Genomic DNA, 120,791 nt, shown 5'->3' with positions numbered 1-120,791 from the left:
AAACTTAAATGGTGAAGTTAAGAATTCAATCCAGGTCAGCCTGATTCCGTTCCAATACACTGCTTTTCTTGTTAACATTTCCAGTCTAGCATGCAGTCACAAGTACAAACAATTTATCTACAATATTTTTAAATACTAGGTAGGACCTTTCAATGATGGGAGGAACTAAGAACATGAGTTGACTCTTCAAAATAATAAGGGGTGGCAAATTGTAAACACTGTTTGCTTCTTTTACTGTACAAGTCTTTTTTCAACAACTTTTATAATATCAGTATTTCATGTTTATTGAAGAAAAATTACAAAAAACAGTTTAGCAAAAAAAAAAAAGATAATCCCATTTGAAAAATAAGTGTTGTATGATGGTTTTGTGATATTTTAAAGTCTTTTTCAGTTAAACTTTTTTAATGATTCCATTATTTTTTTGTGAATATAAAAACATACATTCATTGAATAAAACACACACATCAAATAAAACTTGCCTGTAATCTGACTACCAGAGAAAACCATTAACGTCTTTTGGTGTATCAGTAGGTATGTAAATGTGTTGTTTTTTTCTGAAAGGATTGTGTGATACACATTGTTCAATAACCTGATTTTTAAGCTTAATATAGTATACATCCACTCTAATAAATACAGTACATTATATGGATATATCCATTTCCTATTAGCCAATGTTTTCAATTTTCAACTGTCAGTGCTCAAATAAAAAAAAAAGTATCTTACTAGTTCCTTAGGCTACATTTTATACATAGAATTGGTGGGTCAAGTTATAACAATGTACGTGTTTAGACTTGATACATGCTGTCAAGTCACTTCCAGTGGTAAAAGTCTTGGAGTTAATGTCTTTCATGTTGCATTTAAAACACAGTTGCCTGCAAAAGAGATGTATCATTGTCTTGATTTCACAACTATTATCCTCCATCTGGCCTTACAATTTTTTTTTTAAGTTTTTTTTTTTAACTATTATTTCTTTTTGAGAGACAGAGAGTGTGAGTGGGGTGGAGGGGCAGAGAGAGAGAGAAAGGATCCGAAGCAAGCTCCAGGCTCTGAGCTGTTGGCACAGAGCTGGATGCGGGGCTTGAACCCACAACCTTGAGATCATGACCCGAGCCAAAATCAGAGGCTCAACCAACTAAGCCACCCAGGCACCCCTGGCCTTATATTTTTTAAATGAGCATGCTTCTATTGTGGTTCTCCCCCCAAATTCCAATCCCCCCACCCCCAGCCCCTGATATTAGCAGAGTTTATAACTAAGTAGCAATACAATGAATTTTTTACCTACCTCATAATCCTTTGAAGTGATGGAAGAAGCATAGTGAAAAAGATTCTTCACAAATTCTGGGGATGAGACTGGGAAATAGCTTCCTTAACAGTTATCACTGTTTATCTTCTGGTTATTTTGTTAAGAAATGATAAAATGTATAGAGAATCATTTGTGATGTATCATACTTTGTAAAGGTCTTGAGATATAAATTGATTGGGAAATGTTACTCAATCTTAAAAAAAATTCTAATCTAACTTCTAGTATATTTTTCTATAGAAAATGATATACTGTGTTTGGGCTGCTACAAAAAAAATCCAACAATAGATGGGATGGTTTAAAAACAAACATTTATTTCTCAACATTCTGGAGGCCAGGAAGTCCAAGACGATAGTGCCAGCATATTTGGTGTTTGACAAGAGCCCATTCCTGTTTTTTGCATGGCAGAAGGAGAGAGATGGGGTCTCCCCATTCATGAGGACTCCACCCCCACTAATCATCTCCCAAAGGCCCCATCACATTGGGGATTAGGTTTCAATACAATGAATTGCGGGGGGGGGGGGGGGGGGGGGGTGTATAAATACAATTTTGAATATTTTTTCATTTAACAATATCTTTCCATGTGTTTTCCTTCAATTTTTTTTAAATGAACATGTTCATACATAGAAGTTCAAAGAGTACAGTGAACACTCATGGACTTGTCAACTAGGTTCTACAGTTGTTAACATTGCTATATTGGCTTTATCTCTTTCTTTTGAAATTATTTAAAAGTAAATTACAGACATTACACTTATCAACCATATACTTCAATTTGTATCTTCTAAGAACAAGGACATTTTAAGGAATATTATTTATAACCATAATATTGTATTTAAGAGAATCAGTAATTTCCTAATATCTAATAACTAGTCCACATCCAAGTTTCCTTGTTGTCTCGTAATATCTTTTATCACTTTTTTTTTGTTTGTTTTTGAGAGAGACAGACAGACCATGAGCAGGGGTGGGGCAGAGAGAGGGAGACACAGAACTTGAAGCAGGCTCCAGGCTCTGCACTGTCAGCACAGAGCCCAACACAAGGCTCAGACTCATGAATTGTGAGATCACGACCTGAGCCGAAATTGGATGCTCAACTGACTGAGCGACCCAGGCACCCTTATCCCTTTTTTTAAAAGATCTAATATAAATAATCAAGGTTTATGTATGGTATTAATTTGGTTATGTCTCTTTGGTATCTTAATCTAGAACAGTTCCTCCATTTTTATTTTTAATATCATTGACTTTGAAGTGTTTAGGCAGTCCAGAACACAAGGTACCCCAATTTTATATTTTTAAAACATATTCCTGTAACTTCCATATTAAGTATTTACTGTTGCTTAATAGATTACCCCAATACTAAAGTGGCTTAGAACAACACACATTTATTATCTCAAATTTTCTGTGAGTGAGGAATCCTGGCCCAGCTTAGCTGGATCCTCTGTTTCACATGACGCTGCCATCAAAGGTATCAGCCAAGGCTGAGGTCTTATCTGAAGGCTCCACTGGGGAAGGATGCAGTTTCTTGCCCACTTACATGGTCAGTTTCAGTTCTTTTCAAGTCATTGGATTGAAGACTTAAATTCTTAGTTGGCTGTTGGCCAGAAGCTGCCCTCAGTTTTTCTGCTTTATAGTTTTCTCTGTCATGGTAAGTGGTTTTATCAAAGACAGCAAGGGAGAGAGTCTGCTAGCAGAACCAAAGTCAGAATATTTACAATCTAACCACAAACATGCCACCCCCTCAACATCAAGGTATTCTATTGGTTGAAAACAAGTTGCTCGAGGAGAGTGGATTACACAAGGCTGCGAATATCAGAAAAAGGGATCACTGGGTGGCTCAGTCAGTGGAGCATGAGACTTTGACTCAGGTCATGATCTCATCGAGTTCGAGCCCCGTGTCGGGCTCTGTGCTGACAGCTCAGAGTCTGGAGCCTACTTCAGATTCTGTGTCTCCCTCTCTCTCTGCCCGTCCCCCACTCATGCTCTGTCTCTCTCTGTCTCAAAAATAAATATAAACACTAAAAAAATTTATTTTTTAAAAAAAGAAAAAGGGATCACTGGGAGCCTTCTTAAAATCTTCCTGCCATACTTATTTCTTATAAATTAAAAGCTAAATCCAAAGGCTCGGTTAGATTAAGCTTAAAGTATTGTGGCAAGAATACTTCATAGGTGTGTGCATTTTTTTTTACTTGATTGCATCATATCTGTGCTTCTTTAAAGTTTATGTTTCCCTTACCATAACTAAAGGAGGTTAGGAAGACAAAACAAGGCATAATTGGCCTATTTGCCATATGCATAAGCATTTTTTTAAAATTTTTTTTTAATGTTTATTTTTGACAGAGAGAGACAGAGCATGAGTGGGGGAGGGGCAGAGAGAGAAGGAGGCACAGGATCAGAAGCAGGCTCCAGGCTCCAAGCTGTCAGCACAGAGCCTGACACTGGGCTTGAACTCACAGACCGTGAGATCATGACCTGAGCCACAGTTGGACGCTCAACTGACTGAGCCACCCAGGTGCCCGATGAATGTTTTTAAAAAGTTTTCTCATCTTTCTATATTTTCTTCTCCTTTTTTAATGTTTATTTTTGACAGAGAGACAGAGCATGAATGGGGGGTGGGAGTGGGTGGGCAGAGACAGAGGGATACAGAATCTGAAGCAAGCTCCAGGCTCTGAGCTTCAGCACAGAGACTGATGCAGGGCTTGAATCACGAACAGCAAGATCATAACCTGGGCTGAAGTCGGCACTTAACCGACTGAGCCACCCAGGCACCCCCTATATTTTATTTTTTTAAGTGATTATCATGTTTTTACTTGTTTAATGTTTAAAATTAGGGTACTTGTTTTCTGGAGGTACTAAGACAGGATCTTGACTTTGACGGCAACAAGTAAACCACCTTGGTGCCTCTCATGGAGGAAAAGGGTCTTGAGAATACAGTGAGTAATGGAAGTTTTAAAGAGGAGAGAGCTGGGGTGCCTGGGTGGCCCAGTTGGTTAAGCGCCCAACTTCGGCTCAGGTCATGATCTCAAAGTTTGTGAGTTCAAGCCCTGAGTTGGGCTCTGTGCTGACAGCCCAGAGCCTGGAGCCTGTGTCTCCCTCTCTCTCTGCACCTCCCCCATTCACTCTCCCCACACCCCCAAAATAAATAAACATTAAAAAATTTTTAAAAATAAAATAGAGAGCTGACTAACGCCCTTCTGTAAAGCAGGTAGGCTGATACTGGTCCTAAGCCTTATATGATGAGGTCCTGGGGGACTTAAAGCTTGACCTTGGGGCTCCTGGACACATTATAATAAATCAGAAAAGTAAAAACGCACAAATGGCAATAATACTTTCATCAGATTTAAAGGCATATGATCTAGTAATACTTACAGGATAGATTGTAACTGAATTTAAAGCAAACCAGTTAAGTAACATTGCAAAAAAACAGAGAAATTTAAGTAGACTAGATAGCATGAATTAACTTTATTATTATTATTATTTTTTTTTTTGACAGAGACAGAGAGAGCGTGAGCGGGGAGGGACAGAGACAGAAAGACAGAGAGGATCCCAAGCAGGCTCCACACTGTCAGCACAGAGCCTGACGTGGGGCTCCAACTCATGAAACTGAGATCCTGACCTGAGCCAAAATCAAGAGTCGGACGATTAACCGACTGAGCCACCCAGGCACCCCAGTGTGCATTAAGCAATTACTTTATACTAGTTCTAAGTTTATCCTCATCATCCCTATGGGGAAATTACTGTTAGTAATTTTACTTTTACAAGTGAAGAAACTCAAAAGAGTCAAGTAAATCTTTCTGTAACAAGTCACTAGCAAGAAAACAATGGAGAAGAGAGTAATATTTAATAAATGTAATAAGTTTATTTAATAAATGATGTTGACAAAGCTGGATATCAAGATGAAGAGAAATATCAATTTGTGCTAGGCACTTCACTTTATCATAATAGCAACTATGGTGTTTGGTACTTGCTTATATGTTTGATACACAGAGCTGAAAGTCGCCTGAAACAAACTCTAAATCACATTTCTTTCATTCGTGTGTTTTCAAAGGAACTAATAAATTCAAGAAATGTTTGCTTATTTTTATGTCATTTAAATTTTTCAGTAGTAAAAGTGACCAGAGATGCAGTGTAATATAGTGAAAAAATACTGGTTTTGGGGGTAATGACATTTCCACTTGCTATGGAGTTAAGTTGCTTGATCTCAGCCCCAGGTTAATCAAAGTTACATTAGGATTTCATAAAATAGAATAAAATATGTAAAATGTCTGCAACCTAATGAGTACTTACCAAGCATTGCTTGGTAAGATAATATAAGGCTACCACCATCTTTAACAATAAAAGTGACTGCTGTATACAAGGAACATTTAGACCAGAAAGAAAAGTATTTGATTTTATTGCTACTGTGAAAAAAATGCCCATTAGAGGGTATCCTGATGATATTTTGTAAAATTAGTTGTTTGGAACTCTGAACACACAGATATCCTTACACCTCATTTAAACTTCCTATAATACCACAGAACCTCACCACGAAATACAAAAATGTTTCTGTTGGAATATAAGAATCGTATCTACCCACACTATAGCCCTGGCATTGAATAGTGACTCATGCAATATCAAGCTAGTTTTGAAGACCCTTCTCATGGCTAGCAGAGAAATACAGGACAGGGGGCTTTAGAAAGTGTGCCTATGAGGTAACCATAGCCTCAATAATACTGTTCAACAACTAACAACAAAAACAATAGCATTTATTTTGCTAAGAAGTTACAAGCATAGGGTTGGCTGATCCTGACTGGACTCATTCACGTCTGCAGGTTGGCTGAGGACTCTGCTTTAGGCTAGACTTGACTGGATAGTTTAGCTTGGCAGCTCAGCTCTTTTTGTCTCTCATCTTTCTCTTGGGACCAGTGCGCTAACCTGAGTATATCATTTTCATGGTAATGGTGGAAGCACAAGAGTAAACCATCATTATTATAATTTTTTGGTTGTTTCTTTTGTTTTGTTGTTTTTGTTTGTTTGCTTTTTAAGTAGGCTCCATGCCCAAAGTGGGGCTTGAGCTCAAGACCCTGAGATCAAGAGTCATATGTTCTACCCACTGAGCCAGCCAGGTGCCCTTGTTTTGTTTTGTTTTGTTTTGAAACATTTATTTATTTTTGAGAGACAGAAAGAGCATAAGCAGGGGAAGGGCAAAGAGAGAGGGAGACAGAGTTTCCAAAACAGGCTCAGTGCTGTCAGTGCAGAGCCCAATACTGGCTAGAACTCATGAGCCATGAGAACATGACCTGAGCTGAAGTTGGTTGCTTAACTGACTGAGCCACCCAGGTGCTCCTGTTTTTTGTTTTTTTTTAAATGCTGCACTTGCTACACATCTGCTAACATTCTTTTGGCCAGAGTAAGTCATATAGTCAACTCCAATGGCAGGGAATTACATGTCTTGCCTGTAGTGGAAGGACACTGCCAAATCACATGGCAAAGGGCATGAATACAGGGAGAGGTGAAGAAATGGTGCCCTTAAATGCAATTTACCACGGTGGTGATTTGGAAAAGAGCTCTGTATGGATCCTGAACTTCTCAGTTCAGAATTTAATATTGCATTCTTAGGATATGCCAGGCCCTGTATTAGGTGGTCAGACTACAAAGATACATAAGACACCGCCTCTATTCATGAGAACTAACAGTATATTGAAGAAGATACTGAACAAATACCCGCAGTCAAGAGTTCTGGATGCTCTGTAGGAAAGACAATGTCTAACAAAGGTGTTAGTATTTCATTTTAACAGGATTAAGAAATGAAGTGATTTGGAACGGTTTTAAAGAAGTGATACTTAAAAAGAATTTTAGATTTAACAAGATGTGTGGAGGTGGGGTCGTTGAACAGGCTTGGAGGGTATATTTCTGGGAAAGATATGAGCTACAGAGAAAAATGCTGTGCAGATCATGAAAGGTCTTCTTACATGTTGTATGTTGTTTTCATTAGGAATCTGGGTTGCAAGAGAAAGAAACCAATTCAAATGAGCTTAATGAAAAAAGAATTGTTTGTTCATTGTCTGAAGAGCAGCTATAAAAAAATGGCTTAGGGGCGCCTGGGTGGCGCAGTCGGTTAAGCGTCCGACTTCAGCCAGGTCACGATCTCGCGGTCCGTGAGTTTGAGCCCCGCGTCAGGCTCTGGGCTGATGGCTCGGAGCCTGGAGCCTGTTTCCGATTCTGTGTCTCCCTCTCTCTCTGCCCCTCTCCCGTTCATGCTCTGTCTCTCTCTGTCCCAAAAATAAAAAATTAAAAAAACGTTGAAAAAAAAAAAATTTAAAAAAATGGCTTATAAATCCCAATCTCTGTCCACCCTCCCATATATTTGTTCCAGGACAGAAAAGCAGGCCTGCATTTGTTTGCCGAGCTGTAATTCCGTAACAATACATAGTGCTGAGTCTCTTAAACGCTATAATATTCTATTGAAGCATATGAAACTGTCAACATTCAATCAGTTTTGACCTCCAAAAAAGGCAGTTTCATATGATTCAACCTAAATAGACAATGGCCTTTCTCTGGCTTTAAGCCAACCAACCTTGTGATGTGTCTATGACATGTTCATACCATGAATCAAAGTCCTTTCCCTGTTCTCTGCACAGCAAAACTCTATGCAGAATTATCTGGTTTCTGTTAGAAAGCTGTTTGTACCTATTGTTCCAAAGCCCGTGTGACGTCAGCGTCACAGCAGCAGCTAACTCCATATAGCTAAGTCTCTCTGCCCTGTGATGAGGAAGCACTGAACTATTCCCAGCAAAGCTCCTACTGACCTCCTTAATTAAAGACTAGTTTCTGGCCATTAATCTCACGAGGTGCTTTTACTCTCATAATATAATGAGTTCATATAATTCTGGATAAACCTGGTTCTCCATCTGAAACTATGCAATCATCCACTCATTTATTCAATAAATTTGTATTAGGAACCAACTATGCAGGGAATTGCGTGTGTGTGTGTGTGTAAATATTTTATTAAGGGTATTTGGGTAGTGGGCATACAAAAGTGAATAAAACAAAGTCCTTGCTTTCATGGAGCTTACATTCAACTGAAAGACAGACAAATAAATGCATGTATAGCGGTGTTAAGAGCACTGAAGAAGGGGCCCCCGGGGTGGCTCAGTAGGTTAAGTGTCTGACTCTTGATATCGGCTCAGGTCATGACCTCATGGTTCATGGGCTCAAGCCCCATGTTGGGCTCTGAGGTGACAGTGTGCAGCCTGCTTGGGATTCTCTCTCTTTCTCTCTCTCTGCCTCTTCCCTGCTCACATGCATATGCTCTCTCTCAAAATAAATAAATAAACTAAAAAAAAGCACTGACAAAAAAATTAAGCAGAGTAAGAAGAATTTCGTACAATGCCAGATTGAGGATGGAAGCACTTCCTGTTGTGTATTTCCTTTGGTTTGTTTCTCCCCACTAGAATATACACTAATGAAGGCATGGGTTTTGTCTATTTTGTACTTTTCCCTAGCACCAGTAATCAAAACAATGCCTTTGTATTCTAGAACCAAAATATGGGAGAGTGGACAAAAACTGGGACTCATGTCAAATTGGTAAGTTCCTCAGCCACCTAGCTGAAGTGCCCTGACTTCTGGTCCAGCCAAAGAAATATGGGAACTATTGTCAGGTTGCTGTAGAATGAGGTAAAAACCAAGAAGCTTTTCAACTGACTTTATTAAGGAATAATTTGCACCTAGTAATTAATAAACAACTAGCTTTATCCAGGCTGACACACTCCAGTTTAGGTTTATATCAGTCAGCTCAGGCTGCCATAATGAAGCACCGAGGACTGGGTGGCTTAAACAATAGAAATTTATTTTCTCTCAGTTCCAGAGGCTACAGGTACAAGATCAAGGTGTCGGCAGGATTGGTTTCTGGTGAGATCTCTCTTCCTGGTTTGTAGCTGGCCTGTTCCCTTCTCACACTAGCCTCTCCTCTGTGTGCTCACAGAAAGAGGGAGGTGGGGCTTGGAGGGGAGAGGGGAAAGGATAGAAGGGGACCAGGTGGGGGCCAGGGGGAGAGAAACCTTTAGTATCCCTTCCTTTTATAAGGACACCAGTTTTATCTGATTAGGGATCCAACCCTCAGGACTTCATTTAACCTTAATTACTTCCTTAAAGGCCCCATTGCAGGGGCGTCTGGGTGGCTCAGTAAGTTAAGCGTCTGACTTTGGCTCAGGTCATGATCTTGTGGTTTGTGGGTTCGAGCCCCAATTCCAGCACGGTGCTGACAGCTCAGAGCCTGGAGCCTGCTTCAGATTCTCTGTCTGTGTCTCTCTCTGCCCCTCCCCTGCTTGCGTGCACGCTCTCTCTCTCTCTCTCAAAAATAAATAAAAACATAAAAAAAAAAAAGGCCCTATCTCCAAGTATAGATACATTTGGGGTCAGAATGTTAACATATACATTTTGGGGGGACACAATTCACCCCATAACAAGGTTACAAACATTATGTTATTATATGTTTTTATTTATGAGCATAATACTTTCAGTCCTTTCAGGTAAGATACTTAATGAGGCCAATATGGAACTCCTAAGAGCATAAAATGCTCAACTTCAGCATTAAACTTACAAGGCAAAACTAAGGGTGGGGCCAGGGGGTGGAGCCAGCTGTTTCCCCAGGGCTGGAATCTCCCCAGCTTTGGAATTTTAGACACTTATTAAATAGCTGTTGAATGACAGAGATAGGTAGGGGATATGGTCAAAGGGAAGTTTCTTTTTTTTTTTTTTTAAATTTTTTTGATGTTTTATTGTTTATTCTTGAGACAGAGAAAGCACGAGCTGGGGAGGGGCAGAGAGAGAGTCAGGAACCGTAGCAGGCTCCGTGTTGACAGCAGAGAGATGTGGGGCTTGAACTCAGGAGCCCTGAGATCATGACCTGAGCCAGTCACTTGCTTAGCCAACTGAGCCACCCAGGTGCCCCAAAGGGAAGTTTTTTAAATTGCTTTCTGTCACTCAAGTGAAAGATACAGGATTACTATCACTTAGTTAGTATTGCCTCAGGCCCTATCTTTATTCTTCTGTGGCCAAAAGCCCCTGCTGAGACAAATCAACCCTGCCAAATGAGGACACTTTTTAAAAAATGTATTTGTGATCCTGATTTTTTTTTTTTTAATTTTTATTTTTGAGAGGGAGAGAGCGAGAGCAGTGGAGCAGAGAGAGAGAGAGAGAGAGAGAGAGAGAGAGAGACAGAGGATCTGAAGCAGGCCCTGCAGTAACAGCAGAGAGCCCAGTGTGAAGGTGGAACTTATGAACCGTGAGATGACGACCTGAGTCAAAGTCAGACCATTAACCGACTGAGCTACTTGATCTTGATTTTAAAACCTGTCTTGTGTTTAGATCCAAAATCCTCCCCAGCAGCCCACAAAATCTAACCCTGACACAGCTGTGACACATACTCAGTTTTCAAAAACTCACTCAAATCCTTTACTTGTCCCTCATGCACTCAATGCAGAAAATATATAATTTTGAGAAATACTCCCTAAAGTCTCTTCAGTTGTCTTCCATTTGCTGCCCTCAGGCACTGCCGAAAATGCAAAATCTTTTGCGCATTTCTTGCCTCAAATTCTTTTTGTTTTTTTTAATTTTTTTTTTTTTAACGTTTATTTATTTTTGAGACAGAGAGAGACAGAGCATGAACAGGGGAGGGTCACAGAGAGAGGGAGACACAGAATCTGAAACAGGCTCCAGGCTCTGAGCTGTCAGCCCAGAGCCCGACGCGGGGCTCGAACCCACGGACCGTGAGATCATGACCTGAGCCGAAGTCGGATGCTTAACCGACGGAGCCACCCAGGCGCCCCTCAAATTCTTTTTGAGGGGAAGGGCAGAGAGAGAATTCCAAGCAGGCTCAGCACTGTCAGCGTGGGGCTTGAACTTGCAAACTGCAAGGTCATGACCTGAGCTGAAATCAAGATTCAGTAGCTTAAACGACTGAGCCACCCTTGCATCCCACCTCAGTTTCTTTCTAAACATGGCCTGGGATTTCCTGACCAATCCTGTGCACTCCTGAACTCTTCTTGTTTTCCTGTCCTTCAAAAACCAAGACCTACTCTGAAAAGGCAATTTTTGAGGAAGGGAGGGAGAGAGAAAAGATAGGAACACTGATATTCCAATAATATTTTTCCCTGTTCCTCTCTCCCATCTCACCAATATAAATAATTAACATACATTTATTAGGTCAACACACTGATTTCAGTAGATAAATGGTTAACCTTATTAGCACTTGATAATGAGGAAATAGTGTTCCAACCAATGGTGGTCAACATTGTAAATCAAAAGATATAAATATGTTTACTGTAGCATTATTTACAATAGCCAAGATATGGAAGCAACCCAAGTGTCAATTGAAAGATGAATGGGTAAGTGTATATACACACACATACACACATAATGGAATATTATTCAGCCGTAAGAAGGAGATCTTGCCATATGCAACAAGATGGATGGATCTAGAGGGTATAATGCTAAGTAAAATAAGGCAGTCAGAGAAAGACAAATACCATATGATTTCACTCATATGTGGAATTTAAGAAAAAATGAGCAAAGAAAAAAGAGTCAAACAATCCCCCCTCAAAAAAAAAAAAACAAACCACCAAAAAACCCAGACTCTCAGATCCAGAGAACAAACTGGTGGTTGTCAGAGGGGAGGTAGGTGGGGGTGCATATGAAATAAATAAAGGAAATTGAGAGAACATTTATTTATTTATTTTTTTTTAACAGAATCTCTTTAATGTTAATTTATTCTGAGAGACAGAGCGAGAGGGAGCATGAGCAGGGGAGGGACAAAGAGAGAAGGACAAGAGAATCCCCAGCAGGCTCCATGCTGTCAGCTCAAAGCCCACACAGGGTTCAATCTCATGAACTGTGAGACCATGACCTCTGTGGAAATCAAGGGTGGATGCTTAGCCGACTCAGCCATTCAGGCGCCCCGAGAGTACACTTACCTTAATTAGCATTGGGAAATGTATAGAATTGTTGAATCATTGTATTATATCCCTGAAACTAATATAACACTGTATGTCAATTATACTTGAATTAAAATAAAATAAAAAATGCAAGTTAATCTCTATTATATATTAGATTTAGGTTTCAGTGTATGGGTGACATTTTAAGTTGGACTAATCTTCAAAAGAATCTATTAGAACAAGAAAAATAAGGTGCTGATCAATTGTTTTGGCGGGACAAAATACGATAAGGAAAATCGTGTAAATTTTTTCCTTAAGCTGTTCAGAGCCGCATTATTGTAAAACGTAACAGACTGTCAACAACGTAAACACCAGCACTTGATTATCAGGTAAATAAATTGAGAAAGAATACGGCGAAGTACTAGACCCAAATAGTTTTAGAAGTGAAAAGGAAACATGCCTAACAATTACTGTTAATGGGGAAAAACAAGGAGGCACAAGACCCTAGGTACAATTCCCTAAAATACACTTCAAAAAAAGATTCCCCGCTGATGATAATGATGATGAGATTTTCCCTAAGTTCTCTATTCTTCTAACGTTTTAGTGTCATAAATAAAAATTGGAAGACAAATGAAAAACGAGAACAAAAACTACACCTTTACCTTACTGTGTATTTGTATACGACAACATTTGAAAGACGGTCTCAATAAGGCAAAGAGCTCTTGTAAAGCTCCACGTTCCGTCCTTTGCAGAGGCAAGGAAACCCGAACGTGACCCGACAACCTGCGAGTCTTTCAACAAACTCAAGCCAACCTTCACGGCTCGCCCTGGAAGCTCGGTGGGTCCAGGCACGCCTTCCAGAAACGCCTCCCGGCCTCTGCGACGAGGCCGGAAGTGACGCACAAGCTGCGACGCCCGCGCTGGCAGTCCGCTGCCGCCGCCGCCGCCGCAGCCGCCGGAGCGCGCTTTAGGTAGCTTCAGAGACGGCGGGCTTTCCCTGGATGGTTGCAGCAGGAGGATCATGACGGGGAAGAAGTCTTCCCGGGAGAAGCGGCGTAAACGAAGTGGTCAGGAGGCGGCCGCATCGCTCGCGGCACCGGACCTGGTGCCCGCCCTCGCCAGTAGCGGCAGTGGAAGCACCAGCGGCTGCGGGAGCACCAGCGGCTGCGGGAGCGTCACCTGCTGTGGGAACACCAGCTTCAGTGGAAGTGTCACCGGCGGTGGGAGCGGCGGCAGCTGCTGGGGCGGGAGCAGCGTGGAGCGCAGCGAGCGCCGGAAGCGGCGGAGCACTGACTCATCTTCCAGCGTCTCGGGGTCCCTGCAGCAGGTGCGTGCGCGTCCTTTTCGCTGCTGTCTGAGCGGCTGCATTCTCCCAGGAAGGCGGACGGAAGGCTGGATGTGACGGCGGATGGAGGTCTGGTTGTAGCTCAGCGCTGCGACCGCGAGCTTCCACCCGGTCTTGAGGTTCATTTTCCTAAGTACCGGTGAACCTCATACTCCCAAGTCTTTAAACTTAAAGTTTCTGATTTGCCGATTGTCTAGCTCTTTGCGTTTGGCCCCTTCCACTCCTGTGACAATCTGTCTGAAAAGTATGGGTCGAGGGCTAGCCTTCAATGCCCATGAGAGTCACGCTTTACTTCTCTCGTCATCTTCACCTTTTAATAGATAATGATTAACTTCACAGTATAGAATGAGAAAATTGAGGCTCGAAGAGGTTTATGAACTTTACCCACAGTCATAGTTTATTAATAACACTTAAATTTGAATCCAAAATCTGATTATAAAAGCCATGTTCTTTATACTTTAGCTATCTATCAAGATATCGCCGTTTAAAAAAAAAATTGCTCAGGGACGCCTGGGTGGCTCAGTCGGTTAAGCGTCTGACTTCAGCTCAGGTCACGATCTCGCGGTTTGTGAGTTCCAGCCTCACATCGGGCTCTGTGCTGACAGCTCAGAGGCTGGAGCCTGCTTTGGATTCTGTGTCTCCCTCTGTCTCTGCCCCTCCCCCACTTGTGCTCTGTCTCTCTGTCTCAAAAATAAATTTTAAAAAATGGTTATAAGCCAAAAGCCTGAATACCTAAACTTCATACAACACAGAAATCAAGAAGTCAAATTGCTGGGTCAGATTTTATGCATTTAAAAAGATTTGGTAGAGGGGCACCTGGTTGGCTCAGTCATTAAACCTTGGACTCTTGATTTCCTTTCAGGTCATGATCTGTTTGTGGGTTCCAACCCTGTGTTGGGGTCTGCGCTGACAGCCTGGAACCTGCTGGGGACTCTCTGTCCCTACCCCACCCACTGGCTTTCTGTCTCAAAATAAATAAACTTAAAAACAAAAACAATAAAAAGTTTTGGCAGGTACCACTAAATGCTTTCCAAAAAAGGCTTTACTGATATATAGTCTAAATATTACAAAAGAGTACCCATTTCTGCAAATATTCATTATATCCATTTTTGAAAAATTTGTCAGCTTAATGGGTGAAATTGATGTTTCATGTTTTATATACTCTTGATTAATAGTTAGATTGAACATATTAATATTTTATTTACCATTGGATTCCTTATTATGTAAATTGCACATACATATCCTTGGGCCATTTTTCTTTTTGGTTATTTTCAGCTTTTTTTTTTTTTTTTTAATTCGTTTTTGAGAGAGATCACAGTGGGTAGGCAGAAAGAGGGAGACACAGAGTTTGAAGTAGGCTCCAGGCTCTGAGCCATGGGCACAGAACCCCACATGGGGCTAGAACCCATTAAGTGTGAGATCATGACCTGAGCTGAAGTGGGCCCCTCAACCGACTCAGCCACCCAGGTGTCCCAGTTATTTTCAGCTCTCGACTGATAAGTTCTGAATCTTTCTACATAAACTCTTGGTTCTAATCTTCTGTGTAAAGTATACTGCAAAAGTTACTACAGCTTTGTCTATGGTGTAACTGAAGTTTTTTTATTTCTTTGTGGTCAAGGCTAATACTTTCCTTTGCCTTCTGAATTTGTGTGTTTAGGAAGATCTTTCCAGGGGCGCCTGAGTGGCTCAGTCAGTTAAATATCCTTCTGACTTTGGCTCAGGTCCTGAGCTCATGGTTTGTGAGTTTGAGCCCCATGTTGGGCTCTCTTGCTGTCAGCACAGAACTTGCTTCAGAGCCACTGTCCACCCCCCCCCCCACCCTTTCTCTCTGTGCTTCCCCCACTTGCACTCTTTCTTTCTTTCTCTCAAAAATACATAAACATTAAAAAAAAGAGGAAGATCTTTCCACATTCCCTTCCCAACCTGTCCTAAAACTATTCTTTATTTTAATATTTTTAAACATTGCATCCTTATTTATTTTTTAAGTTTATTGTTTTGAGAGAGAGCGAGAGAGCGTGGAAGGAGCAGAGAGAGGGAGAGAGAGGGAATCCCAAGCAGACTTTGCATCGTCAGCGTAGAGCCTGATGCAGGGCTGGAACCCATGAACTGTGAGATCATGACCTGAGCCTGAGTCAGACACTTAACCAACTGAGCCACTAGGTGCCCCTAAACATTACATCTTTAAATTGGGAGTTGTGGAAACACAGAAACCCATTTATTTTTATGCATTTTCTTGTATTTAGCCACATTATTATTAGTTTCAAATGACTTAGAAAAATTTGTGTTAACAGGGAGTTTTGTCTATTCTTTTTCAGCACTAATATATCTTGTTGTTTGTACTTTTTCATTATGTAAGACTTTTAGTGTAGTGTTTAGCAGAAGCAATGACAGTAGGCATTTTCTTTCCCATTTGTTTTTTTTAGTGGGAACATTTCTTTTTTTCTGGAACATTTCTAATGTTCACCCATAAGTATATTTGCCAAAGGTTGTGAAAGATACTTATCATCAAGTTAAGGAGATTTTCTCCAATTCCTAGTTCACTGAGGGTTGTAAAGTGTTATTAGATGCTTTTATGGCATTCTGTTTAGATAATCACATAGCTTTCCTCCTTTAATCTGAAAATGTAATTTTTGGTAAGTTGGTAAATTAATTCACGTTAAACTGTCTTGTAGTCTTGGAATAGATCCTATTTGGTTTGGTTATTGTACTCAGCTAGAATTTGATATTCTTTCTTTTGTGTTTTATGTTCCTAAGTTAAGTCAGCCTATGGTTTTTATTTGTGTAGATTATCCTGTCTGCTTTTGGTATCAAGATTTTACTAGCCTCATGGATTGATTTGGGAAGCTTTGCATTTTGGGGATGTGTTCCAGAATAGTTTCTCTGTCTCTCTCTCTCTCTCTCTTTCTCTCTCTCTCCCTTTTCTTCCTTCCTTCCTTCCTTCCTTCCTTCCTTCCTTCCTTCCTTCCTTCCTTCCTTCCTTCCTTTCTGTTTATTTATTTTTGAGAGAGGGAGAGAGTGCAAGCCGGGAATGGACAGAGAGAGGGTGGGGACAGAAGATACAAAGCAGGCTCCGCACTAATAGCACCGAACCCGATGTGGGGCTCAATCTCACGAACTGTGAGATCATGACCTGAGCTGAAGTTAGATGCTCAACCGACTAAGCCACCCAGGTGCCCCAGTTTATATCTTTTTCTTGAAGATGTATCAGAACTGGACTATTGGACCATACAGCTGTGTGGGTCTGGTGAGTGTTTTAGGGGCAGGTTTTATTTATTTATTTGTTTTTAGTTTTTTTTCCCTCCAATTATTTGATAGTTATAGATCTATTCAGTTTTTCCACACTTTGTAGATTTAATTTTGGATATCATCATTCTTATCTTAATTGTTTCCATATCTTTTATATTCTTAACATTTTTTTTTTTTTTTTTTTTTTATTTATTTTTGGGACAGAGAGAGACAGAGCATGAACGGGGGAGGGGCAGAGAGAGAGGGAGACACAGAATCAGAAACAGGCTCCAGGCTCCGAGCCATCAGCCCAGAGCCTGACGCGGGGCTCGAACTCACGGACCGCGAGATCGTGACCTGGCTGAAGTCGGCCGCTTAACCGACTGCGCCACCCAGGCGCCCCCATATCTTTTATATTCTTTATCATGATGAGAGGCCAATAAGCTACATATTGTAAACATTCGCATGCAGAACTAAACCCTAGTTTTAATTTATGAAGGAAAAAAGAGTTCAGTATATATTAGGCATGTAGAGAAGACCTCAGAATTCTGAATGCCATTATATCTGTTGTACATTGCATTCCCTATTATTGTTGGTAACAGGTTTATAGAGATATAATTCATATACCATATAATTCACCTCTTTCAAGTATACAGTTCACTGGTTTTGAGCGTATTCATGGAGTTGTACAACCATCACTGTGGTCAGTTTTAAAATACTTTCATCACCCCCAAAAGAAACCCAATGTGAACCTTTCAGCTCTCATCCCTAATACTCACCGCTACCACATTCCATCGCTGGGCAGTCACTACTTCCTATCTCTATAGATCTGTAGATTTTCCTGTTCTGGACATTTTATGTGAATGGAATGATATTTCAGTGAATGGCTGTTCCACAATTGGTTTTTCCATTTTTCACTTGATGGACATTTGGATTGTTTCCACCTTTTGGCTATTACGAATAAAGCTGCTATGAACATTTGTGTACCAGTTTTTGTGCAGGCATGTGGTTACATTTCTCTCGGATGTATATCTAGGAATGGAATTGCTGGGTCATAAGGTAACTTTTTGAGGAGCTGCCAGACTGTTTTTCCAAGCAGCTGTACCACTTTCTATTCCTACTAGCAGTGTGTGAGAGCTCCAGTTTCTCTACATCCTCACTAACACTTGAATTATTTTGTGAGCCATTAAAACGAGCTAACGTTCTTTACTTTTTCAGTCTAATTATCATAATAGTCTTTAAAATTGGCGTGTTTTTAAATGACTTTTAAAACAATTCTATTAGAAAATATAATAAACAGGGGCACCTGGGTGGTTCACAAAGTTGACGAAGCGTCCAACTTCGGCCCAGGTCATGATCTCACGGTTTGTGGGTTCGAGCCCCTCATCGGTCTCTGTGCTGACAGCTCAGAGCCTGAAGCCTGCTTGGGATTCTGTGTCTCCCTTTCTCTCTGCCCCTCCCCCCAACTTGTGCTCTGTCTCCCTCTGTCTCAAAAATAAACATTAAAAAAAATTAAAAAAAAAAGAAAATAATGATAAACATACCTGAACTATATAGTCAGGGAGAATTTTCTTGAAGAAATGCCTTTTGAATTGATATCTGAATTTGTTAATTTTAAGAGTATAAGATGGGGGAGGGGGGAGTGGGAGGAAAGACCGTTCAAGTGGGAACGGTACATACAAAAGCCCTGCCTATGTGAGGTGAAGGGAGAACAGGTTATATTTGAAGGCCCAGATAGGCTTTGTGATCCAAAGATCAGTGTGAATTCACTGGAAGGTTATAAATAAGGAGGATGAGTATATGTACATTTTATAGAATCTATTCTAATAACAGTATACAAAACAGATTGGAGAGACAGATTAGATGTAAGGCACCCAGTTTAGTAGCTGCTAAGGTAATCTAGGCAAAAGATGATGGTACCTTGGACCAGGATTATGGCAGTAGATTTGGAGAAACTGATAGATTTGGGAGATAAGAGGTAAAATTGGCAGAAATGTTTTAAATTACTTGGCTGCTTTGAATATGATTAAATTACATAGCATTTTTAAAATGAGCATAGCTCCTGATAAGCAGCAATACTTTAATATTTATGATCTTTAACATTTTTGCTGCTGTGCCATTCTGTTTTATGAATTTAAGAATAACAATGCATACATAAAATTTTGAGTTGAGTGGCCTGTGAGAGTAATATCCTAATTCTTCAGAAGTCTAAAATTATAGTAGGTCACTCAATAGTGAGTATATTTTCTTTTTCTTTTTTTGATGTTGAGTATATTTCCTTTTATATGTCCTAAGGTGGTATTTCTTCGCTTAATATCACCTTATCAAGTTAAGTGTAGTTTGGAGAGTAATATCAAGGAATATTGAACAATTCAAAGTCCTTGTTAATGGCTTTAGGTAAATAATCTGTGCAAGCAAAGAATTTGGAAATATTTAACGAAGTAGTTATTAAATATAAATGTATGACATCATATACATTCTCCTTTATTTAATGGTTCATTGTCTCTTTTAATTTTAGGATACCAGATACCTTCTGCCAACTTTGGAAAAAGAATTATTCTTGGCAGAGCACAGTGACCTTGAAGAAGGTGGACTGGACCTGACTGTGTCACTAAAACCAGTTAGTTTCTACATATCAGACAAAAAAGAAATGCTTCAGCAGTGTTTCTGTATCATAGGCGAGAAGAAGTTACAGAAGATGCTTCCTGATGTGTTAAAGGTATTTCATTACATATATTATTGGATTATACCCAATGTAGAAATATATACCTTTTTTGTAGCTGTCATTTTACTTAATGTAAATTATATAATTGGATGTTTTCAACTAAAACAGGCTACTTCAAAAAGATTAAAAAAGGGGATTTTGGAGAACTATAAATGGCTTTGTATATTGAAAAGTTTGCCAAGAGGGGCACCTGGGTGGCTCAGTCAGTGAGCATCCGACTTCGGTTCAGGTCATGATCTCCCAGTTCCTGAGAGGTTCCTGAGTTCAAGCCCCATATCAGGCTGCTGGCACAGAACAGTTTTTGAATCCTCTCCCACTCTTTCTGCCCTTACCCCGCGCACACGCCCTCTCTCTTTCTCTCACAAAAATGAAAAATAAATAAATAAAAATTTAGGTAAGGAATGTATTGACCTTTTGGAAATAATTCTATTAAATGCAGGCAATTTTAGTAACTAAATTAGAGGTATAATGATTCTTTCTGGTGCTTTAGGAAATAATAATTCTGCTGTGTAACAGTGCACAATATTGGTTGGCAAAAGCTTATATTTCATTAAATTCAGAAATATTTTCATATATTCATGGTATTCTAATTTTAGAGTTGTGGAAATAGGGCTTAGGATCAAAGATGTTTAGAACCAGCACTTGAGTATTTAAATCATTAGAGGAATTACCTAACAAATAGGCTGTTATTAAAAACATCTGGGTACCTGACTTACTCCTTAGTTTGTTCTTTCCTAACAAACTTGACTTTATTTTCATCAAGTGTCTGTAAGTTATAACGTTTACATATTAATTGGCCCGTTTTTCAGATTTCATCTCAATGAAAAGATTTATCTGGCTTTTAATTTGTTTTAATGTAAGATTTTGCTAACCAGACTTTTTTCTTTGTAATTGCTGTTTTCCAGTTTACATTGGTGCTATATTACATAAGTGTATTTCTTTTAATGTCATTTTCTTTAGAACTGTTCAATAGAAGAAATTAAAAAGCTGTGCCAGGAGCAGTTAGAACTCCTATCTGAAAAAAAAATCTTGAAGATTCTTGAGGGTAAGAACATATTTCTACACTCTGGTAACTTATTAGTTAATATTATATTTAGCATAAATCCTAGGTTATTCTTTTTTTAACTTGGATATTACTTTAATTTCATTAAAGTAATGATAATCATTGGATAATCATTGAGTAATTTTACTTCTGTTTGTACTTTGAAATATAGTTTACATATCAGAATAGCATTTCAAGAATAGACTTTTTGTTATCATTTTCTGAAATCAACTGTGTAGGTAAGAGCATAAGTTTGTACACAATAATAAAATGAAATGAAAGATTTTACCCAAAACACTGTAAAAAATTATTAATTATTGAGATAGCTTTTCTTGAAATAATTTCTTATTTTCTGCTTTATGTTCTTATGGCTTTTAATTGCCTGTTGTATACTGCTTTTGCTCTAATAAGACCTGGATGCAGAGTGGGAAGAATTTCTTGGAGATTACCTACATTTATCTGTCTGCCTGAAGTATGACTCTGTGACATTATTAGCTGTAGAATTTTAGATTTTCAAGCTTTTTTTTTTCTTTTGGAACTGTACAAGGATTTTAGCATTAATATTACAAGAGAAGAAGCAGAAAAATGGAGACACTGGATTCCCAGAGATAACATCTTTTTTAAATGTGAAATGGTTTAATGGGGTGATGTGGCTGGCTCAGCTGGTAGAGCATATGACTCAGCGTTGTGAGCTTGAGCCCCACGTTGGGTATAGAAATGACTTGAAAATAAAACCTGAAAAAAATATAAAATAAAAAATGTAAAATGGTTTAATGGAGTTTGTAACTTTGCTAATAGATGTATCCATCTGGTTATAGTCTGTAAGTATACACACACACACACACACACACACACACACACATCTATAAAATAGATAAAGGGAAGGCAATTAGAAATACCTAATAAAGCACCGAAAAACTCATTTTAAATGTAAGCAATTAAAAACGTCCTCTCATCAGTTACAAAGTTCTTTAATTTGCATCATTTTTCTGGATGACACTTTGTGTAATGATTAAATTGTTCTGACATTTTATAAGTATGCGTTCAATAGTTTATTTTATTTATAAGGTGACAATGGTATGGACTCTGATATGGAAGAGGAGGCAGATGATGGCCCTAAGATGGGATCTGATTTAGTCAGTCAGTAAGTTAAAAACTTTCATTTCTGTTTCAAAATTTCTTTGTTGTTCCTTCAGTGATTTCTTACCTCAAGAATGTGATTGTTTTTCTGTGTTGTATTTATATAAAATGATTCAACAGTGTAGATTTATTTACTTATAATAATTGAGTTTGGATTAAGATGATTTTCTTAAACTACTAGTCATAGATGTAAAACAGTGATGCCGGCCTGCAGCTGAATCACTTCTGTCATTTGGAATTTGAATTAACTACTAGTGATACCCACTATTTATTAAGTACTTTCTCTACCAGGTATTGTGTTAGTAGTTTAGAACACTTTAACTCACTGACTTCTTCTAGTACCTGTTAATATCAGGTGATAATTGTCACATTTCACAGATAAGATAGTAAGGTGGTTCATTTTATATAGGTACATAAAATTTGACTATTGTGATGATAAAAAACACCCAGAGTTTTGGGGATGCTAATATAAGCCTTTTTATTTTGGAAAATTTCAAACTTACATAAAAGTTGAAAGAATCATATAATGAAATCAGCAACATTAACATTTTGTTATTTTTGCTTTCTCTCTATCATTTTTTTTTTCTTAGCCATTGCATTAGTTTGTTAGGACTGCCATAGCAAAATATCATACACTGGTTGACTTAAAGAAAAGTTCATTTTCTTATAGTTCTGGAGGCTGGAAGCTCAAGATCAAGGTACTGGCAGGGTTGGTTTCCTCTGAGGCCTCTCTTCTTGGTTTGCAGATGGCCACTTTGTTGCTGCTTCTTGACTTGTTTGCCCTTCTCTCTGTGTGTCCCCTGGTGTCTCTCCCCGTGTCCTGATCTCTTCTTTATAAGGACACCAGTAAGATTGGATTAGGGTGCACCATAATAGCCTCATTTTAACTTAATTACCTCTTTATTTTTTTTTAATTTTTTAATATTTATATTTGAGAGAGAGAGGAAGAGAGAGAGCACGCTAATGGAGGGGCAGAGAGAGAAGGAGACACAGAATCTGAAGCAGCTTTTAGGCTCTGAGCTGTCAGCACAGAGCCGGATACAGGGCTCGAACTCATGCACTGCGAGATCATGACCTGAGCCGAAGTTGGACACTTAACCAACTGAGCCACCCAGGTGTTCCACTTAATTACCTCTTTTAAGGTCCTATCTCCAAAATAGTCCTATTCTTTTTTTTTTTTTTTTAATTTTTAAGTTTATTTTTGAGAGAGAGATAGCAGGTGGGGAGGGACAGAGAGAGGGAGAGAGAGAATCCCAAACAGCTTCTGCACTGTCAGCGGAAAGCCCAGAGTGGGGCTTGAACTCACAAAATGAGATCATGGCCTGAGCCAAAACCAAAGCTGGACGCTTAACTGACTAAGCCCCCCAAGTGCCCCCAAAGTAGTCATATTCTGAGACACTGGGGTTGAGGCTTCAACCTATGAATTTTTTAGTAGAGGGAAACATAATTAAGCCCATAAATCTGTTTTTTTTTAATTGAGTTACATTTTATTTTATTAATTTTTTTTATTATTATTTAAATCCAAGTTAGTTAACATATTGTATAGTAATGATTTCAGGAGAATTTAGTGATTCATCACTTACATATAATACCCAGTGTTTCTCCCAACAAGTGCCCTCCTTAATGCCCATCACCCATGTAGCCCATCCTCCCACCCATTAATTTTTATTTTAGAGAGAGAGAGAGTGAGAGAGCAAGCAGGGGAGAGGGGCAGAAAGAGAGAATCTTAAGCAGGCCCCATGCTTAGCATGGAGACTGGTGCAAGGCTGGATCCTACGACCTTGGGATTAGACCTGAGCCAAAATCAAGAGCTCTTTGCTCAACTGACTCAGCCACCCAGGGGCCCCACCCATAAATTATTTAAAAATAAGTTGCAGATGTCATAGCATGTCATGCTTAATTTGGTATGCGTTTCCTAAAAATAAGGACTACATAGCCACAATACAATATCACTTTAAAAAAAATAAGCAGTAATTCAAATAATGTCCTCTAATATATTGCCCACATAAAATTTTCCCTATTACTAAAAAAATATTTTATAGTGTATTTATTTATTGTAATTAATGAACTGATTCTGATCCAGGATCCAGTTAGAATTCATGTGTTTCATTTGACTGTTAGCATATCAAAGCTGAGTTTAAAGGGAGGGTTTAGATGTGAGAAATAAAAGCTTAATGACTATCCTGGGAACTTAGTGCACATCTTAAAGGAATTTAAGAAATAACAAAGTAGGGGCACCTGGATGCCCCTACTCGGTTGAGCCTCTGGCTTTTGATTTAGGCTCAGGCTGTGATCTCAAGTGTGGAGCCTGCTCAGGATTCTCTCCCTCCCTCTCTCCCTCCCCCTCCTGTACTCTTGTGCATGAGTTTTCTCTCTCTCTCTCTCTCTCTCAAAATAAATAAACATAAAATAACTTTAAAAATAACAAGTTAAGCCAAAAGAAAGTTGGAAAAATGAAACAAATGAATGTAAACATTAAAACTAAAGAAATAGTAAGCAAACAAAAGGATGAGTAAGTTATAAACTTGGTCTTTGTAAAGACCAGAACATAGATTAACTCCTTGGGTTAAGGAAGGACATCAGTGGAGAACAGTTATAATAGAGATTAGGAAGAAAGAAGGAGATAATATCATAATTATAGATAGGTGTGAATTCATACACAGCATTGTATAAACAAAGTTGAAACTAGCAAATGGATGATTTTCTATCACAATACAAATAAACCAAGTAGACTTTCTGTAAAAGTAGAAAATTTGGAGATCAACAAAGAAGAAATTAGAAAGTGAATAGGGATCTACTGTTGAAAAAACTCCAAGACAAGGTGAATTCACAGCTGAATTATTACTTAATAAGTCAAAACATGTAAAGTGTTTACAGCTAATAAAATATTCAATAATGCCTTCTGTTGTTATTTTCAAACACGTTACACCTGTGTTATTTAAATTATTTAAGGCCGTAGGAAAAGGTGTAAAGGTCTTCAATTTACTGTAGGATTTCTGCATAGCTTTAGTACTCCAAATCTCATAAGTAGTGATGAAAAAGTATATGGGGGATTATAGGCCTTCTCACTTGTGAATATAGATGTAAAGATTGTAACTACATATTAGCATGTAGAATCCAGCGTTGTATGAAGTAAGTAGTTACACCACTGACCGTGTAGAATTTATTCCAGGAATAAATTTACAGGAAATTTAATTAGAAAGTCTATTAGCATAATTCATATCAGCAAATTAAAGAAGAAAAATTATATGGTCTGATAAGTAGATACTAAAGAGGCCTTTGATAATATTCAGCAGTCATTTCCAATATAAGCTATAGGTAAAAAAGGTACCGTAGAAAACGATTCAGATACAATGAAGGCATTTGACCAAATTTAACTACCCACTTAGTGAATTAAAATGAGGACCTAGCCAGGAAGCCTGTTATGGCCATTAATTTTAAACATTTTCTAGCATTTCTAAACATTAAACATTTCTAGCAAATGCAGTTAGACCAAAAGAAAGATGGGTGGTGGAGAGTAATTAATTTTGATATGATAAACTTTGGAAGAAGAAATAACTGTATTTTTCTTTTCAGTTTATAAGATTATAAATCTAGAATAGCTGAGAGATTCTAGGTTCTTAAAAAAAGACTAGAGGGCCGCCTGGGTGGCTCAGTCGGTTAAGTGGCTGACTTCGGCTCAGGTCATGATCTCGCGGTCTGTGAGTTCGAGCCCCGAGTCGGGCTCTGTGCTGACAGCTCAGAGCCTGGAGCCTGTTTCAGATTCTGTGTGTCTCTCTCTCTGACCCTCCCCCATTCATGCTCTGTCTCTCTCTGTCTCAAAAATAAATAAACATTAAAAAAAAAATTAATTAAAAAAAAAAGACTAGAACTTGATAAGATGGACTATATATAAGCATAAGAAAATCAACAACTGTTCCCTCTTATAGCAGAAGCATCTATAAAAAGAATGCATTAAGTTTTTCCAGACAGATGTGTGTGTGTGTGCGTGTGTGTGTGTGTATAGGGTATGTATAGTTACATAAAAGAGATTTATTATAGGAATTGGTTCATGTGCTTATGGATGCCGAGAAGTCCCATGATCGGCTGATCTGCTCTCTGTAAGATGGAGAACAAGAAAAACTGGTGGCAAAATACAGTCTTAGTCCAAAGGACTCCAGAAGCCCAGAAACCAGGAGTGCCCATGTTCTAGGGCAGATGAATGTCTGAACTCCAGCAAACGGAGCTAATTTGCCCTTCTGCCTTGTTTATTCTAGCCCTGAAAGGATTGGATGATGACAGCTCAGGACTATCTGCTTTATTCAGTTCACCAGTTCAAATGCTAATCTCTTCAGGAAGCATCCTCACAAACACCCAGAACTAATGTTTTACCAGCTATCAGGCATTCTTGTGCTGTCACAGGGAACTAAAAAAAAAAAAATTCTCTTCATACAAATTACAAAAACTAGGATGTGCTTTCCAAATACATTCTATAGGAAATTTATGAAGAATATCCTGACATTTTACTAAAAGACAAAAATCATCTGAAAAAAATAGCATAACGTTCTTAATTGTGTAGTCTATGATGGTGGTGCATGAAGTTCTTAAATTAGACTAAAAACCCAGATCCATTTGGGTAAAGATACCAAAATTTAGATACATTTAAAAAAAAAAAAGTGCATCTGCGTGAGAATTTTTTTTTTTAAGTTTGGGTGTTAAATTATGTCATAAAAGAGTCAGTAACCAAACAGAAGATCTGGAAGAAATACTTGAAAGATACAACAATCCTAATAGTAGTGAAAGCTGGTTTCAGGACAAAAAGATTTATGCAAGACAGTTAAGGGCAGTTTATAATAATGTGAAATCCATAAAGATGATCTAACAGGAATATATGCCTTCCATATGCCACACATATGTGCATTTCCTGTATGTAGCTTTTATAAGGCAAAAACTACAGGAATCGTGATGTGAAACCAGAAGTGCAGGAGTAATAGGAACTTGATTTTATCTCTCTCATCTATCTAATGATAAATCAACTTGGTTAAAAAATAAATCAGGATATTGAACACCTAAATAAATTAATTGATATAGACCATATTCTGTATTCTGAAAACAGAACATATATTCTGTGGACTATCCAGAAAAGTTGTTAATAAGTTTGGTCATAAAAGCTCAATAAAATTCTCAAAGAACTATTGTCCTGACTTTAGAGCAGTAAACTAAAATGAACAAAAAGGATGTGAAAACTCACTGCCTACATATTTTAAAACTCAACAGCTTTTAGGTTAAAGAGCAATTATAAACGGTCTAAAAACTAACAATAAATAAAAAACTAACCAGTTCTATGGGATACAGCTAAAGTAGTACTTGGAGGAAAATTTTGCCTTAAATATAGATAACTAATCCCCAAATTAAAATAAGTGAGCTAAGTATCAATTCAAGAAGTTAGGGGGAAAAAAAAGCCCACAGTGAAATAAACTTAAAAATAAATGCATACAGATAAAATGGCATACTTAATTGTGAAAATCTGCTTGGTTTCTTTCTAAGATTGGATCAAACAAAAATACCTACTCATTACTCCTTTTCAGCAATGTACTGGAAGTCCCAACATGTTCAGTGAAGCAATAAAAAGAAATAAAAGTCGCATAGATTAGAAGGAAAAAGTAAAACTCCCTATTTGCACAGGACTTAATGTGTTAATCTGTTGGGGTGCTATAACAAAATACCACAGACTGGATAGTTTATAAACAGAAATTTATTTTTTAGTTCTGTAGGCTAGAAGTCTGAGATCAGGGTGCCAGTATGATTGGGTGAGGGCTCATCTAGCCAGATTGCAGACTTCTTGTATTCTCACATGGTGGAAAGGGCTGTGAGATATGTGGAAAATGTTTTATAAGCGATACAATCTGTGTCTGGCCGGCTTGGTTGGTAGAGCATGCAGCTCTTGATCTGGAGACATGAGTTTGACCATGAAGATTAATATTAAAAAAAAAGAGAGAGAGCCAGATAATCCCATTCAGGAGATCTCCAGTCTCATGACCTAACCACCTCCAAAAGGTTTCACCTACTAATACCCTCAATGTCGAGGATGAGGATTTCAGTATATGAATTTTGGAGGGGACACAAATCTTCAGACCATGACACAAAAGCGTCTGTGTAGAAACATCTCAAGAATTTACCAAAAAAACTCCCAGAACACAAATATGGTAGACAGAATAGTGACTTCTCTCCAGAGATGTCTATGTTCTCATCTCCAGAACATAAGGAATATGCTAATTTACATGCAGAAAGGAACTTTGCTGATATGATTAAATTAGGAATCGAGATAAGATTATCTTGGATTAACCAGTTGGGACAAGTGTGATCACAAGAATTCTTTTTTTTTTTTTTTATGTTTTTATTTATTTTTGAGACAGAGACAGCATGAGTGGGGGAGGGGTAGAGAGAGAGGGAGACACAATTGGAAGCAGGCTCCAGCCTCCGAGCTGTCAGCACAGAGCCCCTCAGAGCCCGATTCGGGGCTCCAACTCACAAACTGTGAGATCATGACCAGAGCCGAAGTCAGATGCTTAACAGACTGAGTCACCCGGGTGCCCCACAAGAATCCTTATAAGAGGGTAGTAAAAAGATCAAAGGCATCCAAAAGAGATGGGATGACATAAGCAGAGGTTTCAATGATGTGCTTGGAAAGGAGTCACAACCTAAGGCATGTAGGGCGGCTTCTTAGAAACTGGAAAAGACAAAGAAATAGATTCTTCCTTGGAACCTCCAGAAGGAAGCATCACTACCTACACCTTGATTCTCCTGTGCTAAGACTTCTTTGGGATTTCTGAATTCCGGAAGAGTAACAGAATAAGCTCATGTTGTCCTAAGCCACTAAATGGGTGGTAATTTGTTACAGTGGCAATAGAAAACTAATGCAAGGTACCTGATTAAAATGTAGATCGGGGCGCCTGGGTAGCTCAGTCAGTCAAGCGCCGACTTCGGCTCAGGTCATGATCTTGCGGTCCGTGAGTTCGAGCCCCGCGTTGGGCTCTGTGCTGACAGCTCAGAGCCTGGAGCCTGTTTCAGATTCTGTCTCCCTCTCTCTGACCCTCCCCTGTTCATGCTCTGTCTCTCTCTGTCTCAAAAATAAATAAACGTTAAAAAAAAAAAATTAGGGGCGCCTGGGTGGCGCAGTCGGTTAAGCGTCCGACTTCAGCCAGGTCACGATCTCGCGGTCTGTGAGTTCGAGCCCCGCGTCAGGCTCTGGGCTGATGGCTCGGAGCCTGGAGCCTGTTTCCGATTGTGTCTCCCTCTCTCTCTCTGCCCCTCCCCCGTTCATGCTCTGTCTCTCTCTGTCCCAAAAATAAATAAAAAAAGTTGAAAAAAAAAATTAAAAAAAAAAAATTAAAAGAAAATGTAGATAGAAGGCAGAATTATAGATTGTTGCCTGGAGCCATAGAGAGGTTTTGCTGATTTAAACATGTAAAAATTTCAAATCGTTTCTAACGTTTAAAAACCAAGTGATATCCCACCAAAAATCTGTATTTTTTGAAAAATCAGGTCAACAACTTTTCCTAGGAGCGCAGAAAATTATTTGGACCTGAGTGTAGCTATTGTCTTTTTGTCTGGTATGTATGTATTTCATTGTGCTGCACAGTACTTCATTTGCCTGAATGCTTAATGTACAAAATATCTATAAAATGAAACTCTGATTGAAGGAGAAATACAGGAGAGCCAAAAGGTTGACGTTGGAACCAATTATGTCAGTTTGTCAGTGTCTTATCAACTGAGACATATACCTTTTTTCATCCCAATTTTAATGAATAAAAATAATTTCAAATTGGTCCAGCTAAAGTAATCTATGTTACTAAAATATATGAAAATTTGATACTTTATTTTAATGGGCGACCTATGTGCTTTTATTACAGTTTTTACTGGAAGCTTCTTAGGATTGTCTAAGAAGCTATAAAGTTACAATTTTCAATATAAGGTGTATATGTATGGGTATGTGTATGTATATGGTATTTAATATGCCCTATGTAAATTAATCTTTTCTTAACTACCAGAAATAACAAGAAGGCAGAAGTAGTAGTTGTAAGAAATTTTTGACAGTGTGTTACTTTGAAATTTGAAACTAATGAGTGTTAACTTGTAGCAATTTTTATAGAAATGAGATTTAGGAACTGTAAAGATAAAACTTCTGTAGTTTCTAAATATCTTCATTTTCAAAAGGGTGAGGGATGGGGTTTTCACTTTAGTTCACCTTCACAAGTTTATGTTAACAGATAGTCCAAAAACCTCAGCATCTCTAGTTTTGCAGTGTTTTAGAACTGTTGGTATTATGACAAAATTTGTAAATGTTACAGATTATGACAGTTGCTTAACAATAACAATTTTAAGTAAATAAAGTAATAGAGAGGCCTGGCATTAGAGTGCTGTCTCCATTTGGAATGTGCTAGAAAAAGCTTTATAGCTAAAATAGCACTAAAAATGAGGACAGGTATTAGCTCAGCCTATAATGTAAGATGATTATGCTCTAAAGAATATGTTTGTAATGATATTTAAATCTTCAATAGTGCAATAAAATAATCAGGATTGAAGTTTTCTATATAAAGAATAAAAATACAAACACTTTAGGGAGATCTTAGCAGTATTTTAGAATTGCTCTCATAAATAACTTTTCATGAGTCTTAGGTTAATGTGTTTTTAGTGAGTGATATTGAGGGAGGATTTGGTGGAAGTGAAACTGTGTTTTCCTACAGATAATAAATATTGTTGAGATAATATCACAGTTCTAGAAGATAAAGAAATGAAAAAATCCAGGTTCTCAAAATAATGTATATCACAAAGTAGTTCCTATATGAGTGTTATGGAAATATTGTTCCTGGTCACTGCTACTTTCTTAGAGAATGGGCGTACTCTAAATTAGCTATTACTGGATTCCCATTTTGGATGATTAACTTAAAAAAAAAACACAAGATATTTCTAAATAGGCTTTAGAGATTTTAGGTAGCACATAAAAATTGGACCATTTTATGTTCACTAGAATATTTTTTTTTTTTAATTTTTTTTTAACGTTTATTTATTTTTGGGACAGAGAGAGACAGAGCATGAACTGGGGAGGGGCAGAGAGAGAGGGAGACACAGAATCGGAAGCACTCTCCAGGCTCTGAGCCATCAGCCCAGAGCCTGACGCGGGGCTCGAACTCACAGACCGTGAGATCGTGACCTGAGCTGAAGTCGGACGCTTAACCGACTGAGCCACCCAGGCGCCCCTGTTCACTAGAATATTTAAAACAGTGAATAAAATTAACATGAAATTGTTTTTATAAAATGAATAATTATTGGTAGGAATTGTTTTAAATCTCCGTTTTTTTTATTACATCTGTTTTGTGCATCTCAAATGTGAATATTTTTTCGGGGGGGGGGGTGGTGTCCCTGGGTGGCTCAGTCAGTTAAGTGTGTGACTCTTGATTTCAGCTCAGGTCATGGTGTTACACTTTGTGGGTTTGAGCCCCCACGTTGGACTCTGCCCTGACAGCGTGGAGCCTGTTTGGGATTCTCTCTCTCGGCCCCTTCCCCCTTAAAAATAAACGTAAAAAAATGGAATACATGGGTATTAAATATAAGTGGTTGAAAAGATCAAGTTGGCTGGTGGGAATGCAAACTGGTGCAGCCACTCTGAGAAACAATATGGAGCTTCCTCAAAAAATTAAAAATAGAACTACCCTACGATCCAGCAATTACACTACTAGGTGTTTACCCAAGGGATACAGAGATGCTGTTTCAAAGGGGCACATGCACCCCAATGTTTATAGCAGCACTATCAACAATAGCCAAAGTATGGAAAGAGCCCAAGTGTCCACCGATGGATGAATGGATAAGATGTGGTATGTGCGTGTGTGTGTGTGTGTGTGCATGTGTGTGTGTGTATGTGTGTGTGTATGTGTATATATATATATATATGTATGTATGTATATCCATATGTGTATATATGTATATATATGTATACATATATGTATGTATATATGTATATATGTATACATGTATGTATATGTATGTATATACATATATGTATACATATATGTATACATATATACATATACATACATATATACACACACAATGGAGTATTAGCAATCAAAAAGTGAAATCTTTAAATCTTGCAACTATGTGGATGGAACTAGAGGGTATTATGTTAAGCAAAATTAGAGAAAGACAAATATCGTAGGACTTCATTCATACAAGGACTTAAAGACAGAACAGATGAACATAAGGGAAGGGAAAGCAAAAATAATATAAAAACAGGGAAGGGGACAAAACATAAGAGACTCTTACATATGGAGAACCAACAGAGGGTTACTGGAGGGCTTGTGGGAGGGGGCTGGGCTAAATGGGTTAGGGGCTTTAAGGAATCTGCCCCTGAAATCATTGTTGTACTATATGCTAACTAACTTGGATGTAAATTAAAAAAAAAAAAAAAAATCAAATTGGTGTCATCTACTAGTTACAATGTACTGGTTACTATGTACAGTATACTAGATTTTAGTACATTGTAATAATTATATCTCTTAAATAGCTTTAAGCTATTCTACCCTTCAAAATAGCAGTAGCTTCCTGTTTACTGCTGTTAATGGTCACTTGAGGCTTAGGCACTTTAGTGAAGATAGAATGCAAGAAGAGTATAGTGCTTAGATGTAGGTGAGTTAAATGACTACTTTGCATTAATATATTTATTCTTGAAAATATTGAGCTATTCCTCTGGCTTGGTCAGTTGTCTTATTGAGAGCAGCAGCTAGAACTGTGCTGTGTGACCACTCTTCTGTTGCTGAACCTTAGCAGTGATGTGTGATAGAACTTTGATGCTGTATGTCAATTAGAGATTAACATCTGCTTTAGTTTTCCTACTGAGCTATCCTAACACAGCTACTACTGAGGATATTTGAAACAGGGCTCATGAGCAAATGGCTAAGAAAGAATTCTTGAGACATTTTTGCTGCAAAATGGTGGTTTGATTGTAGCACGAGGACAGGACCCAGGAGCAGAAAGAGCTGTTTTGGGATTGTGAAGAGTGACTGATTATATACTTTAAAGTTTGTGAAGAGAAGGGGGATAGAGATAAAGTAGGTTTCTAAGAAGTTTGGAAGTAAGGCTTTCAGGACCTTGAGGGGTTGACTGCTGTTAAGATAAGGTTACCTTTAGTCTTTAATAAAAGGTAAACATGAAGACACAAGATAGCCATGAAGTCCTTGAAGAAGGTCATGTCCTTCATGTTTCAGGTGTCTATCAGTGGGCTGCAGGCTGTAAGGAAATTTTTTTTAATACATTTTTTTTAATGTTTATTTACTTTTGAGAGAGAGACAGACAGACAGACAGGGTGTGGGCAGGGAAGGGGCAGAGAGAGAGGGAGACACAGAATCTGAAACAGGCTCCAGGCTCTGAGTTGTCAGCACAGAGCCCGACGCGGGGCTCGAACCCACGAATCGTGAAATCATGACCTGAGCTGAAGTCGGACACTCAACTGACTGAGCCACCCAGGCCCCCAGGAAATTTAACTTAGACTACATTTCTCTTGCCTTTGTTTCCCTTATTGCTTACCACCTTTAGTTTTTAATGAGGGAAAAACATCCATGTCCTTTTTGATGAATTAGAGCTATCCAGTAGGTTCAGCTCATCAAACAGGCAATAGTATTCAGCCAAATGCTAGGTTTTCAGTAAATGTCAATAAAACTGAACTTGTTGGGAATAAAAGAATCTTCCACAAACTACTGTTACTAAACTTCAGAGAAGTAAAGTATTTGAGGTCTCCTGGGTGGTTCAGTCAGTTAAGTGTCCCACTCTTGATACTGGCTTAGGTCGTGATCTTGACATCATGGGATTGAGTCCTGCAGTGGTTTCTGTGCCCAACAGTGGAGTCTGCTTGGGATTCTCTCTACCCCTCATCCACTTTTTCTTTGTCTCAAAATAAATATTTGAAAAAAAAAAAAAGGAAAAGTATTTGAGCAAAATTTACGGTGCTCTGGAGCATTGGATTAATGGGCAAAATAATACATAAGTAAGCATTTAAAAAAATTTTTTTAAAAATGTTTTTATTTATTTTGAGACAGAGAGAGACAGAGCATGAGCAGGGGAGGGGCAGAGAGAGAGGGAGACACAGAATCCGAAGCAGGCTCCAGGCTCTGAGCTGTCAGCACAGAGCCCGATGCGGGGCTCGAACTCGCAAACCGCAAGATCATGACCTGAGCCTAAGTCGGACGCCTAACTGACTGAGCCACCCAGGCGCCCCATAAGTAAGCATTTTAATCAGTGAATAAAAAAAATAGGTCTCAGGTAGACCCAAGACTAGAGCCTTTTGGGAATGATGCTCTTCAGAAAATGACCTGTGATTCACCTGACTCACACGACCCATTTATGCTTTGTACCAATTACTTGTGTGTTTAGCTCTGTTGTGGAAAATTTTATTGTACAGTGAACCTTCGCATACCTAACCCATTTGTCCCCTTCCATATTATTTTAAAACCCCTCCTCCCAATTTCTTCCAATTTGATAACTGAAGCAGATCTTGACCCAGTTACGTTTTTTTGTGTGTGTGATTTTATAGTTTTTTTTTGTTTTTTTTTTTTTAAGTTAGATAACATATAGTGTAGTCTTGACTTCAGGAGTAGAATCAAATGATTCATCACTTTCATACAACACCCAGTGCTCACCACAACAAGTACCCTCCTTAATGCCATCACCCATTACCCTCCCCAGCCCCTAACACTAAGTTCTCTGTACTTAAGAATCTCTTATGGTTTGTCTCCCTCTCTGTTTCTGTCTTATTTTTCCTTTCCTTCCCTTCTGATCATCTGTTAAGTTTCTCAAATTCCACATATAAGTGAAGTGTGATATCTGTCTTTCTGTGACTGACTTAGTTTGCTTAGGATAACACCCTTGACTTCCGTCCACATTGTACAAATGGCATGATTACATTCTTTTTCGTTGCCAAGTAGTATTCCATTGTATATATACACCACATCTTCTTAATCCATTCCTCAGTTGATGGACATTTGGGCTCTTTCCATAATTTGGCTATTGTTGCTGGTGCTGCTGTAAACATTGGGGTATATGTGCCCCTTCACATCAGCACTCCTGTGTCTTTTGGATAAATTCCTACTAGTGCAATTGCTGTTGACCCAGTTATTTTTAAATGTTAAGCAGATTGGCACCTCTCCAGAATCTCTAGAACATTCTTTAGAATGGGAGGAAGTGAACTTCTCACAGGTCTCAGATGGGATCTTCAGGTGAATTGCAACTTTATTTCCCCATAAAGAACTTTGAGGGACTTGGGAAGCATTGTTTGTGGTTTTGTAACTTCTCTCCACACAAGACAATGAGTATTCTTTGTGTTACAGAAACCTAATTAAAAAAAAAAAGGTTTTTTTTTAATGTTTATTTTTGAAGGAAAGACAAAGCATGAGTGGGGAAGGGGCAGAGAGAGAGGGAGACACAGAAACCTAGCAGGCTCTAAGCTCTGAGCTGTCAGCACAGAGCCCAACTCAGAGCTCAAACTCCCAACCATGGATCATGACCTGAGCTGAAGTCAGACCCCCAACCTACTGAGCCACCCAGGCGGCCCCAGAAACCTAATTTTTAAATTGTATCTGTTGTCATTTTTATTGTCTGTCAGTTTACTGCCTCATCTTGCTGCTCAAGGACTTGGTTAGATGTTAGCAGGTATTTTTCTTTTTTCTGCTATTTCCTTATCACTATTTTAAAGTTAAGTTTTTCTTAATCACTTAACTGATTCTCTTTGTATTAATTGCCCTTTCTAGTTCATTTGAAAAATAAATTCACTGATGTTCACAGTGTGCTAATCTCGTTGTTGATGACTGTCTCCTAATATCTCTAATACATGTGTGAACTTGTCTAATACACGTGTGAACTTCAAATACTCCATTTGAAGTGTTTGCTTACCAAGAGTCATTCATGTTTGTTTCCAGTTCAGTTATGGTAGTTGCATAATTTAGTTAAACATATAAACAGAGGAAATACCAATATGAAAAGAATAGTTGATAAGTTGATTGCTTTGAAAAACTCAGAGTGGAGTTATTAAAAAAGTTACCAGTTAGCTATGGGATAACAATTAAAAGTTTGGGGAACATTGAATAAATATAAAGGCTAATTTTTTTTTGCACTCAGATTTTTGCACCTTAAATAAGCCAAAAGTAGAAATAGTTTATGTGACTAGGATGAAACTGACCTGTGTTCTGTGAATTCACAATAAAGGTAAGGCTGTGGCCTTAGATGCAAAGATTGGTGAAGGAAGGTAACAGTTCTGTTTTATGTTAACCTAAAATGCTTCAATTATATATAACTTAAAGGTGCTTCCCTGTGTTAATAAGATTTTTTTTTCCAGGCAAATGACATTACTTGTCTGAGTTAGAAAAAAGGAATTACACTGTATTAGGTTTGTTTTTGTTTTTGTTTACTTTTATTATGAAAAGTTTCAAGGGTATAGAAAAGTACAGAGAATAATAGTGTAATGACACTCCCATATACCTATTGGCTAGATTTAGTGATTATAGCAATTTTCAATTTTCCATTTTGCTTCCTCTTTTTTCTTGAAGTATTATAAAGTGAATTATAGTAATTTTGAATATTTGTGTGAATTTCCAGAAAATAAGGACATTTTCACACATAACCATGTATCTAGTGTCTCTTATTTAAGAGCTTATTTATTTGAATGCATGTACATAGTACAAAAGTTTTTAAAATATATAGTGAAAATAAATCTTTTTCCTTTTACCCATTTCATCCCTTCCTGTTCCTGCAGGAACAGTAAGCCAGGTTCTTGTGTATCCTCCCAGAAATATTCCATAGTTTACAAATATATGTGTGTATGTATTTTTTCTTTTCACACAAAATGGCAGCATATTGTGCAAACGATTCCATACCTTTCCCACTTAATTTTTTCCATATAATAGAATGTCTTTCCTTGGGTTTTGTTCTACCTAGTACATGTAAGGCTTCCTGTATATACCTGTATACTATTCCATTGTTGTACGTAGCAAAAATTTAACGGTCTATTGGTGGACGTTTAAGTTGTTTACTCTTTTGTTACTACAAATGTTATAAATATTTCCGTATATAAGTAATGTTGTTCCTCTGTGTTTATGTGTAGCATAAACATCTAGAAGTTAATTATTGAGTCAGATGTTTGCACATTGGAAATCTTTAAAGATTTTGCCATAATTGACTCACAGAGTTTTAACTGATTTGTACCTCTACATGTGGAGTGTATGTGTTCCTACTCTTTAATTTTGATCTTTGTTCATTTGATAGATTAAAAAAATAGTATCTCTGGGCACCTGGGTGGCTAAGTTGGTTGAACATCTGACTTTGGCTCAGGGCATGATCTCGCAGTTCTTGAGTTTGAGCCCCATGTTGGGCTTGCTACTGTGAGTACAGAGCCTACTTGGGATTCTCTGTCCCTCTCTCTCTCTGCCTCTCTCACACTCATGCTCTCTCAAAAATAAAAATTAAAAAAAGATAGCATCTCATTGGAATTGTAATTTGTATTCTCTTATTATGAATGAATAACCATCTTTCGACACATAGAGCTGTTGGAGTTTTCTGTGAACTCTCATTTTTTTATCCTTTGTATGTAGTTGGAAGACTGGCCTTTTTAATATATTGTTGGTGATATGGGTTGCAATTACTTTTTGCTTGTTGCTTTTTTTAAAAATACTTTTAAGGCTTTTACTTTTTTTTGCATGCATAAATATTTCATGTTTATATAGTCTAATTTTGTTATTATATTTTCTGCTTTTTATTTTATATTTAGAAAAGGCCTCTATTCTGAAATTATAAAAAGTATTCTTCATATTTTCTTTTAGTACTTTATGGATTGTTAAATGTTTAAATCTTTGATTCATTTGAAATTTATTTTGGTCTAAGTTTTAAGGTAGGGCTCTGACGTACTCTTTTAGTTTTCATTTTGCCATATTCCTCTTTATAGTCATCAAGAATTCCCTTAGAATATTGTTTTCACAATTCTTGATTAGACTGTTCTTACTCAGTAAATTTGGTCTGTATATTTATTTCCTTAATTTCTTTTTATTCCCTCCTTTGTTTTCTGTTACAAACTTGTGTGAATCTGTACTTCCATTAATTTTTTTAAAGTGAATAGTCAAATACATGGGTATGGTTTAAAAAATATAAATAGTACCATCCTTCCATGCCGCTGTGATGGTGTGCGTGAATGCCTTGGCACATGCTTTCAAGAGCATTGGCAGCACCAAAAAATTGAAGTAAAAACAATGCCAAAAAGTGGGACAAACGCCATGTTCTAGGGTCTTTCTAGGCCATGCTCCAAAGTCATAGTCCGTTTTCCAACTGTGATGATGAAGCATGGTTACATTGGCAAACTTGAAATCATTGATAACAGAGCTGGGAAAATTGTTTGAATCTTACGGGCAGGTTAAACAAGTGGGCAGTGATCAGGCCCAGATTTGATATATGACTCAAAGATCTAGGAAAATGGCAGACTAGTCTGCTCCTGTCCCACCAGATTGCTTTCGTTGTACTGACAACCTCAGCTGGCATCATGGACGATAAAGAAGCAAGATATAAACCCACAGAAGGGACAATCCTGGGATTCTTTTTTCTGAGTGTGTAGTACATATGTGCAAATAAAATGCCTCAGTGGGGAATATAATTCAAACAGTACAAAATAGTACAAAAAGGTATACAGTTAGAAATGTTTCCTGCCTTTTCATTCCCATCTGTCTCAGATCTTCCTTTTCTTGTGGATTATGCGTCTTTTGTTGTCTGTCATGCCTGTCTTTTCATTGAAATTCCAATTTTTAAAATTATTCTGTCTTTATGCTTTAAAAGCATAAGTTTACCCAAGAAGAAGGAAGTATTTTTCTCTGGGGCCTTGAGATCAAATTCAGAGTGAAAACTGACTTTATGCTTTGAGATACATATTAGCCATATGAATATGTATATGGCTACGGCTACCTGTAATTTTTAGGTATTACTACGTGGAGAAGTATTTCTGCAGGTAGTAGCAAGTCTAAATAAATGCAGAGAGTCAAGGTTGTAGAATTAAACTGCCTGCATAATTTAAATTTAATAATGCCTGCCAGCATAACTCCACAGCTTGCTGTCTCTCTGATGTTTGGCATGTTACTTAAATCTGGAGAATACGGGTAATATCAGCACCTAACCTATAGGATTTTGATGGTGATTAAGTGAGAAAAAGATTGTAAGGTGGTTAGAATAGTACCTGTTACATGGTAAGCATTGATAAAAACACGTTGCTGTATTTGCTTTGGGATTTTTACTCTGAATCTGGAATAATAAGTATTCCTAAAATTCCACTTTACACTGCTGAGTATTGGGGATTTTCCCCACATTTTTTTAAATGAAAGCCTGAGGAATGTGAAATAATTCATTGTGATTTTTAATTATTTTTCTTTACTGTTGCTTTTTAAAAAACAATTTGTTGCTTACAAGTGTCTAAATTTTTAAGTAGTTACAAAAAATAGTTTAAGAGGAAGCTACTGTACATATATTTTCAAGCATAAAAGGATTTTTCTAACAAATGAGATCAATTTGTTATGTTGACATTACTCTTTATAAGCTCAATTCTCTTAGACATATATGAATATAAAGGATAGACTGTGCTTTTAGGCTAGTAAATGGTAATAAATTGGTTATCTTATTTTACCATTTATGTTCTCATATCCTTTATAAATTGCTGTTAGGCCGTAATACTTAGGTGTAGACTATTCTACATAATAGGGTAAGTTTATCAGAAATGAAAGGATACGGTTTTCATGAAACCTTCACAAAAAGTATTACTAATCATTGACAGTGCTGTGACCTAATTCTTAGACTCTACAAAGTAGTAACATGTTTGTACATCTTATAAGTTTATACCTTTATTTTTTTGTATAAATTTTTTTTTTTAATGTCTATTTGAGAGAGAGACAGTGCACGAGCAGGGGAGGGTCAGAGAGACGAAGACAGAATCTGAAGCAGGCTCCAGGCTCTGAGCTGTCAGCACAGAGCCTGATGTGGGGTTCCAACTCATGAGTGGTGAGATTCTGACCTGAGACCAAGTCAGACCCTTACCCGATGATCGGAGCCACCCAGGCACTCCCACAAGTTTGTACCTTTAAATGCACTTACAAAGTAATCTCATGCTAATTCCTTGAAAACATAGAAATATAGGGATACAACAAAAAGGAAAACCTCTTTGATTTCCTTTAGTCAATTTTATATAGACTATAGCCCCCTATTTAGGGAATTGTCTCTTCACAAAAACAGAGTTGCAGGGGGCCAGTTATACCATGAATCCTTAGAGAATCATGGATCAGAGAAAAACTGGAGTTTACTGTGACTCTTTGCTTAATGTTACTTGGAGGGAGGAAATGGAGAAAAGAGTTAAATTTTGCTGTCTTTTGCTGAAGAAATTTGCTGAGGGACACAGTGGAGATATGAATTTACTTTGTGGAAAGGCCCTTTGAGAAAAATTAAGATTGTTTTGCCCCATTTCTTAGTTTTTGAAGGTGACAGTTTACCACTATATGATTCAATATTTTTGAGCCTGCTCTAAGACTTTTGTGGTATTTCAATTAAAAAAAATTTAAGGTATGATTTAGATATAGTACAATTCACCTTTTTTTGCTATACAGTTCTGTAAATTTGGACAAATGGATGGTAATTTATCTACCACCATAATCACAATATAGAATAGTTCTATCACACTAACAATTTCCTCCATGCCTCTTTGTAGTCTTCTCCCTCCATCCCCAACCCCTGCAAACCCCTGATCTGATTTCTGTCCCCATACCTTTTCTTTTTCTAGAGTGTCATATGGATGGAATAATACAGTATATAGCCTTTTGAGTCTGGCTTCTCTCACTTAGCACAATGCATTTGAAATTCATTTGTGTTGTGTATATCAATCGTCCCTTCCTTTTTATTGCTAAGTAGTTAGTGTTATATTGTGTGGGCTTACTATAGTTTATTAATCCACTCCCATTTGAGGTAATCTTAAAAACCAAAATAATGACCCTCCAAAGGTGTTTATATTCTGACTTCAGAACCTGAGGACATGTTACTTTATTTGACAAAAGGAACTTTGCAGATTTCGTTTAGGTTAAGGACTTTGAGATGGAAAGCATATCCTGGATTATCCAGGTCATCCTAATTTAATTCTATGAGTTCCTAAAAGTTGAAGAGGAAGACAGAAGAGGTCAGAGACATCTAACATGAGACATCACTAGAATCTGGGCATGATCCTCAGCTTGCAGCCAGCAAGGAAGCAGGGACTTTGGTCCTGCAACCTCTGTGAACTGAATTCCGCCAACAGTCCAAAGGAGCATGAAATGAATTCTCCCCTAGAGCATCCAGAAAGGAATGCATCCTGTGGACACTTTGATTTGAGTCCAATGAGACCCATACCAGATTTAGGACCTACAGAACTCTAACATGGTGCATAATGTTGTTTTAAGCTATCAGGTTTGTCGTAATTTGTTATGGCAGCAATAGAAAATTAATAAAGCGACATTTGAGCTGTTGACAATTTATGATGATTTCAAATAAAGCCACTATACATGTTCACACACAGGTTTTTGTGCGAACATAACAAGTTTTAATTGTCCTTGGTCAAGTACCTAGGAGTGGGGGTTGCTAGGGCATGTCGGCATCCTTGCTGATACTGTGTATGAGAGTTCCATTTGTCTGCTGTTTTGATTTTAGCCATTTTAATATATGTGTAATGGTATGGCATTGTGGTTCCAAATTTGCATTTCCTTAATAACAAATGACATTGAACATATCTATTATTGTGTTTATTTGCATCTGTATATCTTCCTTGGTCGAGTGACTATTAATTTTTTAACCACTGATCTGATTTTTTATATTGGGTTCTTTATTTTTTATTTTCATTACTGTGATTTGAGAGGTTTTTGTTTGTTTGTTTTTTTCAGAACAGGAGTTGGGGAGAGGGGTGAAGGGTCAGGGGAGAGACTATCTTAAGCAGGCTCCATGCTCCACACGGAGCCTGATGCAGGGCTCAGTCTTGGGACACTGGGTTCATTACCTGAGCTGAAATTAAGAGTTTGACGCTCAGCCAAAAGAGCCAATGAGGCACCCCTTGAGAGTTCTTTATATACTCTGAATACAGTCCTTTATCAGATACGTGGCTTGCAAATATTTTCTGCCAGTCTTGCTTGTCGTATATTCTGTCACCATCGCCTTAGAAGAGTAGATTTGTTTAATCTGGGGGAAATCCAATTTATCAACTATTTTTATATATAGACCATGCTTTTGGTGAAATCTTTTCTTAACCCAAGGTCACAAAGGATTTTTTTCCTGCATCTTCTAAAGATTTTATAGGTTTACATTTTTTAAGTTTGTGATCATTTTGAGTTAGTATTTGTATATGATACAAGATATTGATTGAGAATTATATGCAGGGTGCCTGGGTGGCTCAAGTCAGTTAATTGTCCGACTTCAGCTCAGGTCATGATTTCATGGTTCATGGGTTTGAGCCCCACTTGGGGTTCTGTGGTGACAGCTCAGAGCCTGGAGCCTGCTTCGGATTCTGTTAACTCTCTCTCTCTGCCCCTCCCCCACTCATGCTCTGTCTCTCAAAAAAGAAACATTAAAAAAATTAAAAAGAAAATTATATCCGTATGGATATCCAGTTGTACTTGTACCATTCGTTCAGTTTGTTAATTGCCTTTGTACTTTTGTTGAAAATCAGTTGACGATGTATATGTGGGTTTATTTCTGGGCTCTCTTTTGTTCCATCAGTACATATGTTCATCTTTTTTCCAATATCATAGCGTCTTCATTACTGTAGCTTTGTAGTCTTGAAATCTGATAATGTACATCCTTCAACTTTTTTTTTTTTTTTTTTTTTTTTTTTCTGTTTTGGCTACTCCAGTTTCTTTGCCTGTTTCTTATTTTTAATAGTAGGAAGCTCATAGAATGATAGGCTGGCTTCTTTTAGCCTCTGTTTCTATTCCCTGGAATCTGGAGAGAATCCAGAGTTACACCTTTTGTTATGCCAATTTGCCTGACGGTCAGCTTTTGCCAAAATGGGAAGACACTGGCTGGTTGGTCTGGTTTCTTTATCCTTGAGGTATCTTCCTTTTGTATTTTTTTTTTTTAATGTTTATTTCTTTTTGAGAGAGAGAGAGGGAGAGCATGAGTGGTGGAGGGAGGGAGAGAGGGAGGGAGGGGGAAAAAGAGAGAGACAGAGACAGAGAAAGGGAGGGAGGAAATCCCAAGCAGGCCCCATGCTGTCTAGGCAGAGCCCATCCTGGGCTGTGAGGTCAGGACCTGAGCCGAAATCAAGAGTGGGACGTTTAACTGACTGACTCACCCAGGCACCCCCTGTGTATTTTTTATTTGGATAGAATTTGACTTTTTTCCCCTTTAAAAGTACCAAAAGTTGAAACTTTTGGTAATTCACATGTGTAGTGGTTCTTAAGTTCCACAGATCTCCCCAATGTATTACTCTGATTAAAAAAAAATATCCTTTGAGTGTTGAGTTTTATAAGTTCTTTGTATATTTTGAATATTTGAATATATCCTTTTATTGGATATGTCATTTGCAAATATCTTCTCTTATTTCATAGGTTGACTTTTATTTTTGTTGATAGTTTCCTTTGCTGTGCTGAAACCTTTTATTTTGATGCAATCCCAATAGTTTATTTTCTATTTTGTTGTAAAAAAAAAAAAAAAAAAAAAAAAAAGTCAAGAGTGGAATTGTATTTGGGGTAAAAGAAAGTAAGTTGGACTTATACTGGTTGGAGGACTTAAACCCCAGAGGTGGATATAAGGCTGTCTTATATTTCAAAGCCAAGATTGTAAATTAAGCTGCTTTAAGGAGGAGCACTGCGGATGTGAGAAAGGAAGTAGAAAAATAAAAACAGGCTTTTTTTTCCCCCCTAATGGAAAGGACTACAAAAGTCATCCTAAGATTATTAACCCAAACCAGATTAAGCATGAGTCCCCCTCCATCCCCCACTTTTTTCTCTTGCCATCTCTCTCTCTCCAGTTGTTACAAAATTCTTATCTAAAGGGTGTGACAGAAATATTTAAATGTCATTTAAATATAAATTGGAATTACTTTAGTTTTCCTAACTCTGACACCTAGTATTTCTTTTCTGGGAGTAGACATTTTTTATTTTCATAAAACTAGAAATAAAAAGACATCATATATACTTGTAGGTTTCTTATACTTTAAGAAAGAAACTTGTAGGTTTCTTATATACTTTAAGACATTTCCTTTTTTGATATATCTTGCCTTCCATGCTCTTTGTTAAGGATCTTTAAATTGTATTGGAGAGCTCTGAATGTGTATGGTAATTTTAGTTGCAAAGTCTACATGTTGGAAAAATGAACTAGTATAGATTTTAAAATTCCAGGCTATTTTCTGGAATATTTTTTCAACTTCACATACTACTGAAGTAAAAGTATCTTGCATTTTATTTTTCAGCCACAAGGTGGTGCACTTGTACTGCGTCTACTTTTGAAATTCTGTTTGGTGACATTCTTTAATGGCGTGTTCAAGCCTAACTTAAGATAAAACAGAATGTTATAAAAGTTCACTTTAGGCACTAAAGCAATTCTTTATGGAAGCAGGTAATCTTTATAGAGATGTCCAGTTTTATTTGAAGGACAATCAAGGGGCTTTCACAGAGAAAATAAAATAATGCATAGAATAATGCATTTTACTGCATTATTTTTAAAAATTTTTATTTGACAATAACTTCAGAGTTATTAAAATAAGAATAAGAATAGTACAAGAAGCATCCATATATCTTTTATTTAGATTTCTCTATAATACATTAATAAAATTTTATCCCATTTGTACCCTCTTCTTACATAGATGTGTGTCTATTTTCTAAAACATTTGAGGCTGTAAGTTACATACATCATGACACTTTACCCCTAAATACTGCATTGTGATTTTTTTTAAGGATATCAGTAGTCTATACATAACCACAATACAGTGTCAACTTCAGTAAATTTAACAATGGTACAACACTTTTATTCAGTCTGCTTTCGGTATTTGTCATTTGACTCAGTAATGTCCTTTACAACATTTTTTTCCCCTCCAGTTCAGCAGTCTCAAGTGAATTATAACATTTAATTGTTATGGCTCTTTAGCCTCCTTTAACCTAGAATATTTCCACAACCTTTTTTTTTTTTTTTTTTGCCTTTTATACATTGACATTTAACTCCCCACCCACTTTTAATTGAACATTACTTATTTCCTTTTTTGGGTCTGACTGAAGAATTCTTCATGAAATAGGTCATACACTGTCAGCTATAATATTGCATAGGTGATGTTGTGTCCTTCTTAGCGTATTACAGATGTCCATGGCTCTTTTAATGGTGATGTTGCATTATGTTTTTGTTCAAGTCTTCTAGATGTTATGTGTTTAGAAGAAGAATTGAGTGGTGCCCACTCAAGGATGTGTAAGAGCAAACATTTTATCTAAAGAAAGATATTTAGAAATAGATTAATGCTCCCAGTAGGTAAAATCTAATTTGACTGTAAGGCGTGAGGTAGCACATTTTAACTTTCTTCCTTGCAAAGCTCTTAATGTAGTATATTGGCATTTTATCTGTCCCTGGATTACCAAAGAATATTTGTTGATATCTTCCTTGGGATTCTTTCTGGTGAAAGAATAAATACTGAGTAGGTGATATTAGACAGAAAGAGGTATAAAATATATATTTCAACTTTAAATCTTTTATCTGTTATAATTAATATCAGATCCAAAGAATTTTATAGTCTCTATTTCACTTTGTGCTTGCATTAGTAAAATTTTAATGCAAAACACATAAGTACCAAATATGTTGACTGGAAAGAATATTGTAAACTTAAAGAAATGATCACAGGTCTTTATCTTTTGGTTATTTGAAGGATGTGTTATTAAGTGGATAGAAATCGTTTTGTGAGGGGTGCCTAGGTGGCTCAGTAGGTTGAGTGTCCAACTCTTGATTTTGGCTCAGTCTTGATCTCACAGATTGAGCCCCGTGTCCAGCTCTGCACTGACAGCATAAAGCATGCTTGGGATTCTCCCCACCCCCCGCCTCTGCCCTTCCCTCCTTCTTTCTCCCCCATCTCTCTCAAAATAAATAAATAAACTTTGTTTAAAATAAAGAAATAGATAAGTGAGCAGGAAAATTCCTGAAATATTTCTTGTATGTTAGTTTTAGGATGCATATAGAAATTCTCCAAAAGGTAATATTTATTTATAAAGAAAAGTCATTTTGAATGTTTGCAACTAATTTCTTTTGCCAAAAAGTATTTGTAATATTAATATCTAGATGGTATAATGCCCTCTAAGAAAGAACATTAATTAGTTTAGTTTGCAGCTCTGTTAGAGAACATGGTGGATCAAAACTTTTTTATGATCTTATACTTGAATCCATTTACTTTGATTACATATGTATATTTCATGTAAAATATGTATTTCCCACATCAAAGCACTTGAGGTATGAAATTAGATGAATATAAAATAATTTGAATGCCAAAGTGCTCATTAAATTTAACACTTGAAAAATTATTGGATTCCTCTTAAGTTTTGATTTCTCCCACCAGCTATCCTGCAAGGTATTGGAAGTGAGAAAAGTTACCTCCATATTTCTCCAGTTTTGCCCTTAATTTTTTTTCTTGTGTTTTTCTTTTATTTTTTTAATTTACGTTCAAGTTAGTTAGCACATGGTGCAACAATGATTTCAGGAGTAGATTCCTTAACGCCCCTTACCCATTTAGCCTATCCCCCCTCCCACAACCCCTCCAGTACCCTCTGTTCTCTTTTTTAAAAAAAATTTTTTTTTAAAGTTTATTTATTTTTGAGACAGAGAGAGACAAAGCATGAACGGGGGAGGGTCAGAGAGAGGGAGACACAGAATCTGAAACAGGCTCCAGGCTCTGAGCTGTCAACACAGAGCCCGACGCGGGGCTCGAACTCACGGATCGCGAGATCATGATCTGGGCCGAAGTCGGCCGCTTAACCGACTGAGCCACCCAGGCGCCCCAATGTTCTCTATATTTAAGTAAGAGTCTCTTATATTTTTGTCCCCCTCCCTGTTTTTATAACTATTTTTGCTTCCTTTCCCTTGTGTTCATCTGTTCTGTCTTAAAGTCCTCATATGAGTGAAGTCATATGATATTAGTCTTTCTCTAATTTCGCTTAGCATAATACCCTCTAGTTCCACGTAGTTGCAAATGGCAAGATTTCATTCTTTTTGATTGCTGAGTAATACTCCATTGTGTGTGTGTGTGTGTGTGTGTGTGTGTGTGTGTGTGTGTATACACACCACATCTTCTTTATCCATTCATCTATCGATGGACATTTTTGCCCCTTAATTTTTACAAAGATGTGTACTACCTAAATTGTTAGTGGTTTATAGCTGCTGCTTTTGACACTTGTATACACATGTTTCTGAGCTTCCAAAGTGTACTAAATGATATCCTGGGGGTTCAGAAGAATTCCATGTGTCTTCCCAAGTGTCTGATTTAATTCTGGGAACCTGAGCAGTAAGTATTATTTGACTGAATAGAGTTTTAAAAATTGTTTTTATTTATTTTTATTCCTCAGACAAGACATCTGTATAGATTCTACATCATCCGTGAGAGAGAACAAACAACCTGAAGGTTTGGAATTAAAACAAGGTATAAACCAAGTATTTAATTTTTATATAACATTTACCTGAAGATTATAAACACTTTACCAGTAATAAATTTTCAGTGTTCCAGCTTGCCCTCATTTTACAGATAGGGGAACAGAATAATTTATTTGGTCCAAAATCAAAAGAATAAAGAATATGTCCTTTCTTTATTTCATGACTCCTTTAGCCATTGGAAAGTTCTGCCTTAGTGATACATGCTTATAGTGCCACCAGAAAGCTATCATCTTGAATAGTTTTAATTTTATCATTAGCTGCAAGATATTGGAGATACATTAACTGGGTAGCTTTGGGTTATATGTGGGGAAAAAAAGCTTTATGGATAACTTTTTTGTCTTTTTTTTTTGCCGAGGTACATTGTTATTACCTTATTTTCTATGTATCAGTAGTGTTTGACATTGCCAGCTAGCAGAAGTGAAGTGGTAATTTGTAATTTATTCAAGCCAACTAGATGAGTAGGGCTAGTCTTTCATGTGTCTTTTTTTGTTTCCCCTCATCCTGGTAGGAAAAACTGAAAGTAAAATAAATTTTTATTAGTTACTCAAAGACTACCTCACATTTTTCCCATTTCCTGGTATAATTACTTCAGAGCAGTGACAATCTACTCTAGCCAAAATGGTTGTATTATTTATTATGTAAGCAACTAATATTTGATTGGCTTAGAATAATGTCTGTAAAACTTGAGTCATAAGAACTTATTTGGTAGAGAGAAATAAGTCATCAATTTATTTAGGCAGAATTTCTTTTTTTACTTGGGGTCTGTGTTGCTAATGCTTAGTTAACACAGTGAAAAAAAAGTTGGATAACTAATTTTGTGATTCATTCATTATATATGTAGAGAGAACAAAATCAAGATTTTCTGTAATTCTAATTATGTACTTTGGGGTTTTAATAAATATTTTTGACAGTTTCAAGAAGTCCATTGTTTTTCAGAAGTCTTGTTATGTTAGCCTCTTAAATAGCCAGACAAAATTGTATCTTTTTATATTCTGACTTCTGAGCACCCACCAGAGACATAAACTGAGATTCAGTGTCATTTACATTTCTTTGTCATATATAAATAAATGTTAAGCATATTATCATTTTCACATAACTCTTAAACCCCGTGGGTAATTGGACATCTCTGCTATTGTTTCTTTCTTTGTTTCTGTTCTTTGCATCTAATGAGCAGGCAGTGTCGAGGGTATGCTTTTAGATCATCTATGGAGAGAAGAATGTCATGTAATTGACATGGTTGATTCCAGTTCCTAGGGAAAAAGGAATGGGGACCTCATTGTACAAATTAGCCATTGCTGCCTTCTAAGGGAAGGTGTTTTTCTGCTTTCATGTTCAGGTACCTGGAGCTCTTTAAACTCGCTTCCCAGTGCTAACAGCCTATTTTGCTGTAATTTTATATGGTAACTTCACTCTTTTAAAAACCAGACATGGAAGCAAAGAGGAAGAGAAAAAGAACTCAGAGTAGTCAGGTATCACAGAGCACAAGTCTTTTATGCTTAGGAGCCTATATAGACCACTCTCAGGTTCTCATCTAGTCATCAGAAACATCAAGAACACACTGTCATCAGTAAGTGACATCAAGCAGAGGTGAGAAAACATAAGATCAAAGCACAGCAGTACAGTTCATGTTATGACTAAATCTGTAGGAAAAGGTCAAATTAAGTTGCAACTCTTATTTTAAAGAATACAGGGAAATAGTAGGTAAAGTCTTCTAGAAAAATGTCTATAAAATAGTTAAAATATAAAATGTTGCATAATGGAATAAACATAAGTTATCTAGAAGATCGAATTATGTAGAACATTTTCCAGGTAAATATTAGTATACCTAAAATCTGAACCAGATAGTGAGTAACTTGCTTGGAGTAACCCAAGAAGCTGAGGTACGCCAGGAAATAGAAATTTTAGTAGTCTGAATAAATATTGTTACCTTTTTTCCTAAATGAACCAATGTTATCTACTTTTAATATGCACAACTTGCAAAGTTGATTTAGTATTATCTCCAACTTTTCTTGCATAGCTAGTTGTTCTCTTTCACAGTGAGCTTAATAAAAACAATATAATGCTCCTTGTGGATGTATTGTCATTTTATTTAATGGCTTGACCATTTAAGAAAATTCATTGAAGCTTAGTTAGAACTAAATTCATTGAAGCTTAGTTAGAACCCTTTGTTCAGAAGAACAAAATCTAAAGCAGTGTTGAATTTTCTCTTCGCTTTTTTTCAAATACATCTTATTATATAACCTATTCATAGTATGTGATACTGACACATTACTTAAATTATATCTTCAGTTTTTTTTAGCTTCTCAGCTTCTAAAATACTCAAATATTGAGAAATATTAATGGTGAATTAGTTACTTGAAATTGGCATTTTTTGGGTCTAGTTCTGGTTTCACCCATTTCATTGATAAGAAATATCACTTATGAAACAAGCTGTGCTGAAGATGAGTATCTGATTGTGCTCTGACTTCGACCACGCTTTCATAATGGACTAATAACCAAGATCTGCCTTCACTGTGCAGACATTATTTAAATGTAAATACAATCTACTGGTTGATTGATTCGTAGTCGAATAAAATTGGAACTCTTCCATTGGGATTAGTTTCTTCACTCATTCATTTTTAGCAGGAGGGCAGCTGTATAAGAAACATTAGTTATAGTTTTGGTCTTTATCTGTAGCACAGCTGTGTTTGTGTACATGAGCACATATACATGTGCAAGCCTGAGATCCTTTATTAATTTCCTGGAGGATCTCAGGGCTTGTATTATTGAAATGGGTTTGCTCACTTTTTAAAATAATAATTATATAAATTTTCTATATTGGCCATTTTGTGCTAAAAATATTTAAAATTTTAACATTCAGTTTAAAAAAGTGAAAACTGCTATTCGTTGGAGGTATTTAATTTGTAGAAAATATTTTTAAAATATCAAATCTAATATTAGTGAATTCTGTTTACATATAGCTATAAATTTGCTTAAGACGTTCAGGAATATTAAAATAATGGTCTGTATTTAAATAGTTGCTTTAAAGTCGACAAGCAGGAGTATATGTAACTTTGCAAATTTTTCTCCTTGGTAACTTAAGTATTAAGCTCCTTTGTGTTTCTTCTTGGAAGTGGCCATGAGAAATTTTTTTTAACTATACATGAGAAATAGCTAAGTCAAATTTGGATACTTAGGTTGAAGAGGTGGTGAGGTTTTCAGCCCTCACTTTAAAGTATTTGAAGAGCTGTCAAGTGGAAGAATGATTAGGCTTGTTCTGTATTGCCTCTGAGAATGAAAACAGGGCTGCTAGGTAGAATTATCACTTGACAGATTTTGGTTCAATTTATTGATCTCTAATCGGAAGTCTCAGAAAATGAAGTGGGCTGCCTTCTGTATTGCTAAAGGGTGTTTGAACACAGGCTACAAAAACTGCCACTTGGTGGCTCTGTTGTAGAGCTAATTGAAGCAGTGTTTGGATGTTTGGCCTTGATTTGAAGTTCCTTTCTAGCTGTCAGATTTTGTAAAGACCAGTGCCGGGTGCAGTGTCTGGACTTGAGAAGAGTGCTTAATGACTGGGTTTTGTTTTGTTTTTTAATTGCTTAATGGAAGCAGAATAAAATATACGGTGTTTTTTTTCTCTATATTTTTTATTCCATTAGAAAATCATTCTTCCTTTCTATTAGAGAAAGACAGGCAAACACACACAAAATATGCAAACTGAATTTTGCTGTGGTGAGGCCCAAATTCTGCTACTGTTGTGTGTGTGTGTGTGTGTGTGTTTTAAAATAATGTCGTTGCCTCATGCAATTATATTTTGACCTTCCAGTTCGTGAATTAGTGAATGATAGACAGTTTTAAGAATTGTCTTGTTAACAAGAGCTTCAAAAAGTTGAAAGGTAGACTTTAATAGGGGGAAAATGTTTATCAGTGGTTAAACTGTCTGATGGAAGTTTAGATATTTTCTCTGGGGTTCTCTGACCAATTTTAGACGGGTGGTCACCACAGTGTTATCATACACACTTCCAGAGAATGCAGGAAAAAGAATACCTGTACTTCTAAAGTAAGTAAAATGTATAAATTTATATATTTGTCTCTCCACTGTAAAACTTCTGGTTGCATGTGTTGTTGTATTAGTACATACTAATTTATAGGAATAATACATACTATTTTTTAAGTAAATAATATATACTGGAGCAAGTACTTAACATTTTCACTGATAGGTTTATGTAAATAATGCAGTTGAGAGACCACTTTTAGACTATCATGAAGAATTGATGATGGTCGCAGCTTATTCACCTATTACTTACAAAAATTAAATGTGGTAGAAGAGATTTTTGCCATCATTTAGCAAAGGTATTAAATATAAAAGTATATGAGACCATTTGAATCCTTAAGGTGAGGGATTAATGGAAAACCCCAACTGATTTTTGCTCTTCTTGTTGTTATTGTTATTGCCGTTATTCTAAGATAGTACTGCACCAGGAGAAGCAAAGGTGAGTAAGTAGAGGGCCTAGAATAAAAAAAGAACGAAGAAGTGAATTTGCAGTAGAAAAGGAGTTGAGTTTTGCCAAAAAGAACTCTATAACCATAGCTGAAGGACTACATGCAAGTTAGGAGAAGTTACAAAGTTAATGAGAAAAATGCCTTCAGTGATTTGTGTTGCTTTGGGAAGAAAGAGAGAATGAAGACCATCGGTTAATTAAGCCTGTTTGGAGCAGTTTGACACGTATGTATTGCTGTAGAAACCTCTGCATTGTCAAGTGAGGTCTTGTGGTGCCTCGTCCTTTGAGGAGCTGAACTGGAGGCATGAGTGTGGGGAGACCAAAATAAAAGCGTCCCAGGCTGTTCGGAGTTGGAAACAGAAGCAGATGTACAACTGATTTGTTCTCAAAGTTTGAGTCTGATTTCTTTTTTCCTCTCCCTTGATTGTCTCCCTGACTGGCTGTAACAAGTAAGTATTCACACAATGCAGCTTCTTAACATGAGTTAACTTTTCAGCAATTGGTGAAGTAAAAAGAGATGGTGGTGTAACCTTCAGTGTGACTTAAGAACTTAATTTCTCTTCTCGTTCCTTTGAGCTTTTTCACAAGTTATTACCAGCAATGACAGCAGACAGGACCCTCCCACTTTTTCATTTGTCTCTTTCTGTGTGTAGTAATTGAACAAAAGGGTGAAAATTACATTTTGTGTGGCACATTAGCCCATACTGTTTCTGTACCTTTTGAAGACCCCTCTGTTGCATTTAATTGTGCAACTTTTCTGTATTAAAAAACAAAGTACACTGGCAGGGTTTTTGGATGCATAATGCCTTGTGTGTGTTTTTCAAGAATGACATTATGAAGGGTTTGATTTAGTACCTGAGAAAAATGTTGATTGCCATGTTTCTTTAAATTTTACCCATTCTCGGGGCGCCTGGGTGGCTCAGTCGGTTAAGCGTCCAACTTCGGCTCAGGCCACGATCTCACGGTCCGTGAGTTCGAGCCCCGTGTCGGGCTCTGGGCTGATGGCTCAGAGCCTGAAGCCTGCTTCCGATTCTGTGTCTCCCTCTCTCTCTGCCCCTCCCCCGTTCATGCTCTGTCTCTCTCTGTCTCAAAAATAAATAAATGTTAAAAAAAATTTTTTTTAAAAATAAATTTCACCCATTCTCTCTTGTGGTTTCATAGGATCGTAAACATACTGTTAGGGCAGCCACTTCAGAGGTTATATAGTCTAAACCTTTAACATGTTTGGATCTCCTTTGGATCCATGATGCTATTCAGTAATTATGTTCTTGTCCAATCGTTGGCAAAAGTACCTCCTTATATAGCAGTAACTCCTACCACAGGAAAGATGGTAAACATTAGATTTGAAATCAGATTTTGTTACCAGTTAACGAACTTTTTACTCATCTTACACCATAGTCTATGATTTAATTAGAAGTTTTGGTTGTAACATTATATGTAGTATGTAGTCTTTTGAGATTGACTTCTTTCACTTAGCAGGTATGTATTTGAGGCTCTTCATGTCTTTTTGTAGCTTGATATTGCCAGACAGTCTTCCATTGTATAGATTTACAACAGTTTGCTTATCCATTTACCTATTTACCTATTAGAGGACATCTTAGTTGCCTCTAGATTTTGGCAATCATGAGTAAAGCTACTGTAATCATTTGTATGCAGGAGTTTGTGGACATAAGTTTTCAAACTCTGGGTAAACACCAAGTTTAGTTTTGTAAGAAACTGCCAAGCTGTCCTTCAGAGTGCTGTACCATTTTATGTCCTGCCAGCAGTGAATGAGATTTTCTGTTGTTCCATCTTCTTGCTAACATTTGGTGCTATCAGTGATTTAGATTTCGACTGTTCTAATAGACGTGTAAGTGGTATCTTACTGTTTTACTTTGCAGTGCCCTAATGATATATGACGTTAAGCATCTTTCCATGTGCTTCTTTGCCATTTGTATATCTTCTTTGGTGACTTGGCTCTTCAGATCTTTTGCCCATTTTTTATTTGGGTGGTTTTCTAATTGTTGAGTTTTAAGAGTTCTTTATGTATTTTGGACACCAGTCTTTTATCCAGGTGTGTTTTGCGAATATTTACTCCTAGTCTGTGGCTTGTCATTTCCTTAATAATTTTTCATATTTAATACATACTTTTTAGCTCCGTGCCTCATATATTTTATTCATTCATGTGGACTTAAGGGACCTTGTACAAGAAGAAGATAAATTCAGTCTGAACCAACATTCTCATCAGTGATGCTTCAGTGGTCATTCTGATTCTGTTAAGATCTGGGAGGCACTATAGAATATTTAAATGCATAGATCTGTGAAATATACTTGGGCTTGAATTTTGGTTTTGCCACTTCAGTTGTGTGAACTATAGGGCAAGTTACTTAAACTCTGTTCCTCAGATTCATCATTTATAAAATGGGGATAATAAATATGAATGTCTATTCCATTATGGTTAGCATAAGGATTAAATGAGTTAATACATGTTCAGTGCTTTAGAGAAGTGATTAGTACCTGGTAAATGCTCAGTAAATATCCACTCTTGTTATAATTATTTCTGCCATCATTATTGTTGTCATTAGAATTTTCTGCTTCATCCCCCCAATATCACCCTGGCTGTCTCTAATTGGCAAAAGTGTCTCCGTATTGAATCATAGTCTGCCAGTATGTATTTTCTGTTCATTTATCCTTGTGTGTCCTTTGGATTATAGAAAATGAATTTAATGCTTTTTCTAAATGATGTCCCTTCAGATTTTGAAGCTGATCCCTTCTTCCAACAAACAAATTGTGGTTTTGTGCTAGGCACCAGAAAGGTAAATAAAATATGGCCTGGCTTGGAAAGAACTTCTCTAATAAAGGAAAGTAGATATATAAATTAATTTTTCATATTTACCTGTTTCTGAATTTATATAGTCCCTGTCTCTCCTCTTAAAAATGGGTGAACTCTTTGTGTTGCTGCGACCAGCCCCTGTATTTGTATAGTGAGCACATCCTCTTTTGGTATCTGCAGGTGTTTTTTTCTCTGTCCCTAATTATTGCCCCCCTCTGTAGTAAACAGTTGTCAGCAACTATTTCACTGATGTGGCTGAGTCCTTATCTTGGCCTGTCAGCCATGTGTAACACCGTTGATTATCCATCCTTCCCTGACACTTTCTTCTCTGTTTCTTTTGTGTCTTGCTCTCCTCTACTTGACTTCTAAAGGGTGAGTGCCCCAGCACTTACTCTTTGGACGTTTTCTCTTTTCTACATCCTAACGTAATTCTAGGACTGGCAACTACGAATTTATTTCTCCAATTCAGACTTCTTTCCAACCCTTAATATCTAGCTTCCTTATTAGATGTTCAGTAAGCATCTTAATATGTTCCAGAGTAAATTCTAGATTCTTCTCTGACCCCTCCCCAAAAGCAACAAAGAAGAAAACAGTACCACTCCCCCTCCAAACCTTGCTTCTCCTACAGTCTTCTCCATCTCAATCAATAGCATTTGCATTCTTCTGAGTGTCTAGGCCAAGAACCTGGGAATCATTCTTGAGTGCTTTCTTTCATCTTTGTCAACAAATCCTGTCAGCTCTACTTTCACAAAGATCAGAATCCCACCACTTCACGCCTCTTCTTGGCCAAATTATTCTGGTGTTGATTCTTATAGCATGTTGATCCCCTCTGTTTCTATCTATGCCCCCCTGTAGTCTCTTCCCTATAGCAGTCTGAATGACTGTAAAAATTAAAACCAAAAGTCGTCACGTCACTGTCTTATCAGAGCCTTCTGGTAGCTTCCCATCTCGAAAGTCCTTGAAGTCCTTCCTTCCTGTGGTGGTACAAGCCATAATGTGATACAGCCTGTCACTCTCCCCCTTGTTCTTTCTAGTCCTTTCTCCTCACTTTCCTCCAGCGTTATAAGCGCTGTTGTGTCAGAGATCTGACTTTTGCTGTTCCCTCTGCCTGCATGTTCCTCCTGAGGTAACCAGCAGTCTACAGCGTGTCATTTAGATCCCCTGTCAGATGTTACCTTTTCTGTCTAAACTAACTAGCAGTACTTTTTTTCAGAGCTAATTAACCTCTTAGTAAACCTAGAATTTTACTGGGCCTTGGTATCAGGTTTACTGTACTGTAGTTTTGTAGAAGTTATTTTTCGAACCCAAAACCCTGATGCTTTGTCATGCGTCTGGTTCACAGTGTATCTCAGAACAGAAATGTTAAGCTGTCCTTTGTGACTACAAGTTTTACTGCTTGTCATGCACTTTGTCCAAATCTGAGAATTAAACTCATTCACACCAGTGGTGTACTCTTATTTAGGTCAACTACTTGTTCTGTAAGATCACACCTTTCCAAATCTGTGGTCTTCCCTAACTTGTGTTTACCTCACCTCTTCTCTCGTACTGAGTAATTATCACCTAGTTCATACTACTGTTGCCTGTTTAATTGCTTATCTGATCCATTGTAAAGGCTGGCAAGAGGTCCCTGTTGTGCTTTTTCTCCTCCAATGGTGATGTCTTGTTTGCAGAGGCAAAATTTTTGGATACTGTCCTTTTCTATGTTCTCATGTGTACATTTTATCTGAAAGGCTCACATACTTCTGTATTGTTTAGCTCTAGCACCTATTTTTCCATTCTGTCCCTTACACTTGGAGTTTTCTCCTCTGTCAACATCACTTATTAGATTTTGAGACCTACTTCATATCACATCTGTAGATCTCCTTGACGTTTCCCTATTGCCTTATATACTCGAAAATTCTGTTATGCTTTATACCACAGAATTTAGCGTTTTAAAGTATCATGTCCATATTTTAAGCATACCTAATTACCATAAAGGCAAAATCTGTGCCTTAGTTATGCTACAAATATTTAGTTTACCCTACCTGTAGGATTTTGTAAGGCCCACCTCTTCTGTGGTCTTTATAGCACCATTGTAGCATAGGTAATAAACACTGAGTGAAGATTTGTTGATTCTTGGAGTAATCTCTGAATTTGTCATTCACAAAAGTTAGGTTTATAGGCCTATGGACACTCAGTTATCCAGAAATTGAGTGTGGGCTTGGTAGTATACTAGACAGCTTTTCTGTATTAAATTGTTAGCATATTCTTCTTTATCTCAGTAACCATCAGATAATGTCATGATTAAATTTTGAATATCGTGGTTAACATGATACACTTAAATTTAAATCAGTAGTTTAAAATACGACATGAGAAAAAATAGCCAAGTTCTGTCAGTTTTGCTGAGAGGAAGATTAAAGTCCTCTACAAAAGATTATTTTTACATATTAAAAAAAAGTTGTTTCTTTTTCAGAAAATAAAGTTTTGATTTCTTTCTTGAAAAGGCTAGAACTTACTAGAACTGTTATAAATTGACTTTCTACAGTTACACTATAGTAGAATTGTCTTCCTTATAACTTAAAATTTAGTAAAACTGAAGTTTTCTGTTGTCTCAGAAAGGAAATCCACAGAGGCATAGCATTGCTTTCCAGTGAACTCTGGACTTTGTTACTAATGAGATTGTAGCAGGTTGATAACACTTAGAAGCCTTAGAGAGTTGAGATTCTAGAGGGAAGGACCTAGAGGGAAGGATGGTGAAATGTGCTGTTCTAAATGGCATAACCACTGAATGCGATTAACTGAAAATCTGATGAGAAAAACTAAAAGAGAAAACAAAGTAAGATAGTTTAACCCTTTTGATAACCAGGTCTATGGTTGCCTAATAGGAATATTGGGATTCTGATTTTCTTGTGTTCTCCTCCAGGATATATATATGTTTTAAGGTATTTTCAAAATTGTTACTGTAGGTTTCTGAATAGAAATCACCATAAACAGACTTTTTATCTTGGAAATTGTCAGACAAAAATAAGTAAAAAAAATAGCATTAACTCCCATGTACCTCTCTCCATATTCAGTTATCCACCTATGGCTAATTCTTTCATGCATACCCCTACCTGCTCATACTGCTAGATTATTTTAAAGCAGATTCTAAACCTCTTTTCAGTTCATCTATAAATATTTCAATATGTTTGTATCTCAAAGACTAGAGATCTCTTTTTAAGCATAATCACAATGCCTTAAAAAGTTAACGTTGCTTAATATCATATATTCAGAAAGTGTTCAGGTTTAACCTACCACTTGTATTCATTGGTAGTATTGTGATGTTAAGATTGATTGGTACAGGTGTTATCAGACTACCACCTAATGGTTTTAGTAGCTATTAATGTTTAGATCCAGTATTTCATTAGGGGTTACAGAATAGTGATGTTTTTAATCCTCAAATAATCCAGTAGTTAGTTTTCTCAGGTTGTCTTATAATAGTTTTAAACTATATTTGTATGAATGGACATCCAGATAAGTACCCTATGTTACAATTGTTTGGATTCTAAGTCTCTTTTTAATCTGTATGCTCCTCCTTCCCATCCTTCCCTCTCACCCTCCTTTGCTCCCCCCTTCTCTTCGAAGTTTCTTAAACCAGATTGTCAGAGTTTCTCAGTTCGAATTTTGCTGATTGCATACCATTGTTCTATTTAATGTTATTTTTCTGTAAATTGGTAGTTGGATACAGAACCTTGATCAGATTCATGTTCAATATTTGACAGTATTTTAGAAGCAATGCTGTATCCTTGAGGCACATAATATACCGTTACTTCTCTTTTTTGTGATCATGTTCATAGCCATAGGGATATCTTGTCCACAGGGCTGATAGAAGTAGTCTTGATTTCTTGAGGCTAGCTTTTGTTGGTAATCTAGTTTTTTTCTTCTGGGAATTTTTAGTAATTTTTTTTTCCCCCCTGGGTTCTGATTTTTTTACAGGATGTGTCTTAGGTATGATACACTGCAGTTGGCAAGCCTTTTCACTATGAAGACCTTCTTCACCTCAGATCACCTTTTTTGTCATAATTTTCCCTCTCTACCCCTATTTCTGTTTTCTGACTTATTCTATCACTTTATTCACTTCTCTGCTCAGTTTCCTTATCAAATCACATCGATCACTCTCTGAAAGCATCCTGCTAGTGTCTTCTTATCATGCTTTATTTTTCTTCATAACACCTGACATTTATTTATAGTGTCTCCTATGATTTAAATATAGCACAAGGACTTTTTTTTTATTCACTGTTTCCTTAATGTTTAAAACAGTGTCTTGTACATAGTAGGTGCTCAGTAATATTTGCTGAGTTAATTATATTAAGTTGTTGGACTCATGGGTCATTCATCTCTTAACTTTTATTGCATATTTTAAATATATTTTTATTTCTTTTCTACATGGGAGGTTTTTTTCTTTCACTGTCTTCCAGCAACCACTGAATGTTTGCTTTTGATAACTGTATTTTAAAATTCTAACATTTCTTGTTCTCTGTTCTTCTTTCACTGCATCATGTACTTACTTTATGGCTCCAGAGTCTACTTGAGTCTCTCTAAGGATACTAATTAGACTCCTCTGCCCTTCCTTCTCCCCCATTAGGTTATCTTTTGATCCCTAGATTTTCTTTATTTCGTCCTTTGTTCATCTTGGTTCTTTACTTACTGTGGCTGGGTTTTTCTGAAAGCTGGTTTGGGTTTCATCAGTAGCTGTTTAGATATATCTCAGACTCTAGGAGAGCTCTTTAAGTGGATGAGGTAGGCGTCCCACTAGAGTGCTTGGGCATGTGGTAGGGAAGGGAAGAGAAAGAAGGAAGTGTTCAATTGGCCCAACTATTCTGAATGGATTTAATTTAATTATCTTGCTGTGTTTCACAGCCAACTCTTCGTTGCTTCCAAGATTCTCTAAGAAAGAGTTACGCTTATCTGTGGTGTCTTTGGCTGTGGTTTTGCTCTGCTTTTATTTTCTGTCAATTTCATCCTGCCTGCTTACATTTTGTAAAAATCCTGCAAAATGTCTTTTTAGATGATACCCTTCTGTGTTATCTAATATTATGGTTTCATTTTTTCTTTTTAAACTTTTTATAAGGATTATATTCTTAGAACTGGTTGAAGAAATACATATGTTCATAGGGCAAAATTGGAAAGCTCATTTTCTTCTCTTTTCTACATTAACTTTCCTCCCCAGAAGTAACCACTATTAATAATTTACTGTTATTTTGCCTATAAATATAGTTATTACTCTTTAGTTTTCTTTGTTCACTTAATCATGTCTTAATCATTTTTCCATCTTATAAATTTATTAATTTTTTTACAGATGGGTAAAATTCCTTTTTGTAACTAATGAGTTAAAAGTAGTATTTTAATTTGCATTGCATGGTTAGAAATTAAGTTGAGCATTTTTATGTATTGATGCTTTTTGTATTTCATAGTTTTTGAAATGCTTGACTTGTTTCTACCCTTTGCCCTTGTTTTTAGTTATCTCTTAATGATACCTGGACATTGCATGTATTATATTTCATTAATATTTTCTTATAGAGTGCTTCTATCTTATTTATGATGTCCCCCGCCCAGAGGTCCTACTATTTATTTAGCTAAATTTGTTGATTTTCCCCCTTTATGGATTCTCCATTTTGTATTTTACTTATAAAGGACTGATGTTAGTTTTATTCTCAGTTAATTTATAGTATTTATGCTATTATTGTATTTTTAAGTATCGGCCTTCTGTCACTTCAGTGGCTTCTTGGTAGAGAAGGGAATTAGATATGTGTGCTCAATTTGCCATCTTCGGCAGGAATTCAGACAGATAATTAATTATTCTATGTTCTAAGGTTTGTCTCCTGGCTTAATTTAATAATTCACTATCAGGAAGTTTCACGAGCATACAGTCACTCATAACATTAGATATGCCTCCGTTTTGTGCGTTAAAACTACTCTTAAGTTGAATTATTAGCAAGTAGAATATAGGCTCTATTGAGGTTTAAATATGCTAGCATAACTTTAAAATCCTTTAAAATTTTTATCCCTCAAAATCTTTGTGATTAATAATTCTTGTACATTTGTGTACTTCCAATTGGGTATTTAAAACTTTTAACAAAAAGCAAACCTAAGGTAACACACACATACATTTAAAATTTTTATTTTAACAAAAAGCAAACCTGAGATATACGTGCTCACGCACACACACGCACACACACACAGACACACGCATGCGGACTGGTGGAAGGACAGAACAGACAACAATGATATTGTAAGGACTTATGAATGAAGCATTTTGATGTAAGGTTACTTTTTTAGAAAAAATGTACAAGTTTCACCGCTTCTACCTTGAGGATCATAATTGACAAGAAAAAACTATAAATTCCTAATACCAAGGATGAGAATAAATTATCTTTGGAAGTGTATTCATGTGTTTGCAAATGATACTTTAAAAAGCAAGTCAGTAGAATGATGAAAATTAAGCAATAGTGAAGTACGATCCTAAATCTTTAAATAATTTGCCATGTTACGTTGTCCAAGTCACCTTGTTTTCACATTTGTGAGATGAAGTGTTACGCTAAGTTGTTTCAGACACAGATTCTACAAAGCTTTGGCATCCATGGTGCAGGTGTAGTGGGCAGATGGAATCTATGAATGTATTCACCAGTACTGTGTTATGGAGAACTCAGGCACTTAGACTTTGGATAATTTTTTTTTTCAAGTTTATTTATTTATCTTGAGAGAGAGAGTGAGAGTGAGCAGGGAAGGAACAGAGAGAATCCGAAGCAGGCCCTGCGCTTCACAAACCGTGAGATCGTGACCTAAGCTGAAATCAAGACTTGGGTGATTAACTGACTGAGCCACCCAGGCGCTCATGGATCTTTTTTTTTTTTTTAAGATTTTATTTTTAAGTAATCTCTACATCCAATATGGGGCTTGAACTTACAACCCCAAGATCAAGAGTCACGTGCTCTACCAACAGCCAGCCAGGTGCCCCAACTTTGGATAATTTTAAATGTAAACAGAGAACACCAAATTCATGGAGCACCATTTCTTCAGTGATAGGATATGTATAGCTGTTTAAAGAAATAAAGCAAAGCCCACCTTCTGCCTGCTGAAAACTTTGAAACAAACCCATAGAATATATAAAGAACTTTCTTGTCAAGATTTACCTCCTTTGAAACATGGGAAGTGTGCGTATAAACACTTTGACTCTGAATCTCTTGTGCTGATAACTTTATAAAAAAAAGGATTTTATTATTTTAAGCTTGGGGCAAAGAGGCTCTTTAGCTGTGGTTGCTTCTTAAGCTTATATAAATAGGCTTGAAAAATTGTCTGAATTAGGTGAGAATATATATAGCTCTGGTTCTTAGCCATTTGAAGTGTTTGATAAAACACAGTAATAAGATGAACATAATGTATATTCCATTAAAAAATATTTATATACACTCATATATATTCTTGTAGTCTTTTGGTCAGAAATATAAGCTGATGGTATATGACAGTGATACTCAGCTGGAAAGTTTGCCATGTATGTCTTCAGGATCTACGAGTGTAGATTCTCCACTTATTTAATGAAAATATCTCTAAGATTTGCTATTATCATTTACTCACATATAAACTCAAAGCAAATTAATTTCATAAAAATACAGCTACTTCAGAATTTGTGATTTAGCACATAAGGGATTCGATAGTTATAATATTACACATTGAACCCTGTACCCAAGATAATAAGTGAGCTTCATTTATATTGCCTGGATATTGTAAATGTACTTCTTTTCTCTAGAAAATCTTTTGTCCTTTTAAAAGGTTATTTGGGGGCACCTGGCTGACTCAGTCAGTGTAGCATGTGACTTTTGATCTCAGGGTTGTGAGTTTGAGCCCCATGTTGGCTCTAGAGACTGCTTAAAAAAAGCAACAAAAGAACCCCTAAAAACCCCACAGGTTGTTGCGTGAAAAAAAGTAGATTTACTGATGTTACTTACCTTTCATTGGCTACTGCTGTCAATGGGAAATTCTTTTGGATGATTATCCCAAGTGATCAATATATTAAATGAAAGATAAGTGGTAATCATATCTTGGGAAAACAAAATAGCCGAAATATTGCCATTTTATAAACATTTATATAGACTTAACTTAGGGTAGTATTAGACCTTGCACTTTAGAGATGTCCTAGGACAATTTGCCTTAATTTCAGGAAATTCTGGGAAGTTAAGGGATTTGCTCAAATCACATACTTTATAGCAGAGTAAAGTTTTAGAACTCAGGTATCCCAAATTTCAGACCTTTCCTCTCTCCCCACCCACCATTATATTCTTCTGCTCTTAATTCATTATCAGGCAACAACTTATAGTTTGAAAAACAGATTACATTTTTTCAAAAACTTATGTTTTAAAATCTTTTAAACAGACCGCAGATTTTCACTCAGAATCAGTGAGAACAGATTTAGAATTTTAGATTAAAGATAGCTAAGCATGAAAGTGAACTTTTTGAGGCTATGGACAACTTAGCGCTTCATTTCTTAAATTTGTTTTTGTCTCAAGTTGCAATACTTATATAAAGCATTATTTCTTCACATAAACGGCTGTATTTTTATTTATTTATTTTTTTTAGCTATTTGGGAATATTTGTTTCTTTGGGGAAGATATGTAAAATATTCTTTGGCATCAAATAATTAAAATTTGCAACCTTTTTTTTAAAACAATTTTGTGGACATGTATAATTTATCAATTTATTTTTCCACTTTGATTTTAGAATAGGGAGTAGTTTTTTAATTATTAGGATGTAGGAGGATCAGTCAAGGTCAGTAAATTGTTATTACAAAACCAGTGGAGTAGAATTGTTTATGGCCTAACCCTATAACATTGTATTATCAGAATTTTCCATCTGTTGGTAAATAAGTTTTTCCTACTATAAGAAGACTTAACAAAGGTAACCTTTGGGGAGGGGATCATGACTTAAAAAAATTTTTTTTTAAAGATAAATAAATTGGAGGTGTAAGTGAGCACTCAAAGTTTAAACAACACCTGGACTTCAGTAATGTCCAAGGCCAAGGTAGTTGAGAGCCATAATCTGTATGTGTATTGAAAGTTTTAGTATCAGTTATAAAAGTTTTATATTTTTTAAAATTATAGTGTACTAACTTTATTAATTAAAATCCTCATGATGAAAATTTATTTTATATTAGAAAATCGCCTTAGGCATTCTCCTTTAATTTATTGATTGATAACAACATGTTTGAAAAAGCAAATGAAAAGATGTAGGTAATTGCATTGCACATGGTGTCCAGCTTGCCAGTGATATTTTTTCTTTTTTGTAGTAAAGTTTTTTAAACTGTTTCTAGAATGGAATTTTACTTTTTTGTTAATAAGCCATGCTCTACTCAGACAATATCTAGCATCACCTTTAATTTTGTAATGTAGAAGCTTCACTGTGGTATAAAGTGGTGTGACATTTTAATTAGGAAAAGAGATCATGTGATGGTATACATTTCCTACTGCTTCCATGTTCTGCTAAATTGGAATGAAAAATTCATTAAAATTTACATTAAATTATATCTGTTTTCATAGTTGAGGAATCAGGGGAAAAAGGGATGGGACAGAGATTATGGAATGCATTTGGGACTTCATGGTGGGAGGTGGGGTCAAGGTAGTCCATTAATCATAAATAGAAAGGACATTTTGACCAGGGCATTTAGGTTACGTGGTTCTTTCCCCTTTTTTGTTTGTTACAGGCAAAGGGGAAGATAGTGATGTACTCAGTATAAATGCAGATGCTTATGACAGCGACATAGAAGGCCCATGCACCGAGGAAGCTGCTGCTCCTGAGGTCCCAGACAATACAGTCCAGAGCGAAGCTGGTCAGATAGAGGACCTGGAGAAAGACATTGAGAAAAGTGTGAATGAGATTCTGGGGCTGGCAGAGGGTAGCCCCAAGGAGCCCAAAGCAGCCACCCTGACTGCTCCTCCACCCGAAGACGTTCAGCCTTCCGCACAGCAGCTGGAGCTGCTAGAACTGGAGATGAGGGCGAGAGCTATTAAAGCCCTCATGAAAGCTGGTGACATAAAAAAGCCAGCCTAGTTACTTGAATCTGAATTCTAGTTGTGTTTGAACAAAGCCACATCGTATAGTTTTGTATATGAAGTTTATTTTGGGTCTTATGTGATAGTTTTCATGTAACCCTTATTAGATAAACTCATCTTAGGCCTAAAATACCTGTGGTTTTTTTTTGGTTGTTGTTATTTTTATATTATATATGTGTCATTGCTGTATGAATTCATGCCAAATATCATTGGATAACCTGGATACTTTGTTGGATGAGTCTTTATGTCTGCAAATTGATATCTGAAAAGCCATTAGCAAAGAGTCACTGTATTGTTCCCCTTCATTTTTAAATGTTTTGGCTTCAGACCTAAAAGCTTAAGAAAGATTGACCAAGCATGTTGCTCTTAAGGTTACCTATATTTTTGTGGTAGAAAATTAAATTATTGCTCTTAGATTTATCAACAATTTAAGTTTAGTCATGCTTATATGCACTTTTAAAATAAGTCCATCTTGAACACACCTTCTCTGGGTGTGGATTTAACTAGTAAAAACTGAAGAGCATTTTTTGTTATAAAGTTTAGAGGGTCTGAAATGGCTGAGAAAAATGTTTTCTATAAAAGAAAAAACGGACTTAATTTAAGGCCATTTTTTAAAATGTGGAAGTAATTGCCCAACTATAATTCTAGCAGACAAGCCATTCTAACAGGTATTTGATATTATTGGACACTTGGTTCAAGTTTTTTCCTTCGGTAAAAAGGGAACATATTTTCATTTACATTCCAAGCTATCAAGAAAAGAATATTTTATTGTACAGGCTTTTATCTTGTGTTTTCGCTTGAAGATATGATGTGCTATAATTCCATGAATTAAAAATAATAAAGACTATCATTCTGGATCTGAAGACTTTTGATACATTTCCAAAAGCAGAATTAATTTCAGGAAGCTTTGATAAGTTGGTGTTATAATTAATCTAATTTTGTATAGTTTTTGTAAATAAATTAACATCCTGCCACAATAACAGATGCTTTTTGCCCTATAACTAGTTGTAGTTGTTTGATACAAAAAAAATTTAGGTAGAGACTCTTAAATTAATTTTTTTCTTAAAATATAAATGTGAAACCATTGCTTTTATATTTGCTTACAAATATATATTATTTGTAAGTCCTGCTCTCCTAGTGTTGTGTGAGGATTTTCCTCATAGATAAGACTTGCAGGGATTGCATTTTATTAATTACATGTAAATCTTAGTTTCTTCCGGAAATAGAGTGTGTTATGAAACATTAGAGTTGCAAAGTTACAAATTTATTTTTTTGTTGTTTTTGAACATGACTTTAAATAATCCTGTCATTTTTTTCCCCCCCTTGAATCTTTCTAATGTAACACAGGCCTATATCATTTGAGGTACTTCTCTTAGGTAAATGTGGGTGTGATTTCATTTCTTTTTTTTCTTTTTTTTTTTTTAATGTTTATTTTTGTGAGAGTGACACACAGATTATGAGTGGGGAGGGACAGAGAGAGAGGGAGAGACACAGAATCTGAAGCAGGCTCCAGGCTCTGACAGCTCAGACCCTGATGTGGGGCTTGAACCCACGAATGGTGAGATGGTGACCTGAGCCGAAATCATACGCTTAACCAACTTAGCCACCCAGGTGCCCCAATGCGGGTGTGATTCCACTAGTGAGTTCTCACAGTTACTGCTTCAAGATGAGAAAGCAATGATTACAGTAAAATTTTTAAATTCCAACTTGAACTAAAAATTGCAATAAGAACACAGCAATACGGAACAAGCTGTCTTGCTGCTTACTAATTATAAAATGCAGTAGATGACCTGTAGCTGTAGACCAGGGTGTGAGCGCTCTGTAGCTGACGGGTCACCCCCTTTGTGCAGCATGGTGTGTCTGCTCTGTTCAGTGTGCAGAACGGTATACAGGGCATTGGACCAGAGTGGTATGTGGGAGATAGAATAAGCTTCACAAATTAGAAGCTGTTTAGTTTCCTGCCTTGGAAAATCGGCTTTTCCTCTCACTCCTTTTTATTTTTTTAACGTTGAAAGACATGAGGACTTTTTGAAAAATAAATGGCTTTAGAGAATAGGAATACGTTTGTTTTAGAAAATACCATATATTGATCTAATGCTGCCATTTAAGTCACCAGCTCACAGGTAGTTATTAAATGCCTCTGAGGTGTTTAGTCTTGTTCAGAATCTCAGACTCAGGGATGTTACAGGATAGATTTGAGCACAGAATAGACCGAGTAATAATAGAGATGTGGGTGCTGCTGCTTTTCATGCCTCATTTCCCGTTTGGCCAAGGTAAGGAGAATTTTGAGGTGGTGTATAATTAGTAAAAGAGCAAAGAAATTTTTAAGTTTGTTTATTTATTTAGAGAGAGCCGGGGACAGACAGACAGACAGAATCCCAAGCAGGCTCTGTGCTGTCAGTGCAGAGCCCAATGTGGGGCTTGAACTCATGACCTGTGAGATCGTGACCTGAGTAGAAGAGTCAGACGCTTAACCAACTGAGCCACCGAGGCGCCCCAGGAAAAAAAATTTTTGGCAGCCTTACTTTTTTTATCCAAATTGAAGTATCCTGATATTTGAGGAGGAACTTGACCCAAATCTTGAAACATAGGTGTTAATTGATAATAAGGGGTCCTATGCATTAGGCCTTGAGCCAGTTTTCGATATTCCTACTAATTCACATGCACTCAGGTATAGATCTTAAAAACCTATTAGGGGGCACCTGGGTGGCTCAGTTGGTTAAGCTCAGTTCATGATCTCATGGTTTCTGAGTTCGAGCCCCGCATTGGGCTCTGTGCTGTGAGCTCGGATTCTGTTTCCCTCTCTCTCTGCCCCTCCCCTGCTAATGCTCTGTCTCCCTCTCTGTCAAAAATAAACATTAAAAAAAATTCAAAACAAAAAGTGGTTAATGAGCATATCAGTAGGCATGCAAATATATTGACTTGATATTTGTTATTTTGAAATGCACTGTGATGCAAAGAGTTGAGAAGAGCAGAGCAGTCTTATTTTGCACAAGTAACTGTAAAAATGAGGGACATAAATTGTTAGCCAATATATAAGATTTCCTTCTGCTGTTATACTCTGTGATTTCAGTACAGAATACTATACAATTTGGTAAACTTATTTCTTAACTCTTCCCTTCCCCTTTCTACTGATTCAAAAATGAAGCAATCTGTTTAATCTTTTTTTGTACTACAGTGTTGCTGCATATGAACAACAGTCCAGTTTTTGTGTTTTTTTTCCCCTTTTTTCCTTTTGCCTGTTAGAGTCTTTGTTGTCAGGATCTTTGGTAAGTATACTGTCTAGAATTATTCAAATTGGTGCATAAACTTAAGTTATCCTTAATTTACTGTTTTATTTAATTTCAAGATAATAAGATGATTTTTAAGTTGATAAAGGTTTTTCTCCCTCAAGGCTTAATAATGGAAAAACAGAGCCCTCCTTTCCTATTCTTTTTACCAGCTTTTGCTACTAAGAGATAACCACTTTCAAATCTTTTAGCTATTTTTCTATTAATCTCTGTGTTTCTAAGTAACATAATTATTATGCTATTTCTTGATATTTCAGTTTTAAGTTTTACTGACCTGTTTTGGAATATGAAGATGAAGATCCATACCTTCTACCTCTTCCCTAAACACATACCTTCCTCCTTCTTCCTCCTAATACAGTGCAGTTACATCACACTTCTTGGCTAACATTCACTATTTATACTATTTTGATATGTAAATACTATTCACAAATGGGTTGTGTGGTATCTATAATTATATTTTCTTTTTTGGTCTAATTTCTGTTCTAAGTTTTTTGGTATTATAATTACCCTATTACTTCATTTGCTCAGTGTTCTTAGTAGCACGCATAAACTTACACCCTAACTGTCCTCAAGGGGTGTAAATCTCTTCTCAGGAGATTCAAATATATAATCTCCCATCCCCCCCCCCCCCCCCCAAGACATTTCTCCTGGAACTCTCTGTTCTATGTTAATCTGGATTGGTTGGGCTTCACCTCTAAGTTCCTGAATCTTCTGTTTTTATCTTTTAGTTTATTCCCTTATTTTGGTGGTGTGCCTCTTCCAACAGTTTCCTTTGAAAGAATTCATGAACAATACATTGTTTTGATTCATTAGTGTGACTCAGCATGGCTCAGTTCTGTCCATACACTGAATTGAAACATTTTGTGAGTGTTGATGTCTAGGCTAGAAATCACTGTCCTGAATTTTATAACATTACACCTGTGCCTTCCGGCTTCCACTGAAGCTGTTGAGAAGTCATTTGTCATTTTGATTCTTGATACTTACGTGTGTCCTGTTTGTTTCTCTTCAGAAGCTGTTAGGCTCTTTATTCTTGGTATTCTGAAATTTCTTGATGAAGTGTCAGAGAATGAATCTTTTTCAACCTTTGAGTTAATCACTGGTGAACTTTTTTAGTGGGGAAATTCAGGTCATTTAGTTCAGGGAAAATTTTATTTTATTTTAGTTTTTTGACTTTCTATAATTTATTTTTTATAATTTACATCCAAGTTAGTACATGGTGCAACAATGATTTCAGGAGTAGATTCCTTAATGCCCCTACCCATTTAGCCCATCCCCCCTCCCACAACCCCTCCAGCCACCCTATTTGTTATATTTAACAGTCTCTTATGTTTGTCCCCCTCCCTGTTTTTATATTATTTTTGCTTCCCTTCCCTTACATTCATCTGTTTTGTATCTTATTCATATGAGTGAAGTCATATGATATTTGTCTTTCTCTGACAAATTTTTCTAATTTTGCTTTGCATAATACCTTCTAGTTCCATCCACATATTTGCAAATGGCAAGATTTCATTCTTTTTGATTGCCGAGTAATATTCCATTGTATATATATACCACATCTTCTTTATCCATTCATCCATTGATGGACATTTGGGCTCTTTCCATACTTTGGCTATTGTTGATTATGCTGCTATAAACATTGGGGTGCATGTGCCCCTTCAAAACAGCATACCTGTATCCCTTTGATAAATCTCTAGTAGTACAACTGCGGGGTCATAGGGTAGTTCTATTTTTAATGTTTTGAGGAACCTCCATACTGTTTTCCAGAGTGGCTGCACCAGTTTGCATTCCCACGAACAGTGCAAAAGAGATTCTCTTTCTCCACATCCTTGCCAACATCTGTTATTGCCTGTGGTGTTAATGTTAGCCATTCTGACAGGGGGGAAGTGGTATCTCAATGTAGTTTTGATTTGTATTTCCCTGATGAGGGATGAGTGATGAGCATTTTTTCATGTGTCAGTTGGCCATCTGGATATCGTCTTTGGAGAAGTGTCTATTCATGTCTTTTGCCCATTTTTTCACTGGATTCTTTGTGTTTTGGGTGTTGAGTTTGATAAGTTCTTTATAGATTTTGGATATTAGCCCTTTATCTGATATGTCGTTTGCAAATACCTTCTCCCATTCCGTTGGTTGCCTTTTAGTTTTGCTGATTGTTTCCTTTGCTTTGCAGAAAATTTTTATTTTGGTGAGGTCCCAATAGTTCATTTTTGCTTTTGTTTCCCTTGCTTCTGGAGACGTGTTGAGTAAGAAGTTGCTGCGGCCGAGGTCAAAGAGGTTTTTGCCTGCTTTTTCCTCTAGGATTTTGATGGCTTCCTGTCTTACGTTTAGGTCTTCCATCCATTTTGAGTTTATTTTGTGTATGGTGTAAGAAAGTGGTCCAGGTTCATTTTTGTTCATGTCACTGTCCAGTTTCCCCATCACCACTTGCTGAAGAGACTGTCTTTATTCCATTGGGTATTCTTTCCTGTTTTGTCAAAGATTAGTTGGCCATACATTTGTGAGTCCATTTCTGGGTTCTCTATTGTGTTCCATTGATCTGAGTGTCTGTTTTTGTGCCATGGGAAAATTAAAAAAATTTTTTTGTTTATTTTTGAGAGAAAGAGAGAGAGGGACAGAGCACAAGTGGGGGAGGAGTAGAGAGAGGGACACACAGAATCTGAAACAGGCTCCAGGCTCTGAGCTGTCAGCACAGAGTCTGACGCAGGGCTCGAACTCACAAACCGCGAGATCATGACCTGAGCCAGATGCTCAACTGACTGAGCCACCCATGTGCCCCAGTGCCATGGGAAAATTTTAAATATTACTTCTTAGATACTGAGTTCCTTCCCTCTATTCTTTTTTTCTCTATTCTCTGTTTTTGGAACTCCTTTTATTAAGATACTGACATCTAGCCTGATCATTAAATTTTTTACTTCTCATTTTCTGGTTTTCATCTTTTTCTTGTACTTTCATATTTTCTCAATATTCTTTTCTAGTTCTTCCATTGATTTTAAAGCTTTTTCTATCATTTTTAATATCTCAAAGATCTTTAAATTTTTTATTCTCCAAATATTTCCTTTTAAAGGTAGCATTATGCTCATGTGTCTGTAGGGCAGTGGCTCCACCCTGGTGTCCAGGTGACCTTGCACGTATCCTGGTAGGTCATGCAGGCAGAGTTTGTACCTCTGACCAGCCTACAACACAGGTGCAACAACCTGTGATCCTCTTACGAACATGGTGGTCTTGTGAAGAGTAGTCATAAGAACATTTTATTTGCCTTTCTTTCATGAGGAAGCCTCCCTGTCTTGCAGAAAGATGTCTTGAAGCAGTTTTCCCATCTGCCTCCTTGGTTTCTTTGAAACTTGAGACTTTCTGTCATGCTCCACTTAGGACATAGCTGCAGGCTAGACAGTCGCTTAGCTACAGCATGGCATTAGCTCTTCAGCAGTAGAGTGTCCGGTTAGTCCTCTTCCATCTGGTCCCTTTTTCTTTGGTGTCACCCTGCATAAGGGCCATGAGGAATTGGCACCTTTTGGCCACTGTTTTCTCACTGTAAGTAATAACCTGCCTGAATCTAAAAAGAGCTCATTGTTTTTCTTAACTGCCTAAATTTGCCAGGTCTTATTTGGCCATTGCCTTGGCCCTTGGTGGATGTAACATTTAAAAAATTGTTTTAATGTTCATTCATTTTTGGGAGAGAGAGACAGAGCACAAGTGGGCGAGGGGCATAAAGAGAGGGAGACACAGAATCTGAAGCAGGCTCCAGGCTCTGAGCTGTCAGCACAGAGCCCAGTGTGGGGCTTGAACCCATGAACTGTGACGTGATGACTTGAGCTGAAGTCAGATGATTAAACCGACTGAACCACCCAGGCGCCCCAGTGGATGTAACATTTTACCTGACGATGTTAATGTTAGTATTGGTTGTTTTCAAGTCGTCTTCTGTTTTTTGTCTTGTATTTTCTCCAAATTCATGTTTTTCTTGTTCTGTTCTCTGTCTGATGTTTTCTCTAATTTTCTTAAGTCTTTGGTAATGTTTGGCTACTCTTAAGACCCTAAAAAGCTGATTGGAAGTTCTCTTTATGGACGAGGCCCTTTAATGAGTGCAGTTCACTTTTTTGGTGGGTTGGCTAAGGATAATCCACAGTTTACTCTCAAGACTCTTTATTTAATCCCCCAATTTCGATAGGCTAGCCCTGTTCTTAACTGCTCGGTATGTCTTGAGTTTAGATTTCGTACTTCAGCTTTGCTCATATATTCTGTGAAGTTGGTGAATCATTGGTTGCCTTTTGTGAGAAGATCAACATTCATGTTTCATCCTGTGCTCTGTCTTTGGGTCTTTGTTACTGAGCTTTACTTGCGTTTGTATTTAGAATCAAGTTGCTCCTCAGTTTCATCTCTCGATAGGCTCTTAAGTTGCAACCTTCACCAGCAAGATCGGTGCCACTCATCTATTTGTGCTCCAGCTTCCCAGATTTTTTGACCCATCTCTGTCTTCTCTGCCACTGTCTATCTGAATATGCTAGTGCTTTTAATCTCTGTACTTGTCATTTTAGTGGACTTTCATAAAGGAGTAATGGCAAATGTGGTTTTTAGTAAATTTGTTTAAGCAGTTACTACTTGGTTTTTTTATCTAGTGTTTCTTTTGTCAATCTTAAGGTTTTTGTTTTTTTTTTTTTCTAAATTCCGTGTTTAGATTAATGTAGAATCTGAATTGATTGTAAGTGGGAAGGCATGAGAAAGAGAATAGACAACGATGAAAGCTGATTAGCATCAGTGATAAGGACTGAGGCTGGTAAGGACACTATTGCCTAAAGGTGGCCATATTTTCTTTCACTCCAGTAGTTTTTTACTAGAACATGTGTGGGTGTTATTCAGTGTTCATGTTCTCAGACGTGCAATGTGCTCTTCTGTTAAGTAATTTCACATCATTTCTTTTTCATTTCAAGAACATTTACTTGAAGTATTGTTGTGTTTGTCCTTTTGCCCTGCCTTGGTTTTCTGCATTTCCTATGATTTGCATTGAGTCTTGTATATCTTCAATATATGTCACTTTTTTGTGAATTGTTTTTAATCTTCATCTTGAGTTTAAGATCTCCCTTTTCACCTATTTCTTTAAGGCATTATCTGTTGTGTTTATGCAGTCCTGTGTTCTTTAGTTTTCATATCTTAAATTTTTTTTTAATTTCTAATTTTTCCCTGAATTCTGTTACCTCATATCTAATGTTTTTTTTTTTTTTTACTATTTATTTCATTTTGAGAGAGAGAGAGAGAGAAAGCATGAGCAGGGGAGGGGCAGAGAGAGAGGGAGAGGGAATCCCAAGCCGACTCCACTCTGAGTGTAGACTGGATCCCACCATCATGAGATCATGACCTGAGCCAAAATCAAGAGTTGTTGCCTAACCAACTAAGCCACCCAGGCGCCCCACCTCATATCTAATTCTGATTCAGAGTTGTTCTTTTATGGCTTTTGTCATTTTTTAAATGACTGTCATTTTAAATACAAGTAATGGTTTTAATTTGTTTTGTGTGTCTTTCTGGTGAACTTTTATTTCTATATGCGTGTTATTCTGCTTCTTATTCTGTCTCTCTTTTAATTTATAACACTATTGCATAGGATATGACCTTGATGTTTTTGTTTCCCCTTTTTTTAATTAAAAATTTTTTTCTAATCATTTTCTTTATGTTTTTATTTTATTTTTGAAAGAGAGAAAGAGAGGAAGGGAGAGAGAGAGAGCATGAGCAGGGGAAGGGCAGAGAGAAAAGGAGACACAATCTGAAGCAGGCTCCAGGCTCTAAGCTATCAGCACATAGCCCAACATGGGGCCTGAACCCACAAACCGTGGTGGGATCATGACCTGAGCTGAAGTCAGATGCTTAACTGACTGAGCCACACAGGTGCCCCTGTTTCCCATTCTTTTATGTGAAGCTCACTTTTCTGAACTTTAGAAAGAACCTGGTTCAGATTAGCTTTTCTACCTTCGTGGCCCTTTGACTTTTTCTTGTTCCCTAATGTTCACTTATGGTGGCTTGTTTTTTGACATTTCCTGGTTCTGTTTTCTTCCTCCACTTTTACCTGGACTTCTCTTTCCATCCTGTTGATATTCTCTATCCTGCTCATTTTGACTCCATAACCAGTTTATTTATTCTCCTTAGTGTGGAGTTCTGTCCTGGAAGGGAGCCCTGGCTGATCATTTTCAAGAGTTCTTGGGGGTGAGACTTTTCCAGGTTCTTTAGACCTTCTTACATTTTGCCGTCACCTGCTATTATTAGAGGCAAAACCTCTTCCAATTTCAGTTGCTGTGTCAAATTGATTTGCCATGATTTCTACTAATTTTGAATTTCTCCTTTTATCAGGTCTATTAGATTCCCAACTGGCCTCCCTTCTCTTTCTCCCACGGAAATGCTGATATTATGTTTTTATGACTTGTTAGTGGTTTGTTCTCACCTGCTTCTATTTTGGGGTTGTGAGGATACCTATACTTAGTTGGTATATACCTATACCATGGTATATACCTATACCATATACCTATACCTTACCTGTACCATGTTGTCTGTGGTTTTTGGTTTTTCTTTCTTTTGGTGAGCCTGGTATTATGTAGGGACTTGAAGACAAATAGAAACTGTATTTCATACTAAGGAAAACTAATTTATATGTAAAATATCTTACTGAATTATTTGCAAAGTATTCATATTCTTAAAATTATTTGATTAATTTTGACAGGTCTGTTTTTTAAAATATAAAATGATACGAGAGTTTTTATTTTAATTAGTTAAACGTACAGTGTTATATTAGTTTCAGGAGTACAATGTAGTAAATAAACACTTTAAAAGAATGAATTAAGTTTGACAAGTCTTTTAAGATTTTGAAGTTATTCTAAAACTACCGCCTGTTTATCTTACTGGATTGAAGCAGTTGTTAGCCTGAAAGTAAATCAGTATTGCTCTTTAGTAGTAGAGGAATTTAGGTTTATTAGGTGTATTTTCATACTTGATAGTTATTGTCAGTTGAAAGATTTTTTTAAATCTGTTAAGGTTAAAAGTAATTTATATAAAAATAAAAAGACATGACATTATAGAGTTAAAGGACCAATATTTTGATGTTTTAAATTTTGGGGGAATAGAAGAATTCACTGTGTGACCTTTATTTTTTTTATTATTTTTTTTAAGTTTATTTCTTTTGAGAGTGAGAGAGTATGCACATGCGAGTGGGGGAGGGGCAGAGAGAGGGGGACAGAGAATCTGAAGTGGGCTCTGTTGAGAGAGCAGAGAGCCCAATGCGGGGCTCAAACTCACAAAACTGTGAGATCATGACCTGAGCCAAAGCTGGGCACTTAACCAACTGAGCCATCCAGGTGCCCCAACTGTGTGACTTTTAAAAAGTAGTTTGTTGGGGCGCCTGGGTGGCTCAGTCAGTTGAGCATCCGACTGTGGCTCAGGTCATGGTCTCGCGTCCGTGAGTTCGAGCCCCACATCGGGCTCTGTGCTGACAGCTCAGAGCCTGGAGCCTGTTTCAGATTCGTGTCTCCTTCTCTCTCTGACCCTCCCCCATTCATGCTCTGTCTCTCTCTGTCTCAAAAATAAACGTTAAAAAAAATTAAAAAATAAAATAAATAAAAAGTAGTTTGTTCCTTTGAACAATTTATATTTTTTTCACTACTCTTCTGTTCTAGTATATTTTCTTTGCTTGGAACACATTTTCTCAAAGTCCAAAAGAGAACTGCAAGTTTTGGCAACCAATTTTTTTCCCTCCAAATACATTTGATATAAAATTAAAAATTTTTTTTTAATGTTTATATATTTTTGAGACAGAGAGAGAGAGAGGGAGACTGAGCGTGAGTTGGGGAACGGCAGAGAGAGAGGGAGACACAGAATCCCAAGCAGTCTCCAGGCTCTGAGCTGTCAGAGCCCGACACAGGGCTCAAACTCAAAACCGGGGGATCATGACCAGAGCAGAAGTCGGATGCTTAACTGACTGAGCCACCCAGGCACCCCTGATATAAAATTTTTAATCAGATTCTATCCTTAAGTGTGATATTTAAAATCACTAAATTAATGGAAATTTGGTATTGTTGCCTATCATGTGTATCAGTCTATCACAACAGGATCACAAACAAACAAACAACCTGTCTGCTGGAGATGAGATTCAGAAAGTATCTGTATACACTCTCATACAAAGTTTTTCTCTCTCTCCCCTAGTGGAAACGATATAGTTGATAGCTATGAAACAGTTTTGGTATTGAACACCTATGTGATAAATAGATTATGTATTGTGGGATTTTTTTGTGTTAGTAAACAAGGAAGAGGAGAATATAATATCAAGAACACCAAGATGCCAAATTAAAATGTGATTAGGAAATCCTTTGGCTTATCCATGCTTATTTCAACCTTTGTGGTTATTTCTAGGACATCGCAGTGTGTAAAAAGGAAAAAGTATGTGTTATGTTTATCTTATTTACAGCCAAACTTAAATGTTAAAATGCCACATTTTTTTTTCCTGTTCAAGTTGCATGTTTTATAGTTCTTTATTGCCATTAACATTAAAATATGTAAACAATGCTTTCACATTCTGAAGCTTGCAAACAGGTTTTTGCTGCACACTAGTTAATCAGACTGCTGCTGTAGTCACCGGAGAAGGAACTGAGACAGCCACTGTAAATACAGCATGGTTATGAGACTTGAGGACAAGCAAGTTATCCCTGTGTTTTTGTGTTTTTAAAAAATATAATCATACCATCAGCTATTCTCTTTTAAATCTACCCTAAGGTATCTTTTTTGACCTAGGACAAAAATCAGTCTTACATAACTTAGTGTTTTCTATGCTGAGTTAAGTGAAATCAATTCCACTTGTAGAACATGTTTGTATCAACAAAGGACAACTGTAAGAACTCAGTATTTGTATTTCCCTTTCTATATTAATGTCAATTGATTTTTTAAAATGTTTATGTACTTTTGAGAGAGACAGAGTGTGAGCAGGGGAGGGGCAGAGAGAGAGGGAGACCCAGAATCCGAAGCAGGCTCCAGGCTCTGAGCTGTCAGCACAGAGCCCGACGTGGGGCTGGAACTCACGAACCTGAGCCGAAGTTGGCCGCTTAACCAACTGAGCCACCCAGGCGCCCCTTAATTGATTTTTTGTTAAAAGCCTGCCAGCCATTAGTGAAGGATAGGAATTTCATTGATAGTTATTTTTTTAATACCCCAAATGAGCCTTTATTCAGTGCATTGATTTGGAATTCAGGAACCTTTAAATTGTAGCTCTTCCTCAAAGTATTTAAACACTGTGAGTTTTCTCTCTTAAGCGCATTTTCTTGTGAATTAGTTTGAAATTATGTGCCTTTAGAGGCTAGATGTTAATGGAAAATAGCGTTTTGGTTGGTAGAAAAGTGAAGTCTATATTTGGAGCTTATGGAACCATGACACGGAGAGGAGGCAGAGTGATGCAGGTACCCATATTAGCTTGGTTGGTGTGTCTGCCTTGAACCAGTCCTACCTGACCTACGTTTTTAGTCAGTCTCTTTTGCTTCTTTTCTCCCCATTTGCCCTTCCAACTCACTATTAATTCTTTCCTTTGCTCTTCTGCCATTTCCCTATCCTGCACTTTCTTCCTTAATCGTTATTTGACACAAAAGCTTTTTTATTCTTTGTTGTATTCTCAACAAATATGCTTTTAAAAAAAGAAAAATACATGTCAAAAAACATTGCTTAAAAACATGTTTTTCATTTTTAAAGTAGATAATGGAGAATTTTATAATCCTAGAAAGCTGGAGAAACAATTTTCGGGTGGATGGGATAGTAAAGATCTAGTTCAAAACACTAACAATTAGAATGTTTATTACATAGGATTGTCAAGATTTATTTTTTGATTACTGTCTTTTTCTGTTACAAGAAAAGATTAAAGTTTTTGGTCATGCCGCTTCCTTCCCCCATTTCCCACAAATATTTCAATGCATATGTGACTCAATACTAATTCTCTTCCTCCTATCTTTCTCTTACAACTTCACTTTATATTATCAAAAGTACATGAACACTAGGCAATTTTGAGTTCAAAGGATTTTTTAAAATTTTGTTTCCTAATTTCTCATTTTCAGTTTTATTGCATTTGTAGATTTATTGCAAATAACTTACATAGAAGAGGAAAGTATAGAGAGAAATGCTATAGATGTAATCTAGATGTAGCCTGTTAGCTGTTTCGCTTTGTTCTCCAATATTTAAAATCACCCGTTGATCAAATTAGCAGTAAACAGACACATACACTATATGAACTACACAGTGTTGCCAAGAATATAGGGGTATAAAAGGATGAAAGGCACCCAATCTGGGGGAAAAGCATTTGCACAAATATGAAAGACATGGTTTTGATATCCTTAAGATATCAAGATCTAATACATATAATCAAGAACTCACAAAGTGTTAGTATCCTAGAATTATGGGTTAGCTCTGTATGGTTGCTGATTCTTCAAGGTCAGAAGGGAAAGGTGGGTGTGTCAGAGCCTGGAGTTGTGTGGGGGAGCATATATAACAGGGGGAAACAGCTCGCAGTGAAAGAATTTTGAGCTATGTGTATGTGGTCCTTGAAGACCGTTAGTGCAAGGACAAATAGCATCACACTCAGGAGTTTTTGTGTAAGAATCGCATTACAATATGATAATTGATGTTTCTTTTATTTTTTAATGTACTGATTTTGAGAGAGAACATGTGTGCAAGTGGGGGAGGGGTAGAGAGAAAGAGAGAGAGAGAGAGGGAGAGAGATCCCAAGCAGGCTCCTGCAAGCACTGTCAGCAAGCACTGTCAGTGTGGAGCCCATCGAGGGGCTCAAACCCATTTGGAGATCGTGACCTAAGCCGAAATCAAGAGTCAGATGTTCAACTGATTGAGCCACCCAGGTGTCCCCCGATAATGGATGTTTCTAATGAATCTGAGCCTGCAAGACTTAGAGTTCATGTGCAAATAAGGTTTGTTTTAAAAGTGTATAAAAAAAAATGTTTTGGTGTAAGAACACTAGATACGCACTTCTTTTCTTGATTTACTGGATAAGTGAGGCATCATCTTCAGGCAACTATTTGAAAACACCCTAGTGTGTCCATGTATATTTAGCTTTGAGTCCTACCTGCAGTCAGACTCTTTAAGATTGCTGGAAAATACATAATTTCTATTCACTGAAACAATAGAATAAAGCAAATGTACTTGTGTACTTTGTGGTAGATGGCTAGTTACTGTCATTGGAAGCATAAGATATGTATATCACAAGAAGCTGAAATTAGCCCCAGAACTCGTAGGCTGTGTTTGACACTTTAAAGATATAAACTCAATGAGGAACATAATTAGAGATAATGGGCTTTTATGCTTGACAGGGGTAGGTGGCACATTTACTTAACATACATTGCCTAATATTACTCTCTTGACAGGTCTCCAAATATCATTTTTTTCCCCATGGCAACATGTGCCCCTATATGTCTGGTACTTAATATGAACAAGATTGTTTTTCACGGTTGATTGCAGTTAAATGATGAGACTCCTGTGCTGTGGTCAAAGTGACATACATATACTTTGTATGTAACAAGTATGAGCATTATAACTTATCTGAAACAGTTCAATTATACTAAAATAAAAAATAAAATCAGACTTATTAGCTGTGAGTTCGCCGTCTCTGGCTTCCTCACAATTCAGGGCAGTGTTGCAATGAACACTTTCTCTGAGTGCCTTGTTTTAAATTTTTGTGTGTTTGTAGCATCCTGAAAGGACAGCTTCCAAACTATATTTTCACATCTAGTCTCTGTAAACTTTTAAATTTAACTAGCAAAGTGATGAATAATCTTTGTTGCAGAATGTTTAATAAACAAGGCCCAAGTAAAAGAATAGTAGGAACACAATAAACTGAAAATGTTCTTTTAATGTTTTAAATCTGTGTCATTTCTTTCTTTCTTTCTTTTAAAGATGGGGGTGGGGAAGAAAAGAGAACTTCAGATTTTATATTTAATTGAACTAACATCATGTGCTGACAAGTATAAATAACAGCCGTTGGAAGTGACTAAATAAATTGGTTTTCACCAGCAATGATTCATCTTCTGTCTTTCATTGCCATCAGGCTAAGAGACAGCTTCTTTTTGTCAGCTTATAGGAAAAATAGTTGATAGTATAACAATTCTGTTTCTATTCCTGCAATAGAAGCTCATCATTTGCTATACCAGTTGCATTTTAAAATATTTAAATACAATAATCAAGTTTACATTTGGTCGTTTCCCTAAAACTTTGCGAAGCTATAATTATATTGCTCAGTCTTCGTGGTGTTTTACAATATTCTAGTAGGTTCATTTCCCTTTTGAGTTTTTCCTTGACTCATGGGTTATTGAGAAACGTGTTACTTAGTTTGCTAACATTAGGGGATTTTCTAAAGATATTACTATTATTGATTTTTAGCTTAATTGGATTGTGCTCATAGGACATATTTTGGATGACTTGAATCCTTTGACATTTATTGAGATTTGTGTTATGGCCCAATATATGGTCTATGTTGGTAAGTATTCCTTGCACAGTTAACATGCATATTCTGCTGTTGTATGGTGGGATGTTATATAAATGTCAATTAGGTCAAGTTGGTTAATAGTGTTCAAACCTTCTGTACTCTTACTGATTTTTCATCTGTGTCTTTTTTACTTACTGAGGGAGAGCACATTAGTTTTGTATTGCCGCATAACAGATTACAACAAATTGGGCTTAAGGCAGCACACATTTATTACCTCACAGTTTCCACGAGTCAAGATTCTGGGGATAACTCAGCTGGATTCTTTGCTGAGGGCCTCAGGAGACTGCAGTCAAAGTGTGGGCTGCAGCTGTGGTGTCATCTGAGGCCTGGGGGCCGGTTCCAAGCTCATGTAGTTGTTGATAAAATTCACTTCCTTGTAGCTGTAGAACTTGTGGCCGCCGTTTTTTTTTTTTTTGTTGTTTTGTTTTGTTGTTTTTTTGTTTTTTTGTTTTTTTCAAGTCCAGTAGGGTAGAGTCCCCTGGCTTCCATGTCTTACCTCTAGACTTTAAAGCTCCCACATGATTAGGTCAGTCCCACCCAGGATAATCTCTCTTCTAATTAACTCAAGGTTAATTGATAAGTGACCTTAATTACATCTTTAAAATCTCATCACTGGTGTCATATAGTATAATGTAATCAAGGGAGTGAAATTCCATTATGTTTACACGTCTCTGCCAGGAATTATACAAGGTGTCTGTAGCAGGGGGTGGGAATCTTGGGGATGGATTTGGACTTGTCTACCACAGAGGGGCATTAAAATCTCTAACAGTAGCTGTGGATTTGTCTATTTCTCCTCGTAATTCTATAGTTTCTGCTGCAGGTAATTTGAAGCTCTGTGGTTAGGTAGATAAATGTTTAGGATCATTATGCCCTCTTTAAAAATGTATCTCTTTATGAAATAACATTATTGTCCCTGGTAATGCTTTTTGCTCTGAAATCTGTTTTAACTGTTAGTAATTTAACCACTTCTGCTTTCTTTTGAGTAGTGTTAGTATAGTACATCTTTTCCAACCTTTTAGTCTATTAGTGTCTTTATACTCAAATTTTGTTTCTTATGGGTAGCATATGGTTGGGTCTTCCTTTTTCCAATATGACAGTCTCTACTTTTTAATAGGATTATTCTGGCCATTTGCACTTTTTAAAATGTGTTTACAGTTTATTTTTTAAGCATAGTGTTTGTACGTAGCATATCATTTGTAACACTCTCTCACCTTTTAGGTATCTTCCACAATATTTCTGTCATTTATTTTGATAGCTTTGTTGATATGTCATTCAGTTACCATAAAGCTCGCCCTTTTAAAGAACACAGTTCTGAGGTTTTTAGAATTGTACACCCATCAACACTATCTTAGTTCCAGAACATTTTTGTCACTTCAGAGAGAAGCTTGATACCCATTAGCGGCACCCACCATGCCCGCGTTTCCTTGGCCTCTGACAACCAACCACTGATATAGTTTCTGTCTAAGGACTTGCCTATTCTAGACATTTCCTATAAATGGAATTATACAATAGGTGACTTTTTGTAGCTGGGTTCTTTGTTTTGAAGTTTCATCCGATGTGTAGCATATGTCAGTATTTCACTCCTTTTTGTGGCCAAATAATTTTTCTGTTGTGTGGATACATCACATTTTGTTTATCTGTTCTTCGGCTGGTTGACTGTTCAGTTGTTTCTGCTTCTGGCTATTGTAAATAATGCTGCTATAAATATTTATGTACAGTTTTTTGTGTAGATGTATGTTTTCACTTCTCTTGGATACTTAGGAGTGGAATGACTAGGTCATGATGGGAACTTTATGTTTAACTTTTTAAGGAACTTGCAGACTTCTTCCCAAATGAATGCACCATTTGGCATTCCTATCAGCAATGTATGAGGGTTCCAGTGTCCTTGACAACACGTGTTATTGTCTGCCTTCTTTCTTTTACTATTTTAAAGATGTTGCTTCACTGTGTTCTTACTTGTTTTCCACTGAGCTATCTCCTGTCTTCATTGTTCCTCTGTTCATTCTTTCTCTGCTTTTAGGGATTTCTTATTACTAGATTTTTATTTACTCTATTACTAGCTCCAGTGTGGCTTAATGTAGTTTTCTTCATGTCTTTTGTGCATGGAGTTCATGGTATTCTTAGATTTGTGAGTTTTTAATTTTTATCAAATGTAGAAAATTTTAAGCCATCATTTATTCAAATATTTATTACCCTTTTATCCCTTTGGGGTTTCCAGTTACACGTAATAGCATACTTCAAGTTTTTACCCTAGCTCGTTGAACCTCTGTTCATTTTTCTTAGTTCCCTTCCTTCTCTTTCAAGTTCACTGTTCTTTTATTCTCTTAATATCTAACTTGCTATTAATCCCATCTAATACATTTATCATAATATATATTGTAATTTTCTTTTTTATTTTTATTACTATTTTTAAAATTTACATCAACATTAGTTAGCATATAGTGCAGATTGTAATTTTCAATTTAAGAAATTTGGTTTGCATCTTTATTATGTCTTCCATGTCTTTGCTTAACATTTTGAACATGCAGAAATAGTTATAATAACTTTTTAAAGTCCTTGTCTACTTATTCTGTGTCGATTACAGGTAAGTCTCACTTGATGAGTTTTTGTCCTACTGATGGATTGTATTTTCCAGTTTTCTTATAGGCCTGGTAATTTTTGATTGAATGCCAGACATTGTGAATTTTACTTTGTTGGGCGCTGGATATTTTTGTTCATATGAATAGTCTGGAGTCTTTTTTACTGAGACATAGTTAAGTTACTTGCAACTAGTGTGACCATTTCCATTCTGGCTTTTAAGATTTGTTAGACCCAAATGGAACATGCTCATTCTAGGGCTGAGTAGTCCCAACAACTGATGAAATACCCTTCTGTGTACTTAACGACCTGAGAATCCTGAGGCTTTCCAGTCTGGTTGTTGTGAATAGGCACTACTCCTAGCCTTGTGTGGGCGCTGGGCGCTGTCACCTCCTGTCCTTACCACGATTCTTTCCCTGCCTGGTAGTTTCCCCACATACGTGCCTTGTTCACTTCTTGCCTGAATACTGGAGAGGCACCCAGCAGCTCCCTAGAGTTCTCTCCCTCTGTTGCTTTCTCATCTCTGGTCGAGAGTGTACCTCAGAGTTTGTCTTCAGTGCAGACTTTTCTTTGGCTGGTTTATTCTGTCTTCTGTTCTTTACGGTGTTTCTCTAATCTTGATAAATTTGGGTCACAACATACTCTGTTCAGGAGATCCTTAGCCTGTCTCTCTCCTTCTGCTTACCTCTATTTTCCTCCATTCCTGCCTACATAGGAAAGAACTGTCTTTCTGTGTATCTTATATGATGCATTATTTGATTCTGGAGGTATATTCTTTTCTGTGTTTTGAAGAAGTAGAGAACTAAAATGCTAATTTGTTTATTTATGGTCTGTTATTCCGCAAGAGGATGCTTGCCTGTGTGAGAGTGTTTGTTAGTGGAACTGGCAATTGGTAGTTGCTCCTGTCATCCTAATTTATTTTAACAGTGTCAATTGTGAGTTGGAACATCAGCTTTTCCTCTAAACTATTTCCTCGAAAGGCAGTAATTGATGTTGCTAGTAAAGTTTTAAAAATCTCTTTAAGACCTTCTTCATTTACAATGAAATACTGTATTTTCATCTGTTTTTCTTAATATTGTAGGTAATGAACTTTAATTTTTTAAAATACTTTTATTTTATTTTTGAGAGAGAGAGACAGAGTGCAAGTGGGGGAGGGGCAGAGAGAGAGGGAGACACAGAATCTGAAGCAGGCTCCGGGCTCTCAGCTGTCAGTGTAGAGCCTGATGTGGGGCTCAAACTCACGGACCACGAGATCATGACCTGAGCTGAAGTCGGACACTTCACCAACTGAGCCACCCAGGTTGCCTCTAGGTAATGAACTTTAAAAAAAGAATTGAAGAGATGGTAACTTTAGGCCCTTATTAAAGTGGCAAAGAAGAATTTGGGGGGAATAAATGTACAATTCTATGAGTCATTGCTTTCTGGTTGTAAAATAATGTTTATTTGTATGATGTTTAAATAATTCAAAGGCAGATGGTTAGTAATTCCTATCTGAAGCCATGAAAGTAAAATAAATTTGTTTAATTTTTTTTTTTTTTTTTTTATCAAATGACATGTGGGGAATTAATCTGTTGCTATCTTTCATTGGGAACAAATTTAAAATGGTATAAAATATTTAGAAAAATTTCAATTGTGGAACATAGTTTCTTATTTTGCTTCTCTTTCATACCTCTTTGTTCTTGTTGGAAATGCTGAAGTACTGAAATACTTCTTTTCTATAGAGGATGGTCCTCCCTCTTATCCAAGAATAGGTTTTGTAGCAAATCACTGCGTCAGCAATGATTTTGACTCTAACTGAAAGAGATAAAGTTCCTAAGAATTTATTATATATGTGTCTTGCCACTGAGTGAGCAAGAAAAATACATACCCATCAGTGCTGACTGGTTGGTAATTTCTGAAACACGATGCCACGGTTCCTCATAAATAACCGAGTAACAGAATCACGGAGAATTTGGCAGAGATCAATCTCTAGATGGATGAGTTAGTCTATAAGCAAATAGCTACTCAACTTCTTTTGACTTTTAAGAATGTTCTATGCATTTTCTGATCCAGATCCTTGGATCTCACTGAGTCCCTAGAGATCAAGTAATTTTTATAGACCAGCAAAGACTTAACAAGTCAGCAACTGTGCATTGGTGTATGGAGGTACATTTTTATTTCAGTGGGAGACCTCCAGATGCTGCTTTTAGAAACTCTCCTCCTTAACTTGATATCACGTCTATCTGCTGTGACTGGCCAGTGCACTGATTTGACCCTGATGTCATGGGCTGAGAAAGTATAGACTTCATCAATGATCAGCAAAGACCTGCCAGTAAAATATTTGTACTGCCTGGTTGTTTTATTTTTAGCATATTTGTGAGACTGAGTTAGACGCTGCATTTTCCATTTTGTCAAATGTCAATTAACATTTATAGAAGCATAACCTTGGTAGCCAAAGACATTTCAAGTCCTTGCCATATTTCTCCAGTCACTGTGCCCAGGGACTGTAAACTTGGAGGCGTCTGATAGGCATGTGGCTTAATACCCCTGCTTCCCTGTTTTGAATGTTTCCTGACTCCATAAATGAACAAGGAGATGATCTAAAAGCAAGTGAATATGCTTTGAACTTTCAAGTGAGATACGAGCCCAAGCACTCCTTTATCCTTCTCTGTAGACAAGGGAAGTGGTAACAGGAGGTGCCTGGAAATGGCCTCCGAGGCCCCATCAGCCATCATCTCAGGTGTCTGGCAGGTGCAGCAGGCAGGGCGGTTACAAGTCTGAAGATGGCTTCAAAAATGATGTTACATTTTAAATAGTCTTTATACAGTGTTTGCTTCACTGTACTGCTTCTTCTAGCCTTTCTACAGTAGGACAAACTGAGGTATTTTTAAAAGAGTTTTCAAAAAAAGAAAAAAAGGGTTTTCATCTCAGTAGGTCATTTCGCAAAACTGTTGCATGGGGAGCGTTAACTAATTTGGGGATGGATGACCTTAGAAATAAGCCAAGTGCCTTCCAGGCAACCCACTGCCTCTTTCAAAGTATTTGTCCTGCTGTCAGGACTTGTGGTATCTCTACTGGCCCCCAAAAGGGAAGAAATTCATTTATACAAAGGTAATAGGGACTTCATGTGTTGCTCATATAAAGAGTGACGTTTTAAGACACAACCAAGGGAAATGGCAATGCTAGCAATAAAGGTAACAGTAATAATAATAATAATAATAATAATAATAAATATGATGATGACGATGATGAATTCCCCGCTGTGCATCAAGCACTGTGTAAGAACTTTCTATACATTGTCTTCCCCTCTGGAAGCAACCTTATGACCAGTGATTGTTGTCTCTGTCTCATAGATGCCACACCCACAGTAACACTGGAAAATAGAGCCATGTGCGATGCCAGAACCAGGCTCTTGCCTTTGTGTGACGATTTTCCATTATGAATGGCTGACAACTGGAATTTTGGACATCCCAAAAGGACATAATTTTAGAGTAGGAACTCTTTTCAGCTCCCTCAAATTATGGAGTGACAAAGTTAATTCTGGAATCAGCAGTGCTTTCACACACCATACAAATGTTTTGCTGGCTCTGAAGCTGTGGATAGATTCCAATGTATAATAGAGCTGTGAGCCAGTGACAGAAAATAAACAAACTAAATACCTTAACAGTGATAGGAGGTTTGGTCTGACCACTGGGAAGCATGGCACCCATGAGCCGCTGACGGTTTTGCCCCCTTGTACCTGAAAGCCCTCAGTGCCTCTCTGTGAGTATCAAGGGAACAGCATCTCCCTGCTCGAGTATCTTATACCAAGCATCTTACGCCAAGAGTGGTAAAATCATCTCTAATCATTGATAAAGGCAGTATTTTCTAGCTCTTCTGATCCTGTAACATAAAGGTCACTCATCATAGGTTGTCCATAAGGAGGTTCCAAGTGGGTATTCTCATGTACTTGGGAAGTAAAGCAACAGTAGGGAATTGACAGCTGTATACAGGTCTCCTTTTAGTCCCTTGTCAGTTTTTACCAAATAATGGTAAGGCTTGCTCTGAGCACTACCTAAAAATGGATTCTGAGCCCCCCACCTGGAGAGCGATGAACAATGAATGATTTGGCCAAAGGTACATGTAGGGGTAGTGAGTCATGAATTTGCCTTCTCTTGTTAGGTCATTAAAATACATTCCAGAAAGACCCTCAGATACCAGGTGGTTTTCTCAGAATACTAATTCTGAGAACTGAGAAACCAAATACTAATAACCAAATACTAATTCTGCTCTGACTACTTGGGTTCTAATCCTGGCTGTGCCACTTTTGTGACCTTTGGCCTCAAATTTCTCTGTGCCTCAGTTTCCTCAGCTATAACGTGGGGAGTAATAATAGCATTTACCTCAAAGAGTTGTTAGTTTAAGTAAGTTAATACATGTAAAGTTTTTAAAACAATGCTTGACACATTATAAATATTCAATATCTATTAATTATGATTAATGAAAAAGACAGTTTTGAGTGGGTATTATGTATAGGCATATTCTGGGTTTATGCAACCCCTTGACCTTAACCCTCTGCCCAACTTAGGATAGTATTTATTGAAAGTGCTTTTTTTAAAAAAAATTTCTTTTTAAGTTTATTTATTTAGAGAAAGAAAGAGAGAGCACAAGTGGGGTAGGGACAGAGAGAGAGGGAAGAGAGAGAATCCCAAGCAGGCTCCGCACTGTCAGTGCAGAGCCCGACGCGGGCTCGAACTCAAGAACTGCGAGATCATGACCTGAGCTGAAGTCAGACACTTAACCGACCGAGCCACCCAGGTGCCTCTTTCTTAAACTTTTTTTAAAAATGTTTTTTATTTTTGAGAGAGAGTGTGAGTGGGGGAGGGGCAGAGAGAGGGGGACAGAGGGTCTGAAGCCGGCTCTGTGCTGACAGCAGAGAGCCCAATGTGGGGTTCAAATTCATGAACCATGAGACCATGACCTGAGCCAAAGTCAGATGCTCAACCGACTGAGCCACCCAGGTGCCCCCCCATTCTTCTTTTTAGGCAGCTAGGCAGATGACAGTATGCCTAAGATGTGTTTTAACCGTCAAGTACTAGAGACTGTTTGTTTGTTTGTTTATTTATTTATTTATTTATTTATTTATTTATTTATTTATTTTAAGTGGGAAAAGCAGTATTTAATTTGGGACGCTTACTTGGAGAACTCTGAAGATCTGAAGTCCTGAAGTAGAGCAATCTAGGTGTAGAAAGCATAAGGGAACAAAGAACTCTCTCTATGTTTTCATCTCTGTCTGTCTCTGTCTCTCTTTCTCTCTGTCAGAAGATTTTCCAGGAACTTTCCCCCTTATCTTTTGTGAAAAGGTCTGTGATAGTGTGATAGCTTTGTAGACCCGTGTGGCTTCAAATCTTGGTTCCTCTACTGTTTGCTATAATGAATTTGGACATAGTCACTTAATGTTGCCTGGGGCCGATTTTCCAGACTATAAAGTGGGGTTTATAACACCCACTTGGCAGAGTTGTCATGAACTCTAAATGAGATAACACGAATAGTACCTCATATGTAGAAGCAGGAAAATAAAAGTTACTTCCCTCGCCACCTTTTTGGAAGATCTGTTTGAAGTAGTTGAAAATTGAACAGGATCATAGATTCCCAAACCCTGGTTTGCTCTGAAATTACATGAGGACCATTTTAAAAACTACTGACCTACTGAATCAGAATCTCTCAAGGGTAGCCAAGAAACCTGTATTTTTTAGGCAACTCTCAGATAATTCTGCTGCCTAACCAGGTTTTAGATCAATAAAGTACATGAACTCTCGTTCTTTTTAAAAATGTTACTTTTTTAACATTTTTAACATTTAAAAACATTTATTTAAGTTTATTTATTAGAGAGAGAGAGAGAGAGAGAGAGAGAATGAGTGGGGGAGGGGCAGAGAGAGAGGGAGAGAGAGAATCCCAAGCAGGCTCTGAGACGACAGGGCAGAGCCCAATCTGGGGCTTGAACTCAGGAACCATGAGATCATGACCTGAGCCAAAACCAAGAGTTGGATGCTCAATTGACTGAGCCACCCAGGTGCTGCTGAACTCTCATTCTTTTGTGTTGCCAGTGTCATTGCTCAACACTGTTTAATTATCTTTTCTCCAATTTGTGGACACTGGGACTGTTTCTAGTTTTGGGCTGTATGAATAAAACGGCTATAAACATCACAAGTCTTGTGGATGTGTTTTCTTTTATATTGTGTAAATACTTGTGTGGGGGCTGCTGGCCATAGGGAAGGTGTGTGATTCATTTTAGAAGAAACCTACAGACATCGTCCCAGTGTGGTTGTGTCATTTTACCCTGTCATTGAGAGCCTTGCTCCAAGTCTGTCACCTCATCCTTGATTGGAGTCAGTCTCTCTAAATATAGCCATTCTGGTGGTTGTGTAATGTTGTCTCCTTGTGGATTTATTTATTTTTATTTTTATTTTCATTTATTTTTTTCTAAGTGGGCTGCATGCCCAGCATGCAACCCAATGCAGGGCTTGAATTCAAGACCCTGAGATCAAGACCCAAGGTGAGATTAAGAGTCTGCTGTTCAACTGACTGAGCCACCTAGGCGCCACTCCTTGTGGTTTTAATTTGCATTTCCTTGATGACAAATGACACTGAGCAGTTTTTAATGTGCTTGTGGGCCATTCATTTATGTATACTTTTTGACTCTTCAAATCTTTTCCCCGTTTTTTTTTTAAGTTTATTTCTTTTGAGAGAGAGAGAGAGAGAGAGAGAGAATGAGCCAGGGAGGGGTAGAGAGAGAGAAGGAGAGAGAGAATCCTCAGCAGGCTCTGTGCTGACAGTGAACACCCTGACACGGGGCTCGAACCCACAAACTGTGAGATAGTGACCTGAGCCGAAACTGACAATTGGGCGCTTAACTGACTGAGCCACCCAGGTGCCCCTTTTGCCCATTTTTAATATGCTTGTTTGCCTTTCTGTTGTTAAATTGTCCCAGTTCTTTGTAGATCTTGAATAACAGTCTTTGGTCAGATATATGTTTTCCCAGTGTTTCCTTCAAGTGTATAGCTTGCCTGTTTATTTTCTTAATGGTGTCTTTTGATGAGTAGAAGTTTTTAGTTTTTTTTTAAATTTTTTTTAACATTTATTTATTTTTGAGACAGAGAGAGAGAGAGAGAGCATGAACAGGGGAGGGTCAGAGAAAGAGGGAGACGCAGGATCTGCAACAGGCTCCAGGCTCTGAGCTGTCAGCACAGAGCCCGACGCGGGGCTTGAACCCACGGACCACGAGATCATGACCTGAGCCGAAGTCGGACGCTTACCGACTGAGCCACCCAGGCGCCCCTAGAAGTTTTTAGTTTTTTGATGAAACCTAATTATTTTGTATGGTTATTACTTTCTATGACCTAAGAAATCTTGACTATCTTTAGTCATGAATACATTCTCCTACACATTCTCTTTAAAAAGTGTTTAGAGTTTTACCTTTTGTATTTGGGATATTTATTTTGCCTTTCACAACTTTGCACAACTTCTCAAGGCTAGACCTTCTAAAAATGTGAAGTAATACCCAGTTAAAATCACTTTTATATATAAAAAATAAATGAGGCTTAATCATGTTAGGAGAAACCTATTATAATGGCTTTCCTGAGAAAATATGTGCAAGTGTGGAATTATTCAAAACAGCAGACCATCTTCCATATTCATGTTTTGTTTCCAAACATATAATTTAAGAAGAAGAATGGATTCTCTGATTATAAAGCAGCCTTGACTTAAAGAGGTGTTTTTTTTTTCCTAATATTTATTTTATTTTTGGGAGAGTGCAAGCAGGGTTGGGACAGAGAGAGGGGACAGAGGATCTGAAGCAGGCTCTGTGCTGACAGCGGAGTCCAGTGCAGGGCTCGAACTCACAAACCGCAAGATCATGACCTAAGCTGAAGTCCAATGCTCAACTGACCAAACTACCCAGGTGCCCTTAAAGAAATTATGGAAAGAGACTAAATGTCCATCAACTGACGAATGGATAAAGAAATTGTGGTTTATATATAAAATGGAATACTACTTGGCAATGAGAAAGAATGAAATATGGCCTTTTGTAGCAACGTGGATGGAACTGGAGAGTGTGATGCTAAGTGAAATAAGCCATACAGAGAAAGACAGATACCATATGGTTTCACTCTTATGTGGATCCTGAGAAACTTAACAGAAGACTATGGGGGAGAGGAAGGAAAAAAAAAGTTAGAGAGGGAGAGAGCCAAACCATAAGAGACTCTTAAAAGCTGAGCATAAACTGAGGGTTGATGGGGGGTGGGAGGGAGGGGAGGGTAGGAGATGGGCATTGAGGAGGGCATCTGTTGGGATGAGCACTGGGTGTTGTATGGAAACAATTTGACAATAAATTTCATATCAAAAAAAAATTTAATGTTCATTTATTTTTGAGAGGGTGGAGAGGGGCAAAGAATGAGGGAGACACAGAATCCAAGGCAGGCTCCAGCCTCCACACTGTCAGCACAGAGCCTGACAGGGGCTTGAACTTATGAACTGGGAGATCATGACCTGAGCCAAAGTCAGACTGTTAACCGACTGAGCCACCCAGGAGCCCCTAAGAAGTGTTTTAAATATACATTTGTTGAGTTCAAAGAAAATTGGTCGCTATATGCATTTGTACCTACTGGTAAATGGCAGGGAGAGAGGAGTAGCCTTACACCCCCACACACGGAATTTGACAAGAAAGTGAAAGCAGAAACCGTTTCCTCCTTGATAACATGGGAGAGAGAACCTTACTCTGCTTGTTCCCAGTTGCTTCCATCCATAGTTGTTCTCTTCTGTCCCACATGTTCAGATCTGATTGTCAGAAGATGACTCTGGCCATACTGCTTCAGGCAGAGAATAACTTGCGTTCTTTTGCAGGGCCTGGCTCCCAGCTATTACCTCCATAGCAGAATCTGACACACTGATAGATGACAGGCCATCTGATACTCTATCCAACAGAGGACAGTGGCTCATTTCCGCTCTCACATAACATTTGCTCCAGAAATGGATTTTCTGAAACTTTCCACTTAAAAAGCTGTGGATTAACTTTAGTGAGGCCAACATAGTGGGAACTAAGCAGAGCATATAACCTCAGACTGTTGGGCAGGCGCACTTTGTCACGGCTCTGCCTTAATTCACTGCGTATTACTTTCTTTGGAATTCGCAACCAGATTCTACACCATTCACTTTTAACATCTGGAAATATGCAAAGCATTTGGCTATTTGTTCACCTTGTTTAAGGTGTCCACCTACGTCAGGTAAGAATATATTTGCCAAAGCAAAGTGTACTTTACTAAAATATTAGACTGCTTCTCCTAACTTAGATAAGCCATAGAATGTTAGTGATCGTGTTTTTATGCAATCCTATGAGTGATAACATTACATGTTATCATGCCTTCCCCCAAAGTTTTATTTTTTTGTGTGAACTTAGAAAAGTTTCTAATACAAAGGTTATATTATCAATGAATGCTAGTTTGAAAGAACCAAATAGGATTTTGAAGATTACCCTTCTTTAACAATGCCTTAAATTTTTATCTCCTTATCCATTCCTCATTGCTTTCTTTCTCAAGACATTATGGTTTATTGTGTCTCCACTAGGTACCTTGCATGTGATTTACACAGTGAATGGCCCTGCTTTCGGAGCAAGTTAATGATATAATATCCCCATTTATATTCAGAGCAGTCAACACTTTCCAGCTCTCAGAATAATAAAAGCACCTGCATTTAATATACATGGAAGAATGGAAAGGCAAATAGCAGATAAGGCACAATCAGGTAAGTGTAATCAGATAAAATATCACAATATTATAGTAGATCAGCATCTGGTAATGACTTGAATTTTGAAAGACTGACAAACAGCCTGGCCTAAAGCAGCCAGGCATACCTCATTCAGAGCAACTCTTTCCAGAGCTGATTGCTCCTCTCATGTGTTTTCTGGCAGATTAAGCAGGTAGGGTGTCTTATTTTAACTCTTCTGGAACTGTTTTGTGCCACTGGAAAAACACTGGCAATCTTCCTTTTGAGCCCAGATCAGAAACAAAAACAAATGACGTGTCCAAAAATAAAGCCTTGCGTCTCCCGGCAGTTATCTCAAATTGATCCAAATCAATTGTATTAAAAATAAAAATAAAGCCTGCGGTGATAGGAAGAGTTTTCATTTCCATCTCTGTGCTTGCCTGCATGGCGTTGACATTTTGTTCTATTTTTTTTTTTTTTTTTTTTTTTTTAAAACAGGGAAGACAGTTTATCAGAAACTGATGTCTCCGAGAACTTCCTCACTTTTGGCCACTGGCAGCTGGAAACCTAACTGTGTATCTTAGCCTTGTGTGGACCCTAACGCAACACAACCATATGGAGTCAAATGGAAAGCTTCGTATTCGCAAGTCAGAACTGAACAGACCTGGTTTGTAGAGTGGGATTTAGCACGCTTTCTCTCCTTTTAAGTTACTCTTTGTTGGAGGCCAGTGATCTCTTCACTGAACTCACTGGGCCTCACCAGAGACCACGAAGACATGGGGAATATAAGGGACAAGGCACAGGGAGGGCCCAGGTGCGGAGGGGCTGTTGCACAAGCTTGGGCTGGCCCGCAGTTGGCCCTGGTGTTGACCTCTTTGGTGGCAGGGCTCCAGCTCCTTCCCAGAGGGATCACAAAGTGCCTTTGCTCTTCCCTGCTGCAATTGGAGTAGGATATCATGCGTAGAAAATGCAATGGACTGCCCCATCTTCTGAGAAGAGCTGTAGTCACTCTCTTGTTCCTCTATTCTGATGCTTTCGTTTGCTTTTCTAGAGTAGTAGCCCTGGGCACTGGTCAACAGGTGTGTATTTAAATGAAATTTTCCTAAGTATGAGCATGAGGGAGATGAAATAACTGTCCACTGCATTTAGAGCCCCTCTATTTTTATGGAAACAACTCTTCCCAAAATATCTCTGTCTCTTCAGCTGGTTTAGTCAGCTCAGACTGTGATAACAAAATAACGTGGGTGAGGTGGCTTAAAGAACAGAAATTTATTTTCTCTCAGTTCTGAAGGCTGTACGTCTGAGACCAGGGTGCCAGCACGGTCGGGTTCTGGTGAGAGTTCTCCAGCTGGTTTGCAGACGGTGGGTATCTCAGTGTGTGCTCACATGACCTCTTCTTTGGAAAGAGGGAAAGCAAGCTTTGTGGTCTAAGATGTCTTCTTACAATGACACTAATCCATGAGACTCTCCCCTCATGAGCTCATCTAAGCCTGTTTACCTCTCAAAGGTCCCATCTCTAGGCACCATCACACTGTGGGTTAGGGCTTCACCATAGGAACTGGGGGGGCTACGGGGTACAATTCACTCCATAGCATTACCCAGTAGTATCATTGTGGCAATGGTAGTAAGGCAGAGACAAAGAGAGTGACTGCCTGGCAAAAAAAAAAAAAAAAGGTTGACATGAAGGGTATTAGTAGTTCACTCCATGATGGAACAAATGTGAATTATTATCCATTCTTTTCACACACGCCACCCCTCACTGGCCCACTCACCTACATATCCACTTGAGACTTAAAGAGATCACAGGAGAAGGCATTGTGTCAGGGATTAAGTGGAAAAGTAACAACTTTCAGGATGTTTATGATGTCAACATTCTCTTGTCTTTTCTACTATACTTTCTACCTTCCCCGTAACGGGGACCAATAACTGGTTTCAGAATGATGGATTAACCCACAAGGGGGCTTCATTCACCAAGACGGTTCAGTTATGTTCTAAATACCAAAGATGACAGAACTAATTTTCAGAAGATTTTTAATAACAGGAGTGAAAGTAAGGAGTTTGTGAGGAAACATGGGTTAATTGCAAGCCCCTCTTTTCAGAGTGTCCCATTTCGTATAATGTTCTCTTTAACGGAATTCATCATTGAATGCTTTTGGGCACGTGGGCTGAGATTTACATTTTACAACTGGAAAACTGGAAGCTTCTTCAAGGTCATTAGAAGAGATCTGGATTCTCAATTTAAGCATGAACTACACAAGACTAAAAATTGAAAACACCTTCCCCAGAGGTTTGTTCGTTTATTTGTTTGGGTTATTTTTTTGTTTTGTTTTCTTTTACATTTTAGTTGTGGCCTCAGAGGAGTAAGACTGTTTTAACTTGTCACTTTGTGAGTCTGGGCCATGAAAAGCCCAGCTAGTTGTGTTCAAAAGAGGTGTATCACTATCTGATTTGTGATAGAGAGAGCCTTAGATAAAGAACAACTGGGGATATTTCAGACACTACACTGAAAGCATTTCTACTTCTGCCTGAAGTCCCCTTAAGAGGTATTTAATAAATAGTAACGGTGATAATGCAACCAGATTATTTTCAGGTCCCATCTGCATTTCTCACCCTTTCTTTCCTCAGCCCTCTTCGTGGAGGGTGTAGACACTACAGTAAGTAAGTCGTAACACAATATCTGAAGGATGGCATAAGCATTGACTCACCTGGAGCCTTTTGATATAGATTGTGCTGTATGTAATGGGGTATGATGCATAAGTCTTTCTTTAAAAAAATTTTTTTAAATGTTTATCATTTTTTGAGAGACAGAGAGAGCACAAGCAGGGGAGGGGTAGAGAGAGAGGGAGACACAGAATCCTAAGCAGGATCCAGGCCCTGAGCCAACAGCACAGAGCCCAATGCAGGGCTCAAACTCACGGACCGCGAGATCATGACCTGAGCTGAAGTTGGTTGCTTAACCAACTGAGCCACCCAGGCGCCCCTGCATAAGCCTTTCTAATTTAAGACTGTGGTCGATACATTTTGCCCCCACCATCCCATTTGGGGGCAGTTCATGTACTGATCTCTTAGAAATGATAGTGGAAATAGATCGAGGAGAATAGAAAGGCTGGAGAGACACGTGTGTGATGGCAGTCACTCATGAAGAAAGATACGAATCGTTCCCTGAAGAAGGGATTTGCAATTACTTCTTAAGGACTACATGATTTGTTCTTTTCCTCTATACATAATTTGTGTTGAAGTTTTTGAGTGACAAGAAAAAGACTTCTTAGTTACCTTTGCAATTCTACGTAAGTCATATGCTCTAAGGGGAATACCTGAGTCTGCCTTTGTTCAATGCACACCCCAAGTGTAAATCTCAAGCTTCTGAAATGAGAAAAGATTAGATCTTCATACATGTTAGTTGTTAGAAAGTCGATTAACTCTTTGCTTCAGCTTTCTCATTTCAAAAGCGGGCACATATTATTTTCTGCCAGATTTAATAATCTATTCATTTTCTTAGCTGAACTCTCTAGATATTTGTCAGAAGATTTTGTCATTACGTGATGGGGCCCCACAATTGTTTAATAAATTGTTGCTATAAAAGACATTATAAAAAATACATATATAAATAGACTTCTAAGAAATAAGGGTGCATCGTTGGAGATGATACATTGTTAAATATCAGAAATGATTAGTGGAGAAAAAGCATCTGAAAAAATAATAACTTAGCTGAGTAATGAGTGCTATGATTAACATATTCTACAAATCTATCAATAGTATGGCTCAGCATGTCCTTGTTAGTCTCTAAAATTAATAATGACAGATACCAAGACCCTATTAATATTTTAATAGTCTAATAGGCATAGGCAGGCATGTAGCAGAGAAGAATGTGAATCAGTGGGCAGGGTTGCAGGGCCGTCTCGAGAGAGTCTGTCAGGTGGGAGAGTGAAGTCCTCATGTGGCTTTCTTCTTCCTGTGTTCATTCTCCTATCAGCACCCAGGTTCAGAAAATGCACTAATTTTCAGCAGAGGGATGTGGCAGTTCAGGGCAAAATCCACAGAGTATTTAGTAGTCTTTATGCCCACTCTGTATTTTAAGAAATCCTAATGTTCCTGTCAGTGTGTATCCTGAAATGCCCTGTCATCTGAAAAATAGTAGGAATTCTTACAAAGAATATATATTCTGGGAATTTGAAGAGATAGGTTTTGAGATAGGTCTTTCCCGGATTCTGGCATCATCAGTCTCCTTGCTCGAATCATCTCCAAATTCATCCTCAGTAGAAATGATAGAATGTGCACAGACTACTCTGAGGTACTTAAAAGAATAAATCTGAGTGAAATAAGGAACAGAGGAAAGCAAAACATTAGATAACACATGTAAAGTTCTTATGGTGGTGCCTAGCACGAAGGAGGTCCGCAAGCAATGTTGGCTTCCTGCTCTTTTTCCTTCCTCTTTGGATTGAGGGCCCCATCTCTAGAGCGACCTTTACCTGACCTTCCTGTGTGGCTCACAATGTATTTTGCAGCACTCATAAACTTTTCCTCAGAGCTGACTTTGGATTTGAAAATGTAATGATATCTCCCTCTTGTAACAACATGTCCCTACAATTTGACACCCATAGAGAGGTGGTTCTTCAGAGAAGGAAGGTCTGCTTCTCAAAGGCTGTCTGTCAGTGCCTCATCACTGGGCAGTTTTGAAGGATCATTTCTTAGAGGCTATAGAGGACCAGCAAGATCACATCACAAGAGACTGAGTATTTTCCAGTTGAAATTTCTAATCTAGGTACCACAACTGATTTCTAAAGCAAGAAAGAAAAAGCCAGAAGAAAAGAGGCATGATTCCAAAAAAGGGGGAAGAAAAAGCAATTTTTTTTTGGCCAGGAATTTGTACGCTCGCCCCAGGATTAACACCCTCAAAAAGTAGGTTTGGTAGCAGCTGCCAGAATCTGTACGAGACCAGTACCAGTCTTGTTCTTAGAGTTTTCTTACAGCTCAGCTGGCAATAATTCACTTTTTCTTTTATTTTTTCTTTTTTTATTTGTGATGATTCAGGTTTTTTTTGAATGTTTATTTATTTTTGAGACAGAGAGGGACAGAGCATGAATGGGGGAGGGGCAGACAGAGAGGGAGACACAGAATCCAAAGCAGGCCCCAGACTCCGAGCTGTCAGCACAGAGCCCGACACGGGGCTCGAACTCACAGACCGTGAGATCATGACCTGAGCTGAAGTCGGACGCTCAACCGACTGAGCCATCCAGGCGCTCCCTCGATGATTCACTTTTAATCATCTGATTCTAGTTAGAGCGCAGAGACAAATTCATTTCTTCTTTCTCTCTCTTTTTAAAAATATCTCCTTACAACTTAAAAGAGGTTGGTTTGTACTTTGGTCTTGACTCTGGTTTGCCCGACTGGTTTTTCTCTGCAGAAGTCCAGCCCAACTTCCTCTTCTACCGAGTGCTTGCCATGTTTTCTGGTAATTTTCCCTAAGCGATTGTGCCTGGCACAGACTGGAACTGGCCACCTTTTGTCTCTGCCTGTTGACCAGCTATTCTGTCTCCGGCTCTCTTCCCACATCACCTGGCAGTGAAGTTTCCTTTTCCTAACCTCCCTCTCTAGGTCTAAAGAGTTTTATTCTCTTTAATATCACAGCACATCGACCATGACAGAGTGTACTTAGAGGATTATGCTTGTTTGTAAGCATGTTTGTCTTCTTTGGATTGTCGGCTCCTTGACCACAATCCAAAGGGTTGTGTGCCGTTCATCTTTATATGCCTGGCCATAGTGGGTGCCGACAGAGCATTTACTGGACAAATGTTCAATACATTCTCTTTTGTTACATGCAACAAGATAATTTGAAGTTAGTAGGGAGCTTTTGATGTGAAAGAGATTAGTGAAAAGAATAAGAGCTTGTATTTTACTGTTCATTCTAAGACATGGAGAGCAACATATATTTAAGAAATATGGGTAGGGGGTGCCTAGGTGGCTCAGTCAAGCATCAGAGTCAGATCATGATTTCAGCTCAGATCATGATCCCCGGGTCATGATATCAAGCCCTGTGTCAGGCTCTGCTGACAGTGCTAAGTCTGCTTGGGATTCTCTCTCTTTCCATCTCTCTCTGCCCCTTTCCTTGGTTATGCTCTCTCTCTCTTTCTAACAGAAAGAAAGGAAGAAAAAGAGAAAGAAAGAAAGAAAGAAAGAAAGAAAGAAAGAAAGAAAGAAAAGAAAGAGAAAGAAAGGGAGGAAGGAAGAAAAGGAAGGGAGGGAGGGAGAAAATAAGAAAGAAATATGGATGAAAAGAATTGATTTGGTGATCATGGGACAAAACATCTTGGAGGATGGCATAATGAGGTACAACCAGTTCTCTGGCAGAGTTCTAGACAGAGTTTTCCATAGAACCTGACTATAGTACCTGGAGCCTCCCCTTTCTGGATGTAATTTTCTCTTTTTGTAGAATGGAGACAGGGGAGGAGATCATTTTACATGAATTTCAGGTCATTCAATCTCTGAAACCCTGTCATCCATCATACAATTACAATTGATTTATGGCCCATCTCTCTAGCCCCATAAAAAGGCACCTAAACATTTCTTATAACCTATCAGTCCTCTAGGTCCTTTTTCTTTTTTTTTTTTTTAATTTTTTTTTTCAACATTTTTTATTTATTTTTGGGACAGAGAGAGACAGAGCATGAACGGGGGAGGGGCAGAGAGAGAGGGAGACACAGAATCGGAAACAGGCTCCAGGCTCCGAGCCATCAGCCCAGAGCCTGACGCGGGGCTCGAACTCACGGACCGCGAGATCGTGACCTGGCTGAAGTCGGACGCTTAACCGACTGCGCCACCCAGGCGCCCCTCTAGGTCCTTTTTCTTAGTTTCCTCCATTCATGCTCTTCTTCCCCTTCCTCTAGACCTGGTAAGTTTTGCCCTGAAGCTGCAGGATTCTTTGAACACGGTATTACATGGCTCTCCCATTTTTCTAGAGGGGGACCCTATTCACCTCGCCCCTGCCCACCTCTGCTTCATGACACCAGACAAGCCTTAGCACCTCTCCAGCTAGCCCTTACCTCCAGCTGGCCCAAGTAAGGTTTGACGGCCTCTTTGCATTTTGCCCTGTCTTCATTTTTTTTGTGAAGAAGCCATATTACCATAAAAATCTGCAGCTGCTTCCCCATCAGCACACCTCCTTTCTTCTCTTTTTCAGAATGCCCCCACCTTTAATATGACAATAGTGATAAGTGCTGATTATAGAAGGTTTACTGCTGCCAGGTAGTTGTGATAGATATTTAATCACATCACTGTCCTTGCAGCGTTCCCAAGGGTAGACATTTTATGTTAATTTTGGAGGTGAGGAAACCAATTCTCAGATTGTTTAAATAACTCGCCCAGATTGTCCATTTCCAAAGCCGGTGCTATTTCTGCTGCACTGTGTTACATTTCAGCATATGGAGGCCCAGATCAATTTTTGTTGTTTTGTTCACATCAGCTCTTTATGTGTCTATGTGTTTCAGAAACAATGTTGTATCGCCAAAAAGAAAAACATTCCACCACACTTTACAACATATCAACTTGCTATTTTATTTTTATTATATACTTTTCTACTCCGTTTATCTTCACACATATTTTAAAGAGTTAGGATCATAATATGAATATAGTCCTTTTTCTAAAAATAATCCTATAGGCACTTTGTTTGTTGCTTTTGTCCTCATTGTCATCTTTTTTTTTTAATGTTTATTTTTGAGAGAGAGTGAGAGAGAGTGTGAGCAGGGGAGGGGGGAGAGAGAGGGAGACACAGAATCCAAAGCAGGCTCCAGGCTCTGATCTGTCAGCACAGAGCCTGATGTGGGGCTTGAACTCACGGTTCATGAGATCGTGACTTGAGCCAAAGCCGGATGCTCAACCGACTGAGCCACCCAGGTGCCCCTCGTCCTCATTGTCATCTTAAAGGCTGCATAATTTTTGTCAGATTGGCTTATCATAGTTTTTAAAGAGTGTTTTTCTGATGCAGAGCATTGAGGTTATTTCCATTTTGCGCTGTGATCAATTGTGTTATAATAATGATATTTATGGGGGCGCCTGGGTGGCTCAGTCTGTTGAGTGTCGGACTTCAGCTCAGGTCATGATCTCACACTCCGTGGGTTCAAGCCCCGTGTCGGGCTCTGTGCCGACAGCTTGGAACCTGGAGCCTGCTTCAGATTCTGTGTCTCCCCCTCTCTCTGCCCCTCCCCTGCTCATGCTCTGTCTCTCTCTGTCTCAAAAATAAATTTAAAAAAAAAACATTAAAAAAAATAAAAAAATAATGATAGTTGTATACTTTTTAAGATTAATGGTAATACATTGGCTTTTAAAAACTATTTTATCGTGGAAATTTTGAAATACTCACAAGAGACTAGAAGGGACCTGCCTTTATCTGTTACGCTGCTTCAATAATAATTAACGTTTTGCTCATGGTGTCTCAGTTACTCCCCCACTTTTTTCTTGAGAACATTAAATTTGTCATTTTGTGTCAGGATAGACTTGTAACTGATGAGGACTTTTCCCAGTGTCATCTAGAAGTCTATGTTTAAACTTCCCTGATTATCATCAGAGTGACTTTTCACACTTGGTTTGTGCAAGTTAGGATCCAAATACAGTCCAGTTGGTTGTTACATCATTAAAGTTTTATTCATTCTAAATGACACACACACACACACACACACACACGCACACACACACATTTAATGCCATCAGTTTGTTGGAGAGATGATGTCAGAATTTCTGTAGAATGTCCAATGATCTAAGGTTGGTTCTTTCTTCAAGGTAGCTTTTAACTACCATATATATCTACTATATTTGTTTTAACTGATAGATGTGAGAGCTTAATAAGATGGTGGTTCAATTCTTTTTTATTTTATTTTATTTTTTTGTTTTTTAAAATTTACATCCAAATTAGCTAGCATACAGTGCAACAATGATTTCAGGAGTAGATTCCTTAGTGCCCCTTACCCGTGTAGCCCATACCCCCTCCCACAACCCCTCCAGTAACCCTCAGTTTATTCTCCATATTTATGAGTTTCTTCTGTTTTGTCCCCCTCCCTGTTTTTATATTATTTTTGTTTCCCTTCTCTTATGTTCATCTGTTTTGTCTCTTAAAGTCCTCATATGAGTGAAGTCATATGATTTTTTTCTTTCTCTGACTGACTAATTTCACTTAGCATAATACCCTCCAGTTCCATCCACGTAGTGGCAAATGGCAAGATTTCATTCTTTTTGATTGGTGAGTAATACTCCATCGTACATATATGCTGCATCTTCTTTATCCATCCAAACACTGATGGACATTTGGGCTCTTGCCATACGTAGGCTATTGTTGATAGTGCTGCTATAAACACGGGGGTGCACACCTTCGAAACAGCACACCTGTATCCCGTGGATAAATGCCTAGTAGTGCAACTGCTGGGTCGTAGGGTCTATTTTTAGTTTTTTGAGGAACCTCCATACTGTTTTCCAGAGTGGCTGCACCACCTTGCATTCCCAGATGGTGGTTCAATTCTTAAGAAAGAATACTTTGTAAGTGCGGTCCTTTTCACTTTGAGGTCAAACTTAGCATACCTCTTAGAACATTTTACTACATCATAAGCTTCTTCTCTTTCTTGTTCTGCCAAAAAGCCTCTTGTAACACGCAGTTTATTCATATACAAGCCCATTCATGTCAGGTACATATAACTGGATCCCTGCTAATCCCAGTCTCTTCTGCCCCAGGTACTGGACCCAGTGTTAACATTAACCAATTTCCTTATAGTCCTTTCAACCTTACTAGAAAACTAGGAATTGCCTGAGATACTTTTGAAAGCAGTTAGTGGTCCAAGAAAAACCTGGATTTGAAAGAGAAATAATTGAGAATTGAGGAAGGATGCCTCAACTGTAGACACTGAACGTTCTGTTTCACAGATTAAGTCCAAGTAGATCAGGCATGACTATCATAATGATGCCTTTACATGTTAGAGAAGGGTTGAGACCTACACCTGTCTTTATGCCTCTATCCTCTTTGAGCTTAGGGTAGTTTGAGGTTTCTTTTTCTTAAGAGTGTTAATATGAAACACCATCATCATAAATCGCTAAGTTCTAATGAGTTTGCTTCCATCATACTGAATCCCTGGTCTAGAAGAGAGGAGTAGGACACTTGCTTTTCTCCCTAGAACACATTCCTCCTTGTTTTATTTATTTATTTATTTATTTATTTATTTATTTATTTATAGTGTGGGGGAGGGGCGGAGAGAAAATCTTAAGCAGGCTCTACACCCAGTGCAGAGCCTGACATGGGGCTTGATCTCACGACCATGATATCATGACCTGAGCTGAAATCAAGAGGTAGATGCTTAACTGGTTGAGCCACCCAGGCACTCCTCCTCCTTCTATTTTTAGATAGTGTTTGAGGGCCTCTTCAGGGCCACACATAATAAATACCCAGAGTGCCACCAAACAGAACAAAGACATGTCCAAGGTCTGAGATTCCCATAATTGTTCAGGAATTGGGAGAGGCAGAGTGATTTCTCCTTCCTTTCTGGTCCCAGGAAATTATAAGGCATGTGTAGCTTACCCTTTAGGTCATTAGGCAAAGTGAGATCTTCCACATCCTGGTTTGCCCAACTGTTCCAACCAACTACATCTTTACACTCCATAGGTAAAGCCATAGCATTACTGGGCAAGAAGACGTAAGGTCCCACAGCAACCCTCTCTATCATCCCTGCAACTAGAAATGCAGACGAGGTGCTATTACATTTCTCAGACATATGCCAAAGGCAGTTATGTTACTGTGTTAATGGAAACATGGGTGGAAACGGCTCATGACAATAGCCTCAGAGAGAGGAGGGCTGTGTGGTGCTTTATCTAATGGGGTGACTTTTCTTTGGGGATTAAATTCAAGGATCTGAATGTTTTTCTTTTATCTTATCAGGCAGGCTGTGGACTGGAGACTGAATTTTGAACTTGAGTTGTAGGAATACATAGCCTTTCTTCATTCTTTTAGCTTCTCTTTGCTCATTTGTTTTATTCACTAGCACTGTATGATCCAGGGAGCTTCACTGGAAGGTCAGTCGCAGAAATTGAGAATCTGAAAATGGGGGGAGAAAAGATTCAACATTAGGTCATCTAATCCTGTAAATCATTGTTTAAAATTATTTTTGGCAACTTGGTCTTTCCCCTGTTAAGTTTAAGCATTAACTGTTTTTTCCTATTTAGGTTTCTTAAGAAATGACTCTGCTGTGTATTAGGTATTACTGAGAATCCTCTTCTTTCTTTTTCTTAATTGTCGCCACATGTGCCTCTTTGGGCATAGCAAACAATCCTTTCTCTTTCTTAATTAACCTTTAAAATATTTAGAGCTTTAAAAATGGACACTTGGGTACTCTGCAGTCTATTTCCAGCATCTGTTCTTTGACTATATGATTCTTATTACTCTTTGATAGTTCCATAATGTGTGTGCAAATAGTAGTGTGAGTACAGTGAGTAATGTGTGTGCCCTGTTGGAAAATTGCCATCAATGAGAGGAGAAAACAGTGTCCTACCTCTTTTGGTTCTGAACAAATCACGTAAGGAAAAGAAGTAAAATTGAAAGGAAGATGTTGCTCTAATCTTGAGTTATATAAATAACTAATCTATGGATCCCTTTAAATGTATTTAGTATTTCTCAGGGGTAGCAAGACCTAGGCTAGAAAGGATACTGTTTTCTTAGACAAGCCAGTAATTTGTCAGTTAAGCATACTTGGAAGTTGGAAATCTATTTTAAGGATCTGAACTCAATGGAAGACCATAGTATCACGGCGGGTGGAGTCAATCATAGTATGCCCTAAGAGATCACACTGTTTAATACTCTTACCTTGTACATGATAAAACTGAATGAAGCTCCTGAGTTTTTCTAGAGCAAATGGCTGTTAGTTGCTGAGCATAGTCAAGTTTTTTCCCCTGATATAGTCAAGTTTCCCCCTCCCCAGTTGTTACCTCTAGTCAACACTAAGAAGGAATGACCTTACGAATTACTAGCTCTCTTTTGCATTTTTATTTTATTAAAAAAATTTTTTTTGTTTATTCATTTTCTGAGAGAGAGAGACAGAGTGTGAGCAGGGGAGGTGCAGAGAGAGAGGGAGGCGCAGAATCTGAAGCAGGCTCCAGGCTCTGAGCTGTCAGCACAGAGCTCGATGCAGCACAGAGCCACGAACCGCAACATCATGACCTGAACTGAAGTTGGATGCTCAACTGACTACCCAGGCGCCCTGACTCTTTTGCATTTTTTTAAAAAAAACTTCTTATCATGGATTATTTCTCATTTTACAATAAATGTTAGTTTTATGTTCAACATTGTCACTTAGTAGTATTATTTGGCAAATACCAAAGAATCAATGTGGTAAGGCCCTCCAAGATGATGTCAGATATGTGTAAATCCTTTTTCTGGTCATTTTGAAATTGCAAAAACAGTGACCAGCTCCATTATATCGTTCTGCCTGACTTTCCGTCAGCATCGAAACTATATGTGTTCACTAATGCAGGGAGGACAAAAATCATTCAAGTAGTAAATGAAGGATGCTGGTAACTATTTCCAAGGTCAACAACAAAAATTTGCCCCTCACACTTTCCAGTGGGAAATATAAATAAGTTGGCACCAAACATGCATAATCCATTTTTGCCTTGAGATCAGGTGTGGACATAAGTCTTTGCTAGAAAAGGAACATCTCCCTTCCATTCTTCTTCTGTGTGCTTATCCAAATTTTGTCTTTTCCTTTCAGTGCCTTCCACTTATTTAATTCTCTTGCTTCTTTGTTGTTGTTACAAAAACACTTTATTGTAGAATGATTGACACGTAAAAAAAACTGTACATATTTAATGTACGCAACTTGAGTTTGGAGATAAGTGTCTACCTGTGAAACCATCACCACAGTCTATGCCATAAAGCTGTTGATCACCTCCAAAAGTTTTCTGCTCCCCTCTTCACTTATTTTTTTCTCATCTATTTAATTCTTATCTTCTGGCAGTCTACTTTTGAAAAGAACCTTTCTGTTATCCATGGATATCATTTGCTCTCTGTTTTATCATGTTAACTTGCTGTCTCCTACTCTTTCCTTGTGAATATATACAACTAGTAATCTGGGGAACTGGAGTGTCCTACCCAGGAGTGCCCAGTCTATATTCATTTTCTCCTATTGCATAAGCAATTCTGGCTTCTAAGCAAACAAAGGAGTAAACTTCTGTGTATATGGATGCAACTAAAATAAAAAAGCTTGACTATCAGACATGAATCAAATGTGCTATACAGACTAATCCATTATTTGAGTATATCTGGGACTGCAGGAATTAATCTTAATCATGTTTATTCTTTTAAAAACATCAGCAGTTAAAAATTGCATATCTCATTATTAAAAATGGTTTTGGAGCTGAGATGTAATCTCCTAAATTAAAGAATTAAAATAAGAGCAGGATGATCCAGCTAACCATTTTTCTTCTTAAAACTTGAAATAAATGGAGATCAAGAATGTTAGACATCTTTAAATAAATCAGAGGTCTTATGACACTTCTAATATTTTATTAACAAAGTTTTGGTTTGATTTATTGGTGTAAAATAACTAGCAAGGTATTCTCTAAGTGCTGAAACGTAAATTACAAACACGAAACCTTGATTTATGTTAATGGCGGATAATATGTGGGACATGGCAACTTAGCACAGATTTTCCACTATTCCCTGAGTTGGGGGATGGAATCCGAGAAAAGAGCTGGAGAAAGGGCTGCCTTAGGCTCCATTTGTTGATATATGGGTGATGGCTGTCTTCTAAGAAATGATATAATCCTGATGATGGGAACTTTCACTTCTATTCCAGCCACCTCCAGATTTTAGTGAAATCTGCTCGACATTTCCGAGTCACTAGGAAGGGTCAGAGGCATTCAGATCTCTGCAAGAATGGCAGAGTTCTGAGAAAAAAACAAAAAAGTGTCTGCATTGGTAAATATTGGGTCTCTCTGATCTCTTGCAGGATGTTAACATTTTCATATTTCTCAAAGTACTTTCATCTCCCCCACCTCCTAGACCCTCAGTGACACCCACTGCCAATTTCCAATTCTGTGTCATTCCAAAATAGGCCCTCTGTGTTGTTCACCTGGACTGCTCGTCATTGCCAGGGAGAAATTGCACGGTTCTGCAAATCGGCATCAGTCCACATTTTCGTTTGCCAACCTCAAAACTGTTGTCTGCCTCACGCTCTGTCTCCCTGTTCCTTGCCTGGCTAGCCTCTCCTCATCTTTTAGGTGTCAGCTTAAACTTAACAGCCTCAGAGAAATGCTCCATGATCTCCTCATCTGATTAGACTCCCCCCTTGCCCGATGTCCTGCTCATCTATTTCATGACACTTTGGACTTTATAATTCTTTATGTAAGTCTTTGCCTGACTGATTGTTTGTCTCCACAACTAATTTCTTGTGCATGGAGACAGCATCTGTTTTATTAATTCCTGTAGTGTAGCTCTTCTGGCATACCATAGGTACTCAGGATGAATTTTTGTATAAATGAATAAATTGTAAGATTGTGCTTGAAGGAAAAGCATTCCCTAATTAAAAAAAACAACAAAAAAACAAGTTTAGGGGCGCCTGGGTGACTCAGTCGGTTAAGCATCCAACTTCGGCTCAGGTCATGATCTTGGGGTTTGCAGGTTCGAGCTCCACGTCAGGCTGTGTGCTGACAGCTCAGACCCTGGAGCCTGCTTCAGATTTTGTGTCTCCCTCTCTATGCCCCTCCCCCACTTGTGCTCTGTCTCTCTCTCTCTTTCAAAAATAAATGAAACATTAAAAAAAAAATTAAAAAAAAAACAACAAGTTTGAAGAGCATCACTTTCAATGAATGTGGCCATAGCACGAGAGATATCCTTACCGATGTCAGGTTGCGTATACGTGCCACATAAACTTCTTATTTGTGGTGACACAAATGGACTCTTGTGTTCTGACTTTGGAACATGCGGCAGTTGCTAAGCCTTTGTGACAGTGGTTGTCAGCCTCCTTTTGTCTGCAGGCACACACGAGCTGATGCTCTGTGGCTGTGTGCCACGAGAACCCAAACAGCCAGTGAACGTGGCTCCCAGGACCCTGCCTCTCCCTGCACTTCTTTCTCCCTGACTTGAGAAACTGTTTGGGGATGCAAGTGAGTGGGTGAATGTGAGTGCAAGGCTGTTAGAAGGATTATCTCAAATCTGTTCTAATTTATATTAAAAAGCAAAAGATAAACCAATTATAGATTTGGAGTTTTTTAAAAAAAATAGTAATGAGTCACTTGCTACATATCTCATAGCCAATCAGGGCACATCAGTGTGGCATGACATGTGTTGGCATTTTAGAAATTAATCCCAAGCCACTGGGGAGAATTTTATCACTCGTAACTTTTGGGGAAGAAGAAAGCACATGAGTTGAGATCATAAGATAGCCAGCCCTATTAGGAGAGGAGCTCATGGAAATAAAAATTGCATAAAAGTGTATAGTGTTACTTATAAGGTATTACCCCTGATGCCCTCCCTCAGTGACTAATGTAAAATACTTATTATTTAAGTTGAACCATATGAATGGAGATATGGGACATCTTTAGCTAAAAATGCAATTTCATATGGTTTGAACTAATTAGTTTGTTAATGTTTTCTGTTCATCTAAAATGCACTTGGAAATGAGCTATAAGCACTTGCAAAAATGAGAAAAGCAGCATAACGCTGTTTTTTTTTGTGTGTGTCCCTTTTAGTGACTTTTTTCTCAGAACAAGTATGCTCATCAATGAGCCTGTTGATCTTGTTTGCACATCCTTAGCCCAGCACTGGTCTAAGAGCTCTCCTGGGGATACGGAGACGCCTGGGGTAGCACTGGGCAGTGCTACAGTCCAGATGCAAGAATAAGATACACCTGGAAAAGAAAACATTTGATACTTACTAAATTATGCATTCCTGCCCAAAAAGAATGGCTTGTCTGTCACTGTTGTTCCTCTTGTCTGGCCATATATGTATTTTGAAAAGCTTTGTATTTCAAAAAATAATTTTATATTTATAAAAGAGTTGCAATGATTGTACAAAGATACACTCAGCTTTCTGTGATGTTAACATCTTACATAATTATGGTACAACTATCGACCTAAGATATTACCGCTGGTACATTTACTATTAACTAAACTACAGATTTTATTCCAATTTCATAAGTTTTTCCATTAATATGCTTTTTCTGTTTCAGGGTCCAATCTGTTGACAGTACAACATTACATTTAGCATATATGTGTTTTAATAATGATACTATATAAAAGTAAGAAGGAAAGCATTTTACCCATACTCAGATATCACTGCTGTTAATATTTTGGTACATTTCTTGCTGACAGCGTGCACATAACCACACACATCAGGATCAAACTACATACCTGTTTTGGTACTCTAGTTTTATCATTTAACAAATCATAAATATTGCTCTATGTTATTAGTTACTGTTTGAAAATATGTTTAACGTGTATATAATTTTTTATCATATTGATATGATAACAAAAGCTATGTTCACATTACCAGGTTATTGAATGCTCGTGTCCATTTTGCTCTTACAAATGTCTCTGTGATGATTTGCAGTGCACATGAGCTCTGGGCAGTTTTCATATTTCTGCAGGGTGATGACAAGGAAGAATATATAATGTGAATATCTATGGATTTTCCCCTTTTATTATTTTTTTTTATTGAGACATCTTTTATTGTATTTTTAAATTCAAGAGCAGCACATTTAAACTATACTGAAATCTCTAAAATTGAAAATGAAAATCTTCTCTTACTCTGGTAGACTGCCTTCCCTGAGGAAAACAAAGTATCATGAGGTCTCTGGCTTTAACTTGAACCTGTGTGCCCAAAATTATTAGGGGTGTTTCCGGCAATGGTGTAAAAATGCAGCTTCAAACCTGAGCTTTTCGTAAGTGTGCAAAGTTCCCATGGGCTCTCAGGAAGAATATCCTAGCCCCATTATCTTTTGATTTGTGGCCAAAGGCGCCTTGCGTTGGACATCCCCTGTAGTTCTGGAGGACCATTTTTATTTTCAGGATTTTGCTGCTTATTTGTTGCTGAGGAGTCAGTTTCATTACTCGGTAACAGAATGCAACACCAGGGAAAAAGGATCCCCTGACTGTCCCTGCCTTCTGGAATAGATAATTCATCCGTTCCCAGGACACTACGGCTTGCAGAGGGGACGAGGCCCAGAGTGGTCATCAGCTGACACTGTTGTTGGCCACGAGAGTATCAGGGAAGCATATTGGGACCCCTGGCTCCTACAGGCACTAGCCATGGTGACTGGACACTGGAGCACATTGTTGATGTCAGGGCTTACTACAACCAGGGAACAGAGCACAGGTAATGAAAAGGATGGCCTCTGAAGTTAGACAGCCTGGGCTCAAATCCTAGCAGGTAGGATCTAATGCCTACTAGGGATTCTCAGCTTTAAGCAAGTAACTGAGCCCCTCTGAACCTGAGCTTCTCAACTGTAAAGATGAGATCGTTATACAGGCTGTTATATAATTTGAACAAGATGTGAAAATGTTTGGTGCAGTGCACTGGGCACATAGTATGCCATCAAATAAAAGCTTGTTAAATGAAGAGATGAATGAATGACTCATGGAGCCAGTTGAACACCCTACTTTTAAAATAGCGTTGTGGTTGGGGCACCTGGGTGGCTCATCTGTTAAATGTCCGACTTCAACTCAGGTCATGGTCTCGCGGTCTGTGAGTTTGAGCCCTGCACCGGGCAATGCGCTGACAGCTTAGAGCCTGGATCCTGCTTCAGATTCCGTGTTTCCCTCTCTCTCTGCCCCTCCCCCACTCGTGCTCTGTTTCTCTCATTCTCAAAAATAAATAATAAAACATTAAAAATTTCTTAAAAATTAAAATAAAAACAATAGCACTGTGGCTATTTGTGATAGAGAGCATAAGAAATATCAATGCGATGAGTTAAGTGTCAATTTCTTTTCTTCCCCAGGGTTGCAGAAAACAGAAACCAACTCCACCTAGCTCCCATGAAAGGAATTTATTGATAGGACACCCGGGTCCTGACATCTAAGAGTTAAAATAACCAGTCTTTGGATGAGCCAGAGCCAGGCAACTCCAGGGCCCTCAGAAAAGGACAATTATGGACTTCTCTAGAACACTGACATCCATATTTCTCATTTTAGTGACCTGTAGTGTCAGATGAATGAGCTCTGGCCAGGAAGGTAGGGTCCATGATTGCTAGAGGACCCTTGTCTGTATCAGGGGCAACTCCCAAGGCAAGGGGAATATTAGGAGCTAGTAAATTTTTAAGGCTTTAATGAGGTGTAATTGTCATATAATAAACTATACCTATTTAGAATGTACAAATGGATGTATTTTCATATATACACAAAATTATATACAATTATATTTATGTTATATATTATATCTATTTATCAGGAAAACTATAACTGTGATGAAAATAATGAATATATCCATCATCCTTGAAAGTTTCTTTGTGCTCCTCTGTATTCCCCCTCTCTCCTACCTCTCTGTGCTCCTCTACCTGTTCCCAGCCAATCACTGATCTGCTTCTGTCGCTATAGATTAATTTGCATTTTCCAGAATTGTGTATAAATGGGATCATATAATATGTGCTCCTTCTTGTCTGGTTTTTTTCACTTGGTATAATTATTTTGAGATTCACCTATGTTGTAGCTTGCATCAGTGCTTCATTCTTTTTCAAGGCATGTAATATTCCATTGTATGGATATACCACAGTTTGTTTATCCATTCACTTCTTCATGGGCATTTATGTTGCTTCTGGTTTGGAGCTCTTACCAATAAACTTGCTATGAAAATTCAGGCACAAGTCTTTGCTTAGGTATGTGTTTTCACTTTTCTTGGGTAAAAACCTAGGACTAGAATGGCTGGGTCATATTCTAAGTGTATATTTAATTTTTTCAGAACCTGCCAAGCAGTTTTCCAAAGTGGTTGTTGCATGTGTTACATTCCCACCAGCAATGTAGGAGAGTTCCAGCAGTTCCATATCCTCACCTCCACTTGGTATGTATCCAGAACTTATTTTTAGAAAACTCTCAAAACTTAATACTAAGAAGACCAATAACCCAATTTTTAAAAATGAGTAAAAGATTTCAATAGATAATTTGCTAAGGAAGATATACAGTGGCAAACAAACACATGAAAAGATATTTAACATCATCAGTCATTAGAGAAATGAAAATTAAAAGCACAGTGGCAAGCTTATTCAAATAGCTAACATTCAAAGGAAGCTAATAATTTTACATTATTCTGCTGCCCATTTTATAGATGAGAAAACTGAGGCTCCAGGAATTAAGTGACTTGACCAAGCTATCCAGTGATAGAATTTGAATTTGAACCTGGGTCTGCTAACCCCTGCTTAATCTTGATGCTATGCCAGCAGTAGTCCTTTGAAGTAGGCTTCACAAGCAAGATTGAAAACAGGGGAACTCACTTACTACTCAGGAGTAAAATTTCCATTTCCTCTCCTGATGAGACAGGCTACCACCACTCATAGTGAACTTTATGGAACTTCAAGTTTTGGTGTCTGTTTTGCCTAAATGATAGATTTTGTTTTTCTAACATCCAGCTTCGTCTAGGTGCCTCTGAGAGAAGTACTCAAAGTATGGGGATGCCCACCAAAGCTTCTTTGGTCCAATGAAGACAGAGGTCTGTTTAACCATGATCATTACGAGTGTAAGTTTTGTTTTGTTTTGTTTTGGGGGGGGGGGGGTGAATTCAGACAGATCTTAGTTTGAACCATAGATCTACTGTTTCTTAACTATGTGATCCCAAACAAGTTACTAAATACTTCGAGTTTGATTTCTTTGTCTGTAGACTGGGAATGATACTGACCTTACAGTGTTTTAAGGGTTAGAGGAGCCCATGTGTATACAGAGTTTGCCACAGTGTCCTGCACTTAACAGATGCCCAAAACACTATTACCATGTCACAAATAATAATATATAACCCCACTAAGAATAGGTGTGTTAAGCTTCTCACTCACTACGAAACCTACCTAAACCACAAGCTCATCACTAGCTTATGTCTCACATTTCTCTGTAGACTTTGCTCCTTTCTTTAGGAAATGCTAATCCACCATTAGAGAGGATGGTATTTAATTCTATAGGAATCACTAAGTCTTAAGAAATAGTTATTCTTTAATTGTAAATGTATCCTTCAGTTAGAAATATTCTTTGAAGGGAGTATCTGTGGTTGCCGTTGGGCCACATCAGCGGAGTACGTGCATGGATACTGTAGAGTTCAATGATCAGATATGCAGGAATCGCGTGGTGTAAAGAAATCAAAGTAAATGTAATAAAGAGCTCCGCAGAGCACCGTTACTCACGCTCAGGTTGCTTGGCTTACAAACCTTATCAGGCACTCACACTCTGTACACTTCCTTCATCCTTTACCCGCTCTGACGCCACCAGCTCTTTTTCCAGGCGCCTGGAGGTGCTGCTTTAGCTACCAATGATCTGTTTTCCTCTGTCCTGTTATTTTGTTTCTGAAATGCAATCAGTGTTTTCAGTCTGTACTTGGGGACTACAGGGAGCTTCCTCCAAGCGCCTGGATGTAAAATTATGAGGGGAGACAAGCCAGTTTCTCTGGTGGACACCTCCAGCCACTTTCTCTCAGGTAGTCCAGTAACGAGCTGGCCCTGCAGAGAGAGCCAGAGATTGTACTGGTTGGCACCAATGCGCGTAATGTGAACTTCGCAGAAGATGGCCTCTGAGTGTACAGGGTTTTTCACACTGGCAAGGCTCTTGTGGTATGGGGTGGCAGAGCACTGGGGAGGTCTTTATCCTAGAACACGACTTAAATGGTCTCCAGCTGTGCCGGTTTAAGCGGGACACACCTACCTTAAATCTTGGGATGGCCAGAGACTAGGGGACTGCCTCCAACATGTTCCTTGAGCCCAAATGTTGATACTTTCATCATTGTGTGTCATTGTGGTGTTTGACCCTGTCTCTTTTGCAACAGAAAAATACTTCATACTTTTTTTTTTTTTATAATTTGACTTAAAAACAAGCTTATAACACTTTAGAGTGGAGATGCTTAGATTCAACCCCAAGGCTTGCAAGATATACTCATAACTCATCTGGTAGATCCATTTATTCCTTTTTTTAAAAAAATTGTGTAAAATACAGGCAACATCAAGTTTACATCTTTCCCATTTTTGAGTGTGTGGTTCATTGGTACTAGATACATTCATACTGTTGTGCAACCATCACCACCATCTGTCTCCAGAATTATTTTCATCTTGCAAACTGAAACTCTATACCCATTAAAGAATAGCTCCCCATTCCCTTTTATCCGCCCCTGACAGCCACTGTTCTTTCTGTCTCTGTGATTGTGCTTACTCTAGGTACCTCATGTCACTGGAGTCATACAGTATTTGTCTCTTTGTTCCATTCATTCTTAAGGTATGTTGATAGACTCAGAAGGTAGGAGATTTTCTAGAATGCTTGGCAAGGAAATCCATGTAGAAAGTTGGGTAAATCGTGCTATCTACCTTGATACCATTAAGCACTTGTGTATCTGGTTTTCTTCATTCCAATTCCATGTTCACAAAGCAATCCTCTGATTATGTTATGGTTTCTCAGAGTAGATCCAATTAGTTGCCTCCTCTCCCAGCATCCATCCCATCCCATTTACACTGTACAGCATTGTGTCACAGTCTGGGGGGTATTGACCTCCCTAAACTCCAGAGGTGAACCATAAACCAATTCTCAGGAACCCATATGCTTTTTTAAACATTTAATTAATTAATTGTTTAATTTACATCCAAGTTAGTTAGCATATGATTTCAGGAGTAGATTCCTTAATGCTCCTTACATATTTAGCCCATCCCTCCTCCCACAACCCCTCCAGTAACCGTCTGTTTGTTCTCTATATTTAAGAGTCTCTTATGTTTTGCCCCCTCCCTGTTTTTGTATTATTTTTGCTTCCCTTTCTTTATGTTCATCTGTTTAGTATCTTAAATTCCTCATATGAGTGAAGTCATATGGTATTTGTCTTTCTCTGACTGACTAATTTCATGTAGCATAATACCCTCCAGTTCCATCCACGTAGTTGCAAATGGCAAGATTTCATTCTTTCTGATTGCTGAGTAATGCTCCATTGTATACATATACCACATATTCTTTATCCATTCATCCGTTGATGGACATTTGGGCTCTTTCCATACTTTGGCTATTGTCCATAGCATTGCTATCAACATTGGGGTGCATGTGTCCCTTCGAAACAGCACACCAGTATCTCTTGGGTAAATACCTAGTAGTGTAATTGCTTAGTCATAGGGTAGTTCAATTTTTAATTTTTTGAGGAACCTCCACACTGTTTTCCGGACTGGCTGCACCAGTTGACATTCCCACCAGCATGACAAAAGTGTTCCTCTTTCTCTGCATCCTCGCCAACATCTGTCGTTGCCTGGGTTGTTAATTTTAGCCATTCTGACAGGTGTAAGGTGGTATCTCATTGCGGTTTTGATTTGTATTTGCCTGATGATGAGTGATGTTGAACATTTTTTCATGTGTCGGTTGGCCATCTGGATGTCTTCTTTGGATAAGTGTCTATTCATGTCTTGTGCCCATTTCTTCACTGGATTACCATTTTTGGGGGTGTTGAGTTTGATAAGTTCTTTATGGATTTTAGATACTAACCCTTTATCTGATATGTCATTTGAAAATATTTTCTACCATTCTGTCAATTGCCTTTCAGTTTTGCCAATTGTTTCCTTCACTGTGCAGAAGCTTTTTATTTTGATGAGGTCCCAGTAGTTCATTTTTGCTTTTGTTTCTCTTGCCTCCAAGGACACGTTGAGTAAGCAGTTGCTGTGGCCGAGGTCAAAAAGGTTTTTGCCTGCTTTCTCCTCTGAGAATTTGATGGCTTCCTGTCTTACATTTAGGTCTTTCATCCATTTTGAGTTTATTTTTGTGTATGGTGTAAGAAAGTGGTCCAGCTTCATTTTTCTGCATGTTGCTGCCCAGTTTACCCAGCACCACTTGCTGAAGAGACTGTCTTTATTCCATTGGATATTCTTTCCTGCTTTGTCAAAGATTAGTTGGCCATACATTTGTGGGTCTATTTCTGGGTTCTCTATTGTGTTCCATTGATCTGAGTGTCTGTTCTTGTGCCAATACCATACTGTCTTGATGATTACAGCTTTGTAATATGCCTTGAAGTCTGGGATTGCGATGCCTCCAGCTTTGGTTTCCTTTTTCAAGATTGCTTTGGCTGTTCTGGGTCTTTTCTGGTTCCATACAAATTTTAGGATTGTTTGTTCTAGCTCTGTGAACAATGCTATTTTAAATAACAGTGTTATTTTATTTTTTTTTATTTTTATTTTTATTTTTTTATTTATTTTTGGGACAGAGAGAGACAGAGCATGAACGGGGGAGGGGCAGAGAGAGAGGGAGACACAGAATCGGAAACAGGCTCCAGGCTCCGAGCCATCAGCCCAGAGCCTGACGCGGGGCTCGAACTCACGGACCGCGAGATCGTGACCTGGCTGAAGTCGGACGCTTAACCGACTGCGCCACCCAGGCGCCCAACAGTGTTATTTTAATAGGCCCATACTCTTTGTCACAGCCATTGACTTGGCTATGGACACTGACCTAGGCCTAAACCAATCCTCTGGCTATAGTAATTAATTAATGGACAGGTACCTACCTAAGTTGGCCCAATCAAAGTGAAGTTTAAGAACTTTGATAGTTAGACAGAAAGAAGCCATCCTTATTTTACTGAAGTTGAATTAAAAAAAAATGTGCATACATCTTATTGCTGTAAGCAGCCACTTTGTAACCATGAGAAGAAGTAATCCTAGAAGGGTCTCAATATTATGGAAAATAGAGTGAATATATGGAAAGAAACTTAATCTTTGGTGACAGCCTTAAACTGCTGGATCAGGCCTTACCTGAAACACTCCCTACCACAGACCTTTTGAGCTCTTGAGTTAATAAATTCTCTTTTTGTTTAACCAAATGAGCTGGGTTTTACTTGTTTTTAGGTACACTTTAATAGATTATCCATAAAAATCTGTGTACAGGTTCAGAAAACAATGATTAGATGGACTTTATACATTCCCTTTGGTACTAATTTCTCATTGTGAAAAAATAAAGTGTTATTTCAATATGACACATTATTTTCTTCAGCTTGTTTAATGTGATATATGGATTCTTCCCCAGGAGGCTGACAAATTTTAATTTCTGGCTTTGTCTTACAAGGGACCACAGTAATACTGGCAAGGTAAGGAATAGTATATTAAGGGGGTGTCTTGGGAGAAGACCTTAATGACCATATATGGTCTGCCTTGAAAGCTCTACTTGAATTTGAGCTTCCATTTCATCCCTTTGAACTTCTGTAGCCACTGGAAATTCTTCTGAATATCTGTGATTGCTCTAAATTAGCGACCAATGCCAGCTGTGCTGTTGGCTACCTGGTCTCTCACACTTGGTTCCCCAATCCTGAGAGTCTCTTACCTTAGGTCCTGTTGCGTTCTCTAGTTACCAAAGGTAGCCAAGTCTGCTTTCTACAAAGCTGTGAGCCCTTTGCACGTGGCCACGATGGAAGTGATAACATCCAGCACAACGCCTAGTATATAGTGCGTTGACTCTGCATCTGAGGGCCCCCCCCCCCGTTCTGTCTTTGGCAGCCCTGAGAAGGTTAGAAGATACCAAGTTCAGTGAAGGCTCAAACTTTTTCCCCATCTTGTTAGACACTCTTCCCAGTTATCCAGAGGTACTGGATGAGAATTTTTGTGTGTGGTAAAATTGTGTGTTCTCAGTGTTTCCCTCCTTCCTACTCCTCTTAAAGAGATCTGTGTATCATTTCCTCTTTTGCTGGCCCTGGGTAAAAATATACTACACATAGAACAGGAGGGTTGTTTCCAAATGGTGTACTCATGAAACATTTCTTTCTAAAAGGACTCAAGATTAAAAAAAAAAAAAGGTGGTACTGTAATTATACAGAAAATCTGAGTGTTTTTTGCTTTTAATTTTACTCTAGAAGTTAAGGGCTCTTTGAATGAAGGGAGAGTTGTGGATGAAATTCTGTTCAGCCTTCCTTTAGGAAATGTTCATGGACATACGCTCCATCAGTTTTAGCTAAATGCAGAGAGGCTTGTCCTGTCACCATCAAGACAAGACATACTTGGAATTCCAGTCCATAAACATTTAAATGTGGTCACTCTAAACCTATTGTGGCCCTGACTTGTATTTTCTCATTTCTAGTGACGGGACCATTTTTTAACAGAGCATTCTGTGTGAACTGGTTGAATGGAGTGCCATGAAAGTCTTTAATAAATTATAGGTGGATTTATGGGTTCTGCTCTGGGCCAAGGTAGGTTGGCTGAGTTGAAGTGAATTGGGACATATTCATCCAGAAGGTCCAGTGGGGCCTTAGGGAAAAGAGATTCACGAATGGATGCGATGTTTTTCACCTCATAGGCTTCCTATTGTACATGGGCAACCGTTTCTAGGATTGAATAATCCCATCACATTAATGTGACACATTGTCTAGTTGGTTATTTAGAACAACTTCTTCATAGTAACCCAAGTTACCTTTTGTACAATCATAGGAGTAAGCAAACTCTCAAAATCAGCCCCATGGTTAAAACAGCAAAGCATCAAAGCAATCCAAGATGGATGGTCCTCATTTATAGGCTTCACATCTTTAAGAACAGATACTTCACATCCTCTCTTGTGACTAGTGTTTCCCAGTGTGTATTATATTTTCTACCTCCTGTGCTCCCATTAGGAGGAAGAGATGACTATAGATGATGGGTCAGAGCTTTGCTGAGCTCGGCCACTTGGAGGGATGTCATTGGCTGTGTCAGTCTACTTGATTGTCCATACTTGTTTATAAGTAAACCTCCGGGGCGCCTGGGTGGCTTGGCCGGTTAAGTGTCCGACTTCGGCTCAGGTCATGATCTCACCGTCTGTGAGTTCGAGCCCCGCATCGGGCTCTGTGCTGACAGCTCAGAGCCTGGAGCCTGTTTCAGATTCTGTGTCTCCCTCTCTCTCTGCCCCTCCCCTGTTCATGCTCTGTCTCTCTCTGTCTCAAAAATAAATAAACGTTAGAAAAAAAATTAAAAAAAATATAAGTAAACCTCCTGTGAACTGTGCTTGTGAGAAAAATGTGAAGATGAGAGGGAGCTAGGTTCTAAATTAGACAGCAGTGTTTCCCTAAAAGTGGGGCCAAAGTGGTAGCAGAAGCTGTGTGTTTGGACATACTTGCTGGAATAACTGGGATTTTTGAAGGAAAGTTCAGAAATCCTGAAGGTTATGTATGTTGAACATGCATATTGAAAAGGAGAAGGTGCCTGGGTGGCTCAGTTGGTTAAGCGGCTGTCTTCGGCTCAGGTCATGATCTCGAGGTCCATTAGTTCGAGCCCCATGTCGGGCTCAGTGCTGACAGCTCAGAGCCTGGAGCCTGCTTTGGATTCTGTGTCTCCCCCCTCTCTGCTCCTTCCCAGCTCACACTCTGTCTCTGTCTCTCTCAAAAATAAGTGTTTAAAAAAAATTAAAATAAAAGAAAAGGAGAGAGCTGTTCCATTTCCTGCCGAAAACAATCACATGGACTTAATTCCTACCTGAATAAAGGTGTGCACTGTGCCTCCCCTTTTCTTGACATGCGTTTCTCTTCATCTCTTTGGGATGGTTGATAATAAGAGGGGATGTCTGGTATCTGTCTTCACTGAACTTGTGTGGTCACTTTCTGCTGCTCAGGACAGCGATACAGCCAAGTGACACCGCTCAGCTAATGACTGATGTTTCTAAAGCAAAACAAGGGCAGTTTTATCTAAGAGAAAATTTTCTTCCCTTATTTTCCTCTTTCAGAAGATCCCTGGGAAGGCTAGAATTTATATGCTGTGTGTGCACTTTAAGAGCTCCTGGTGGATGGTGCAAAGGACAAGATAAAAATAAAGAAGGGAAGATAATGAGCAAACTCCTCTTTGTTGGCAAAAATCTTTGTTTTTCTGCCTCCAAAGTTTTCTGTAACGTTTCCATTGACCTAGAAGCTATTGTGCTTTCTGGTGAGTTTCTGTGAAGGCCCTACTCTTTGTGGAGAAAGGCCAACAAAAGAGCAATTCCTGATGCATGGGATGGAATTGTCTCTTCTATAGAATCAAGTTGTAAAACGAATCTGGACATTTGTCTGGGGGTGTCTTAACACTGGAAGCAGCTTTACGCAAGTAAGAAAGAAATGGAACTAGTGATCAAAGTGTATTGATATTTTTAGGATCTTGGTACATATTGCCAGTGTGAACCCAAGAGAGGTCACAGTAGTTAATACACACACTAGCTGGGTCGGAGCACTCAGCAACATTATTACTACCTTTTACATCTTTACTAATGTGGTAGACTGAAAAAGACGTTGAGCCCGATTCAAAAGTCTGCTTACTGTATGGTTCTATTTATGTGATATCCTGGAGAAGGAAAAGCTATTGGGGGAAAAATGTTGGATCAGGGTTTGGGTGTGAGAAGGAGTGACAGGAGAGAGATCGGAGGGAATTTCTTGGGGGTAATGGAAATGTTCCGTATCTCGATTTTGCTGGTGTTTTCATGACTATATGTATTTGTCAAGACTCACTGAACTATACACTTGAAAAGGGTGAATTTTGCTGTACATAAATTATACGTCAATAAACCTGACTTTTAAAAAATGACATTGCCTTGTGGTTTTAAGTCACAGCTCTTTGGCTTTGCAGTGAAATTGAGCAGCTTTATATTTATTTGCCATTTATAGTCCTTCTTTGGAGAATTGTCTTTTCATCCCATTGCAGAATTGTCTGCAGGGTCTGAGACTTTTTCCTACTAATGGGGATAATCTTTTAATATTGCCTGTCAAACTTGCTATTTTTTTTTCCTGAATTTCTTTTACCTTTATTTGTGACTATTTTATTTGATCTAGCCTAATTTATTGACTTTTACTCTAGTGGTTGCTTTACTTTTCTAGCAGAACTTGCTGATAGAAACTCTTGAAACACTGAAATGTTT

At 37.9% G+C, this 120,791-nt stretch overlaps 1 protein-coding gene and 1 long non-coding RNA gene across 6 annotated transcripts; both read left to right on the top strand.

Moving 5' to 3' along the window:
* The first annotated feature begins 13,113 nt into the window (after positions 1 to 13,113).
* On the top strand, positions 13,114 to 65,575 carry CAAP1 (caspase activity and apoptosis inhibitor 1). 2 transcript variants are annotated; one of them, XM_019424235.2, is made up of 6 exons: positions 13,114 to 13,534; positions 19,296 to 19,496; positions 20,463 to 20,547; positions 21,613 to 21,688; positions 47,277 to 47,350; positions 64,370 to 65,575. In XM_019424235.2, exons 1-6 carry the CDS (start codon positions 13,229 to 13,231, stop codon positions 64,714 to 64,716), a joined length of 1,089 nt encoding a protein of 362 aa, XP_019279780.1. In that variant the 5' UTR covers positions 13,114 to 13,228; the 3' UTR covers positions 64,717 to 65,575. The 2 variants fall into 2 exon arrangements, with proteins under 2 accessions (XP_019279780.1, XP_019279781.1); XM_019424236.2 differs by having other exon boundaries at positions 13,516 to 13,621.
* A 27,695-nt stretch (positions 65,576 to 93,270) lies between these two features.
* LOC109252081 (uncharacterized) lies at positions 93,271 to 120,460 on the top strand. Of its 4 annotated transcripts, none has more exons than XR_008424219.1 (7): positions 98,997 to 99,385; positions 99,633 to 99,853; positions 111,715 to 111,813; positions 112,389 to 112,483; positions 116,979 to 117,039; positions 118,023 to 118,131; positions 119,631 to 120,460. It is a non-coding gene; the product is annotated as an uncharacterized LOC109252081 (long non-coding RNA). The 4 variants fall into 4 exon arrangements; XR_008424220.1 differs by having other exon boundaries at positions 112,379 to 112,483; XR_002073849.2 differs by lacking the exons at positions 98,997 to 99,385; positions 99,633 to 99,853 and adding an exon at positions 93,271 to 93,465.
* The last annotated feature ends 331 nt before the right edge of the window (positions 120,461 to 120,791 follow it).

The sequence above is a fragment of the Panthera pardus genome, unplaced genomic scaffold (genome assembly GCF_024362965.1).
Source record: "Panthera pardus isolate Hobbes unplaced genomic scaffold, ASM2436296v1 HiC_scaffold_20, whole genome shotgun sequence".
Classification (NCBI taxonomy): Eukaryota; Metazoa; Chordata; class Mammalia; order Carnivora; family Felidae; genus Panthera; species Panthera pardus.
The sequence above is the reverse complement of the archived record's forward strand: the minus strand, read 5'-3'. Positions and strand labels throughout refer to the sequence as shown.

What these genes read in the sequence shown, in the direction of transcription:
- CAAP1 (XM_019424235.2), top strand. Translation starts at nt 13,229, where the DNA reads ATGACGGGGAAGAAGTCTTCCCGGGAGAAGCGGCGTAAACGAAGTGGT. An exon ending in AATCTTGAAGATTCTTGAGG is followed by an intron (nt 20,548 to 21,612) that starts GTAAGAACATAT and finishes TTTATTTATAAG; the next exon opens with GTGACAATGGTATGGACTCT. An exon ending in AGGTTTGGAATTAAAACAAG is followed by an intron (nt 47,351 to 64,369) that starts GTATAAACCAAG and finishes TGTTTGTTACAG; the next exon opens with GCAAAGGGGAAGATAGTGAT.